The sequence below is a fragment of the Crotalus tigris genome, unplaced genomic scaffold (assembly GCF_016545835.1).
Source record: "Crotalus tigris isolate CLP2741 ecotype Arizona unplaced genomic scaffold, ASM1654583v1 scf7180000017741.1442986301:2390832, whole genome shotgun sequence".
Lineage (NCBI taxonomy): Eukaryota > Metazoa > Chordata > Lepidosauria > Squamata > Viperidae > Crotalus > Crotalus tigris.
Genome location: NW_024096608.1, coordinates 111,498 through 250,560, shown reverse-complemented (window position 1 = coordinate 250,560; position 139,063 = coordinate 111,498). Strand labels below are relative to the sequence as shown.

Sequence of the window (139,063 nt, the reverse complement as noted above, 5' to 3'; positions counted from 1 at the left end):
GAGGTTCGGATGGTCAGGGATGAAATGGGAAGCTTTGTTTTGACTTGGGTATTTGAGGATAAGCTTTGTAATGATCTTCCCTGTGTGGAGCATAAACAGGCTGGTGGGATGGCAATGGGAAGCATTAGGAACACTAAAGCAGGCCAGTTTTCCAGTCACTAGTTTGTGACTGGAACTATATCAGCCTTAGAGATAAAGTTTCATTAGTAGTATCATTCCCAAGCTGTTGTGGTTCCCATGGCCAGATTCTTGTGTAATGGGTACAGTGGACATTTATGCCATATAACTGATGCTGTCTGGTTCAGGTTTTGCAGGGGAAAGCTGTGATATACTTAGATTGGCCTGAACAGCGTGAGTGTGTTCAAGAGCAGAGATGTGCATGAAAAAGGGTTCTGGGAGAGTTCTGTGTGCAACCTTGTGTGTCTTCATCCTTTCCTCCTGCAGCTGACTTTGGCCAGGGTGATGGGGCACCAATGAACACTACAAGCCAGCCCCGCATGGAGCCCAGCAAGCTAGTTCCTGGAGTAAGTCATGATTCAATAAAGGGCTCGTACAATGGTAGCTGTCAGCAGAAAGGTGAAATATCGCAGGTGCCTCTTTGGCAGAGCTTGCGCCAACGGAGGAGACCTAGTTGATCTTTCTGTCCCTGCTGTGTTGCCTGTTCTGATGACAGAAGGTTCTGACCTTGCTAGAGGAGTGTCCCTGTGAATGTGCCCTAAATTAAGGCATGTTGGGTACCGATGTTATTCTCTGCTGGGATTTCCCTGCAAGAGGCTGGTCAACATTTCTGGAGGCTTCCCGCCAGGAGAAAGCTGCAGTCCTGGGGCCATAGGAGATAAAGGTAGTCAGGAAGTTGTCACCTATGGAAATGGTGTGCAGGAAAGCTGTGCTGCCCCTTCTTCAGAATAGGTCTTACCCAGTCCTGATACGGGTGTTGTCTCTTCAGCTTGCTGGGCCTCAGAAGCCCCATGTTCAGAGCTTTCTCTCCCAACCGACGACTGTTGTACATCAGTGAGCAAGCTGTAGAAGCCAGGCCATCTGTGTATAGATTCTGAGTTAGCCTCGCAAAAAGTTATAAATTTAATTTTTCAAGTTAGTAATAAAATGCTGCTCATTTAACATTATATCCAAGGATGAGAAAGAAAAAATGCTGGATGAAACTTCCTGCGTGGGAGCAGTAAGTGATGATTCAGATATTGTGACTCTGGAGGTGCCGAAGGTGGAAGAAGTTGGAAGCCAGGAAGAAGCTGCCTCGGGAGAGGAGGAAGGTCAGACCTCAGAAAATTTCTACATGGGTTCCTCTTCTAGCAGCCAGTATACCTTTTGCCAGCCAGAAACAGGTATGTACAGTTCTTTGTCTCTTGAAAGCGGGCAGCATTCTGTGGAAACGTAGAATGTCCTGAAGGCAATACATTTGCCTCAAACATTTCCCCCAAAGTTGAGTATGTCCTTGAATTGTTTTGACTAAGAATGGGAAACTAGTTTTTGCCATAACTCTTTTGAGCATTCAAAATAGCTCATGTTTTTGGATCCTGTTGTTAGGACTCTTTTTTTTTTAAAAAAAAAAAATCTCCCTCCTGTATCATTATATTGTTGAGTGTAGGCTTCGTCTGGCTCTCTGTTTAATCACTTGAACGCCCTGAAAGATATTATGCCATAAATTAGAAACTCCCCTCTCCAATTAAGTAGGGCTAGGTCTTCTTCAGGATTTCTTAGCTGCGTTAATCTGGTTGTGGGCTATCGAGAGGCTTTGTCTGGAAGAGTCAGTCCCAGTCTCCTTGCCGCTTCTGACAAAGAATGCTGCTCTACAGAGGTAGAGGGGAATCTTTGTTATGGGACACTCACCTTTTTCATTTAAAATAAAGGTAATTGGGGATTTTTATTAACCTCTATTGGGAAGCAAGATGGAGCATACAGGAGTATTTCTAAGCTCTTATTTAGAGCTGTTGTGTTGAGTTAATATTTAGCCTCAGATTAAGCTTGATTCTCTTTCTAAGTTTAGAGTTGCTTTCTGGTCTATAACCTCTCAAATAGATGATCTCTTCTAATCACAGTCTATCTGAGAAGTGGGTGTCTTAAGTCAAGCCATCTCTGGCATTAGAATAACTTTTCTTTCTCTTCAACCTCTTCTGGGAGGAGATGCAGACTAACTGCCAGTCAGTTAGGTTAATTGAAAACAGGGTGATGAGAATCATAGTCTGGAATCTCTGGGGTCTTACAAACAAGCAGCTGCTGTTTCTTTCATAGCCAGGCCTAAGTCAAGGCACATGAGCTGTGCCCCTTTGGTGGTGGTTGGAGTCTGAACAGGCAGGGCTCGAAGGAGGCAGGGTCCTTCCCAATGCTGGTGCTCTGGGTTTGGCCCTTTGCTGCATCCTCTTGGTTGGAGGTTAAAAATCTTTTCCTTCTGTTTTGTATACAAAAGCCGATTGGTTGGAGCAGCTTTGGATGGTGGTCCTGTGGTGGTTGAGTGGATGGGGTAAGGAGCCGACATCCGGCCTGGCATTTTGACCGGAGCTGGGGCGTGCTTTCATGCTTTTGAAGCAGAGGTTGCATTTCCCCACCACTCCCTTATAGGGAAGAATTCGTGGGGGTGGGGGGGGAGGTGGTAGAAAAAAAGGCCCCTCCAGAAGAGAGAAGCCAGGGCTCTTTGAGCAGCCTTACCTTAAAGATGAGCATGAAAACAGTCAAGAGTTTGGGGCAAATTAAAAGACTAACATAAACCTCAATTCAGAAATCCCAGATCAGTATAAGAAAATGCATTCCCCCTTCCTGTTGCAAGACTGACAGAGACACTTGTACCATTTCACAGCCTTAAATTTAGTCAATTTCATGCTTTTGGTTTCTGTTTACCGTGTCATTGTGCGTGTGTCTGCGCACATGTATAAGCATGCAATTTTTCAAGTGTGATGTGCTTAACAAAATCCTGTGCATAGTATGAAGACTTACCTAGATAATGAGGTTTCTTGTGCTGGCCTGCTGTCCCTTGAAGATGAGGCCCAGCTTTCTTGGCTGGAGACAGAGACGCCCTTCCCAGCCCCTAACAATAGGGAGCCCTTGGTGGCCTTTTGCCCACAGGCAGAGAACGGAACCAGGAGGCAGATTCATGGGAGGGTTTCCCCACACCTGACCACTCGTGCAAGAGGGAGAAGCTTCTCTAACCAGCTCTCTGACCAGATTAAGTCTTGGCGTAAGTTTTGGTCCTGTTGCTTTGGCTCCAATCAGAACGTTTGGCCTTGCCATGCCCTCAGCTGGCAGTGGTCTCTGGAATTCATGGGACCCAAAGGCCAGTTGATTTCTGAACTATATTTACCCTGCATCTGGCGCAACAGCAGCTTGTTGAAAAAGAGCTGCATTCAAAGGGATCAAAGGCTTGCCCCTTCTGTTGAAGGCCAAGGTTTTATTTATAAAATAGCTCCAATGTGATATGACTGGCCAGTACAGGATCTGCCAAGGATTCAATCCCAGAAAGTCTGCATGGACACAACCCTCAAAGCAAAGCAGGCATAGAGAGTTTCAGATGTCTGCTTGATGGCTGGCCCCAGCAAGTATAGAGATTCCTCTGCGGAATGCTCTGGAGAACAAGGGAAGGCGCCGGTGGGCAGAAGAGTGGCATGGAGCATGGAGGGGAGGGGGGTGGAAGCGCCTGGCCTAGGCAGGCCCCCTTTCTGGCCTGTTGCTTGGGAATCCCAGAGTTGTTTTGTTCACTGCTTGCATTTGCTGCCCAGTTTTTCCACTGCAGCCAAGTGGAGAGGAATCCAGCAGTGATGAAACCAGTCATGGCTGCAGCCCCACTCTGAGGCGCCGGCGGGCAAAGAAGAGGCTTCTCTCCAGCTCAGAGTCCGAGGAAGGCCTGCCACCTCATGACCTAGAAGTCAAGCAGGCCAAGCACCTGCTGAACAGCAGCCTGAACCGATGCATTATCCTTGCCTTGGTGATTGCGGTCAGCATGGGCTTTGGACATTTCTATGGTGAGTGCGGCGGAGTATTTTAAGGGGCAAAACGGGAGCCCTAAGCTTTGGAAATGCTGAGAACTCTTGTCGGCCTCACACAGCCCATCCTAGGCTGAAAAATGCAAGGCTGCTGCTTCCTGGGGGATTTGGGGCCAGTCACTGAGGCCAGAGCCTCGCAGGGGTGGGTTCTGTGGGGCAAAACAGGAGAGTCTAGGACAGAGGTCCCCAGCCCCCGGGCCGCGGCACACCAGAAATTGGGCCGCGCAAACAAGCAAAGCCCCATCAGCGGAATGCATGAAACCATGCCCTCTCCAGTCCGCGGGAAAACCTCTCCACGGAACCTGTCCCTGATGCCCAAAAGGTCGGGGACCTCTGGTCTAGGGCATACGCTGTCCTGCAGGAAAGGTAGGTTATAAAGGAATAAATACAATTCAAAATCAGAACTGCTGGGAAAAAACTGCATTTTTTCCTAAGTGAGCAAAGGCCTGATGAGGATAGTTTTAGGTAACGCTTAGCACGTGGAGATTCCAAGCTCGAGTCCTCCACAGCCGAGTCATGGGCTTGAGCCAGGGACTGCCTCTTGTGGAATAATCCCTTCTGGGAGGAAAATATGGGAGATCCATTGGGCAAAAGTAGGCAATTTCTGCAGTGACCAATCAGGCAATGACTTTTCAGAGGACTCGTGCAAAATCTAACACTTCTAACCTCCTGCTCCGTGCCCAGAAATAAAATAAGGATTATAGCTAGCTGCAGTGGAGGGAATCTACTTCCAGTCCCACGCGAGCTTGTGGGAAATTCCCTTCTGCAGAGGAAGACTTTACACAACAGGAGCCTGTGTTCCTCAGATATAGCATTTTGTGTGTTGCAGGAAAATCCTTGGGTGATATACTTGGGTACTCCAGGCCAAGTCACATAATTACTATAAACAAACCAGCTGAAAAACACAAATATCCTCCAGAATTTTCCCTTAGATGGGAACCCAAATTACGGGCAAAAATTTGGTTTTGTAATGAACTGGCTCAGAATCAACTCAGAATGAAGCAGCAAAGCGGAATCAATCAATTGTTTATTGGTTTCTGGTTGTCCCAAATTCTCAGGGAGAAAACATTACACTTACCATCAGAATAATGCTGATATCCATCTGCTTTTGTCTTTAGGGAAATTTGAAGGTAAGAGACATGAATGAAATGTGCTGCTGTAAACCATCTTTGCCAGATGTGCTTGTTTTTGTTTTTACTCTGCAAGGTAACCTTTAACTGACCTTTTTCCTGGGACAATGTTGCCTGGCCTAAGGTCAGTTTTGCACCTTCTACCTTTCCTCAGTGCTGCCTTTCCTAAGTGTCTTTGCTGTTGCTCCTTTGACATGGGGCCGTCTTTTCTATTTGTTGAGGCATTGATGCCTTAACTACAAGTACCGGCTGAACGTGGCTATGAGTCACTGACATTTCCCATTCCTCTCCAGGTTGATACAGCTCGGTGCAACCACTGTTCCAAAGAGGGCTGGTGTAGGCTTGCCCCCCTCCTCACTCAGTTCACTCTTTTCAAAATAGGTGTTAAGCAGGTGATGGATATTCCCATTGCACCTGTGCACTCATAGTATACAATCTGTGGTTTTAACAGTATCAACCTTTCATTTTATTAAAGCTGAGCATTTCAATCCCAGATAATAGTTCACTTTATAAAATAAAATTAGATAATAAATAATAAACTGCCTAACTTCCCATTTTTCTTGTCAGATAAAAAAGAAAATTTTATGTTTCAAGGTACAGTTCAGATTCAAAAACAGCAGGAATTGGTGGAGAAGACTCATGAAGACAAACTGAATGATATGAAGGGGGATCTTTTGCAATGCCAACAAGAAGGAAGTAAAACACTGTGTGGGGTAAGGAGAATGTTCCCTGCAGATCAAAAATATCTCAGCCCTGAACATTTACCCCCCCCCCCTTACAACGTTTTGCAGCTTTGTCAGTTCAAGTAGGCAAAAACACAATGCATATTTGATGTCCTTCATTGAGCTGCAAAGCCACCAGTCACTAAGTCTGAGGCAAAAAGTGAAGCCAAAAACTTGCCCACATCAAAACACAAAGTGCAGAGTTGAACTTCCTTGCACCTCGTGCCCTTCCTCTGGAGGAATGCTTTCTATTCTAATTCTGCTGCTGCTAAATTGTCCTGTTAGCTAGGAGCACAATCTCTTTTTCCTTCTATGCAACCTGTGTGCTTTTTTCCCCCCAGTCTCTGAAGGAGGGTCTTGCAAAGTGCTGGCTTGAAACGCAGATGGAGAAGAAGTCCTTTGAATCCCAGAAACATCACCTTGCTTCAGAAAATCAGCATTTGAGGGAGTCTTTACAGAGGGAGGAAAAAACCTTGGCATTGCTACAGGAAGAGCTGAGGAAGCTGAGGGAACAAGTAAGACATTTGGAAAGCAAAGGCCCTGGCCCGGATTCGCTGGTTGTGACTGAAAACCAAAAACTCAAAACACATTTGGAAGAGGAAAAACACAAAATGCAGAGCTTTATGAAACAAAAGGAGACTCTACTGGCTGAAGCTCAGATGCTGAGAAGGGAGCTCGATAAAGAGCGTCAAGTGACAGCAGCACTTCGGGAAACGTTGGAAAAACTGAGTGCTGAGCAAGGGCCACTGATGGCAGAGGCTGGTTCGCGTGAGAGCCGAGAGATAGAAACTCTGCGAAGAATGTTGATTGAACTGGAGAAGAAGCTTAGCTTTGAACAGCAGCGGTCAGATTTGTGGGAGAAGCTGTACATTGAAGTTAAAGATCATGCAGAGAAGCAACAGGGCGCAGAAAAAGCCCAGAAACCAGCTGGGAAAGGAGGAAGCCAAAGTAAAGCCAAGCCAAAAGCAACCTTTTTCGGTTCTGTAAAAGAAACATTTGATGCAATGAAGAATTCTACCAAGGAATTTGTACGCCACCATAAAGAGAAAATCAAGCAGGCCAAAGAAGCTGTGAAAGAGAACCTGAGAAAGTTCTCAGATTCTGTCAAGTCTACCTTTAGACATTTTAAGGACACAACAAAAAATATCTTTGATGGAAGAGAGAAGGAAAGGTCTAGCGACAGAAGATATGAGACTAACAGAAAAGGGAGGAGGATGCATCAGAGGGACGGTTCCCGTGAAGGTCCTGCAAAGCCGGCCCAGCACCAGGCTCCAGGAAGCCAAAGGCATTTCGGCCATAGGAGACAGGCTGAGGACACCCAGCCCCCCTCGCCATTATCCATAGACACGACTTCCGGACAGTGTCCCAAGGGCCCTACTGGTAGCCCAAAACACCAGACCATCCTAAAAGGATGTTCTAGCATTTTTGACTGTGCCCACCAAGAATTTATTAGCCTCTTTAACAAAGTCCTGGATCCTATTCGGGCTGATGAATTTAATCAATTAATGCATAAATATTTGCAGCAAGAAGTAAAGAACTTTCATCATTGGCGAGAACTAGAAATTTTCATCAGCAGCTTTTTCCATAACGGTGTCTTTATTCATGATCAGATGCTGTTCTCAGATTTTGTCAATGATGTAAAAAACTATCTTGAAGACATGGAAGAATACCAGAGAGTCAGTGACAGAGCATTCGAAGACTTGGACAAATATATATACCAGTACTACTTTCATTATAACCAGATACCTCTGTGTGGATCCAGGTAAGTGCAAAATCTGGAGGGAGGAGAGGGCTGCACACTGGGGGTGAGAACGGGGATCCTAGCGATGCTAGGAAGGCTTCTCTCCAGCCAAGAGGTGAAAAGGGAATCCCTGCACAAGTTACAAGCAATATTGGCCTGTTGGCCAATTTCTTTGCCCTATCAAACAGTAGTGTCAGAATATTAAAAGATTAGGGACTTCCACAGTATTCCTTTCAAGCTAGTATGCTCCTTTGACAAGGAGTTGAGGCTTCCACTTGCTTTCCCTCTTTCCGCACACCATCCCAATAAGCCCCCCTCTTTCATGTTCTCCCACAGCCCTCAGCAGGAAAGACAAGTTCCAAAGCACCAGCAGCGCTCTAAGAGGGAAGGCCGATGGCAAAAGCAGGGCCGGAGCAATGGGAGGCACACAGCAAACCTGGAGATTGAAGTGGGGCGGCTCCCTTTTGACTCCAAGTACTGAACAGGTGAAGGAGCCCTGCAGGCTGGCAAAAAGCCTCCACGATTGGCCCGTGAGAGCTTTCACCAGGGCACAAAAATCCACTGGCTTCATCTCCATACTTCATCCTGCCTTGGGAAGCCTTAATTAATTTGGCTGCTTTCTACTATTACAATAAATAAGCAGGATAAGCAGTAGCTTTAGACAAGTTGTAGACTAAGCTTTTTTGCACTTGTTGGTACTTGGTTCTACTAAAAGATATGGTACAGATTTCATCTCATGTTCCAAAAGCACATCTTGATAGCCGTTTAATTACTCTGATCATGATGGGATTTGTTGCATGGTCTTTCTGATCATCTTGCTTTTAAATCTGCACATCTGTACATTGTAAAAAAAATAATAAAAAGGTGGTTCCAAACTGTCTATGCATGTAGTCTGAGCAGATCCGAAACCTTAGCAGAAGGGTCACGCAAGGCCGCCTTTGCTAAACAAAAGCACTGGTACCTTCCGCCTCTCCAGAGCCAGACTTCAGACCCATACTTCAGATCAGGGGTCGCTGCTTTGTTGCTTCTCTCGCATCAGCCCCATCCCCCATCCCTTAAATCAGTTTGGTCAATCTTCAAAATAATTTTTTGAACACATAAATGTGGCTTCCAACACGTCCTTGAGGCAGATGGGTATGAAAGAATATGGCACCTTTTACATATCTGTTTGAAATCAGAAATGATGATATTTCCTGTAATTAAAATACAGTTAAAGATTACATAGATTGCATCTACTTTGAAAAATGTTCATTCAATAAGCAACTTGCTTGGGAAGCTGCAACAAGATTAGTAGATTGCCTCCTTTCCCCTAATCTTAGTTATTACCCATTATATGCACCAATGAAAAATGAAGGGCAAAAACTCATTTTGAAAGAAAATGGTACTCTCCCCTCCCCCCATCAATCGGAGCAAAGTCATATCCTGCAAAGCACCTGGAATGTGGTTGATGAAGTAAAAGAGCCAGTTCACTTTAACAGTATAACAGTATAACTGAGTTGGAAGGGACCTTGTAGGCTTTTTACCTCAACCTTCTGCTCCAGCAGGAGACCCTATACCATTATGGACAAATGGCTGTCCACTCCCTTCTTGAAAGCCTCTAGTGATAGAGCACCCACAACTTCTGGAGGCAACTTCTGTTCCACTGATTGTTCTACCAGGAAATTTCTCCTTAGTTCTAGGCTGGATCTCTCTTTTATAAGTTCCTATCCATTACTTCTTGCCCTGCCTTCGGGTGCTTTGGCGAATGAAGCAGCCTCAACTATTGGAAGTTCGCTATCAAGTTACCCACAGTCCTTCTCATTGTTAGATTAGACATACTCAGTTCCTGCAGCCATTCGTCATGTTTTGTTCTCGAGTTTCTTTGTTGCTCTTCTCTACACTTTCTAGTATCAACATCATTTTTGTATTGTGACTAAAACTGGACACAGTACTCCAAGTGTGGTCTTATCAGTGAAGTATAAATCGGTACTAACACTTCATGTCATCTTGCTACTATCTCTCTGTTGATGCAGCCTAGGATTGCATTGGCTTTTTTGGCAACTGCAGCACACAGCTGGTTCATACTTGGTGGTAGTCAGTTACTGCTGTTGAGCCAGTAACCCTAACCTATTCTATATCTGTGCATTTAATTTTTCTTCCCAAAGTGTAAAATCTTACTTTTCTCACCTTTGAATTGCATTTTGTTGGATAGGTCACAGTGTTTAAATCTGTCATGGTCCTTCTGGATCTTGAGCCTATCTTCTAAAGTGTTTTTATTTCCCCCAGCTTGGTATTGGCTGCAAATTTGGTGAATTCCCCCTTTATCGTCATATCTAAATCATTTATGAAGATATTGAGGAATATGAGGCCTAAGATGGAATCTTGGGGCACCCCAACTGCATGCTTCCTTCACTGTAACTGTAGTTCCAGTGTGGTTGGTCAGCCAATTGCGAATCCATTTGGTGGTGATGCTATCTATCCCGTATTTTTCTATCCTACCAAGAAATAGACTGTGGTCTACTTTATCAAATGGCTTCCTGAAGTCCAAGTATACCGTATCCAGAGCATTTCGTTGGTCCACTGATTTAATCACTTTTTCAAAGGAGGCTATAAGGTTTGTCCGGCATGATCAGTTTTTGACAAACCCATGTTGGTTTCTAGTAATAGCTCTGTAGTAATTACAAATAATAATTAGTAATCATTATTACTAAATCATTAAGTAAATAATTAGTAATAACTAATTTAGTTGCATTTATGATTGGGGGGAAGAGGCTTCTGTGTATTATTTTGGTCTCCGCTATAGAAAAACTAGGATATTGAAGATAATTTTGTTTTACTGCAGACAAGCCATTACAGCAGAGTTTCTCTTCTATGAGTCATTCAATACCCCTGCAGCTATATGACAAAAGACTGAGTGCTAAAATGAGCTGGCAATGCTCATACCAACCTGGCTGAGAGTAGGGATGCCAGTAGTCTAGCTTATTCTAAAGGAGACTAACATTATCATGTGCTATTATTAGGACATCCAACACAACTTGTGAAGGGAGACAGGGAGCGGTGGCGCCTCAACCACAATGCATCTCCTTACACAGACTTTACATCCTTAGACATGTCAGAACATACAGGCCACCTTTGGCAGTGAGGCCCTGCTGATCAGGAGACTCAGGCTTCCTTACCTGCTCAAGTACATTGAAGAAGACCAAATGGGAAGGTAGTTGCGTAGCATTAGGAAACTCGTTGTTGAGCCACTGGAGGGGGTGAGAGTAAAATAAGTCAGCTTCATCCAGATAGTTGCTTCTTCCCATCAAATCTGGAGGGCACTGAAGAAATCTTATTTGCAGTGGACAGTGAATATGGCTAGGAACAAAACAAACAAACAAACAAAAAAAACACCCCACAATGGTTGAGAAGGGGAGCTGGCTCCTCTGCCGTGCCTGCTTTTGTTTGTGTTAAAAAAAAAAACATCAAAAGGGTTGGGGACAGAGATGAGACATGCATGTCTATGTCCAAAGGGACTATGTCTGCAAGGCAACAGATTCACCTGCCTTGAAATAAAAATGCAAGGTGGACTGCCTCCTGAACATGGTCCTATCTCTCAGCCTTGGGAAATGCCATTTCGGTGTAGGGAGAGATAGGTTCTCTGGTAGACAAGAACCTTGGCCCTTACCTGTATAAAGGAGTTGAATGACAGGGCATTAGCAGGAGAATGGATGTCTGTTCTCGGGCCAGAGGGTTGCAGAGCTCCCGGAGGTAGACCATCACATCAAGAGTGCCACGCTGATGGACCAAACCAGTGTAGAGGGCAAGAAGCAGGCTGGAGCTCAGCAAGAAAGAAACGGCAGCCCTTCTCCACCTTCTCTTCAGTTGAGCCAGAGAATGCCCTACGGAAATGAGCTAGTCAGGAGGGCCAGAGTGTAGACATCATCCAAAGCACTGCTCAAGAGAATTTGCTAAATGGTGCTGGACCAGGAGAAAGACAGCATTGGTGTGGTCATTTCTTAGATGGCAAATAATTGCCTGAAAGAATAGGGGCCACACACAATGCAAACCCTTGAAGTTGCTGTCACTTCAAGATGTGAATTACTTGAATGAATAAGGCAACCTGTTCAACTACCAAAATATCAAGAAAATATGGTAGAAAACGTCTCAAGTAGGGGAAAGTGGCTTTGGCTTCTGGGCAGATGGCTACCGCTGCCACAATGCATGGGATGGGCACCTGCCATTTTTACAGAACATCTTACCAGGACTGGCATTGTACAACAGCTGACTACTCTTTGGAAAAGGAGAGTGGGACTTCCCAAAAGAGTATGATATCCGTCAAGTCAAAGTGCTTACCACAGAAGAGCATACAGATGGGTAGGATGGAATAGATAAATCGGAATTCTTTGTGACGAAGAACGCTGTAAGAAATGGACAGGGAAGGCCATCATGGACACGCCTCCCCCCCCCCCAACTTTTACCTGAGTAATTAAGTCCAAGACGTCACTTCCTCAGAAAACCTGGAAGGCTCCATCCTGCCTAGAGGCTCCCCTTTGCTTGGCTGATTAAGGGCAAGCTGATTAAGCTACCTTCGGCAGGGCTGGGTAGGGCAGGGCAGTAAAGCCTTAATCCCAAGCGGCAACAAGAGCAAGGGCATGAAACAAGCCTTAATCTCAGAACAGGAACATGGGGTACCTGTAGGCTGTCACAGTCCAAAGCACAACAACCAAGAACACACGATGCTTCCTCGGGGCACTGAAACAACCATGGAGGAAAAAAGGCAGGTGAGGACCAAGGATCGCCGGCAGGCCCTGGGTGAAATACCAGTGCCAGGAATGGGATCCGTAGAAGGTGGCCAGCTCATGCAGAACGTTGAATTTCAGAAAGTTGAGGGGAACTACAACCCACTGCAGGAACGAGAAAAGGAACAGTCAGGTTGCCCCATAAGAGGAATGCCTGCAAATTTTCCCTGCATCCCTTGAGAGAACATTCAGGAGCCACATCAACCCAGGTCTCCCTTTTCCAGAGCGAAAAAAGTAAGGGTCAGGTCTGATTAGAGCTTGCATGGGAGATGGCCAGCTTGGCAGCGCTCTAAGCTTGGCTGGGAAGTTGGACGAAGGCAAATAAGTGCCAACTATCAAGCTCAACATGTTGCACAGTCTCAAGCCTGGACTAGAAGACAATTTGCTTTGTCTGGCAAGGGCTGGCAACACTGATGCAACCACTTTATCCGACACCTACACCACCACCACCTGCACACAGTTACACCATTGGAAAAGAGCTAGGAATCATATGAAGGGGAGGGCCTGCAACCTCCACCCTGCATTTGTCTAATCCTAAAAACGACCTGGGCTCAAGTCTTTCACCAATATCTCCTGTAAGCCCAGCGCCTTCCCCATTTGAAAATGGGTACAGATAAAAGGGGAGAGACACTGGGACAGACACAGGAAAGTAAGACGAGACTGGTGGCCCAGTGCCCATCTTATAGGCTGTAAGAAGAGCAGAGCTCAGAGAAAGGCTGTGAGGGGGTTCAAGATTCAGCAGCAATCCTTGGAGGCATCTGATGACACCAGCTTACCTTGCCAAAAAATATCCTGTCAACTACTAACGAACCTCCCAAAGCAATTAGTCTGTTAAAAAAAGAAAAGCAAGAGTTCCATGGCAAAACAACAGGTTCTCTCCTGCCCAGGATCTTCCCCCTCATGAGGCCCTAGATGGCCCATATATTATTTCCCGCACCCGGCCACAGACAACTTCTTTGCTCTGCTCTTTCCCATCCACCATTCCAAGCACAGCAGTTCCTGGAGTTCAACAATGCTTCCTTTCATTTCTGTGTTGTTGAACACTGTTTAAAAGGCAAGATGTTCACTGTGGTGATTTTAACGAAATACAGTAAAGACCTACTTACCCCACTGGAAGGCAAGCACCCCAGAAGAGGCGCCTCTTGTTGGACTCCTTTTCAAAGTGCCAAAGCAGCAGCGGAGCCCACAGAATGGAAGCTGTTGGGCGAACGATGCACGCCAGCGCAACCAGGGCTAGGTAGTAGCGGCTGGAAAGGTGGCAGATGGGAAACTTCAGAACAGCTACAGGAAAGACACCAAGATGGGCACCCAGCCATAATAAAGCCCTAGTGTTTACTCAAATGTACGGGTACATGGAGTTACAGCATTCATCCATTTTACAAAAGGGAGGAGGAAAATAGGAAGGTGCAGGGTCCTTGAACTCAAGGCTGAAAAAAACTTAGGAAAATCAGAAATTTTCTGAAGAAAACATGTTGGGAAACCAGCCAAGCACAAGAAAACTTTGCCTGAGAATAACAATGACCTTTAAGTTTAAAGGTTTACTAACAAGTTTCAGCTTATCTATTTGTCTGACACCCCCCTCCCATCCCATGGTACAAAGTTTTTCACCTGCTCTCCATTTTGGTGCCTTCCATGGGATAGTAGCAAAGAGCAAAGATGGTGAGAACCGCTTCCATAGTGTTGGTGAGGGTCCTGGTACAGCAGTACCATGTAAACCAAGAACACAACTGGCAAAAGTACTGGGAACAAAGCCAAAGAAGAGTAGGTGTGTGATGGGGGGGGCTCAGCCATAGCAAATTCTTTTGCCTTGAAGTCTGCCAGCAGAGATCTCCCACCACTGGGTGGCTGGCAGACTGAAGGGAGAAACCGAGACTCACCACCCATTTGGCCGTCTCAAAGTGATCCAGCCGCTTTGCCAAGGAATATAACTTCACATCTGCAAATGCTGCCAGAACTGCCTGGAAAACCCTAGGGAGCCAAATCTGTTAGAAAATGAGACACAAGAGCGTGGAGATAATTTTTGCTTCTTTCCAAAGAGAAATCTGATATTTCACTAAAATGCAAGTGAACATTGAAACAGAAAGCCTCCAAAACTACATTTAAACCAGGAAAACCAAAACCAGCAAAGATTTTATTGACATAGACATTTTCAGTATCACCATTTGGGATTTTTCAGACTGGCCATGCGCTTTTAAGTCAAACACTTTTGTTAGACTGTAGTTTGAACTCAACTGTTTTCTGCTAAAAGCCTTACATCTAAGGATGCTAAAAAGCTGTTGCCCACCCACCAAGCACGGGTGTGACATTCTAATGCTTACCTCAGACAGCTTTTGAAATGGTGGGCAGCTTCCCTTGGCAACACACGCCCAGGGGGGCCTGACCTAATTAGGCTTTTTGGGGTGAGCATCATGATGGGGAACCCCGAGAAGCAAACCCCCAAAGAGCAAGAATTTGGCAGCCAAATGGCTGACTTTGGACCGTGCCTGGGGAATGGGCTTTTAAAGTAGAAATTAGGAGAGAAGACGCCATTTCCTTTTGTCCCTGGAGATTCTCGGTCATCCAGATCAGTTGTTTCATATGTGCTTTTTCAAAAGGCAACTGGACCTCCTCTTCTCAAGCTTTGGCAGCCCACCAGCTGCTCCCGGGGGAGGGAGAGGGAAGAAGGCAGCCCACCCCCCCTCACCCACCCGGCGCGGCCCCTCACCAGTAGCGGTGCCTCGTCCTTGCCCAGCAGCTGCAGCACCTTGAAGAGGCCGGCGAAGAGCAGCGGGTAGAGAGGGCTGCGCAGGCCCTCGGCCCACTCCCAGGTCAGGCTCCCGTATCTGGCGCGCCGTTAAGGACTCCACCGGAGGGATGGGCAGAAGGGCCCTCCCGCCGCCCACTCCCGCCGTCCCAGGATACCCGAAGGCCGCCCGGTGCGCCACCTCCAGCGACTGCCAGTACTCGTCCGGGACGAAGCTGGTCCGCACCGAGAAGCAGCAGGCCAGCCGCACCGCCAGGCTTAGCGCGAGGAGCCCCCGTGCGGGCGCGGCACCGGCCGCCCGCTGCTCCTCCCGCCCCTCCCGCTGCCCCAACTTCCGCCTGCGAGGCCTCCCGGCAGGCGTTCTTGCAACCGGCTCCATAGCGACCACCATGGACGGGAGGGCGCAGGCGCGGAAGACGGTTCCGCGCGCCTGCGCAGCAACAGGAAGGCAACAGTCGCAGCCATGCGTGGGTCGGAGCCGCTGGTGCGCCTAGTGGTGGTGTTCGTGCTGGGCGTGGGCGGCGGCATCTACAGCGCCGAGCCGCTCCGGAAGGAGGCCGCCCGTCTGCGCGCCCTCTCCGACTGCGAACCGTCGCCGCCGCCGCCCGGAAAGGCCCCCACGCCGCCTGCCTAGGGGCGTCCCCCCCGAAGCTGCAAGAGCAGCCCGCTCCCGGGGGAGAAACGAGGCCATGCCCCCTCGCCGGGCCCCTGGGACTTGTAGTCCGGCGCTTCCGGGCGGAACGCAAGCTTTCCCTTGGGCGGGCCTCCTTCCTGCCAAGGTGGCCTTTGGGTGGATGCTGCGATCTCATCCTGTAAGCCGAACGGAGTCGGGCGCGTATCGTTAAGTGCCAGGACGCTCAGGAGGCGCCTTTTCTCTTCTTGGACGTGGACACGTAATAAATTGCTGGGAAATGGAAATGTTGGGCGCGGGTCTTCCTTTTCCCGTGGCTCTGCCACTTTCGCTTTCGGGGAAAACCCCGTTTTCCTTGTCTATGACTAACTACATAACAGGAGCAGAAATTACAGAATTTTATGTTCATAGTCGAGTGTCATTTATTTTATTATCCCGCATTTATTACCTGATAAGGAAATTATTCTTTTAAATCACATGAAATCGCCCATGGGTAACTAATCCTGCTACCTGTCAGTAGTCCTAAACATGCAGCCCGCAGGGAAAATTTAACACCCGCCCAGCCACACCTGGAGGCAGCCACAGCGGAGATGCTCTTGTGCAAACCGTGCGTCTTGCACAGGGGTCCAAGCTGTAATCTTTGCAGGAGGAAAGCTGGATCCAGGGCTTATGGCTCTCTTCTCTTTGCAGTCCTGGATCTGGAATGGGCTGAAGTAGGGAACAACCAACTGGGGCAAACCACACAAAAGGGCCGAGGTTTGGTTGCCAGCCAGCCCGCCCGCCCTCCAAAAGACTACCAAACCCATAGTCAGCAACTGCAGGCCCCTACAAAATATTCCCCTCTGAATGGAGCAAAAGGGGCTTCTGCTTCTAGAAAGACGATTGTTCCACCTGTGATTGGATACAGTGATGTTGCTGCTTCATGCTACCTTCCAGGTTGGAGTCACTACTGGCCTGCAAGACCAACTTCTCTGGGCTGGTTGGGGCAAAAAATAGCTTTTTCCTAGCCCTCGGCTCAGCAATTCCATCTCACCTGATACTTCCACCAGTATAAAGGAGAGCTGGGAATGGCAAGGAGGGCCCCCACTCTCTGCTGAAGAGCCCTTTAACAGATGTTGCTGCAAGGGGCTCCAGCCAGGGGCTGAGCTGTGCCCATTTCCCTGGAAGTAAAAAACATGGTCCTAAGTGGTATCACTTGATCAGCCAGCCACATGACTGTCAGCTGAGGATAGCTGGAGGATAATAGCCAGCCAGCTGGCTTGCCTGTTGCCAGAACCCTTGAGCATCCAGTCTATTTCTAGAGCCTCCAGCCACTTCTACTCCCAAACCCAGACCTGCCAGGACCTCTTTCCAAGCAGGTATGTGCTACTCATGTTCTCAGACACTGAGCCCTTCTTGGATAATCTTGGTTTCCTGCTGTTCCAGAACAAATGCAATGGTTGACAAGCTGCAGGAAATATTTCCATCCGGTCATCCTGCAGGTTGACTTTCAGCTAATCAACTCTGCACACTCTAGGATGCAGACAGCAGGAATCCCCTTGAGGTAAACATGGCAAGGCTGGCACAGCAAAACAAGGCCCTGACAGCTTGAATGGCAGAAGCAGGGGTCACTCAGTCTTCTGAGCTTCGGCAGCATTTAAAGCACCTTTGCTTTAAAAAGTGGTTTGGCTGCAGTTGCCTTGATTCAGCAATACACGTCTCATTAGGAGAAAATGACTTGCATTCCAAGGTGGAGGCTGTGCTGCTGTTTGGCTGTCCTGAGACCATTGGTGAACCTCGAATATCCATCTATGCTGATTCATAGGAATAGGGCCTGGCCCATCTTGCCCAGTCTGTTTCCATGGTGTCCACCAATTACTCAAGAAAGCCCACTGCTCCCACCAGATGTCCCACAAAAGCAGCCTCGCTACGAGTCATTGGTCCTCCGGACTTCCTCAAAATGGTCTCACTGATTTTTGAGGCCAGTGCCGCATTTTGTGGTAGCAGATTCCAAAGTTCATTCTACAGACTGCCCAAACAGGATGGCAAATGTTGGAATATTCATAAGCAGGAAGAGTCATGTGGTAACTCAGTCAGCCAGTGGGAAGAAAGTGCTACTGAGTCTGTGCAAAAAGTATTGAGTTAGGAGCTGGATTTCCAGTCTCAGGTCTGTCTCTGTATCTCTCTGCAAGAAGTCTTCAATTGAGCTATGTTGCTGTAAAGAAGAATGTATGGTATTGTAAATATTTTGATATAAATATAAAGAAGTTATTTTGAATCAGCTAAATGCAGTCAACTGTGAGAGCTTCTGATTTATTTTTTCACCAATAGAGAAATTAAAGTTCTCTAACAGGTTATGGGCCCAGAGCTTTCTAAGGACTGCATTGTAATTTAAAGCTGGAAGAAATTGCCTGTGTTTAGAAAGTATAAGAACAAGGCAGAATTAGCAGAATGGCTGCAATGGAATTTAAGGAAAGCTGTGTGCCTTGTTTGGGCCAGAAGAATTACATTATATGGGTTGCAAAAATGGAATGTTTGCTGAAAGCTAAAGAGCTGTGGTATATTGTAGAAAATCCACCACAAGTATTTGCAGCTGCTGATCAGAAGAGTCATGATCAAGCAATAGTTTATTTCATCTTGAATTTAGACGATGAACAATTTCTAAATGTTGCAAATTTAAAGACTGCAAAGGAGATTTGGTTGAAGTTGAGAGCTGTGCACGTGAATGTTTCTGCATGCAATTGTCAAGAAAACTTTACAGGGCCTGTTTGCAACCAGATGAATCTGTGGAAAAGCATTTAAATAAAATGCAAAGTTTATTTTGGGACTTAGAACAACGTGGGATTAAATTCCCTGAGTCCCAGAAGGTTTTATTGGTGCTGAACAGTTTAGATAAAACCTAGGACACAGTTTCTGCCATATTTGAGTGTAAAGAAGAGCAAGACTTAAATTTTGAGGCTTTAAAGGAATGTTTGCTTAATGAACAAGAAAAGCACCATTTTAAAAGCAGCCATGAGGAGGTGAAATTCCTGAGGAGGGGGTCCAGACTGCAAGTCTCCAAAGAAGAAACATTTTGCAGACAGAGAGCTAAGCAAGAAAAGAATTGCTACATTTGTGAAGCAAACAACCATCTGAAAAGGAACTGTTTGCAAAGGAACAATTTGCAGCAAAGGACCAAAAAGGACTGATTTGCAAAAGTTTGCTATAGCAACAACAGAGACAAGTGGCTAATAGATAGTGGGGCAAGTCAAACAATTGTTAATGACTCTGAATTATTTTGCAGGTTTGTTCCAGTAGCACAAGAAGCTGTGGCTTTGGCAAATGGCCAGAAAGCAAAAGTCATCCGAAGAGGCGATGTAAAAATTCCTTATTTGGAATCAAAGTTTACTAATGTGCTTTGTGTACCTGAGATGGAACATAATTTGTTAAGTGTGTCTAATTTAGACAAACAAGGTTTTGAGGTCATTTTTGTAAATGGGAAATGTCTCATCAAAAGGAATGGGAATATTTGTGCAGAAGGCATAAAGGAAGATAATTGCAGGGACAAAAGGTTCAATGTTCCCATATATTTAAGAATGTTGCAGAGTATGATTCATGTGTTCATCTTCTGCATAGCCATGCAAGCTTTAAAGTTTTGCAGCAAATGCAAGATTTTGCAGAAGGGCTAAATTTGAAGGGATGCAAAACATATTTGGACTGTGCAGTATGCAAAGCATCGAAGTCAAAGGCATTCCCAGTTAGTAAATGTAGCACAAGACAAACAAAAAGAGTTCTAGAGCTGGTTCATGCAGATCTGGTGGGACCTATGCAAGCCAGTTTGGGAGGAGCAAAATATGCACTGGTAATTGATGATTATAGCAGGTATTCATTTTGCTACTTGCTTAGAGTAAAGACAGAGGTGCTACAACAATTAAAACAGTGGGTAAGTTTTGTAGAGAAAGGTACAGACAACAAGTGTCAGTGGCAAACTGACAGAGGTACTGAATTTATGTCAACTAAATTCCAACAATGGTTGGGGCAGTTGGGGATAAGACACAGATGTACAAATCCTTACACAGCAGCAGAGAATGGTGTAGCTGAAAGAAGGAATGGTGTTTTGCAAACAATGAAAGATTCATTATTGGAGGATTCTGGTTTGAGCAGGTCATATTGGGGAGAAGCCATATTGACTGCTAATTATATAGTTAACAGGCTGTGGAGTTCCTCCATTAATAACACTCCGTATGCCATTCTATATGGGAGAAAGCCATCACTGGCACATTTGAGAATTTTTGGAAGTACTGCTTTTGGAAGTACATATTCCAAAAGCAATCAGAAGAAAGGGACAGCAAAAGGCAAGAAAGCTTAGGTTTGTGGGCTATGAGCCAGGGTCAAAAGGATATTGTTTTAGCAATGGAAGTAAAAGAATTATAATTTCAAGGTCTGCTAATTTTGCAGAACAAAATTGAGACAGAATTAATGCAAATTCTGGGTATGTCTCACTTAATGACAGTGATCTGTTTAATGATCTCATCTAATGATAAAAAAATTATTGAAGATGTCAATGTTCAGGGAGGAGAGGCTGAACAAGACATGAAACCAGAAAGACTTGAGACACAGGAGCAGTTAATACCACGTAGATCAGAGCGATGTAATAAAGGAATTCTGCCAGCAAGGTAAAGGTTTGCAATGTGTGGTACGAGCCAAGAAGTTATAAAGAGGTGTTGGCATTAGCAAAAGCTGAACAAGAAAGATGGAAGGAGGCCATGGATAAAGAGATGAAATCCATGGGAGACCATGAAGTATTTAAATCAGTGACTTTGCCACAGGGAACCAAAGCTGTGGGTTGTAAGTGGGTAGATAAGAAAAATAATGATATACAGTATAAGGCCAGGTTAGTGGCACAAGGTTTTTCACAATTAAAGAATGTGCACTATGATGAAGTATTTGCGCCAACTGTGAAAAGTGAGAGTATAAGATTAGCACTGGCGTTGGCAGCGGCATATAAGCATAAAATCTGGCACTTTGATATCACAACTGCATTCCTTAATGCTGAGTTAGAGGAAGAAATTTATATGATCCAAGCACCAGGCTATTTATGGGCTGAAGCAGTCAGCCAGAAACTGGAATATCTGTTTAGATACTGCTTTAAAGGATCTTGGATTTAAAAGTTGCAAAGCTGATAATTGTATATATACTGGACAGTTACAAGGAGGGAATTGTATCTTTGCTTCATCGCAAAGGATGCATTACAAGTCAAAGAATTTGCTGATAAATTAGGAAAGAAATTTGAATTAAAGAATATGGGAGAAATAAAAAATCTCGGTGTAGAGATACAGAAAAATGAAAAAGATGGTTATATTCTCAAAGGAGAAAAATTGAGCAGTTATTGGAGAAATATAATATGAAAGATTGCAATACTGCTCCCACACCCATGTGTGCGGATTTTTATAATAGCTTAAGTGCGGACAAAGGTGAAACCTGTGATCAAGAGATATATCACTCGGCAATAGGGAGTTTGTTATATGCAGTAAGCATTTTGAGTCGTTTTACTGCTGCACCTACGAAGTTACATTGGATGCATGTAAAAAGGGTTCTCAGATATTTAAAGGGAACTATAAGTTTGGGTCTTCAAATACAGATTACTGAGGAATTGAAATTAAAGTGTTATGTCGATAGTGACTATGCAAATGACATAAATACAAGGAAATCACATTCTGGGATTATAATATTGTTTGGAGGGACTTTGATTGGATGGAAGTCCAGAAAACAAACAACTGTTGCTATTTCAACAGCGGAAGCAGAGTTTATTGCTTTATCTGAATTGTGTTCTGAAGTAACACGGTATGTACAGTTGTTGCAAGATTTAAATATTAATGTAAAAGAATCTGTAAAGGTAAATACAGATTATACAGACAATGCTGCCTGTATAAAAATGGCAACTGGTGACAGGGTGAAGAACAGAAGTAAACATGTAGACATTAAGTATTGTAATGTCAGGGAAGCTGTAAAAGGAAAATTGATTAGTTTACATCATTGTTCTTCTGAGGATAATTTGGCAGACATGATGACTAAACAATTGGGTAATGTTCACTATGGAAAATGTATTAATAGGTCTGATGTCTCTTCCTGTCATGAAAGGAGGAGTGTTGGAATATTCATGAGCAGGAAGAGTCATGTGGTAACTCAGTCAGCCAATGGGAAGAAAGTGCTACTGAGTCTGTGCAAAAGGTATTGAGTTAGGAGCTGGATTTCCAGTCTCAGGTCTGTCTCTATATCTCTCTGTAAGAAGTCTTCAATTGAGCTATGTTGCTATAAAGAATGTATGGTATTGTAAATATTTTGATATAAATATAAAGAAGTTATTTTGAATCAGCTAAATGCAGTCAACTGTGAGAGCTTCTGATTTATTTTTTCACCAATAGAGAAATTAAAATTCTCTAACAGCAAAGGAGTTGAACTCCACTGAAATAAGCCATCTGGGCAGACTGCAGGTCCCCCATCCACAAAAGAATTTCTTATTAGTTGTGCTCATATGAACGCAGTCATATTGTAAAGCACTTTGTTTAAACACTGTCAATAGGCCCTGGGGACCTCTCTTTTCCATTATTTCTGCTTATGTCCTTGGTCAAAGGGACCAGGTCCTCATTTTGCAAACTAACACAGGGGAAGGGGGTCTCACTGCTAGGCAGCAATTGCAGGTGGGTTTCTTCCTTCTGATGCCCTCAGCTTGGATCCAGACACAAGCCCTTGAGTCTCTTTTGAAAAAGATGTGAACTCTTTGCACTTTGGGGGGGGGTCACATATGTTCTGCTTTGATGAAAGCACCTAAAGCTTGGAATCAAACTGATTTAACAAGAGAAATGGCTGTTGTTTTAGCAAGAGACTGATAAGCCCTTGACAACACCACTTCCTAACCGAAGCCAGCCACACCACAATGTTTTTCCTTTCATTTTTTGCAGCTCCAGATCCCTTCTGTGCTGTAGAGTGGTGGCACGAGAGACTCTGGGATTGGTGCATTTTACCCTTGTAGTTGTCAGGCTACAGAAGCGCTTCTGAAGGTCTGCCAGTGTTCACTCTCCCCTTGGTCTGCAGCCAAACAGTCTCCTCCCTGGCTCCTCTGTCCAGTTCCCCTCCTCTTCCTGCTCCAGAGGAAATCCTGCAGGGCCGGCTTCTTCTAGTTCTGGGAAGTGGGAGAGGCATTCTGGGCCGGCTTTGTGGCGCAAAGGATGAGAAGCAGAACAGATCTAGTGTTTTAGTATTCGATGAAATTTGAGCTACTGAAGCCTTCAGAGTAAATGCCCACATTTGCACATGCGTGCACATGCCCCTCCAGCATATGGGAGAGGTCTTGCTAAAGGTAAGTGGGGAGCACCCTGCTAAACTGTGAAGCTGCCTCCTCTCACAGCAGCAGGAGTGTCTGGTCACATTCCTCAGGACACCCCTCCTTGGCACCTTTGAGTTTATGCAGCAGAAGACACCCCTCTCTTGCATCTGCCCCCTTCCATGCTACACCTAGGTCTGAATCCTTCGGTCACAGAATCCCAATCCCTTCCTAGACTAGCTCCTCTTCTACCAAGCCTGTTTGTTAGGCCTTGGTGAAAGCATCTCCCTCTGCAGGGCCTGGGCTACTCGGGCACAAGGCTGCTCTGTGCATTGGCCAGTTGGACCCGCTCGCTAGGTTGCCTTCAAAGCCCAGGAGGCGTTGAAGGCAGCCTCAGCTCCTGCAAATGAGGGCTGATGGCACAGCCCTGGTGCCCTTGGCTGGCCTCAGGAAGCACACCTTCCACCCATCACAGTCTCCAGGTGACACGTAAGCTGCTGCAGCTGCTGTTCCTGGCTGGGCGAGCAGGTGGAGCTCAGAAGGCCAGCCCAAGGCACTTCTGGCAGCAGCAACAGCAGCACGAAGGTGAGTGGCTAGCTCCTCTTGGGTGCTTTGCTGCAGGGTGTAGAGCAGTGGTTCTCAACCTTTTTAATGCTGCGACCTCCAACCGATCGTAAGTCGAGGACTACCCAACTGGTCGTAAGTCGAGGACTTTCCCTGCCCGGGAGCGCCGCGCATGCAAGGTGCCGCCCCCTGCGCTGGCCAAGGCGTAGCTGGCAAGTGGCAGAGACGGTGCAGGCTCAGCAGGGAGGGGTGGAAACTTCCAGACAGCTCGCCTTCGCTGCAGACAACTTGCAGCACCGTTTGCAGAATGGGACTTTTGGCAGGCTCAGCAGGGCAGAGACAGCCTGGACAATTCCTATTCAAGAGAGTCTATTCTATTGGCTTTCAAAAGCCAATAGAATAAAAGGGAGTAGCACAACTAAGGAAAAGGGGGGAAAAATGGCAGACTGCGTTGTTTGGTGACCCCTGTGAAATGGGGTCCCGACCCACAGGTTGAGAATCACTGGTGTAGAGGGACAGGAGGGGGAGGCCCACTTAGGGAGAGAAGACTGCTGCCTTCACCAAGAGAGTTTCAGCCTCGCTACCTTTTGCAAAGCAGCAGCTGAGGGGGGGATGTGGCAGCAAAAGCAACATCCTGGGCCTGGGGTCTCTCCTGGATGCCCCCAGCTCAGCCATGAAGCCAGGATGGTGGAATGACCAGGGAAGACTGAGGAAGGTGCCAAGCAGCGGAAGCGAGCAATGCCCTATGCAGTCCCTTTCCCTTTTTAATCCTCTTCCAGCATTCTGCATGGAGGCTGAAGTCAGCCCAGGCAAATATGGCATGCAGGCCCATTGGTCAGCAAAGCAGCTGTACCAGGATGTCATGGACAAAAAGAGAAAGCTTGATGTGTCTAAGAAAACCCGGCTCACAGAAATCTGGGGGAGGTTGTTTGCAAAGACTCCTAAATTGAAAGATTAGCCTTCTGGCACTGCCTTTCAATTGGTATAGTAGAACACTAGCAGGGCACCCTCCCTCCCACCAGTGTCAAGCTGGGGGTCTGGCGCTGCATGGCAGTGCAGGGTAGCTGAGGTTGCCCAGGGATCCCCTGCAAAGGTTAATTTGTGTGTGTGTGGGGGGGAGGTTTCCTACAATCTAGACTCCTGGAGACAAGGCTCCCCCTTTCCATCCCGAGTGCTGCGCTGCTAACACTCCTGCCCCATCCGTATCCTGGATGTGCTGGTCACCTCTTTACCAGGCGCTCTGGGAAGGATCCCCCTGACATCAGTCAAAGGCTTCCAGGCTTCCTCCTGGCAACTCAGTTGCAATCCAAATAGACAAAGGGAGGAGGCTACTGATTCAGTATTTGTGGAGGGAGGAGGCGCCTCTACTTGGTCTCTTTCAGAAGTTCATCCTGATGAGAAGCCCAGCTGGGAGCACCAGCTCCTCTAGTTCGCCATCTCACTTCCACTTCCCAACTGTCAAGATCAATCTGAAACCCAGTTTGCATTCTGAATTATTAGGACACCTGAATGGAAGGGATAAAACATTTTTTTCTCTCAATAATGAAAACATGCAAGCAAATAGGCAGGCAAAATCTAACTGCAAGCAGCTGCTTGGGTCTCTTGACCAAATCCTAAATTTGTCTCTGTCCTTGAGGAGGAGGAAGAAAGAGATGACTAGGGTGCGTTCGTGCTGGGCTTAGGGACAAATGAAGTGTTTATAGACTCTTATAGACAGCCTGAAAGCAACTGACAGGCGTCTGGGGGTAACCTCCGAGGAGGCGGCTGTGGGAGTCTGCTGAAAGTACATGGCTCCCCTTTTCCACTAAGAGAAACTCTGAAGACAAACATCTTCCTAGTATTACCTGTGTGGAAAGCCTGTCTTTTAATCAAAAACTACCAGGGAGGGCTGTATACCCCCATCTGCAGCAGAATCTTTTGGAATGAGTGCTGGGTCCCAGATTAGTCTTGACCCTCCAGTTCCGTTTAGAAGGCTTCACAGCTATATCTATTGCCCTCAACTCAACACAATTCCATACCACAACATCCATAGCTCAAATGGCAGAGATCCAAAGAGGCCTTTGGATGCCTATAGTGCACAAAAGTCAACTGCCAACACAATTGCACTACCTGTGCACAATTGCACTACCTGCTACTTTCCCAGCCACCAACTTGGCTTTTCCAGCCACCGACAGTTCCAGCCCAGGACTCTACAGTGTTTCCCCAAAAATAAGACTCGGTCATATGTATGTATGTATGTATGTATGTATGTATGTATGTATATATGTATGTATTGCTCCAAAAGTTGCATTAGGGCTTATTTTGAGGAAAACACAGTAACTATGCACACTGCATGGGCACTAAACAGTGAGAAAAACCACCACTTAGGACCAGACCCGGCTGCAGAGAAAATGTTGATTGGTTACCTTGTTCTCACACACTGGCTGTAATCACAGAAGCTTCTGAGCATCAAAAGAGCCAGCATCCCACCCCTTCTCAACTGCCTTCCAGTCAGCCACTCTTCCAAGAGTGGAAGCTGTGGGAAACAATGCCCTCCAATCTTGTGGAATCTAGCAGAAGACAGCTAGTGACCCAGGCTCCCTCTTTCTGCCTGTCTAAGCAGGGTGTCATCTGCAAAATCGCCACCTGGTTTTTTGCTCTCCTGCACAAAGTTGTGGGTTGTCCTTTTGAACTGCTCGGGCAGGCTGATCATGCCTTTCTTGTGACAATTTTTCCTAGTGACAATCTGCTTCCAGTTGTTCACATCTGGCCTTCTTCAGGCTGATGAACTGGAGACTTTGTCAGTGGCTGATAGAAACTTTCTTTCCTCCTGTAAGATTTCTCTAAAGCAGCCTTACTTTTGAATCAGCCCAAGGAGAGCAAAGCTTTTCAGAGAGCTGGTTCAATCCACTGGCAGAATGCCATACCTACCACCCCTTTCTACAGTATCGAAGACAATCCTGCCTCTATCACAGTGAAATTAGGGCCCTTCCTTGTCATTTTCCAAAACAGAGGAAAGGCTGTCTTCGTTCCAAGCTCTCAGCTGTGCTCTGGAGGAAATTAATGCCAGGCTTTCCCTGTATGGGGCCATCTATAATCCTCCTCCAGCTTAGAACCTTGCTTCTTGGGCCTCCAGTGTTTCTGTGTCCAACAAAAGACACGATGCTGCCAGGTCTGAACTCCTCAATATGATTTCTGCAGGCAACTTTGAATTTTGCTGCTTCCTCCCTGTGGATATGCAGCTGCTTTGTCCAACGAAGTTCCTGTACATTAAAAGCAAAAAATCTTTCATGATAACTCATTCTGAAGGGAATTTTGCAGATTCAGTTGCTCAAGTTTGGACATATCAGAGGCAGGGTCTATGCATGGGTGCAAGGAACATAGGTGCTACTGCTGGGAGGGCATATGGCAAACACCAGCTGAAGCTCTGTGCAAGTTGTAGCTGCACTATATAGACTTGCGCTACAAACATCAGCATAATAGAAGGGGAAACCAACGTGAAAGCATTCTCATTTAATAGGGGCAACATAACAGGTTGGAGGGCAGAAAGACTGAGATTCTGAGAAACTAGGGGGACGGGAGGGCATGGGTAGCAAACATGGACTGCAGGAAAATATTGCAACAGGCACGTGGGAAGGAGCCCATGGATTTAGCACCATGGATTTACCTATACAAACATCAGTGAAACACCAATCTGTTTACTTTTCTAGAAGCTCCACAAATGAAGAAAGCAAAGGATCTATTGGCTTCCTGAAAGCATTGGGGGAGGGGGAGGAAGAGAGAAAGATCCCTAAAGCTACCCTGGTTTTGTCAGCTGATGACTTGGAGACACTCACAAATCCTTTTGGAATCAGGTGTACCGACCCAACAGTCCAGATGGGGTCAGTGGCCGAGGGCAGAGAATACGTCTTCAGTTGTGGGACACAGCAGGGCAGGAAAGGTGAGCATGTTTGAAAAATGGACTGACCCACCCTCCTTTGCTACCCGACCAATTTGGCTCCTGGCAGATCCTTGATGTATCAGTGCAGCCAGATGTTGGCTGTCCCAGCACTGGGTATTTTCTATGGCTGAAGAACACTGGCAGAATCTAAGCAGTCCCTATGGTTCTTTATAATGATTTTAGAAATGGCCCTTAGTAATTAAGTTATTCTTTCAAGTTTAAACTTCAGACCAATATTTTGCTCTTAATTATTAAGTCTAAGAAAGACTCTGGGCTCTGGGACATACATGGATGTGTCCTTTTGGTATAAAACTCTGCCAGCCTGAGAGGAGACAGGAGCAGGGTAACGCTTGGCCCTTCCTCTTGGTAGGTTTCGTAGCTTGACCACCACCTTCTTCAGAGATGCCATGGGCTTTCTCCTTTTCTTTGATCTAACCAGTGAGCAAAGTTTCCTCAATGTCCGGAACTGGATGAGTAAGTCTCACATCCCACTTCTGTAGGCAGAAGTGGGGCAGGGGCAGGCAGGCCTGGGCTAAGGGGAAACTGTCAGCAGGAGCCAGCCAAGCTACAAGGGAGTCCGATGGGAAGCCAGAGAGTTACTCGCTGCCCCAAAGCCAGTTGGAGCAGAGATCCGCCTGGCAGGGTGTAAGCGCTCTGGCCTCCCCCAGAGAGCTTCTCCTCCAAAGGGGCCGGTGGGTTTTGCAGGGGGGGCTCCAGTGCCTCCACAAGCACTGGGCCGGCCGAGCCAGGGGCTCCAGCCGCAACTTCCTTTCCCGTTGCCGGCAGGCCAGCTGCAGACCCACGCCTACTGCGAGAGCCCCGACGTGGTGGTGTGCGGGAGCAAGAGCGAACTGGAGGAGCAGCGCGTGGTGAAGGAAGGCGACGCCAGGCAGCTGGCAGGCAAATACCGGCAAGTGGCTTCCGGTTGGCCCGGCCACCTGGGCTGGGCGGGGTGGAAGGCGCGGGCGGGCGGAGGGCCTGGGATATCCCCGGCCTCTCCTCCTGGGCTGGCCTGACGCGGCCCGCTGTGCTTGCAGGGCGCCCTACTTCGAGACCAGCGCCGCCAACGTGGGCCCGGCCGTGGAGTCGCTGCTCGGGCTGCTCATGAAGCGCATGGATCGGTGTGTGGACGGGCCCCACGCTTGGGCCCCCAACGGCCCCGCCGAGACGCCGCCGCGGCCCGCCAGCGGCTGCTGAAGACTCCGCCGCGGCCCACCCGCGCCCGGCAGATGCGCAATAAACCAGTCCGTGGGTCAGATTCCGCCTTTTCTTGGGCCACCGCTTCGCCGCCGCTTGATGGGGGGGGGCGGAAAGAGAGGCGGGCCGGGCTCCTCCTTGACAACTAGCGCCTCCGCACCACAGCCGGGAGAGACGCTCTCGGAAGGCGGAGCACAAACCCAGTCGCGTCACGGCACGGAGAGGGCGTGGCAACGTAGCTTCCGGCGTGGATCCTCCCACTAGGGGCAGTCGCTCGGCGGACGGAAGGGAAACCGAAGGGGCGACTCTTCCGCCTGCCGCAGGGGGCGAGTCCGGCGCCTGGCGCACGCGTAGTGGAGCAGTGAGACGAGGCGCCACTCTATCCAGACCACCGAGGCGCTCTTCCGCCTCCTCCTTAGCCGCCGCCATGCGCGTGGAGAAGTGCTACTTTTGCTCCGGGCCGGTGTACCCGGGTCACGGGATGCTCTTTGTCCGCAACGACTGCAAGGTGAGCCGCAGACCCCGCGGCCCCGCTCCCTCCCTCTTCCGTCCCCCCTGAGCTCGGCTGTTTCCCCGCAGGCGTTCCGGTTCTGCCGGTCCAAGTGCCACCGGAGCTTCCAGAAGAAGCGCAACCCGCGGAAAGTGCGCTGGACCAAGGCCTTCCGCCGAGCGGCGGGCAAGGAGCTGGCGGTGGTGAGTCGGCGGCGGTGGCGGCGGCCGGCGGGCTGGGACCGAGCGTGAGCAAGCCGTCCCTCGCTCTGCCTCGCCCTTCTCTCTCCCCACGCAGGACCGGTCCTTCGAGTTCGAGAAGCGGCGCCACGAGCCCGTGAAGTACCAGCGGGAGCTGTGGAGCCAGAGCGGTACGGCGGAGGGGGGGGCGCCCTTCTTCCCGGACGCGGCTCCCCCTCCCGCTGTTGACGCGCGGCTGTTTTTCCCTTCCAGTGGAAGCGATGAAGCGAGTGGAGGAGATCAAGCGGAAGCGCCAGGCCAAGTTCGTCTGGAACAGGTAGGAGCTTTCCCTGCCCGCCGGGGGGGGCGTGGCCTGGCGCTCGGTTGCCTCAGGGGATAAGCCTGTTGGGACCAACTGGCATTGGGTTTTACTCACAGAAATGTAATGAAAAAAATGCATGAACATTATGGCACTGACCTTTAAAAGATTCTTAATCGGTTGATGTACCAAATATTGGAAAGAGCTTTACAGGGTTTTATGGAAACTTCCCATCGATATAGCTGTGGGTTACTTGGGTTCTTAAAGTAAAATGCTTCTGCTGTGATTCTTGTTAGTGTTTCCTTTTGGGCATGGAGATAAATATTTCTCTTTTCTCTCTCCTCCAAGATTAAAGAAGGGGAAAGAGTTGCAGAAAGCACAGGATATCAAAGAAGTCAAACAAAACATTCACCTCATCCAGGCTCCCCACGCAGGTGAGCAATGGAATCCAGGATGGCTGGAAATTCTTGAAGAGGCTTTTTTGGTAGGGTATGGCTAATCCCCTAAAACTCTGCCATGGCCTGATGTTTTCAGGGATTTGGCTGCAACCTCCTGGCTCACTGGTTCAGAAGCTGCATCTGCATCAGCATTCTGTGGGGAATCTGCTGCAATATTTTTAGAGATGCCTAAACCATTTGCTTACCTTTGATTTTTTTTCTTTCAGGCAAAGCCAAGCTGATGGAGGAAAAGATGGTCCAGATGCTACAGGACACAGTGCCCATGGAAGATTCTTGAAGAGTTGTGCTGTTTGGGTCCTGGGCTATTTAATTTGGGAGGAGAGGCTGGGGCCATTGTTTATAGTTTGTGAGCTGCAGCTTCAAGGGGAATATGTGTAAACCAAATATATGGAAATTAGAAATAAAATAGTGGCCAAAAAATGATGATTCAGTTTAAACATTTAAGGCCAATTAGATGATTAGAACTGCTGGCTGCATAGAGTACCCTTGTGCATGGAATTAGTTGGCCTAGTGAACAGTTATTACCTTAAGAAGCAGGAAATGGAGTGCTAGGACGTGGCTGGACCATCTCCGGTGTAAGCATCTAAGATGCTGCCTGGCAAATACCTGCAGAGGGCACTGCCTTGCCTCCAGTAGAGCCAAGTCAAGGTTTCAGCCCCATCCCACCCCTTATGCTATAACACTCTATATTCTTGGTGATTCCAGTCCTCTTGGAAATGCATTTTGTAGCGATCATTAAAATGGAAATGCAGGCATGCACCTGTGTGCCTCACAATTTTTTCTTCCTCAAAGAAGGATGAAAAGAGGTCAGCTGTTCTCCAAGACCCCTTGCCTGCTTCTAGCAGAACATTGGTGTGTGGTTCCCAGAGAGGCAGGGCTAGCACCAGAGCACCTTCAGCATCTCTGCGTGGTTAGGATAGCCCACCAGGAGAGGCCCAGGGAGGAGTTGATGAACAGCACAGAGGCAGCCAGCAGCCTGAGACACAGCTGGCTTAAATAGTAGTAGCACTTAAACTTATATATCTCTTTGTTCTTTACAGCCCTCTCTAAGCAGTTTACAGTGTCGGGATATTGCCCTGAACAATCTGGATCCTCATTTTACCGACCTCAGAAATCACAATTGCACTGCCTGCTCTTCTCAAATGTTGGTGAATGTAATTTCTGGCATCTTATTAAAGATGGGGAGGTGCAGGGATGTCACGCAGGGTGGCTTCTGCGATGGCACTTGCTTGGAGGATCAAGGTAGGATCTGCCTTGGATCTCCCTTGGATCTGCCACCATAGTCTTTCAGTGGCATCATACTTTGGACAGCTAATTTTATTTGTAGGCTGATTAAAACTACCTATACCTGCTATTTTGGGTAGCAAAGGGACTTGCTTGGCAAGGCTTTTGAGGCCTATTTATTGGAGGAACCCTTGAGTTCCATTATTATGGCAGAACAAAAGCCAGAAACATGCATCTTTGTAAGTTCTTCTTTCGAGCAGGAACAGAGTTCCTCCTCTCCCACCCAGATGCCCATTTTCCCAACCGCCTTTCCAGGGCGATCAACAGCCCAAGAGAAAGATGCTTTCAGGAGAGGGTCATCTCAGTCTGCTAAAGGGCAGCAGAAGGGAAGTCACCCCTTTCATTGCCAATGCCGTCAAGCCTGATACAGCACCTAGAGTGGAAGAAGCCCAGCTGACCCTCATCCCTGTCTGTAACTTAATTTTCAGCAAATGCTTAAATGGAAAGCCATGTGTCTGTAGGTTTGCTCTAAAGCCTGGGGAGGCCAAGAAGCTGTTTTATATAGCATTAAATTAATTTTGTATAGATTTGCATTATCTCCATCCTGCAAGCCAAAGATTTGTTTCCCTTTGAAATAGAGCAGGGCCCTGTCTGTCCAACTTTCTGTCTGTCGAATCTGGTGCTCTCTTCTTCCCAGGCCTGGCTGAGCAGATGTGATGTCAAACTGCACTCGGACATTAATGTTTTGGAATCTGTAGATGTACTCCAGAGTAGAATTTACTCCCTGCACTAGCCATCTCTTTCCTGCCAGAAACTGGTGCCAATCTTGATGGCAGTGTACTGGGCATGATAAGGAGGGGAGTTCCCCTGGGCTTTGTTTCTCCTACCAAAGTCGCAAAACTGGCAGGAGAGCATCCAGTGATTGCGGTGGAGCAAGCAAGATTTGACCAATGGTCAACTGAGGCGTTCAGCCAGCTTTCAAAGGTTGCTGAGGTTAAAAGGTGGTTTTGCACGGATGCGTTCCAGGGCAGTGTCTGTTTTGCCGTGACCTTCCACAATTCCTGCTTTAGGCTGATCTTTGTTCTTGATGGGGAGAGCAGCAGAAGATCAGCATGAAGCAGAGCAAACCATTCTGTTTCAACTCTCTGTTATTCCTAAGATCCAAACACAAGATAAGGATAAGGGGATCTTTGCTATAGATTCCTGAATCAGGAGGCATCTGTTAAAGATCCACTTTTGTACAGGTAGTCCTCAATTACAACAGTTCATTTAGTGACCATTCAAAGTTACAGTGGTGCTGAAAAAGTGACTTATGTCCGTTTTTCACACGACCATTGTACCTGATCAAAATTCAGATGCTTGGCAAATGGTTCATATTTATGATGGTCACAGTATCCCAGGGGGATCACGTGCAACTTTCTGGCGAGCAAAGTCAATGGGGAATCCAGATTCACTTAACCATGTTACTAACTTAAGAAATGCAATGATTCACTTAATGTAGCAAGAAAAGTCATAAAATGGGGCAAAACTCGCTTAAATGTTTCATATAAATTTTGGCTCAATTGTCATAACTTGAGGACTACCTGTATATGTGGCCAAAGCAGTAACAAAATATAGCCCCTCCTCCAAATTAGTATTTAATGTCCAAGTTGCCAATAATTCAGGACAACAATGCTCATGTCATGGCATATCTTGATCAATTCTTATTTATTCAGTCATCAAATTTATATTTAAAATATTCTTATTTTAAAAAAATCACAAATTGCTTTTCAGAAAAACAGACTGTGAATCTTGGTGTAATCCTTTCTTCTTGCTGGGAAGGCCTGTTTTCATCCTGGCCTTTTTGTTCTGTCTCGTCTTTCTTCTTGACAGACCTGCTTATTTCACAAAGGTGATGGATACTAAGATATCAAACAGGCCATTAGCATTGCAGATGTCCAGGCAGCATCTGCACAAATGTTAGTGCACTTTGGCTGGGATACCATCTGGATGGCACCCTCAGGGCTGGAGGCTTCCTAGCAACCACCTGCAGAAGAGACATTATTCACAGCAGAATTAAGCCTCCTGAGGGTTGAAAAGATCAGCTGTGCTTTTGGAAAGACAGACTCCGCTTCAGCTACTTTTGGCCATGAAGGTTTGGGGGTTTCTCCTCTTTCTCCCCTCCTAGAGCAATTATGGCTCAATGCCCTCCTCTAATCTGATCAGAAACTTTTGGAGTCAGCTAGAGAGCGTCCATCTGAGATGTATCCACTACAATCAGCTAGCTAATCAGGATTGCATGGGATGTTTTCTCAAAGCCTTTGCAGAGATCTACTAAGAAAATTACTTGATCAAACGAGGTGAAGTTACTTGGGCAAGTTGTTTGATTCCTGATTATTTCCACTTCAGAACCTTCCCAAGACAATTCTGTTTGTCCTTTTTTAAAAATAGCAGCCATTTCCTTCAACCATCAGGGTCTTCAGGTTCCCCAGAAATTCTCCAAAGTAATATATGAAATATGGCCAGTTCATCATCAAGGGCCTGGTTGAAATTTTTGGCATCCTGGAGAGATAAACTCCAGGCTCTCAAACTATAAGTCTAGTCTCAGCCTATGAAGCTTTGGTATTGCTGGGCACGGAAGACTACATGGCAGCAGCCTGTTTGCTTGTTTTTTTGTGGTTCTGCCAAAGTCTTTTCTTTCTTAGCTGGAGGGCTGCATTATTCTTCACCAGGATTCTGGCTGGTTGAATCTCCCTTTTGTTTCGTTTTTTATTCTGGCACATAAGCTTCCTTCCATTACTGTAGAGATCTTTTACACACTTTGAAAAAATAGTCTCCCAACTTCACGTTAATGTAACTACAACAGATAAATAGCTGGTGATTCAACTTCCTTTTTTCACCCTCACTGTCCTTAGATTAAATGGTTGGTGAGATGGTGCAATTTTTCTTTCCATTTTTACTTTCATTTATCAAATGAGAAGAAACTTCATAATTAAGAATCTCTATAAGCAATAGATCTGTGAAAGAATAATACATTATCAAACTGTTTGCAAATTGCTATGTGGCTATCACTGAGTTGTTCGATGTGGCTTGAACAGTCAGGGAGGCACTGAATGAAAGGTCCGATTTAAAACCCAGCTGAGCCCATGTATCTTAATCACAGGAAGGGGAAGCAAGTATGTGAGGCAGGCTCCAGAGCCATGGGGAGCCAAGAGCTACTTGCCAGAGAATGGAAGCCTTGCTTTCCTGCATGGCCACTTGATATGTGAGGAGAAACCTCACAGTGAAAGACCACACCTGATTGCCTTCCTAGGAACTGTGAAAAGATACAAGTCCCAACCAACCCAGCGCAAATAGGGCCTACAGGGTGGCACTTCTGGCCAGTCGATTCCAGGGGCTGCCCAAGAAAGTCTCCCTCTGTATCTTGGTTTTCGAACAACTGAGTGCCTGGCACAGAAGACAGTTTTTGCTTCTTTCATATGTATATTTCAATGGGCATTTTGCTGGTGATGATTCTCATGGAATGTTAAGAAACATTACGCTTACCAAACTAGTTAAGAAATAATTAAGGAGTTGGTACTTTATATCTTTGGCATTGGGCATTTTTTCTGTTCCTGGAACCTCTGGAATGAGAGAGATTCTGCCATAGAAATCCAACTGTCATCCAATTAAGGCTTGTTCCTTCTTGTCCATGGAGGCAAAGCTCAATTGCCCATGTAATTGCGCTGTATTTTCCTCCTGCCACAAACTTAGGGAAAAAAAGACAGCAAAGGCTCACATTCTGCATCCCCACCTCTCCAGCAACCCCCAAACCATCATGGCGAAAAGGATTCAGGAAGGGAATGGTAGGAATATGCCCAGTAGACCACCAGCCACCTTGATGGCTTATGAGCTGTTCCTGAACTCAGCCTAATACAGAGCCTGGTGAAAGGATGCCAACAAGTCCAGATGGCTGCCCCATATTCCAAAGAGGAGCCCCCAGCCTCTGGACCAAATGCTGGAGCTGCCTGCAAGAAACAGTAAGAGACCAGCAAGGACTAGCAAATGCCAACTCAGCAATATTTCAGTGATCCATTGATTTCTGTGTTTCTCACAGTAGCATTTATTGGTAGCAAAGTTGATTCAACCAAGGCTGCAGCCCTCCACTCCAGCCTGCTGGTGGGGTGGGGTGGAGGGTCAGAACAAAAGATTAAACAACTCCATGATGCATCCTATGGAAGAACCCCTCCCTTGATTGATGTCCAGCTCTCTTTCTCTGTCCAGCACGTCATAATGTGCCCCACACCCCAACCAGGAACATTCTCTGGAAGAGAAAATCTTTGCCAAAGGCACAGCTTACGTCGTCCCCACCCCACCCCAAGCCCTCCCACGAGTTGCTGCCCCTCCCAGGAATTCATATGGATAGGGAATCCATGGGGATAGCAGAGTCTGGCTCACCCTCTTCCAGGGACTAAAAGACCGAGAAACCAACAGCCAAAAGGAACCCACCAGGAGGACAGTGTGGCAACTGCGTATAAGGAAAGGTTGGTCTCTCCAGCAAGACCTGATACAATTTTCCCCCACCCAACCTCTCCATTGGGCAAGGCTTGGGAGCTATTTCTGCATGGACCCTGTTGTGGCTAGCACCTGGTTGTGACTCCAGGGCTCTTCTCGTCTTGGGGAAGAAGACCCAAAACAGCTTCACTGGGTTGCTCCAGGGCCTCTAGGGAGAAATTGATGGGCCAATAAGGAACAAGGAGGAACAGCTTCTTCTGCCTTTATTTTACAATTTCTCACGAAATATATTTACATCACATGGATGTTTGCCTCCATGCAGGACATAGGCATATTGCATAAGTGGAAACTTTTATGAAAATAAAAATAAGAAAGCACTTAACTGAGATTTCAGCTAAGAATCTAAAATAAAATCTCTTAACAGCCAGAGTGAGAAATGTTAACAGCAAAATTGGTTCTTGGTGGAAACCATTCATCAATAGGCTCCAGCTAATTAACCCTGTATAATCCAACACCATTCACAGAACACAACCCTGGGAAACTAGTACACTATACTGAAGTTCACTCACCTGGAATCTTCCTCAGACTACCATCATCCTTTTGAGGCATGTTCTCCTCATTTCAGATATCCCACCCCGGGTGCCCTACTCAGAGAACCATCATGTCACTTGGGACCCATCGAGACCCAAAAAGCACTGAACCCAGGGACAGAATTACTCCTTAATAAAGGTATGGAATTACCTTGGTAGCTTTGGAGAACAAATGTATCTCAAGATATTAAAGATCAGTAACAAATGTGACCAGACTTCTTGAGAAGTTGCTCTGCCAGCTCTTCCTCACAGCGGTAAGTATGAAAAACTGGGAAAGGAAGGTCAGCACAAAACATTTCCACTTTTTAAAAGTTGTATGCAAAAATCATTTCTTTAAATCAGCAACTATAAAATTACAAACACTTTCTGAAGTAACTGCACCTGTAGATGGTAGAAAAAGGATTTCAAAAGCAAGACTTATATGGACTTTGCATAAAATGGGAGGGAAATAAGGCCAAGTGTCCAAAGTGATGCTGGAGAAATGGGTCTGCAGGTGCATGGGCTGTAGAACAGTTAAACAGGAAGTGACCACAAGGAAGTGGCTGTCATGAGACAAAATCAGTACATCTCAAAAGATGCCATTCATAATTTTGCTCTTTGCTGCAGTTTTGGCACTTCATTGGAACAGTTCTGTTTTTTCCTCAAGAATCTGAACATCGAGAAAAGATTAACAGCTCTTGGGCGCATCTTGCAAATACAGTAATTTATGTTCTGGCAAACACAGAAACAGAGTCAAACATTCCCACAGACTTGCACATACATGCATGAGTCAGACATCACAAGACAGATCAAGGATCTTGGGGCTGGAAGTTTGCATTTCCTCGCTGGAATTTCAGGCTGTTTCTTCAGTGGACCGTGTTTCTGACTTGAGCCGGACAAACTCCTTGGCAACTTCGTCGCTGGTCCTCTGAGAAAGGATCTGCAGGATTGTCAGCCCAGCCCCATCAACGCAGATGTTTCTCAGCAGAGGGTGCCACACAGGGCCACAGCCACTGCTCTCTAGGAGGGTCCGCAGCTGGACCACAGCCACCCCAATGAGCCGGTCTTCCCTTGCAAAGCAGTAATCCTTCACGGAGAGGTGCAGCTCGTAAGCACTGGGCCGCTCTTCGCTGCTCAGGAGACTAGGAAGAGGGGAGAGAGGGGTATTCAGAAAGAAAACCCCCAGCCCCTCAGGGAGGTTCATCCACACAGGCAGCAAAAGCCACTTACAACTGGAATGTCTCGTTATATTTTGGGGACCAGGTGTTGCTTTTGCTCTTGGTGCCATGCTTCCGCCGCTTGTTGCTCAGGCTGGGCCCCAGAATGCAGACCTCCACGAAGGGGCGGAAGGTGGCACTGGTCCGCCAGACAAGGTCCTCGATGGCTACAACTGCACACAGCAATGGAGACCACAAGCAGAAATGGTTCATCACATGGCAGGCTTATGGACCCACTTGCTCAACCTCTCCGCCTCATCTTACTTCATGTAAGGAGCAGCGGAGAGGATGAGCTGCCAGAGGCTGAAATGATGCTGACCCTTAACTAATTTCTGTATTCAGACAACACTGACCAAGTGACCAAGCAGTTTGTCTTGAGACACTGATTCTTCTGTGCTGGAAGCAAATGACCACAGGTCACTCAGTCATGCAGCAGCCATTTTTAAAGGCCACCCAGCCAGCACCCCCTGGCTTTGAACGATCAGAAAACAAAACTGAGTTCCAGCAAAGGAAAAAAGGAAATCCCACTCTCCCTCCCCATCCCTCTTGGGCCCTTTCCAACTGCCTAGAGGAGCCGGCTTCTCCACAGAGGTGGGGTGGATTTGGGACAAGGAAGCATTGCAAATCATACCTTTGACAGTGACTTTATGCTCGCCAGTTGCAGGGTGCGTTGCCAGATCCACCTGGAGATTAATCTTCCCCATGATGTTGTCCGTTGTTTGGCCTGCATCAGAAAGAAGATTGTGACTTGCAGACAGTGCCCAGAAATATGGCTTATGCTACAACCAAATGCTGGCATTGTAGGAAGTAAGTTCCACAGAGGCTCCTGAAAAAGTAAGAGCTCAGAGCTGAGACAAATGCACTGGGATGGAAAGGCCTTAGGAAGACATGAGTAACGTGAAAAATGTTCTTCATCAATATTCTTGTGTCCCTGTAGCAGAAAAGTGGTGCATGCAGATGAAAAGTGCCCTCAGGAGAAATGCAGCTTGGAAGCAAGATCCGATGAGTGTCCCTCTACAAAGGCAGCTGCTGCTGTTTCCACCGTCTTTCCCTCCATCAACAGAAGCCTAAGCGGCACCCATCCACTCCCTGCAACCACCAGGCTGAGCCCAATGATACTCTGCAGGAAGCCACACCAGCAGTTCAGGAAGGTCAAACTGATGGAACAAGTGGTCTGGCTGGAAGAGGCCTGTGGTGAAGGCAATAGCTCAGTGTATGGCTGAGCCCAGGCTGGGTCTTCCCAGCTTCACAGGGGGGGATTGTCTGGCTCCTTGGCATAAGCATATTTTAAAAGGAAGATAGTGGAGTGGTCCCTACAATCCAACCACATTGGATGGGAAAGAAAACTCCGTTCAGGGAGACCGGTTTTTCAGGCCAATCACAGCAGAGGTGAGGCGGGGTGATGCCCAAAGCAGCCCTCCCCACCTGCTCAACAGCCGCTGCTACTGCTAATTTAGAGGCACAACCTTTTGTTGACAAAATTCATTAAGGCAGCCACTCTCTCCCGGCCAGAGCAGGGTTCAGAACTGGATGTGAATTGCAGGGCAGGCTGGGGAGAGAGGCCTCTGCCACAAGCACCATCTTTCCTGTTCAAGACTGAGGTGCTGATTTAACTCACCCTCCAGGCTGCAGTGGCGGCACCCATTTCAGCAAAGCCGACAGACTTCCCTGGCACAGTTTCACAGCTGTGGAACTGTGCTGGCCCCACTGAAATGCCACAGGGAGCTGGGCCTGAAGGGGCTTGTCCTTCAGGCAGCATCAGGCCTCCCTTCCCCAAGCCTGCTTCAGAAGAAGAACTCAAGGGCAGCAGGGCTCCAGGGGCTGCTGGGGCAGAGGGATCTTTAGAAGTCCCCTGGGCAGCTCCTACCTCTGCATGCAGCCCTTCTGTCTAGGGAGGAAGGCTCCCTGATTAACTGGACATCTCTGCAACTTGGCAGGCAAGAGGGCAGACTGTCTTAAAGGACCTGACTTAATTACAGGTAGTCCTTGATTTGCAACCATTCATTTAATGACTGTTCAAAGTTACAATAGCACTAAAAAAGTGCCTTATGACTGTTTTTCACACTTAACGACCATTGCAGCATTCCCATGGTCACATGATCAAAATCTGATTGATTTATTTACGACAGTTGCACTGTCCCAGGGTCGTGTGATCCCCTTTGGTAACCTTCCCAACTGGCTTCCATCAAGCAAAGTCAACGGGGGAAGCCAGATTCACTTAACGATTGTATGAGTCAATTAACTGCAGTGATTTGCTTAACAACTAATAAAAGAGGTCATAAAATGGGGCATAACTCACTTAGCAACTGGCTTGTTTAGCAACGGAAATTTTGGGTACCATTTTGTAGTTGTAATGAAGGACTACCAGTATTCTCCCACATCGGAATATCAGCTTAATGCAAGTGGAAAACAGAGAGTCCCGTGGCAGCTCTAGTGGGGGCAAATGGGTCCTGGGGAAAATGCATTCACAAATAAAACCACAACCGAGCACCCACAACGATGAGAGCTTTGCATCTAACCTGCTAATGTTGCAATAATCTGTTTGACCAACTAGGGAAAGCATAAGCAATTTGGCCATAGAGCAACAGAAAACTTTACCACAGCATCCCTGATCCCTCCTGTTGGATTGGAAGAGACAGATCAGACTGCTTATGCAGTCACCAACTCACTCACTTTGAGAAATCTGGCTGTTGATGAATTTCTTGACCAGAACATCTGTGGTCTGTGTGTACAAATTCAGGGCATACTTGAGAGACTGCAAGTTTGGACTTTTCTCCAGGAAGCTCTTTTTCAGCCCGTTGCCTCCAGCATGAAAATATTGCTAAAAAAAGGCAAAGAGATGAGAATTCATCCACCTACTCTCTGGTCCTCCAAGATGATTTGAGCAGCTCAGGTGCCAGAGGCATAAGCACTAGGCATAGGAAGCCAGTTGCCCTCATAGGAAGCCGGTCACCTTAACCGAGAGTTAAACCGAAAGGTTACTTTGGAAGATGACAGATGCCCACAGCCAGAAGCACCTGGCTGACATGACTGACTCAGCCAGGTACTGTCTGGGGGAAACACCCTCACAGATGCTCTGGTCAAACTGAGAAATGTGAAAAAGATGGAAAAACCTATTTTTGTAAGATTCTATCTGAGGGAGGCTTAACTCTCCATTAAAGCATCCCTCTTTGTATGAAACAGCTGACCAGGGAACGATGGTTCAGCTACAAGCAATCCCCACCTGTTTAGCATTAAACACAACTTCCTGCAACCCTAGAACTGGCTGGATGTAGCTTTTTACTCCACATACTAGCCCAATTCCCATCCCCTCTCTGCCTCCCCGCCCGATCTAGGGCACAAGGCCTGCAAACTGGGTCCCTCTGTGCTTGACTGAGCCCTGTCAAAAATGGACCCATCAAGGCCACAAAACACATTTGACGGCACCCTCAAGTACGCAATGAAAAGCATAAACGCGGAAGGCCACGACCAAGAAAAGCTGTCATGCAAACCAGAGTGGTTATGCAAGCTGGCTTGTAGCCCTCTGAAATTTGCCGTCAATTTGTTGTGTTTCTCTGCTAAAGAAAAGAACAAGCACTGAATTTTTCCCTACCCGTCTCACTGCTATTTCTACTACATCTTCAAACATACATGGCAATTCTATGTTCTTCAACTTAATGAATTTCATAATGCAAAATGAAGAGTTAGAACAGCTTTTAAAATGAGTCTTGGGAAAAACTGGGTAACATAAAAGAGATTCTCCCCCAATGAAGACCTCATCTCTTTCCCTCTTAACCACAGTATGAGGAAAGAAAACTCTTTTTTATCCTGCCAGGCTTCTCAATTGTCCTGATACTCTTGCCTCCAGCTGGGGCTGATGTATATTTAAATTGACCAAGTTTAGTCTCCTCTTGCTACTAAAAGAGAAATCTAATTAATGTATGGCATTTTTAAATGGTTAATTATTTTTGCCTTTTCAAATCCAAGTCAACCCATTTTCCAGGTCCAAGGGAGGGCAGCCTGCTGCGCTGGTGCTTGAGAGTGTCAGAGGCTGGAGGCTGGACAGATGGAGAGACAGACTCGTTTCCTCCCCTCCTCACTGCTGTTCCTGTCCCTAACCCCAACCCACTGGGCATACCCTGCTGCCACTCTACCTTGATGGTGGCCAGAACTGCTTCCATTATTGCACACTGCCTCAGGGTCAGGCTTTTTGCTTCTTCTCGGATGACGTGATCCTGGGAAAAACAACAGCAATTTGCATGTGAGACATCTTCCTGCAACGACCATACCCTCTACCTCACGTATGCAACAAGCCTTCTTGCCATGGGAATACTCCAACAAGGTGGCCACTTCCCTCTTTCAGCAAAGGCTTCTCTGGAGAGAACATCATCCTCACTGCAGAGTCTGGAGTCTCTAAGAAAAACCTCCCCAGGCTAAGATGGAGGAGAAGTTGCGCCAGGGCCATCAGCCTCCAGGTTCAGGTGCTATCCCCGAATTACAGTTATTGGCCAAAGAAGGCCATTGTCTCCCACCGTGTCTTGGGGTTCTCAGAGACCTCTGGTCAGCCTGGCTCTTGCCCCTCTCTGAAAGGCAATAGCAAGCACAGGCATCTTCTGCCCCTCTCTTCCCTCCCAGGCCGGCTTACCTTCAGCTTCGACAGCTGGCTGAAATCTCTGGCTGCACTGAGAATCATTGGAGGGCCCTGAGGAGAAGCCAAAGGGGGGAAGGTGAGGCACAATTCCCAAGCCATCCTCATCTCCAGGCATGGGGCAGGGGAGGCCCAGTGGAGTCTCGGGACCCTCAGGCTCTGTGCTTGAGGGAAGGATGCAACACAAAGAGGGCACCTGAAGGCCGCCAGCTGAGTGCTCCAGAAGAGTGTCCACCATTCCTTCTTGCAAAAGGAGCTTCATCTTTGGAACATCTGCCCTTCAAATGAGTGAGGGGCTAAATACCTGAACATCTCCCTTGTCAGGGTGGGTAAGCCACATTTTTACAGCTGAATGCAGGAGGAGCTGCCCATGGATTGGGGTGGCTTGGAGACTCACAGTTTGGTCTGCCAGGGGTGGGAGCACAATCTGCCTTTCTATTTTGTTCAAGACCAACTTCCAGAGCTCTTTCAAAAGCCGCTTCAGAACAGTCTTCTCACAGATTTTTGCTGAGGTACTTAAGCTGCAAAAAATAAACCGTTTCTGGTCTTGTGATGCAATGCCTATTTTACCCATGTCAGCCAGCGGCATCTGCCAGCAGGTGAGCAGCACACCTGGATGCAGCACACTCGATGAGGCCTTCTCAGGAAAGCCCAGATGCTTCCCCAGCCCCCTCCCCAAGGACTGTGCAGGAGGGAGACTCGGGTCCAACCCTCTGCCCAGGGAGGGAGGGCCATTGTTTCCAGCAGGAGAGCCTGGGTCTCCTTCTGCCCCAGGAGCAGGCCAGGGGAGCAGGAACAGCCAGGAGGAGCTGTCACTGAAACTAAGCCAGAGGTTGGGGGGAGGGAGCAATGAAGAGAGGGTTGGAAGAGCAGGAAGGTCTCATCTAGAAGGCATGAGCATTAGGAGGATGCTGGGCAGAGGCTTCCTGCTTAGCATGGTGCCCACCCTTCCCCCCATTCACCCCGGCTGTAGCACCATCTGTCAAACGTGTGCCAGTTCATTGGCACCCGCCTCCTGTGCTTACGTTTTGTCGAGGAAATCCATCAAGGGGCGTAGCACAATCTCAGCCTGCACGGCGCTGTGGCTGCTGGCTGCTCCATCTCCTCGCATCCGATTTAACTCCAAGCTCATTTGGGTCACACACTCCTCAATGAGAAGCTGGAAACTAGGAGAGGAGAGGGGAGGGGATCCAGATGCCTCCTGCTGCTGCTGACCACCATCTCTGTCCTGCTGGGGCTCTTGCTGCTGCCCTCCTCCCCTTCCACAGCTTTGGCTTCACCAAGTGAGCCAGATGATCTCATGGGATCGGCCAGGGATGGGGGAGGAGAGAAGCTGCCTTGGGTCTGGGCTTCCTAGGGCCACTTGGACTGAAAGCCCTTTACGGAACAGACACACCTTCTTTTCCACCCCTTCCTACTACTTCTACTGCCGCCTCCAGGTCCCTGTTTCATCCCCCCTTCTCTTCCCATGGTTGCCAAAAAAACAGTTGTGTATATATTATTGTTAAATGGAATATATTGGTAATCTGACTGTTAGGAAAATCCCTTATCAGTCAAGTTACTAAAATTGGAAACAATAGCACATAAACGCATAACAAAGCCAGAATCACAGAATGCAAAAATCATCTAAAATTTATCCAGACTGAAGCTTATTGTACAGCCACCACCAAACAGGAGCTATTGTCAAGCACTCCAAGCTCCATTTGTCTTAGAGAAGCCTTGATCCTAACCACATCGCCCCTTAGAGGCACACGGGTTCTCCAACCGAGGCCCTGGGCTGCCCTTTCTCCTTTCTGCAGGACTTTTCTGGGCTCAAGGAACAGGTGACGTGGCTGTGGATCTAGAGGAGGAGGAGGAGGAGAGGCCCATAGAGAGGAGCATGTCCTTACCTGGCACTGTAAGTCAGACCAAGCTCATCTAGGACGCTGCTGAGCTTGGTCTGCAGCTCTTTCAAGATCTCACTGGCCTCGGGGTCCAGCTGAAAAGAAGACAGGGGCGAGATTAGCCACTCTTCCTCCCCGCCCTTTGGTCTATTCTCCAGCATAATCAGCAGTGAAAGAGAGAAAAATACCCATCCATTAGATGGCATTAATGGAAAACGAACGTGGAATCCAGCACATCCTGGGCCGAAAGGGGAATATCCCAATGCTGCAGGTAGCACCTTCTCAAGACACTAACAGGGGCCGCCTTCCCCTTTTCTGCCTTCTGTGGGGCCACCTGGAAGGTGAAGTGAACCCATCCAAGGTCCGGAGGAGTCACCTCTCAGTTGAGTCAGGGATCCCACACCCAAGGGCTCCACAGAGCAGCCCATATCTCCCCCTCCACCCCGTTTGGAGCTAGTTGGATCTCAAGAGGGAGTTTCCACGCTGTTTTGCATTAACAGTGGAGAGAAGCCAAGCACCCGGCAATGAAACATGTGCAAGGAGCCCTTGGAGGCCATGCCAGTTCTCGAGGAAGGGCTGCGAAGAAGAAGCTGTTGGTGACAGCCCAGGAAGGGTGTGACTGTGCCGGCTTTGTCCCCAACAGAGCTTGGCAGCATCTGGTATGCCTCAGGCACACTTGGTGCCACCTGCCTCCTACCCATCTCTCGGGCACACCGGAGGTAGCAGTTCTCAGCAAGCGCAGAGTGCCCTCAGGAAGGGGAGGGGACACCATGCAAACCTCCTGAAACTGTCATGGAGATTGTGCGGAGTGTTGGGAGATGGGCTCAGGAACCTCACCCTCTGCCTCACCAAATTCACTGATAAACAGCAGTTGGGGGACGGGGATGTCAACAGCTTCTTGGAGAATTCCCAGTTTTGTCCTGGTGTTCCCTTCAGGTGTGTGCCTGTTTGTGTGCCAAGGGACACTGGAGGATACTGCCTAGAGCTACATGTGGTGAGGTGGGGGGAGCACGAGGAACTGAATCCATCAGACTGAAATGGTGGAGGCCCTTTAATCCCTTGACAAGTTTCTCGCAGCCCCCCCTAAACTCCAGAATGGATGTGGCCCAGCCAGCTCTCGGGCAACTCCATCCTCCCATCCATGGCTGCAGGAGACCAGCTTCTTGCCCTGGGCTCTGTGCCCCAGGCTCTCCCAGGGAGCTTCTGCTGGGGGTCTGAGGGCCCCTCCTCTGTCTCTTAAGGCTGAGTGGAGAGAGAAGGGGGTTGCTGTGTTCTGCAGTCCTTTAGTGAGGCTGGTAGAGATTGGGGAACTGATCATCTCTCACCTGGACACAGTAGAGGGGAGAAGGTCAAATGTAGCCCCCTCCTGGAAATGTTGCAAACAACGCTGGGGGCCACTTGGTGTGCGTTTGTGTGGAAGGGAGAGCGAGGGAGCCTGTGCACATATATAGCTGCTGCCGTTTACCCCACCCTCATCGTGGGCCTTAATCTGCACCATCTGAAGCTGGCTTTTTCCTCCTTCCTGATCAGTTCTAGAAGGAGTCAATCAATTGAAGTCTGAGAGCTTCAGATCTACCAGATCATTTTGAAAGCCAGCCGCCTCATTCTCTGCACCCAGAGACCCATTTTCTGCCCACAGAAAAATAAGCGCACAGATTGGGCAGCCAGGAGGATCTTTCTGATGAATGCACATCTCTGCAGGCACCCCTTTCACACACAGACCCACAGACCTCACCCACGCAAGTCTTCTGCACCCAAACAAATGGCTGGAAACAGGACACGTGACAACATCACAAACCTTGTAGGAAAAGTGTTTGCCTTCTTGCTTCTTCTCGATGGCAAATTAAAGGCAGTAGACAAAGACAGGATGACACATTACAGACAAACATAGGCACCTCCACTCTCCCGCCCCGAGCTATGATTGGCAGGACTGGGAACAAATCAATTCCATGCAAGGTGCCCAGAGGAGGATAACCTAGACAGGTGGCTGAACTTGCTTACTGGGTGGCTCTCCCCTGCTTGCCCACGACAGGGCACAGCAGAAGAAGAATCAGGGAATGGGGTGCAAGGCTGGGCTGGCATCGTCTCTTTCTCTCAGCTTTTGGCCAGGAAAGAGGACCAGTTCTTTGGGCCTGGGATGGCAGGGAGCTCTTAGGTCATCATTGCATTGGGAAGGGGCCAATGACTCTAGATCTGTCCTTCTCTGCATTTGGGGGATTTGAAAAGGCAAAAATAGTGCCATTTTGCCCTCCTCCAAATAGAAACACTAGCAATGTGGGGGGAACCACTCAAACTACCTAGTCCCCATTTCAAAAAAGCTAGATCTGACATCTTTACAGAAGGAATAAATGGGGAAGACTTGCCTGTGGCCTCCTATTGTTGAACCAAGATTAAATAAGCTGACGGGCTCCCAGCCTGTTGGAGGAAGAGAAGCCCCTGGCTTCATCACAGCAAATGCGGTTGCTCTACCCCATGTCTACAGATCCATGGCTGTGGAAGCCAAGAAGACTTAGAGACAGGCCTATTCAACATCTGCCAGTCATTGGCCACTTCCAAGGCCCTTTCTATGGCAGATGCTGCCCTCCTTTCTCTTCTTAGTCACCCAATGCTTGGGAAGAGTTCAGTGTTCAGTTGAAGGTGGCAGCCGACACTCACCTCTTTCCCACCCATGGCTTCAAACATCTTCTCAAGCTGTACTCGCAGTTGCTGAATGTTGTTCATCAAGATACAGGGCTGGAGACCACAAGGACGAAAGTTGTCTTAGCTGCTGGGAGAGAACTGACTGGGCAAGAGAGCACAAAGTGTGGTGAAAGGAGCAAAAAGGCTGGTTGAGTAGTCCTCAAAGACCACCTCGAGATTTGTAAACCACCTGACTAAATGAGGCGCTGGAAAGAAGAGGTGCATGGTGGCAGGCACACTGAGCAAAGGGCTCCTCTGTTCTCACATTATTTGGCCAACCCATTCTCAGCAGCAAAGCCCTCCCTTTCCCACCCAAGTGATCAGCTTGACTTCGGTGCCATTTCTCTCTCACTGGCAATTTCCACCACCAGGTACACAATTCTGATTCTCTTCTTCCATGCCACTGAGCCTGCCTCTTGGACTGTGAGCTAAGCAGAGCTCTAAACATATCATTATGGCTATTTTTCTTCATTGGATGGCAGGTATCCTGAAAGCCAGTTCCCCTTGCCCTTGCCTCTTCCTTCCAGGGGTAGGATTGAAGAGAAGAAGGAAATTCAAGAGGAAAGGCAGAGTGGAAGATGACCAAAGGAAGGTTCTCCATCACCATGGCAAAACCAGTATTGCACCTGAGAAGAGGGGATGTTCTTTACTTTTCTAGGGATTATTCTGCTCATGGCAACTACCTTGATGCCTTCTGTCCACTGTAGGAAAACAACTTTGTGTACTGAAAAACACCCCAGCCTTTCTCTGGACCCACCATAGTGTTGAATGTCATGGATTCCTAAGAATCAGAAGACTGACCGATGGAGAAGATCATCTGGCTCTCCACCCACCAGACAGCTGTGTCTGCTGATGTGACAAATTGCTATGTTGGAGAGAGAGTGAGAATGTGCAGCTCTTGGCCAAGTACCCAGTCCTAAAATTAGATGACTGCCATAAACATCAGGCCAAGACAATCCTCCTACCTTTTAGACAGGAAGAATCAAGACTTCATGAAACATGGCTGGAGGATGAACCGTACCAATCATTAATTCTTTGACTGACATGTCAGTCCTTAGCAAATACTGGGTTCTTGGGCCTCCTTCACATCAACTGGACCTTGTTTTTCTGGCAACACCCCCCCCCTCTCCTACAATTGGCCTCAGATTAATATCAGTTGGCTTCTCCGAGCTCAAATTGCTTGGTCATGTTTCCACTAAGGTTTGGGAAGAGGTGTCCTCAACAGATGGGCTAGCTTTTATTTTGGGGAAAAAGGATTCCCATTCCAAGGAGTTGTAAACCCCTCATCAGCTGATCAGCAGCCTCAAGATGCATGGTGCCTGGACAATATCTTTGGTTAGCCAGTTGCCAAAGGCTCTGGAAAGGAAGGAGATGGCATTGCCATGGCATGGCTAGCTCTGATAATCATTGCCATAGCAAGGCTGGGTCTGGCTTAGGCTGGCTGTTGTGAAGGGTCCCTGGTTGCTCCCTTAGCCTGCAAAACTGCCTTTTAGGCTAACTGATCAGTGAAACAAAAGAGATCTCAAAATACCAAGGAAGTGATTGCAGAGCACAAGCTGATAGGATCATTATGCAACAAAGGAGAGTGGAAGAATTTACCTCCTCCTCTTTCCCCTTGTGCTCTTTGATTCCCTATTGATCATGCAATGGTTACAAAACACAGTATTAAAGTTGAAAAAATAGCAATTAAACTTTGCTCACCACATTTTCCTTATCACAGTAAGAACTGAAATCCTTTGTTATAATTGCAGCATATTGAGTAAGCACTTTGTGGATTATCTAGAACAAAAGAAACAAGTTACTGTGGAACAGCTACTATTCGAAAAGATGACACCATCTGGGCTATTCTGGGAGTCAGAGGAAACAAAGCTAAGACCACCCTCAGAAGAGCGCTGAGATCATTGCATCCTTCTTCATGTCAGAAGCTCTGAGACAGGCCTTCCTATAGAGATGGCAGTTATGTTGACATTTTTAGAGCTTAATGTATCCTAAAGAGCAGTTGCTGGAAAATGATTTATAAAGAAGGGTACAAGAAGATCTCTAAAAGTATATCTCTTCTAGCTAAAACTGCTGAAGCCCAAGGAAGTCATTTACTAAAACTGAATAGGGGTGGGGGAAGAGTTGGTGGAAAAAAGGTGCATCACAACAGCCCCACCCTAGAGAGACAAGGGAGTGCTTCAATCCAATAAATGGAAACAGGCCATTCCTGGTAGCTTCTCTGAAAAGCTGGCCTGGCATCTCTCCAGTTGTCAGGTGAAGATGCTTCTGTTCATTTAGACCTTTTTATAACTTCTCATCTTGACCTCTCCTTTTAAAATTCATATGTTTGCATTTGTTTTTTCTTCTGAGTGGTAATGTTACATTTCATGTTGTTTTATCTTTGTTACATTTAAACTCTTATTGCTTTTATCTCATTTGGTTCTCTAAGCTGCCCAGACAAACCTATTATGGGGCTGGTGGCTTCAGAAAGAAAAGAGATATTAAAAATGGCATATGGCTTAATAAGAACCCTAAAATGCCTCCCAGTTCAAAGGCCACCTCCTCATGTGAATTGGGCAGTGGGGCACAGAGCAGGAAAGTTGGTTTCAGGAGGACTCTGGATTCCTAATCCTGTTTGCTCTCGTATTCTGGGTTATCTTATTTTTCTTCCAATGGAACAACCTGGCTTCAATGGAAACCACATTAAAAACCCATGTCTTTCTGGGCCTAGATGGATCCAAAGAGATTACCTTGCTGCTGAATCTCAATGGGAGTTCTGTCAAGCTGGTATCTTTGACTTCTTCTCTTGAAGTCTCCAAGAATTTCTTATGTAACCTATGGATTCCTAGTTTTCTAGACAGATCACAACTAGCTTAGAGAACATCCTTTTTGCCCTCAGATTTATTTTGATATGCCACAGAGAAAGATGAGGTACTCTTTGATGGGACAAAAAGCAAAAAAGTCTCAAGGCAGGACATCCATTTTATTCTGTGGTGATCTGCTCTCACATGCAGCTCAGGCTCCACTACAAAGGCATCAATGCAACACAAGAGCACCCACCTTTGCAAATTTTCTCATAAGATGAGAAAGTGCTGCAGGATTAGGACATTCCAGCTTCTTTATGATCTCAAAGCTCTGATTGAGCTGTGTGAAGATATCCACCACTGAGCAAGAGAAGAGTGCGTGATCTGAGGTGGGCTGGAACTGCAGGGACAACAAGAAACAACACATGCTGTGCAGAAGCCTGGCGTGAGGAGCTACCTCTTCTCCTGCTTGAGCGGGGGACTGGACTAGAAGACCTCAAAAGTCCCTTCCGGATTCTATTCTATTCTATTCTATTCTATTCTATTCTATTCTATTCTATTCTATTCTATTCTATTCTATTCTATTCTATTCTATTCTATTCTCTTCTCTTCTCTTCTATTCTATTCTATGATGTGCTGTCGCTTCAGAATAGTAGTCTTCCAGGACTGGATTTGAAGAAAGAGGGCCCTGGAAGTAACCCAAGTCTATCGCTTAGAGAGGCTACAATGCAGTGCCACCCAATGGATACTCCTGTTCGGGGACATTTAATGATATAACAGCAGCTCCCTTCCCTTTGTTGGGATGTGGCCACAGCTCCTGTTCGTTCTAACTCTCTGCTGTCTTTTTATGGGAAAAGGGCCGGCAACATCTAGCAGGGGTTAGGGTGATGAGGGTTTTGGCCTTCACTTCTTGATGCTGCTCACCCCATCTTTCTTGTCCCTTCCCAATGCGCCGTGGAGGAATTCCATGGAGACATCCTCATTTTCATCTAGCCACTGCATGACAAATGGCTCAAACCACCTAGGAGTGGACACACACGTGTGGGTGAGTTTTCCAGGTAGTCTTTTCTCTTAAAACCAGATTCCATTAAATTCATATTAGGACTGTACACTCAGAGTAAAATGGATTGGTGTAAATCCATTGCTGGTGTAAATGGATGTGTCTTCTCTTAGACATAAAATCTTGCCCCTTTCCACCATGATGGCACATAGATAAAGAGAACTGTCTTTTGCAAATGGGAGCAGAAATCAGGTTAGTTTAGTGGCCCTTTCAATTGTTCTGTAAATGGTCACAGAAAGAAACTGCACCTTACATTTTTGGGGGAAATGGTCTGAAAAAGGAAATGCCATGCACAAGTGAAGGCTGGGAACCTGCTTTCTGCCTCCTGCAACAATGAGGGCTGGCTTGATCACCTGGTCTGCTGCCCTCTTCCCCTGTAGAATCTTTTCAAACTACCTTCTGTTCATTGCAATGATGGAAAAATGAGCTATCATTTCTCCCTGGCATCTTTGTGGGAAATGAGGAATCAAGGAAGGGGTTGGCCTTCTTTGAGTTCTAAACGCATCCCAGCTTTAAGGGGTTCCAGTTTGAAGACTAAGCTGGACAAAGATTGAAAGTAGTCTGCATTCAATTTTCAAATGAAAGCTCAGTCCAGCCCTCCCTTTCCCCATGCAACCTCCATCCCAACCTCACTTACAGAGAGTATTCAGGCACCGTGTCTCTGAATGAAGGGAGCTCTTGCACATATTCATTATAAAACCATTTCACTTTGAAGTGTAAATTCATATAGTCTGTGCTCTTGCATAACCTATGCTTTTCATGCTCTGTAATGGACACAAGACAATACAAAGATCGAATAAAGCTGCAGCCATAAATAAGATTATGGTCTCCTGGCACACATTTTGGCTCCAAAAAAATAAATCATACTGGACTTTCACAACTGACAGCTGCTTAATTTAATAGCCTGAGTAAGCGAGCCACTACCCAAGACAACAGAATATTCTGCGATATTCCTCTTCCCCAACTGTAATCCACAGGCTCGGCAGGAGCTGCACATGATGAAATAGGATTCTACATTTTGCTTTCAGAAGTGCTCAATCCATCCTCCTTTTGAGTAGACTGTGACCAAGCTGCCCTTCACCTCTCTGGTGACCAAAATTCTTGTCAAGTATGGCAAACAACTTGAATCCAAGTTCTATGAGGTTTTTGGAAGCCCCAAGTTACAGTCAACCTCTCTTCTCTTAACCAGACCTATTGCCAGGCATGGAAGATACATTTCCTTAGGCGGGCATTTTGCTTCATCTGAAACCTAATACTGACCACATTGTCTGGTTCCCTATCATCCCCTTCCACCTCCTATTACAAAGATTGTTTTTGGAGGGGAAGCCAAGCATCTTCAAAGACTCTTCCCAAAAAGGGAAGTGATTGGGGCTGAGTGGAATTGTCCCTCCTCCTGCCCCAACAAGCACACCCTGAAATTGCAACCTGCCTGACCACCTCTGCTCCCCTTACCTTCCAGAGCAAATTTCATATCCTGTGCAAAGAGGATCCACATGACTTCTGCGCTGACTTTGCCCATGTTCAGTTCCTGAGGGAACCTGCAAGAAACCAAGCAGGCGCAATCAGCTCTTCCAGCAATAGAGCAACCCTTTCTGGCTCCTTGATGCTTCCCAACTTGAAAGTCTGGGGTCTTAAGTCAACTTGGGCAGAGAGGAGGAACCAGGGATGTTTTGCAGGGCCAAAGGAGAGGTGCCCAAAAAGTGACTCCAAGGCCCCTTTGGCAACCATGAAGAAAGGAACACAACTGTTGCTGAGGGAACTGATGCATTCCTCCCCTTGAGAGGATGCAAGGGTGGGTATTCTAAGGGACTCCCAATACACTGGAGTAAGTTGCAGAAAAGCCTCAGCTTGTAATATGAAGTCAGAGGCAAGTGGGAAGGGAGGTAAGGGATCTTAGCTCAAGAATGTTGGCCTTTCTCGCCTTACTGGTTCAGGACAGGAGTGTAGGTAGCTCCGTCTTCATCAATGATGGTGATCATGAGGGTAATGAGCTGGGTCCAGAAATCCAGATTCTTAATTGTTGGACCTTGTTCCTCCCGAGAAATATCTTGCTTCTTACCCTGTTAGCCAAAATGGGGAAAATGCTGCATCTGAGTTTTTCATTTCCAATGCTAAGCAGCGCTGCAGAAAAGACTTTCCAGGATTGCTATTCTTGGCAACTCCTCCTCCTCCACCATCTCTTGACGCCTCAGAAGAATCTCTGCATAAGTACTTGTCTGCTCAGAAACTTCCTCTTGAGGCAGAGTTCTTGTCTTAGGTGAGGAAGTTGCCCAGCTGGACTTTGTGCTTGTTACATTTCCCTTGCATGTAGATTTTGTTTATTGCTGGCCAATTTGTCAGAGTGCCAGTCTGAGAGCTGCCAAACAATCTAATGGTAAACAGCCCAACCAAAGAATCACCAAGACCATTAGAGTTCAATAGACTAACCAGGACCTTAGGAGAAATTTAATACTGCCCCACTCCTTGGTCTTCCAGTATGGATAATTTAGTTGCCAATTTCCCATTTTTTGTGGTCTTTAAAGCTGCTATAAAGGTAGGACAGGACCCAACCTCCCTCTAAGCACACCTGACGCCTCTTGAGCAGAAAAAGTGAGGAAAAGGCACTCACCTGGTCTATTAACTGAGCATAGAGGTCATGGCAGTTATCAAAAATATATCTGTACGTGGAATCCAAACAGGCCCGGACACAGTCTTTCACAACAGTGCTGGCTCGAGGGGGACTCGGCAGCTCTAGAACCTAGACAGGGAGACACAGAACTGACTTACAGGCTTCTCCACTATTTGCAGCAATTACAGTTTTGGCAATTTATCAGACATGGGAGGTCTCCAGCAGCAAGGAGATAGTTCCCTTCCCTTCCATTGGCTTTATTCAAAATTTAAGACCAATATAAAAAAAATCTGGAAATGTTGTGGACTTAGATTCTGGTATGGAAACATCTAGAAGGGAGTTGAACTTACTTTCAGGCGAAAAAATGCAATGCTTGTCAGGAGATCGACAGTTGATTTTAGGTCCTGAAGCCTCTCAGGACTGCTGGCAGGAAAATTATCCTGTAGGTGGGCAGAACCAACAAACATAAAAGCCTGTATGGCAGGCAGCCCCTTTAGTCAGAGGGAGAAGCCCACCTTGCCCATCAACAGTGGGTAGAATAACTGCCCCACACTTCTGGATAAAAGCCAAGACATCCCAATCTAGTGCCCCATTACAGTTCCCCTCCTTCTCAGCTGGCACAGCTAATCAAGGTTTTAGCCCAAACCTGCAACCTTCCCATGAAAGGGGGGGCATAGCTTCCAGTGCCCCCATATGTCCTACATGAGTCAGCCAGACTTGGCTGAGTCAGACTGTTCCCCCAAATCATCTTCCTCCCCATAACCAACTTTCTGCTTTCTCCCTGAAGAGAAGGAAATGAAGAGCTAAGAGTTGAGCTGGGCTGCGATCAAAAGGGCTGGTTCTCCAGAGAGTGGGGAGAGGCTGCAGCCTTCTATGCAGAAACACCCATGTGCTCTGGAAGAAGGAAAGCATACCTACCCTGTATTTAGAGAGATCAATCCTCAAGGAATTGTGCAACTGATCCAGGAGTTTGATGAACTTTTCTCTCTGCATGGTAAACACATGGAGCTGTCAGCAGCAGCTGAAGAGAGGGCTATAGTGGTGGCCCACTGACTAGGAGCTCCCTGGAGGGTGTATTCTATCCTGTTATCCCCAGGAAGAAACAGCCTGGGAAACAACAGATGTGAACACCTGCCCCAATTCCAATGAGAAGCGCCATCTTCCTTGCTATATCAGCCTCTTTTGTGGAAACTAGGTTGCTGGCTATAGTTGGTTAAGACTGTGGTTGGAGAAACAAAATCCCAAGTCAATAGTCAAGGTCGGGAGCAGCAGTGGGCCTCCAGGAAAGCTCAGATGGACGTATCATATTTTCCCCACCCAATGGCTAGGCTGAAGTAAGTATTTCCTAAAGTCGCAGCTGCCTTCAGGCTTTGGTTAAAAGGTTGTCCTTTAGAGAAAAAGTGCTTCTTCAGCACTCACCATGCCCTTGCTGCAATGCTAGAGAAGGCAAGAAGCCAAGAGAATATATTCCCGATCAGGGGATATCAATAGGGGAATAGTCTATAGCAGGGGTGTCAAACTGCCGGCCCGTGGGCCGGACTCGTCACGTGGAAGCCGCGCCCACCCCATTGCCGGCAATGGCAAAACCAGCCGGATACATTGCGCGACATCACATGACGTTGCGGGTTTGACATGCCTGGTCTATAGGACAGAGATTTGAGAAGCATGTGAGCAGGGCTCAGCCTGGCAGTCCTGAGCAGGGACAGCAACTGAGCCAAAGAAGAAACTGGTCTACTCTCTTATGCCCGTGATATCACTTGCTCATTCTCAACCAGCCTGTTCCCATGTGGTCTGTGGTGATCAGTCAGAAAGAAAGCGAACACCTCAAGCAATGGATGAAGCAATGAAAGCCAGCCTCCCAGGGGACTAACATCTGGAGGGCTGCCAACTGTTTCTGAGATAAAAGGGGCTGCGCCTTGATCAACATGCTGAACAACCAAGAAGGAAGAGCATTCCTTCAAGAAGCTTCTGCATCAGCTACAAGAGTTAATTTCTGTCCTTACTCTACTGAGATCTAGAGGTTGTATTTTCACAGAGGTGCCATGATGTCATGATTTCTAGGAAGTCTGTGCTCTTATGCTAAAACTTTTTTTTTTAGCAAGAGATAAATTTTAATTTATCTGAATCAGGCATCATCTGACATGAAACATGTTTTTTGATTTGCATTGGTAAGCCAACTTAATAATCAAACCAATTCAAGTGAGATGACATTAAAGCCATTTCTGTACATCTCCCAATAGATCCATCTGGTTAGATCTCAAGACACAAATCTCAAGACACTTTTGGATCAAATATCTAAAATCAATATTTGCAAACTCATTATATTCACACATCTTACCCATTGCAGTGAGCAAGGCTAACAGTTTTGGAACTGCATAAATTTCCTTAGAAACTATGAAAATGATCAATGTTTATTTCCCTGAGTTTAACAGTGCCATAATGGCTTCTCCATGATCCAAAGCTGTTAACTAATTTACTGTATTCTATTGATTGATCATGTGATTGATCAGTCTCAGGATAGCAAGCATTCCCTCTTTCATCCTCCCTCAACAACCACCCATTAGGTAGGCTGGAATAAGGAGAAAGACGCTCTTCTTGCGACATGAACAGACCAGGACCTGGTGACTGCTGAGCTCCCCAAAGACGCACATTTCCCTAATGTTGGCTGATTATAAGTGGGGTCTTTCTCACACTGCCCTCATCTTGCTGGAAAGGCAGGCTTCTGCCACATTCAGCAGGAGTGGAAAGCATAGAAAGTCACATTGCAAAAAGAAAAATGCTTGCTAAAATATATAAACAACACTAAAGGAAAAGCATTTGTCCCTCAAAGAGACAACACATAAAATTACAGCTTCATCGTAGCACTTCTACAAGGCCCTGGAAGGGCATTCTTCAGACCAGGACAAACTTTTTCAGGAAGCAGGACTGAATCCTTTAGGGTTAACTGAATTGATCTTAGTAAAAGGATGTGTTTTAATGGATTTGTTTTATTCTCATGGATGAAAACTTATGACTGTTTTCTATAAGTTTTTAATTAATGTTAGAGCTTGGGGAAAAAAACAAACTTTCCTGTATTCATAAACTGGAATACTGACTGTGAGGAGCAGTAGAGGAAAATCACACTTACCCCAAAGTTAGTGGCAGCAAATCGATCAGAAGCAGAGACACTGGTGGTGGCTGTGGTGTGAGCATAGAAAGCATTGATGTTGGCTAGCAAAGTACTCATAACAGCTGGAACACCAGGGCACATGTATTTGGAAGACAGGCAAGAGAAGTGCCTGAAAGACAAATCAGGGAGGGGGATGCTATCCAGAGGGGCCAGGTATCTCTCGGCAATAAGATCAAAGGGCTTAAGTACCTTAGGCCTGCAGAAACACAGCTTTCTGTTGGAGCTGTCCAATTTTGTTCTTACTCCAGGCTTTTGAAAGTTCTCCCCTGCAGGGCTTTGGATCAAGACCTGCTTGTTCTCTGAGTAGAACCTTGCCAGAGGATGGTCCTCAAGCAGGCTGCAGACCTATCTTGGGCTCCAGGTTGGCTCAGCCCGTACCCCCCAGAGCAGCAGGTCTGCCTAAGGTTGCCTTTCAGCCACTGAGCACCCAAAAGAAATCTATTCACAAGCACAGCAGGGGGCAGGATGTGTGTCTCTTTCTCATCTCTGGATCAAAGACTGTAAATGCTGCCCGGCACCAGCATTCAAAGGCTAAACTGTAACAAAGCTTCCCTTTGGGTAAACTGCCTTCTGCAGTCAGCCAATGTCTTTGGTGGAAGTGCTGATTAGGAGGGGCTTGGTTGCATTGAAGAAATTCATTAGTATAACCAGAATAATTATTTAAAATGATAAAGCCTTTACAAGGAGCTTTATCATTCTCCTGGGGACAGCTGAAAGGGTGTCATTCAGAACCTGGGCTTCAAGATTGAAATAAAATAATTTGGTGTGTCAAAATCCATTTTTCAAAATGGAGGCAGGCAGACTTCTTTACCTTGCTGGTCTCCCTGAAATTCCGACAATTTGGGCTGTGTGTGGACATCATGAATACCTACATGTTGAGAACCCACCAAGAAACCTCAACTATTTCCATTTCATCTTCTTGAAGAAGATGAGGATGATGAATTGGAATTTCAGTGCTGCCTTCTTGTCTGCTTCTAAATGTGAGCAGCCACACTCACTCCATTAAAGTACTGAGAGCTCTGTAAATGAGCTCGATAGAGAGGTCTTGCTCAGGCTAGGTAATATGGGCCAATTCATGTGAAGGAGCAGGACGTCTCCCTTGAACTGTATGAGAGGTTTCTTTAGGCTTGATAGGGTGAATAGATGCCTGCTTCCTTCTCTGAACATCTCCCTGTCAAGTGGGTGTTCTCAGCACAAGCTTCCACCTGATCTTTCCAGATGACAGCATCAAGGCCTTGCCAAAGTGAGCAGCTGACAAGGCTTGCCATACTCTTGCAGACTCGATCAGTGAGATATACACACACACACACACACACAACACTTCACACTTTGAATGCTGCCTCATGTCCTAGCTTGGATAGTGTTATCCTCTGCACTGGACTATTGAGAATCTGGGATCCTGAAGGGAGGATACAGTTTGGCCTAAAGAAAACAACTGAGGATCAGAGGAAAGAGAGAAATCTGCGTTTCCACATCTACAGAATCCCACTGTGACTGGGCAGGCTATTCACTCCTGTGCTAGGGACTTCCAAACCAAGATTTGCTCAGCCCTGTTGGAACCTAAGGCAGACTTCAGTAGTCAGTTGCTCTCGCTAAAGAGAAGCCTTTGGAAAGACCTGGAGGCAATCCACTAGCCCACTGATTGAAGATGGGATGCTACTTGCGTCATTGCTTGGTAGATGTTTTCAACTCCGTAGCGCATAGCAAATTCATCCACAATCTCTTGTGCAGAATCATCAAAGTAGACCTTCCAGGCATCCTCTCCTCTGACTGCTGGGATCTGAATAGCTCCACCTGCTTTCACCTCAGTCAAGTAGTGGAAGAGGCTCTGAAAGAAACACATTTTTCATTTCAACCAGAAATCTCAACTGGCTACTATCAGAGACAGAATTACAGTATACTTAAGTTTTCATTTTCTTTTGTTGTTGGGCTAGAAGTGTGCTGGGCGCCCTCGATTCTTATCTTGGGAACTTGGGGGAAAGCACTCCAGTTTCCAACCGTCCTTGCAATGTCTGCTCAATAGCAGCAATAGCACTGCCACCCCAGACAAAGGACAGGCAAGAATGCCTGCAGGAGGCCCTCTGCTCACCCTGGACTTTGCTTGGGTGCTGGCCAAGGGCTTTGGCCCCTTGGCCTTGCAGTGAGGCTCAGCCGTGCCACCTTCGGCCATACTCTACCCCAGCACTTCTCCATACCTAGCTGGGATGCTCCTTCCTCCCCTTACCTATCAGGTGGGGGCTATAACCCACAGAAGGGTGACCCAACTCATTTCCACCAGCTGCCTCTTCTCAGACTCAGGGAAACCCCAATGGAATATAACTGCAAGGGCTCTCCATGAGGATGGGCTGAAGGAAAAGCCATTCCTACCACATACCTCATGTAAGCAGGTGTACTGCATGTGATACGGAGCGACCTTCTCTTCCCCTTTGATTTCAACATTGAGTTTCAGCCGAATGGCTCCAGAAACGGCAGATTTATCAGTGCGCTTATCTGGCAAAGAAGAAGAAAAGGGATACAGTACATTGGCTGTCACAAAGACCAGAAAGAAAAGAAAGAAAAGTGCCCTGAGGCAAGCTCCAGGTTCTGGGGTCAGGGAATAGCATGGCTCTCTAGAATTTCAGGAAAAGGGTCTCCCCAGATGTTGTGGGTGGCTGTGAGAAAAGGGCTGGACTCCTTTCAGGACAGGAATCACCTACCCAGATTGTACCAGACATCCATTTCCCCACTCAGAGTTCTGACATCGATGATAGTTTGTCCCAAAAAGTCATCCGATTCTTTTTTAAAATGCTGCTTCACTCGTGACTTAATATCATCATCTTCATCCCAAACTCTGACTTTTATTCTGTCTGTGGAATTGTGGCATTCACTGCAAAGGAAAGGCAGGGAAAGTTCAGGGGCTGGCCAAGAAGAATCCTCTTCCCCTGCTCCCTGGGACTCTGGACTCCATCACTTCTTTACCTTTGTTAAGGAGTTCCCACGGACAACCAGCACCATGGCTGAGGGTATAACCAACCAGGGCCAGGACAGACAGGTGCTGGGTGTAAGGACCCACCCCACTTTGCATCTTAAGAAGACAGAACTCTTGGAATAATTCTTCCAACAGGAATCCTTTATTAAGAGAAAATGGTTGCAGGCATGCTAGACAGGACTTGGGGTTCAAGCTCTCCATTCAAGGTTTTAAGGGGTTCCCCAGTAGTCCCACCCAATCAACCCCCCTTCCAGTGATAGTTTCAAGTATCACAATTCCACCCCCTTTCTTCTTTCTTCCGTCTGAATGGAGACTTCAGGTAACTACATGAAAGGCAAGTATCCTGCTTTGTTATGATAAGGTTCTCTAGTGCTAACGCTTTGATGTTACAATAAACACACATTCAGCATTCAGCTCTTTGAAGTGTACTGAAGGAAGTGAGGGCCATAAAGCCCCTTTGTTCTCCCCCTTCTCTCCCTCTTATGGCAGAATCCAAAGAAGGCAGAATTGGGAGTTTCTATATTTGATAATTAAAGATGAAATATGATTGGATTCTGACATCCGGCCCCTCTTAAAAATAAGAGAGATCCACCTGAAAGAAAACACAAGTATAAAATTTAGTTAGGCTTGTTAGGATACTCTGTGTGAAACTTCTTCAATAGCTTCGGGGCTCTGACATGACGTTTATGGACCCACTCATTTTGTGAGGGAGGGAGGTGTTTCCAGGCAACTAGGTACTGAGTTGCTCCATGATATCTCCTAGAGTCAAGGACTTCCTTTATTTCGAAGTGTTGTTCACAATTCCACCAGTTCCCTTTTGCGTGGGGTCAGGGAGCGTCCTGTGGAATCTTGGCCAAGAAGTCACATTGCCCCAGGAAGGGCCTGGCCTGACAACTCTTTGAGTCCAAGCTTTCGAGACACTCGACCCATCTCACAACATGGGGGGGGGGTGTCGAAGGCCCACCCTGACTGGGCGTGACAAGCAACTACTGCATGAGGCTTCCTAAACACAGGAAAATTTGGGGGACATGTGGGCAGAGAAAACCAGAGCCAGCCTATCGGGTTTGGAAAGCCTACAACTGGAATCCAAAGAGAGGTAGGCTGGGCTGGGCTGACAAAAAGCAGCAAACACCCTCCCTCCCAGTCAGAAAGTTTCCTTGCATTTTCTGACTCGGCATCTGGATCAATAAATCCAAAGGAGCTAATTGGAGCAAAATGCAAATGTGTTTTGGTTTAACTCTTGATCTGTTAGGGGAAAGAATTTGTGTTTGCTTATTTGTGGAAAGTAATGTATGTCCTGTCTCACCCAAAACATTCAGAGAACAAATCTAGGTCACTGCATAAATAACTCCATTACTGCGGTTCTTTCCAGCCAGTTATCATTAATTAGACCTGTGGTCTTCCAACAACCACATGTCTTTTTTAGCCCCAGGCATGGCTCTCCAGATGAGGAGGTGGAAGTTTCAAGGCCTAGGCCTGAGAAGGAGAAGTGCAAGCGACACACACACACACACAGAGAGAGAGAGAGAGAGAGAGAGAGAGAGAGAGAGAGAGAGAGCCCCCAAAGGTTTCTGTATTGAAATGCTGACCTGGACATCAGCCTTGTGAAGTTCTGGGAGAACAGAGTCCTTGTTGACCAGCTGCTGGCCTGTCCTGGATCCCTTTGCTTCAGGGGCTCTTTGTGCTGCACCTGTCTCATGGATGCTATTCAAGGGCCAAGCTCCTAAATGTATTTATCCCTCAGAGTGCTGGTGCTGCTCCCTTCTCCCAGGATTAGCAGCATTTTTGCACAATCAATTGTTCCTCACAATGAATAATTGAAGAAGAAAAGACTGCATTTCTACCGTATCTGGCTGAATACTGGTCTAGAGGGAGCTACAGCCAAATGGGGAGGAACTCTCGCTCCCTTAAGCAGACCAGGCAGCATCCTTACTGTTGTATACTTCGTTCGCGTGCGAATGATGAAGACAGATGGCAATGCTGAACAAACACTTTATTCTCCTTCTACAACAACCAAGCAAAAGCAAAAGGCACCCAGGCCTTTTTATATGGCCAGAAGCCCGGACAGTGTCAACCAATAGGAACAGAGTGTTTTCGCGCCTTGCGCATGCGCACAAGGCCTGTGCCGCTCTGTCTGGTCCTGGGCAGCTTTTGGAATGCCCAGGACCAATGCAAAGTCCCGAGCCTGCATTTGCAGGCTCAGGACACAACACTCCTCCCACCTAGATGGAACATACTTCACGTACACACATGTACGTCGTGCATTGGGAAGAGTGGCATATAGTTGGATTATTCAAATGCAAAGTGTTGTGTCCTGAGCCGTTGCAATGGTCCCGGGCTGTTTCAAGCTGCCCGGGACCAGACTGAGTGGCGCCAGCCTGTGCGCACGCGCAAGGCGCGAAAGCGTGCCATTCTGTGTTACCTTTTTGCCTGGGGATTCTATTTAGAGGCAGAGAGGCCTGCGAGCCTCTGAAGTGTGTCGGAGAGAGCTGAAGAGAATAAAGGCTGTTACAACTATCAGAATGTGTGCTCTTCTTTTGCCATTGACTCGAGGACTCAACACTGGCGACGAGGATGGGATTGCTTACAAGATAAAGAAAGAAGACTTGTAAAGCTTACCCAAGGAGTCCTGGAGAAAAGGAAGATGGCGTTAAACTCAGCATCTGGCCTGCCAGTACAGCATTACTCACCCAGAAAGATGGGAGTCTTATGTCGCTAGAGTAGAAAATTACTTTAGAGTGAATCAAGTTAGAGAAGATGGCTTGAAGGCCACTACTTTGCTGTGTGTCTGTGGTCAAGATGCATTTGAAATTGCAGAAAATTTGGCAGCCCCTGCTCCTCTTGAGTCTGTCACTTATACAGACTTAAAGAAGTTATTGAAGGAACATTTTCAGCCCAAGTTGTCTGTCATTGCGTGGAGGCACACATTTGAACAGAGGGATCAAAGAGTTGGTGAATCAGCCAAAGAATACATTGCAGCTTTGAGAAGAGCAGCTAAGCCCTGTGATTTTAAAGATTTAGAAGAAAGGCTGAGAGACCGATTTGTATGCGGGTTAAGAAACAGAGATTTGCAACAGAGACTCTTTGCAAAAGAAGATATTTCTTTCCAAGATGCCTTGAGAGAGGTCACTGCAGAGGAGGCAGCAGGTGGGGCGATCAAGAACATGAGGCCCATCAGGAACAACCCAGAAGCAGTCTCTGTGCACCATGAGGGAGTCCAAGAGAGCTCGGAGGAAGATCCTGAAGATGAGGTGGATCATCTCTACCCATCCAAAGAAAGGAAGAAGAGAGAAGGCAAAGAAAAGGCTCCAGCTGTGTCCAAGTGCTTCGGGTGTGGAGGTCGCCACAAGAGGGCCGACTGCAGGTTCCGTTCTGCAATCTGTAGAGCGTGTGGAAGGCAAGGCCACATAGCATCTGTTTGTCTGGGCCATCAGAAGGCACAACCTCTAATCATACAATCTTTAATTAATTCCGTTTCTGAGTCCAATTCGACTAGCACCCCATAAATTCTCTTAATATGGGCTTGTCTTTGATCCTTCACTTGCTTAATAAGATTTTCATCTTCTCTAAGAAAGCCCACCTTACAATCCACCTTCCATCTATCTGCTAATTGCCTATATTGAAATCAAGAATAAATAATATTTTCTTGTGCTAGCTCCTCCCGTAATTTTAATTGCCAATTTTGTCCATCCCATCTGAGTAGCTGTCTATAAGACACCATGTCCATTTTAACACCTCTTTTTATTCCCTCTATCGCATGCCAGGATATAGCCCATAATGGTACTTTAAAATCACTTTTATAATATAATATTTGGTGAACCAGTCCCATTGGATACATGGGAAACCATTTGGGTAAGAAATGTCAAATTTACACAGGCACAGAATTTAAGGGAGAATTTTTATAAAATGTTTTATAGATGGCACCTTGACCCACAAAAAATGTCTTTCATGTACCCGGACTTACAGCCTAAATGTTGGAGATGTGGTTGCTTGGATGCCACCTATTATCATATTTGGTGGTTGTGAAGAGAGATAAAAGCATTTTGGATTAAGATATGGTGGAATATTCAGAGAGTTTTCAGAAGGAGGGTAAAATTTACTCCGCAGTTATTTTTGTTGGGTATAATTACTGATTGTGATACAAAGGAGGTTATATTGATGTTAAATTTGATTACAGCCGCAAGGCTGTTAGTAGGACAATATTGGAAGAAGGAATCCTTGCCTACACTGCAGGAATGGTTTTTCAAAGTGTCTTATCTGGCGGAAATGGCAAAGATTTCGGCTTTTTTAAAGGAACAAACGCAAGAGAAATTTCTTGCTGTTTGGGATAAATGGATAGAATTTATACAATTTAAATTGGATATAAAAAAATATCATATTGCTTTTTCATAATATTTATATATATATATATATATATATATATATATATATATATATATTTCAGTCTTAATTTTTTTTTCTTTTTTATATATAATTTTTTAAAATTCCTTTTTAATTAAGCCTATATTCTGCTCTGGGAAGCTCAGGGGGGGAAGGGGGGGTGTTTTGGGGGGGGGATGGGGAAGGGGATGTTATGTTTAGTTTTTTGTATATGTTGTTTTTTGTTTTTGAATCGTTGTATTTTTTTTTCTGTTTTTTTGTAAAATTTATAAAAATTTTCAATAATAATAAAAAAAAAAGAAGGCACAACCTCGAGAAGAATTGCGTCTGAAAGGTACCAGGGTCCCCAGCCAAAACAGGGTGGGTTTCTGCGCATCACGCAGAAGTATTTGTAGAACAGGCACACACAAACCACTTAAGAAGAAACTGTCACTTAAGGTGAGGTTACAAGGAGTTCCATTGGTTATGGAACTGGACACTGGGTCTGCTCTTTCAATCATTTCTATTCACACTTTCAGAAAGATTTGTAATAGCAGTGGGTTCCAGGCCAAACTTAGGCCATCCAATATAATCTTAACAGATTTTCAAAATTCCAAGGTGTGTGTAAAGGGGAAGGCCACCCTTACAGTACAGCACAAGGATTTTGAAGGTCCATTGGATGTATTGGTAGTTGGGGGTGAACAAACGAGTCTTATTGGACCGATTGGTTTGAGGCCTTGGGAATCCAAGTTACAGGGCTACACAATTTGCAAATGTTAGGCCTAACAGAGGTCTGCAAGGAGTTTGCAGATGTATTCAGTCCACAGCTAGGATCTTACAAATGGCCTCCAGTTTCTTTGAAACTTGATCCTACTGTCACTCCCATTAGGTCTTAAGGGGAAAATTGATGCTGAACCGGATAAGGTATTTTAGAACCTGTTGATTCAAGTCCATGGGAAACCCCCATAGTTACGCCTCTTAAGGCTAATGGGGACATTCACATCTGTGCAGACTGCAAATGCACATTAAACAAGGCATTGCAACAGCATGCGTATCCTGTACCTGTAGTCAGCCATATTTTGGCTTCCCTCAAAGGAGGGTGTGTTTTTGCAAAGTTAGATCTGGCACAGGCATATCAACAGTTACCTGTTGATGAAGCTGCTGCTGAGGCACAGACTATTGTGACCCATAGAGGGGCATTCAAAGTCAAAAGACTACAATTTGGAGTAAATGTAGCTCCTGGAATTTTCCAAAGTGTTATGGAGAACACCCTGAGAGGTATTCCCGGGGTTTGCCCCTATTTTGATGATGTCCTTATTGCTGGAGAATCTACTCAGAATTTAGCTGAGAGATTAAGGGCTGTTTTGCTTCGTTTCAGAAATACAGGCCTAAAACTTAAAAAAGATAAATGCAAGATAGGAGTTACTTCTACAGATTTCCTGGGATTCAGAATAGATGCCAGGGGTATTCACCCTGCTGATTCTAAATTAAAAGCCATACAGCAGGCTCCTAGGCCTAAGTCTAAAGCTGAGTTACAAGCATTCCTAGGCCTCTTGAATTTTTAGAACACTTTCCTACCTAACAAGGCTAATGTAGCTGAACCACTTCATAGGCTTTTAGACAAGCAGGCAGTTTGGCAATGGTCCCAGGTACATGAGAAAAGCTTCAATGAGGTCAAGGCCTTACTTACATCAAATGATGTGCTTGCACATTTCAATGAAAACCTACCAGTCTGCATCGCTTGTGATGCTTCCCCTTATGGGGTGGGGGCTTTAGTTAGCCACTTCAGAGCTGATGGGACTCAGGTGCCTGTTGCATATTACTCCAGAACATTATCCTCTGCTGAGCGAAATTACGCTCAGATAGACAGAGAACCCTTGGCCATTGTAGCTGGAATTAAAAAATTCCATGATTTTTTATATGGCAGACATTTTACGGTCTATACTGACCATAAGCCCCTGTTGGGGTTGTTTACCACTAACAAACAAACTCCCAATATTATCTCTTCTAGAATGCTGAGATGGTCTATTTCTTTGGCAGCTTATGATTTTTCATTGATTCACAAACCTGGCAAGGAAATGGGCCACGCTGATGGCCTAAGTAGATTACCTCTGCAACTGGTAGAGGCTGACCCTGCCCCTGCCATCAATATTCTCTCCATTCAAGCGTTGCCTGAGTCTCCCCTCAATGCCAGGGATGTGGCTGCTGAATCAGCCACACATCTCACACTTACTCGTGTGCTTTCTTGGGTTTTGTCTGGATGGCCTGAGAGTTGTCCAGGTACTGAGTTCCAAAGCTTCTGGCTCAAGAAGCATGAGTTATCCACTTTTCAGGGTTGCCTGTTGTGGGGCAGCAGAGTAGTTATTCCTACCTCATTGAGACCTAGAGTCTTGGCCTCTCTCCATGAGGGTCATCCTGGCATTGTCAGGATGAAAGTCCTTGCATGTAGCCATTTATGGTCGCCAGGATTAGACAGAGAAATAGAGGCCCAAGTGCATGGATGCCACTTGTGCCAGCATTCATGCCCTGAAATGCCTCAGGCTCCTGTACATAGATGGGAGGAGACACAGTCACCTTGGTCTAGGGTGCATGTGGATTACACTGGGCCTTTTCAGGGACAATTCTTTTGGTCCTTGTTGACAGCCATTCAAAGTGGCTTGAGGTTGTTCCCATCTCTTCCACTACTGCTGCCAAGACCATTCAAGTACTAAGAGGGATTTTTGCTGCTCATGGCCTTACAGTTGTTCTGGTTTCAGACAATGGTCCTCAATTCACTTCTTCCGAGTTTCAGGCTTTTCTGCAGGCCAACATGATTCGTCATGCGACTTCGGCGCCCTTCCACCAACGGTATGGCTGAACGGATGGTTCGCATCACCAAGGATGCTCTCAAGAAACTGACTTACGGGGACTGACATCACAGGTTGGCAGATTTTCTTCTTGCTTACCGCACCACACCTTCTACTTCCACTGGGAAGAGCCCAGCAGAACTTCGCTGGGGGTGGACTGATCACCAGACTTGACAGGTTGCATCCGGACAGGGTGGCTCCTCGGGTCTCCCAACCAAGGGCACCAAGGTGTCTGCAAGTGGGTGCCCCGATATGGACCCAGAATTATGGGCCCGGTCACCTGTGAGTTCCTGCGGTAGTATGCAAGGTCACTGGTCCATTGTCCTACGAGGTTTCCCTGGACGACGGTCGTGTCCTTCGGCGGCATATCGATCAGCTGCTTATGAGACTGGACTCTCCCTCTTCAACTCCTGGGTTTTCTCCGGGGGGGAGGGGGACCACTGTGGGCAAAGGGAAGGGTGTTGGCAGCAATCAGGGGCAAACGGAGGGATGGAGGAAGGCCTTTCCCAAGGTTCCGCAAGTATTCCTAACAGGAATTCAGGGGAACAAGGAACAATACAGGCACCAGTACTTACTCCAGCCAGGGAGTCACCCAGGGGGCATACTCATTATTCACAACCCCACTACAGCACTCCAAGCAGAGAGAATAACCGGGAGCATCCAAACAACCCAAATAACACAAGAGAACTGGCATCCAAACAAGCTGGCCCATTGCTGCTACTGCTCCCAAAAGGAAGTCTGCATACAGGGAGGTAGTCAGAGAAGCAAATCCTGATTCTGGTACCTCCGGCATGGAATGGGGGGCAACCGAGTACTGGGGCACCGGAGAAACCCTAGACAACCCAGTTACGGGGCTTGGGAGTGAAGGGATGCGTTCCCTTGATAGGTCCATTGTGGACTTGGAGAGTACCACAGAATCGCCAAATATTGGTGGGAACATAGAGGGGCCCGATAGCCTAGTTAGGCAGATCAACCAGGTACAGTAGGGAGCAAAGTCCTGGTCTGACGAGCCCGGTGGGCAAGCAAGCAGACCAGGCAACAGAACCCAGGTCACGGGGACCACCAGGGCTTAAAAGAGGGGGCATCTCCACTACAATCACTGCACAGGATGGTCAACGAAGTTCCCAAAATCTGAGGAGGTCACAGAGAGTTAAAAGATCTCCCAAATACCTGGAAGATTTTGTGACATTGCTGTCAAAGCAAAGGAGGTGAAGAGGGTGCCTGCTGTTGGGTGAACTTGGAATTGTGAGTCTTTGGGCACTTAATTCCAAAATAATAGCATGGTACCATGTTATAGAGGGGCTAGTAAGTAGCTGCAACAGTTGTGCGGTTCCATAAGGGATAGCACACCACGTCCATTTGAAGGTCGCGTATACCTATCTATATAGGTTCATTAAGTTTCATCCAGGCTCGGGACATTGCAATGGTCCCGGGCTGTTGCAAGCTGCCCGGGACCAGACTGAGTGGCGCCAGTCTGCGCACATGTGCAAGGCGCAAAAGCGCACCATTCTTTGTTACCTTTTTGCCCGGGGATTCTATTTAGAGGCAGAGAGGCCTGCAAGCCTCTGAGTTGCGTCGGAGAGAGTTGAAAAGAATAAAGAGTGTTACAACTATCAGAATGTGTGCTCTTCTTTCGCCATTGACTCGAGGACTCAACACAAAGAGTGTGGAATCTTGAGTCAGCCCTCAGGCAAACCCCCTTCAGTATTTATTAATACAAATAAATGTATCCGAAATCAAAAATAATACAAAATAATCTACCCACGAGTTACTCCCCTTATTCAGGGGCCTCATGAGCAGGTCCCTCATGATTTGATAGCAACCTCACAAAGTCTCTCAGATGTCTGGGTGGGCACTTGGCCCACTGCGACCTTCTAAGGCCTGGAGAGATTGCCTGGCCCACCTGCTCACCTACCAGGCTAGGCAGGCCAGGACGTTGCTGCCCTAAATCCCCATGTGACCCTGGTGAGGGTGCCTGGCCTACCTGCTCGCTTGCCAGGCTAGGCAGGCCAGGACTTTGCTGCCCCAAATACCCAGTTGACCCGCCCAGCTGCTGGCTGGCTGGACCCTCTAAGTCCAAGCCAGCATACCTTGGAGGGGTGGAAGTCCCCGAGTCCACAATGGACCCCTCTTGGGAACACTGTCCCTCGAGCCCAAGGCCAGCAGATGGAGAGGGCTGCGTAGCGGAAGTGCCCCAGTACTCTGTGGCCCCCAAGCACGTGCCCGAGGTGCCAGAGTCAGGAGTAGCCTCCATGGCAACCCCCTTTGCTGGTGACTTCCTTTTGGGAGCAATTGCAGAATTAGGCAAGCGCCCCTGATGGAATTCCTTTTCTCTTGCTGCTTGTGATTTGTGTGGATACCCCCGGTCAGTCTCCCTGTCTGGAGCACTGTCTGACATAAGTGAATACTGTGGATACCCCCGATGTGACTCCCTGTCTGGAGTAATTATGGATGTGTGGGATGACCCCCTATCCAATGAATTCCTGTTTGGAGCACTTGCGGAACCATGGGCTGAATCCCAAACAGCCTCAGTAGCAGCTAGTGAGGGCTTGTTAGGCCTGGGAAACTGTGACCCAGAATGCATATTATGGTCCTCCTCCTCCCCCCCCCCAGAGCAGAGCCAGGAGCGGAAGGGTGAGAGTCCAGTCTCCAACGCAGTTGGTCTATGTGTCTGCCAAGAACGTGGCCGTCCCCCAAGGCAACTTTGTATGACAATGGCCCAGAGACCTTGCAGACCACAGCTGTGACCCAGAGATGTCCAGGCCCATAGTTTCTTGCCCAAACCGGATCGCCCACCTGGAGTCTCCTAGGTGCCCGCGGTTGTGATACCTGTGAAGCCACCCGGTCAGGGTGCAGCCTGTCCAGTTTAGTGATGAGGCGGCGACCCCAGCGGAGTTCAGCAGGGCTCTTCCCTGTGGCTGTGCATGGTGTGGTGCAGTGTGCAAGAAGGAAATCAGCTAACCTGTGATGCCAGTTACCGTAAGTCAGTTTCTTGAGAGCATCTTTGGTGGTGCGCACCATTCTCTCTGCCAGTCCGTTGGAGGATGGATGGAAGAGAGCCGATGTTGCCTGCCAGATCAGGTTGGCCTGAAGAAAAGCCTGGAACTCAGAAGAGGTAAATTGAGGGCCATTATCTGAAACCAGAACATCTGGAAGACCGTGTGATGCAAAAATTCCTCTCAACACCTGGATGGTCCTGGCAGTAGTAGTGAAGGAAACAGGAACAACCTCTAGCCACTTGGAATGGCTATTAAGAACAACCAGGAATAATTGCCCCTGAAAGGGCCCAGCATAATCTATATGCACCCTAGACCATGGGGTTTGAGTTTCCTCCCACCTATGTAATGGGGCCTGAGGCATTTCAGGCTAAGACTGTTGGCACACTAGGCACCTGTGCACCTGGGCCTTGATGGCTTTATCGAGCCCAGGCCACCAAAGATGGCTGTGTGCAAGCGCTTTCATCCTGACTATACCAGGATGTCCCTCATGCATAGAGATCAAGATTCTAGACCTCAATGAGGCTGGGATCACTATCCTGCTACCCCATAACAGGCAACCCTTGAAAGTGGAAAACTCATGCTTCTTGTGCCAGAAACTTTGGAACTCAGTATCTGGGCACTTGTCAGGCCATCCTGACAACCCCCATGTCAGCACATGTGTAAGTGTGTGATCAGTGGCGGTTTCTGCAGCCACGTCCCTAGCATTGAGGGGAGATTCAGGCAACTCCTGAATAGAGAGAGTATTGATGGCAGGAGCAGGGTCTGCTTCAACCTGTGTTAGAGGTAATCTGCTTAGGCCATTTGCATGGCCCATTTCTTTTCCAGGTTTGTGAACTAAAGTGTAGTCATATGCTGACAGGAAGATGGACCATCTCAACATATGAGGAGAAATGATATGTAGGGTCTGTTCGTTAGTGGTAAACAAACAAACAGAGGCTTATGGTCAGCATAGACTGTGAAATGGCGGCCATATAGGAAATCATGAAATTTCTTTATGCCAGCCACTCTGGCCAAGGCTTCTCTGTCAATTTGAGCGTAATTTCGCTCTGCAGAAGACAGAGTCCTTGAGTAATAGGCCACAGAGACCTGTGTCCCATCAGCCTTCAAATGGCTAAGTACAGCTCCCACCTCATGAGGAGATGCATCACATGCGATGCAAACAGGCAGTTGCTCATTGAAATGCGCTAAAACAGCATTAGAAGTGAGCAAGGCCTTAACCTCGTTGAAGCTCTTGTCATGGACTTTAGTCCACTGCCAAGGAGCCTGCTTGTCTAAGAGCCTGTGTAACGGCTCTGCCACTGCAGCTTTATGTGGGAGAAATGCATGGTAAAAATTTAATAGCCCCAAGAAGGCTTGCAGCTCACTCTTGAACTTCGGGCTTGGGGCCTGCTAGATAGCTTGCAATTTAGTTTTAGAAGGGTGAATGCCTTGGGCATCAATCCTGAATCCTAAGAAGTCAGTAGAAGTGACTCCTATTTTGCATTTATCTTTCTTTAGTTCAGTGGTTCTCAACCTTTCTAATGCCGTGACCCCTTAATACAGTTCCTCATGTTGTGGTGACCCCCAACCATAAAATTATTTTCGTTGCTACTTCATAACTGTAATTTTGCTACTGTTATGTCCCGAGCCTTGCAAACGGCTCGGGCGTTTGCAGGCAGTCCCGGGCAGGTGCAAAGCTGCCCGGGACCAGACAGGCTGTCGCCAGCGCCATGCGCATGCACGGGTGCTGGCGCGGGAAAAGTAATACAATTACCCGGGAGTTGCCTATATAAGAGGCTGCGAGCGTTTGGGAAGCCATGAAGCCATCTACTTGTAAGCTGAACGCAGAATAAAGAAAACTGAGAACTCCAACTGCTTCTCGTGTCTGCTTTGCGCCAAGGACTCAACACTGGCGACGAGGATGGGATTGCCTTACACCGCCTGGAAAGGAAGAAGTGTAAGCTTACCCAAGTGAGTCCTGAGCGGCGGAACGGCGTCGACTCGGCAGCTACCCGCCAATCCAGTGCGCATTCAGGGGTAGGCTGGCTGATAGACCCGTCTCCTGAAGATGGCGAAAATTGGAAGGTTTTTGGAGTTCGACGTCTCACATCCAGAGCGGTGGGAGTCCTACGTAGCCAGGGTGGAGAATACTTCAAGGCAAACCAAGTGAGGGAAGAGAGCTTGAAGGCTGCCACCCTGCTTTGCGTTTGCGGTCAAGACGCCTTTGAAATCGCAGAAAACCTTGCAGCACCTGTTCCAGTAGAGTCTGTCAGCTACGCAGATCTGAAGAAGCTACTGAAGGAGCACTTCCACCCCAAGATGTCCGTCATCGCATGGCGCCACACCTTCGAGCAGAGGGATCAACGGTCCGGCGAGTCGGCCAAAGAATTCATCGCCGCATTACGGAAGGCCGCCAAGCACTGCGAGTTCAAAGACCTCGAAGAACGACTGAGGGATCGATTCGTGTGCGGGTTAAGGCATCGAGATCTACAACAGAGACTTTTCGCTAAAGAAGAATTGTCCTTCCAAGATGCCTTAAGGGAAGTCACCGCAGAAGAAGCAGCAGGCGGCGCTGTCAAGAACATGCGGCCGATCAGAAACAGTCCAGAGGTTGCATCCGTGCACCAGGAAGACGTCCAAAGAAACTCCGAGGAGGATCCGGACGAGGAAGTCGACCGTCTCCACCCCACGAAGGAAGAAAAACAGAAGGGAAGCTCTTCAGCTCCGCTAAAGTGCATCGGCTGTGGAGGTCGCCACAGGAGAACTGACTGCAAGTTCCGCTCCGCTACCTGCCGGGCATGCGGCAAACAAGGACACATTGCAGCTGTGTGTCTGGGCCGACGAAAGGTACAACCTCAGGAAGAACTGCACCTGAAAGGTACCGGGGTCCCCAGCCAGAATAGGGTAGGTTTTTGCGCTTCGCGAAGAAGCATCTTCTGGACAGGCACACAAAAGCCCATTAAGAAAAAGCTGTCACTTAAGGTGAAGCTACAAGGGGTTCCATTAACTATGGAACTAGACACAGGGTCTGCCCTTTCAATCATCTCCTTGCATACATTTAGGAAGATTTGTTCCGGAAGTGGAACTCAGGCCAAGTTAAGGCCTTCTGACATTGTGTTAACAGATTTTCAAAATTCAAGAGTGTGTGTTAAGGGGGAGGCCACCCTTAACGTGCAATACAAGAGTTTTGAAGGTCCACTAGACTTATTAGTAGTAGGGGGTGAACGAACGAGTCTCATAGGACTCGATTGGTTTGAGGCCCTGGGGATACACGTCACAGGACTCAACAGTTTACAAACACTCGACCTACAGGAAGTCTGCAAAGAATTTGCAGATGTTTTCAGCCCCCAGCTGGGCACATTCAAAGGACCCCCTGTGTCCTTAAAGCTAGACCCCACTGTCACTCCCATTAGAATTAAAGCAAGAAGGGTCCCTTTTGCTTTAACGAGTAAAATTGACACTGAGTTAGACAAACTGATCCAACAGGGAATTCTAGAACCTGTTGATTCCAGTCCTTGGGAGACCCCCATTGTCACGCCTCTAAAGGCAAATGGGGACGTTCGCATTTGTGCTGATTACAAATGCACTCTTAATAAGGCATTGCAGCAACATGCCTATCCTGTTCCTGTGGTCAGTCACATTCTGGCCTCCCTCAAGGGGGGGCGTGTTTTTGCAAAGCTTGACCTAGCTCAAGCATATCAACAGCTGCCTGTTGATGATGATGCTGCTACTATTGTGACCCACAGAGGGGCCTTTAAAGTAAAAAGGCTACAGTTTGGAGTGAATGTCGCTCCTGGGATCTTCCAAAGCGTAATGGAAAACACACTACGAGGTATACCAGGGGTTTGCCCCTACTTTGATGATGTTTTGATTGCAGGAGACTCCACACACATTCTAGCTGAACGGCTAAGGGCTGTTCTGTTAAGATTCAGGAAATCAGGCCTCAAGCTCAAAAAAAGACAAATGCATGATTGGGGTGCCTTCTACTGAATTTCTGGGGTTCAAAATTGATGCTGCTGGGATTCACCCTGCTGAATCCAAACTGACTGCTATTTTAGAAGCACCTAGGCCAAAGTCCAAGGCCGAACTTCAGGCCTTCCTGGGCCTCCTGAATTTCTACAATTCTTTTCTTCCACAAAAAGCTAGTGTAGCTGAGCCTCTTCACAGGCTACTAGACAAGCAAGCAGTGTGGCAGTGGTCACAAATGCATGAGGGTTGTTTTAACAAAGTCAAGGCTTTGCTCACTTCTAACAGTGTACTTGCACATTTCAACGAGTCTCTTCCTGTGTGCATCGCTTGTGATGCGTCCCCTTACGGGGTTGGAGCTGTCCTGAGCCACCTCAGGTCTGATGGAACTCAGGTTCCTGTTGCATATTACTCCAGAACATTGTCTTCTGCTGAGCGCAACTACGCTCAGATAGACAGGGAGGCTCTGGCTGTTGTTGCTGGAATTAAAAAATTCCATGACTTTCTATATGGCAGGCACTTCACGGTCTTCACTGACCATAAGCCTCTACTGGGTCTGTTTACCACACGTAAGCAGACTCCCCAAATCATTTCCCCTAGAATGCTTAGGTGGTCTATTTCTTTGTCTGCATATGATTTTTCTTTACTCCACAAGCCTGGAAAAGAAATGGGTCATGCTGATGGCCTCAGTAGATTGCCTCTGCCAGTAGTAGAAGCTGACCCTGCGCCAGCTGTCAACATTCTATCAATCCAAGCCTTGCCCGAGCTCCCGCTTAGTGCCAGGGATGTTGCCGCTGAAACAGGTACAGATCACACACTTTCACGTGTCCGTTCCTGGGTTTTGTCTGGTTGGCCTGAGCACTGCCCTAGTCCTGAGTTTCAGATTTTCTGGTCCAAAAGGAACGAGCTGTCCCTTTCTCAGGGTTGTCTGCTTTGGGGAAACAGAGTTGTCATTCCCACCTCAATGAGGACTAGGGTCTTAGAATCCCTCCACGAGGGTCATCCTGGCATGGTTCGTATGAAGGCTCTTGCGCGCAGCCACTTGTGGTGGCCTGGTTTAGATAAAGATATTGAGGCTAAGGTGCATGCATGCCACCTGTGCCAACGATCTCGCCCAGAGATGCCCCAAGCTCCCGTGCATAGATGGGAGGAAACACAGTCCCCATGGTCTAGGGTGCACATTGACTACGCTGGACCCTTTCAGGGCCAGTTCTTCTTGGTCCTTGTTGACAGCCATTCGAAATGGCTTGAGGTTGTACCTGTCTCATCCACCACCACTGCAAAGACTATTCAGGTACTGAGGGGGATTTTTGCTGCACACGGGCTGCCAGATGTCATTGTGTCCGACAACGGCCCTCAATTCACTTCCTCCGAATTCCAAGCTTTCTTACAGGCAAACATGATTCGTCATGCCACGTCTGCACCCTTCCACCCGTCCACCAACGGTATGGCTGAACGTATGGTGCGCATCACAAAGGACGCATTGAAAAGACTCACCTACGGGGACTGGCATCACAGGTTGGCTGACTTTCTCCTTTCTTATCGCACCACACCGTCCACTTCTACAGGGAGAAGCCCAGCTGAACTTCGTTGGGGGCGTCAACTTACTACTAAACTTGACCGGTTGCATCCGGACAGACTGCCTTCATCTACCTCACATCCTAGGGCACCTAGACAACTACTTGTGGGTGCCCCGGTTTGGGCTCGCAATTACGGGCCTGGTCATACATGGGTCCCCGCTTCTATTTCCAGGGTCACAGGTCCTCTCTCCTACGAGGTAGCCCTGGACAACGGTCGTGTCCTGCATCGGCACATCGACCAACTCCGCCCTAGGCGGGACCTTTCAGATAAGACTCCTGGGTCTTTTCCAGGGGGGGAGGGGGACCCTTTGGAGCAAAGGGAAGGGCACGAGCTGCTGCCCATCTCCACTGATGGAGCCACAAACGGCCCATTCCAGGGTTCCGCGAGAGCTCCGAACAAGAATTCTATGAGCCTACCCAACTACCAGGCATCCACGCCTACTCCAGCCAGGGAGTCACCCCGGGGGCATACTCACTTTCCACACATATCACACAGCACTCCAGTCATGGAGGATACCCGGGGGCATCCCAACAAATCATTTCCCGCAAGAGAGCTGGCACACAATCCCCAAGGTTGGCCTGACCTTACCCCAAATCCTACAGGGGGTCAAACATACAGGGAGGTGGTCGAGGAACCAAGTCCCGACTACAACACCTCTAGCCCAAATCAGGGAGTAACTGAGTTTTGGGAAAGTACAGAAACCCACACAAGCCCGGACACAGAACGGGGTTCAGGGAATGGACAGCCTCCTGACAGGTCTTGGATGGACCTAGGAGGTTCAACAGAGACGCCCAGCAGTGGCTATCACTTCAAGGGGCCCGAGGGTCTACAGCTAGGCAGGTCAACCAGGTCACAAAGTGACAGAAGCCCTGGCCTGACGAGCCCGGTGGGCGAGCAAGCAGGCCAGGCATCGGGGCACAGTCCTTGGAAGGCACCAAGGCAAAATAAGGAGAACAGGCTCACATCTCCCTCCAGTCAGGAAACTCATGCTAGTAACCCAGAGCTGAGAAGGTCACAGAGAGCAAAGAAATCTCCTAAGTACCTAGAGGATTATATAACATTGCTGGCAAGGCAAAAGCCAGCAAACAGTGGGAGCACTGGGGAACGGAACATTGTATAGAGTAAATGATTATATGTTGGTAATAGTTTTAGCCCGGGGGAAAGGGGTGTTATGTCCCGAGCCTTGCAAACGGCTCGGGCATTTGCAGGCAGTCCCGGGCAGGTGCAAAGCTGCCCGGGACCAGACAGGCTGTCGCCAGCGCCATGCGCATGCGCGGGTGCTGGCGCGGGAAAAGTAACACAATTACCCGGGAGTTGCCTATATAAGAGGCTGCGAGCGTTTGGGAAGCCATGAAGCCATCTACTTGTAAGCTGAACGCAGAATAAAGAAAACTGAGAACTCCAACTGCTTCTCGTGTCTGCTTTGCGCCAAGGACTCAACAGCTACTGTTATGAATATTAATGTAAATATCTGATATGCAGGGTGTATTTTCATTGTTACGAAGTGAACATAATTAAAGCATAGTGATTAATCACAAAAACAATATAGCAATGCTTGCTGGAGAAGCTTACTCTTCCTTGCTCAAAAATGTTGGGAGGGAGGGAAGGGGAAGGAAGGAAGAAAGATTGAAGGGGAAAGGAAAGAGATGGAGAAGGAAGGAGATTGAAGGGGAAAGGAAGGAAGGAGAAAGAGATTGAAGGGGAAGGGATGGAGATGGAAGGAAGATTGAAGGGGAAATGAAGGAAGGAAGGAAGGAAGGAAGGAAGGAAGGAAGGAAGGAAGGAGAGAGAGAGATTGAAGGAGAAGGGATGGAGATGGAAGGAAGGAAGGAAGATTGAAGGGGAAAGGAAGGAGATGGAGAAGGAAGGAGATTCAGGGGGAAAGGAAGGAAGGAAGGAAGCAAGGAGAGATTGAAGGGGAAGGGAAGGAGATGGATGGAAGGAAGGAAGGAAGGAAGGAAGGAAGGAAGGAAGGAAGGAAGGATTGATCGATCTTTGGAGAGTCATGTTTTTTCAGATGGTGATGAACTGCAACTCCCAGCATTCCCCACTCTTCCACAGTGCTTTTTAGGGCTGCTGGAGACACACACAGTAAGGTCTGGAGACACACACAGATGCCCTCCGATGGCGAGGGAGGCAGGCTGGGCGGCACGGGGGAGGCTCCGGCGCAGTACGGAGGGCGGCCGGGGACGGAGCACAGCCGGACAACCAGGAGGTGTGGGGATCGGCTCAGTGCCGCAGCTCAGCTCAGCTCAGCCAGCAGTAGCAGCAGCAGCAGCACATTGCCTGAGCAGGGTGGGAAGAGAGGGGGTGGTGGTGGCAAATCATGAAAGCAGCATCCACACATTCAGGGTGCAAGTGCCTTGGACCATTTGGCTCCCCCACCCCTTTATTTACTGATCTGCCACAAGCTCGTGCAAACAAGCTCCAAGGAGTTCTGAATGAACGGTCGTTTTTTGAACGGTCTTTTTAAAAAAAAAAGCTTTCAGCAACGAGGCAGAAAGGGGAACTCGCTCACGGCTCTTTTTTTTCCCTTTCTCGGCGACTGGGAAGGCAGTCCCTTTCCTCTCTCTTTCTCTCTTTCCTCTCCTCTGTTTCTCTCTCTTTCCTCTCTCTCTTTCTCTCTCTTACGGCAATATCGTTGGGGGTCCCCACTGCCCCTGGCCTCTGCGCGTCCTCAGTCAAACGGGTGGTGAGGGGGAGCAGGACGGGAGGCAGCGGCTCCGAGGGCAGCGGCAGTGACAGGGCAGCATCGTCGGGGTCCCTGCCACCCCTGCTGGGACTCCACGCTGTCCGGCCTCGCCCTCCGCCCATCTATGGAGCCGCAGTGGAGGCAGTGCCCACCTGAGCCACCTGGGGGGGCAGCAGGAGGAAGGAGAGTGAGGAAGCAGTTGCCCTAGCCGGGACTCCGTGCTGCCCGGCCTCGCCCTTCGCCCATCCAATGGAGCCGCAGTGGGGGCTGGTGCCACACGGCCCCTGCCAGCCCCTCGTCCAGCCCAGTTGCTCCCCCCAGGCACCCCTCTTGTCCTGGCACCTGCCCGAGCCACTTGGGGGGCAGAAAGAGGAAGAAGGGGAGGAGGAAGGGGAGGGCAAGGAAGCCGCCGCCAGCGCTGGGCCCCAGGAGGCGGCTCTCCTCTCCTATCTTTGCTGCATCTCCTTCTTCCTTCCCAGCAGCCTGGATTCCGGTGCGCCTTCCCGGCCAACAGGTCCAATGGTCGGGCTGGCTGGGGATTGCAGGGGCTGGTCTCCCTTGGGCCGTGACTTGCGGGAGGGCTGCCCCGCTCAGCGGAACCTTCAGCGGACCACTCCCAGCAGGGATCCCAGGGCTTCCCTGGGTGGCTCCAAGCCACGAGGCCCTGGCCGCGCTTCTCCCAGGGGGTGGGGCACCCGGGCGCAGGGCCAATCAGGAGCCCTGCAGGAGGTAAGACCACCTGAGAGAGAAGGGAAGCGAAAGTGCCCCCCCCCTCTCTATCTGAAAGTGGAGCAGTGTCTCGGTTCCTAAGATCATCGGAAATATATGTTTTCTGATGGTCTTAGGCGATCCCTGTGAAACGGTCGTTTGACCCCAAAAGGGGTCGTGACCCACAGGTTGAGAACTGCTGCTTTAGTTTAAGGCCTGCTTTTCAAAAACGAAGCAAGACAGCCCTTAATCGTTCTGCTAAATTTTGAGATGACTCCCCAGCAATGAGGACGTCATCGAAGTAGGGACAGACCCCAGGAATACCTCGAAGTGTGCTCTCCATGACACTTTGGAATATGCCAGGGGCTACATTTACCCCAAATTGCAGTCTCTTGACCTTGAAGGCCCCCCTGTGAGTTACAATAGTCTGGGTCTCCGCAGCTGCCTCATCAATAGGTAGCTGTTGATAGGCCTGTGCCAGGTCAAGCTTCGCAAAAATGCGTCCCCCCTTGAGGGAGGCCAGAATGTGACTTACCACAGGCACTGGATAAGCATGCTGTTGCAGCGCCTTATTCAGTGTGCACTTATAGTCTGCACATATACGTATTTCCCCATTAGCCTTTAGAGGCGTTACTATGGGGGTTTCCCATGGACTAGAATCCACAGGTTCCAAAATGCCCTGCTGGAGCAATTTGTCCAGCTCAGCATCAATCTTTCCTTTGAGGGCAAAAGGTACCCTTCTAGGCTTAACCCTGATGGGCGTGATGGTTGGGTCTAACCATAGCGAAATTGGAGGCCCCTTGTAGGATCCTAGCTCTGAACTAAACACATCTGCAAACTCCTTGCAGACTTCTGCAAGGCTCAATGTTTGCAAATGGTGCAGCCCAGTTACCTGGATTCCCAGAGCCTCAAACCAATCAAGTCCAATAAGACTCGTACGTTCACCCCCAACAACCACCACATCTAGGGGACCTTCAAAATCCTTATGCTGTACTCTAAGGGTGGCCTCCCCCTTAACACACATCATAGAATTCTGAAAATCCGTAAGTATGGCCTGAGTTTAACTCGAAGGCCACTGCTGCTGCATATCCTTTTGAATGTGTTAATTGAAATAATTGAGAGAGCGGACCCAGTATCCAACTCCATTGATAGGAACCCCTTGCAACCTTATGTTAATGGAAAGTTTCTTCTTAAGGGGCTTGTGTGTCCCTGTCCTCAGAATACTCCTGCGCGATGCACAGAAACCCACTCTATGTTGACTGGGGACCCTGGTACCTTTCAGACGCAATTCTTCACAAGGTTGGACCTTCTGGCGATCCAAACAGACCGATGCGATGTGGCCTTGCCTACCACACGCTCTGCAAATGGAACCTGCAGTCAGCTCGCTTGTGGCGTCCTCCGCACCCGAAGCATTGAAGAGATGCTGGGGCCTTGTCCGGACATTTCTTCTGCCTCCTTTCAGCTGGCTGGTGAAGTGTCTCCACCTCCTCTTCAGGATCCGCTTCCGATTCTTCTCGAGCATCCTCTTGATGGACAGTAGCTGTGTCTGGAGGGTTCCTGGTGAGCCGTAAGGCCTTCACAGCCCTGCCTGCTGCTTCCTCAGCTGCCACCTCTCGTAGCGCATCTTGGAAAGAGACATCTTCTTTTGCAAAAAATCTTCTGTTGTAAGTTTCTGCTCCTCAAACCGCATACGAAGCGATCTCGCAGCCTCTCTTCCAGATCCTTGAACTCACAAGGTCTGGCTGCTTGCCTTAAGGCCGCAATAAAGTCCACAGCAGATTCACCCGGTCTCTGGTCTCTCTGCTCAAATGCGTGCCTCCAAGCAATGACAGATAACTTTGGCTGGAAGTGTTCCTTCAACATTTTCTTCAAATCAGCATATGTTACTGACTCCAGAGGTTCAGGGGCCACCAGATTCTCTGCAATGTTAAAAGCTTCCTGTCCACAGTTGCAGCTTTCAGGCCGTCTTCTTTAATCTGATTTACTCTGAAGTAGTTCTCCACCCGTGCTACGTAAGAATTCCATCTCTCTGGGTGGGAGACATCGAAATCAGACATCATATAGTTTACGCCCTTCATCACTTGCTTCCTCTGCAAACTGCTGTTTGGGGAAAGGTCCTTTAGCCGAGCTCACCCTCCAGCGACGCTATACTGGCAAGCTGGGACGCTGATTCAGACGCCGCCTTCCCCTTAAATCTTAAGGTAAGTCCTTAAATCTTTTGTTTCAGCTTGCAAAGGATCCCATCCTCGTCGCCAGTGTTGTATAATTCGTTCGCGTGCAAATGATGAAGACACATGGCAATGCTGAACAAACACTTTATTCTCCTTCTACAACAACCAAGTGAAAGCAAAAGGCACGCAGGCCTTTTTATATGGCCAGAAGCCCGGACAGTGACAACCAATAGGAACAGAGTGTTTTCACGCCTTGCACATGCGCACAAGGCCAGCGCCGTTCTGTTTGGTCTCAGGCAGCTTTTGGAATGCCCAGGACCAATGCAACATTCCGAGCCTGCTTTTGCAGGCTCAGGACACAACACTTACTGTTTTAATTCGAGGCTTGAACAGGAACCAAATTCATTTACCAATTTTTGAGAAGGAGGGGAGGGGGAAGGGCACAGCTCCCTTTCCAAAAGAAGCAACTTGCTCATTTGAGACTCCCGCCCCCGCCCCACATGGCACAAGACACCAAACAAACAGCTGCTAAAATGAACCACTCAAATTTTCTGGAAGACCCAGCTTGCCACAAGTCCGGTGAGGTTCCCGCAATTCCAAGGGACAGCTTGCTGAGTGGAATCATTAGGAGCTTCTGCTCCTTTGGTGTTTTACCAGAGAGGGCTTGTTCTGGCTCCCAACCATTCAAAATCCAGGCTCCACCCATAGCCTCAGGTTCAGGCTTTGTTTGGAGACTGCATTGGAGGTAAGAGACTCCCGGGCTTTCTATGAAAAGGAGCATTTCCTTCCATCCACCCTTGAGAATTTCAGCTTTTAAACCCTTTCACCTCCCTGCCTGAGTAACCCATTCACAGAAGCCACTCTGCTTTGTGTTCCTGGCATCACATTTCAACATACCATACATTAGACTGAATTGGATTTAATTTTGCTGCATGCGTTACCCTGAAACCTCAACCTCAATCCCTCTCATTCCTCAAACAAGGAACAGCTCAACAAGACCTTCTCTGAATCCCTTTCCTGCCCACCATCATCTACTCTGCCAACCCAGGATTAGAAACAGATACGGCCTTTGGAAAGGAAGAAATCTCAGTGAACATGATATTTTACCAATTTGTAGGGAAGGAAATAACATCAGTTCACAGACCCTGCAGCTGTTTCCATTTGGTGATCCATTTCATTTAACACACTTTTATGACTCAGCTGCTTACGCATCTCCCATCTATCACTAAGCCGATTATGACTGAGGTGAGCAGCAGTCCAAATGAATGCGCATGAAGGCACAACAAAGCACTTGCAGATCATTCTGTGCATTAATAGTTATTAAATTGTAGTAAGATCTCCCCTTTGAATGGGGTTTGAGCAATCCCCACTAGCCTAACCTGCTAACATTAGCCAGGCCAATGGAACTGGAGACAGGGGCATGAAGCCTGTGGCTGTAAGGGGGTATTCACTCAGGCCCTGAGCTCTGCAGTCCTTGCAAAGGAGCACAGTGACACCAAGATTTTTCAGATCCATTATAGCTGGCTCTACTCCAGTTCCTCACTGGATTCCAGGATTATTTTGGCTGCCCCATTTCTGCCAATGCCTTGTTCCTCTCCATTTTTTTTGCCCTGATCTACAAATGGCTACCATGGAAAGCCTGGACTACTGAAGGCTGTGTCGCATCTATACAAAGATAGTTTCCATCCAGAACTCCAGAAGACTGTGAGACAACAGCAAGATGCCTATGCAGGTTCCACTGATAGAAAGTAGTCACCAGAGATAAAAGCAAATGGTGGGATTGCCACTTGGACAGAGTAGCTCTAGCAGAAGAGGTGAGCCCTGCAATCCACTGACATTCATGCAGATGCTCCAGGGTTGCTACGTGGAAGTAAGTCTTGCTGCAATCCCTCAGTGCAGAACATGAGGGGACACACACACACACATACACGCACACCAGGAGCTTCTTAATGGGGATTCTGGAAATGTCAAAGATCTTTAAAAAAAAAAAAAAACGGGAAACAAAAAAGAACCTGACCAGCTTGCCAGTTTGGGTAGTCCTATTCTGTGGGAATGGAGAATATTTCCTTTCCACTTCAATACCTTGTTCCCCCCTGCCACTGGTTTATTTTTGGAGGCCCATGTGCCCAGTACCAACTTTCCACTATATTTAGAAGAAGTGAAGAAGCGAATTCTGGAGGACCATCAATTGTCCTCAAGCTACAGTGAGAAGTGGGTCCAAATTGCCCATAGAGATCTTCCTCTTTTCTTGCTACTGACACACTGGAGTCCCACCAGCCCCATCATTTGCAACTAGACAACTCAGACTCCTTTCAAAAGACGCTTCCACTTAAATGTTAAGGTCTCCAGGGTATCAACATCCAAGTCATCAACAATATGTTGAAGAGATTTGAAGTAGCAGTTCCCAGGGTTTAAAAAGAGATCTGCCCCACCATGAATGAAAAGGAGACCAATGGTATACAAAAGAATCAACATCTTCACTAAGATGCTTCTCTTGCTGGTAATATTTGCCTTTTCTACCAGACTAGAATTCCTTGACTGCATGAGCTGTCAGTCAGTTGAATGCCTGCCAGGTGAAGTGATAATTTTTCTCTTGAGAGCTTCAAACATAGGGCAGAGGCTCATCTGTTAGAGAGGTTCTTGTGGCTCCCACACTGAGTACGGGGTGAGTTGGATTGCCTCTAAGATCCCTCCCAACTCCATGATTCCATGGGTTGCATATTCAAACATACATGCTATTAGATTAAAAAAAGGATGAAATAGGGATGAAAGAAGGATCAAAGGTTAAAAAGCTGGATTGACAGAGTATTTTTCTCAATACATTAGCCACATTTTCTTTCAAAGCAAACATGGGATTATTTGAAGAGCAAGCAGGATAAAAGATACAATTTGCATAATGTAAAATAAATCCATACTTGTAATCAGAAAGCTGTACATTCTAAATCCTTGGCCATTTACTTTAATCTCTCATAGATCATGAATACACTGAGAGATGTTACAGTTGAATGACATCACCATTCTGAATTTAAAGCCCACAACAGTAGCTGAAATAATTGTTTTAGAACCAGCATCTTTTCTCCCACAGCAATCAAAACTGGTGGAAGAGCCCCTCTCATATTTCAGCTTGTCTCAAAGGGAATCCTAGCTGGTTTACAGAGGATCTGGCATTACATCCTGAAAGTTAGAGCCACTGATTTTCCTGCAGTCAACAGACTGCCACCCAGGGAACACAAGTGCCTGCAGAGGATCTGTTTTGTCATTTCTGTGCTCTCCTGCCAGCCTGGCTAGAATCTTAGCTCAGGAGGGGACGGAATCCCTGCCCCACCATACTGTGGTGACAAAGCACAGTCTAAGCAACAGGTGGTACAAATCATCTGTCACAACTGCCAGGGCTCAGCCAAGGCACAACCACACAACACTCTTCAGATGATTTGGAAGGGAAAAAGCAATTCCTACCCTCTCAGAGATTGGCTGGAAATGATCACTTTTGATTAGTTTGCATGATTCCCTTTTGAACCAAATCAGAGAATCCCCATTCAGAATTCTCCAAAAGCTTGGATTAATATTGGCAATCTTGCTCCTGGCTTCAGGAAAAGAAACAAATGTTCCCCTCACGTGTGTGTGTGTGTGTGTGTGTGTGTGTGTGTGTGTGTGTGTGTGTGTGAGAGAGAGAGAGAGAGAGAGAGAGAGAGAGAGAGAGAGAGAGAGAGAGAGAGAGAGAGGGAGGGAGAGAGAGGGAGAGAGAGAGAGAGAGAGAGAGATGATAATAAGCCAGTAGACTGTTTTTAAAAATCCTTTTCATCAGAAACAGTTGATGCCCAGAACAGCCATTGATGGATGGCAAGCATCACTTGGGAGGGAGGGAGGAAGAAACGAGGGAAAGAAAGCGTGTATACAACTTGGCTTAAAGCAAATTCAGAGAGCTGGGATTTTCTTTCTTGAGCACTACAGGACAGTTCTCTGCCATGCAGAGAGAAAGGAAGGCTTTCTATTGCTCTGGGTTCATATTGCAGGCAAACAGGAACACCCAGGACAGTTTTTTGGATGCAGCATTGATTCCTCTTTGGATTCTTCAGCAACATTTCAGGGGGAAAACTATCCTGTCACCACCTCTTTGACTTCACAATGAATAGGCCCAAATCCCTTCTGCAGAAATCATCACATATATTTTATAATTAAAGAGCAACAATTTGGTCAGGGAGCTCTCAACATCTTCCACTAATGTCAGCATAATTTCCCTGATATTCACTGGAGCTTAATCTCAATTAAGTTCTCAAAGATGATCCTATTCTTCCATTATTCAACAGTGTATCTTCAGGATGAATACTGGGGCTTATTTGCCCTTTTTTCTTCCATGGCTCTATCTCCCTCTCCAACTAGGACAGGAGTAGGCAACCCAAAACACTCAAAGAGCCACTTGGATCCGTTTCCCACCAAAAACAAAACACTGGGAGCCACAAAACCCTTTTGATATCTAAAATGAGGATAACACTGCATATATCCTTTTTTACTTTTATTATATGTATGTGTGTGTGTGTGTGTGTGTGTGTGTGTGTGTGTGTGTGTGTGTATATATTTATATTCGCCGTCTGGAGAGCCGAAACACAGACCACCCTCAAGACAGACACACGCACCAACAAACTCCGAAGACTACAAGAACGCCAGAAACAAACCCCTCCTCCCTCACATGAAACAAATAGTGCATAACATCTCAGATAGGATCCTCACCAAAGCCGAAACCAATGTCCTTTCCAAAGGATTCAACTTTGCAGTCGCTCCCAAACACATCCCCACTGAAACCATTATATGTGGAGTTGAAACCAGCCTGACCAAAATCAACCCCGACGATGCTAACAGAATCAGACTCGAAATCACCAACATCCTCTGCACCAGCAAGCCACCCAAAAGCAACTTACCCAAAGAGGAACAGACAGCGCTATGTAACCTGAAAGAAGACACCAGTATAATAATCCTACCAGCAGACAAGAGCAACGCCACGGTGGTTATGAACACATCTGACTACCAAACCAAATTAACCAACCTACTCCAAGACTCCACATACAAACCCCTAAACACAGATCCCACCACCTACCTGGAAAAAACCACCAGATCCAAAATAAAAGCCTCCCCCATTAGTGAAGAGATCCAGCAAAGAATCATTCCCAGGGAGAAATCATCCAGATGCCCCAAACTCTATGGTCTCCCCAAGATACACAAAGAAGGAACCCCACTCAGACCCATAGTCAGCTCTATAGGCTCACCTCTACAAAACCTAGCCAAATTTCTCGCCAAACAACTACAGCCCTATGCAGAATCCATCACCTCACATGTAAAAAACTCATTCCAGTTTATAGTGATCATAAAGAAACAAAACTTACAGTCCAGTGACCTACTCATGAGCTTCGATGTCATATCCCTCTTCACCCAAGTGCCTATCAAAGAAGCCTTGACAGCTATCCAAAACAAATATAACCCCCCCAAACACATCTTAGATCTGACCAACCATGAAGTATCCAACACATACTTCATCTATAACGGACAAAAATACAAATAAACAGAAGGAGCACCCATGGGATCACCCCTCTCACCTCCCGCCTACCAGCCATTTGGAAACCCGCCCTTATTGACAAACAGTAACACAAAAAATGACACCAGACCCACACTCACAAAAACCACACAGGATGTCACCACCACACATCCACGCAAAAAGCAAACCCAAAGCCACACCAATGATGAGGCACGACCACAAACCAGAAGCCAGACCACAGCTGCATCATTAGCCACTTTAAACCCCTCCAATCCATACAAGAAGCAAACTGACACCCTCCATGAAGATGAGGCACGACCACGAAGCCAAAAAATAGCAAGGCAGCCCAAAATCTTAAACCCCCCTGCAACTCAGACTAACCTGAGCACAACCAAACAGAACACTCCCCCAGCCAATCAGAGCACAGCCAACCCCCCAGCCAATCAGAGCACAGCCAACCCCCCAGCCAATCAGAGCACAGCCACGCCCCTAACCAATCAGAACACACCTCCACCCAATCAGAACACAGCCAAGCTCCCACCCAATCAGTTCATACCCCCACTGGCAGTTAAAAGGAAGAAACAGCTAAGACCACACATTGCTCCTCGAAGCACTAAGCTGAAAACACCAGCCTGAAGATGACAAATGGGACTTCGTCGAAACGTCGCCAAGACGCTTCCAATTTTACGTGGGAGAAAACCCGAATAACCAAAGACATATATATATATATTCGTAGATTTTCACGGGTATAGGTATGCAGGTCTTGGTGTATTCGGGTCTTTTCCCGTGTAAAACATTTCCCGTGTCATCTTCAGGCTGGGGTCTTCGGCTTCGAGCAAAGTGTGATCGGAGCTGCCGTCTCTCTCTTTGTGTGTAGAGTGCTGGCTTAGTTGCTGTAGGTGGATTGGTTGGCTGTGTAGGAGCTATTGTTTGTGGATTGTTTGGCTGTTTTGTAACATCCTGAGTAGTTGAGGTGCTGGCTGTGTGCCCGTTAGTCTTTTTGTGTTGTAACGACCTGGGTAATGGGTTGTGTGATAACATCCTGAGATCTAGTGTAGTGATATCCTGGGAGGGAGGGGGACTGGGTGCAGGGACTGATTGACAGCCGCCCACCAAGTGCTTGCACACGCTCTAAAAGAGCACTTGAGAATCGTAAAACAACCAGTGGAGTCAAAGACAGTTTGCCTGATGCGGAACAACTCTGCGCGATACGGATTAATATAATCAATGGGCCGATGATGCGCTCAAGAAGCCAGGCGCAGAGGCAGGAGGCTATATGAGCCGCCTTCCCGATCTCCTTCTAACTCTGATGACGCCAGCAGTTTTTGGACAGACAAAAGCTTAGTGACTCTTCTTAACCACAGGCTTGTTTATATTAGGCTGGTTTATTATATCTTGGTGTTCGTTTTTTCTTTTGTTTGTTGACATGATGCCCAGGATTTGCATTTTTAGTATTTTAAAAGACAATATATATATACTCTCTTTTTGAGAGAGAGAGAGAGAGAGAGAGAGAGGGAGAGAAGGGAAGTTCAAGTGCCTCTCTCTGTCTCTGTCTCTCTCTGCAAAGGGCAGAGGCTGGGAGCCACAGGGGAAGGCTCAAAGAGCCGCATGCAGCTCTGGAGCCACAGGTTGCTGACCTGTGAACTAGGAGAACTGCATTCTGAATACCCTCTCTGGTCGTTCCCGCCCACCTGCTCAAAGCTTTAGCTGAATTATCTGGCTGCTTTTAATCTTTGTTTATGTGCATGTATGTCAATTAAATCAACCAAATACTGTCACTTTGTTTTTAAAGGCTGAAAACAAGCTGCTACAAGGCTGGCATGATGCACTGCCTATTTCTGGTGTAACACACAGGGTTTTTTTCCAAGAAAAACTATTTATGTGAAGTAGAGATGCAGCATATGTTCCCTCAAAGCTTGGTTTCTCAAATCTCCTGCTTTCACCAATTTCCTGATGGGGTGGTGGGGGAGGGAGAGCTAACACAATTAGCTGAGAATAAATGTATTGGTGGAAAGAGCAATTCATGGACTTCAAAAGCACCATTGTTTCTGTTATTTGAGTTAATTAACAATTATTTGTCTATTTTAGAGTGAACAGCCAGTGGGGTGGAAACTGTTACTGGTGCCATATGGGAGCTTGGGGACAGCCAGCCAGCCCAAACCCACTGAGCATCAGTAAAATACCACCGCCAGCTAAGAGAGGGGCAGCATTTCAGGGGAGCCAACCAGTGCTCTGAAGCACCTGCACTGTACTGGGTTGCTGTCCCGACTGATCTTGAGGGCACCCAGACTGATCTTGAGGGCACCCAGAATAACTGCAGGACAAAACCTCCCTGTTTCCTAAGACTTGTCAGACCATGGGGAAATAAGGCAGCGGAGGGTGTCCTCCAGGAGTCAATTGGTGCCCAGCTGCAGGGAAACCCCCACTAGGCCCTCTCTTGAACTGAGTCCCAGGTGGTCCTTTCTGCAGAAACATTCCATGGTCTGTTCAGAGAAAAAGCAATCTAAAACACAACCATACTGGATAACCACCATGCTATAGTGAGATTGCCCTTCTCCTTAAATTAAACTAAAACTGTAGAGACACTCAATGGCAAGTAGAGCTATCGATGTTGCAGATGAAGCTATGGCTATATGTGTCACAATTGCATTTTATTCCTAATAAAGAAGAAAATATCAGCATCAGCTTCAAATGAACTGTGTTTTCTAGTCTACCAGAACTTGACAATTTTCCTGGCCAGGAAATGAAAAGATGGAAGAGGCGAAAGAATCTATCTTCCCATTCTCCAAAATTAGAATGTGCATAGCTCCATGATTATTCCATAATGCAAATGTGTGAACTTTGAAGAAGAAGAAACAATATTTTGACTGTAACTCAGCTGAATGAGAAAGTCCAAGGCGTTTTGTACAGCCCAAGTGATAACATGTAAATATACACTATGAATAATGGTAGCAAACAAGAACGCAGAAACCCCTTATTTTTAGTACTCACAAATAAAACTTTTCATCCCATGTTGGATTCAAGTTTCCGAAGATAGTCCTTGTTCTCCTTTTTGTTTTGCCAATTTGCACAGTAACGTATGGATCACTGGAGCCAGTTTTGTCCTTTGCTTGCAAGCCTTGGGCACAAAGCACTGTAAGAACGAGAAACAGCTGAATCCAACTGGCACATCAGGATTGGCCCCAACCTATGATGCTCCTGAATGCAATGGGGGGGGGGGGAGAGAACACAAGCTTTGCATCCCAAAGGTCCCAGACCCTCTGCCTGGTCAATCTCATTAGGGAAAAGTCAAGCAATAGACAGAGACATTCCGATGGAGACCCTGGAGCAGCTGCCAGGTCAAAGAGACCAGTTGAAAGTCAGTGAGAGAAGGCAGAGGTCAAAACAAGAGGCCAAAGAAAAGGAATTGTGCCTCTCCACCCACCTCCCACTAGTCCAGCTCTCTCCATTATTATCCACCTTCAGTTGGAAAACCCTCCCTTGTCCCTCAGGAAGGTGGCATAAGTCAAAGCTACAGGATATTTTCTGCCTCTCATATCCCAGTAAACCCTTCAAATAGCTCACTCTCAGGAGGAAATGGCACGATCTGCCCTGGGGCAAGGCACATATTCCAGTCCCATTTCTCCAATTTGCAAACCCCACAAAAACTCTCCCATTACAGATATCAGAATTTATGCTAGCTGGTGTGGTGCTTATGCTGCTATAAATATAAATACTTGTCAGCTGCTTCTTCCATCACAATTCATAACAAAGCAAATTGGTCAGCCAGCAGCAAGCTGAGGCCACTGAAAGCTAGAGCTGTACCACAGCCCCACCTGTCTCTCCCTTCCTCTCAATTTCTAGTATTAATTTTGCCTGTATTATTTACAGCATCCAGGCAGCTGCCGGGTAGCCACATTTTGAACAGTCCCTGCAGGACAGTGAGCTGATCAGATGCCTGCTCAGAGAAGTGTTGGTTCACCATGTCCCACTACCCCAAGCTCCGCTTGAACTGGGAAGATCAGGATTGATTTAAACTGCTCAACAAACAGTCAACCTGGAGCAGAAAGGGAGCCTGGTGAACAGCAGCTGAAAGAGACTCCCCAGCTAAGGAGATGAGACTAGCTGGGCAGGCTTTTAATTTTTTATTTTGCTGGTTCCGGGTCTGCTTTTTTCCCGTCATGTCCTGGAGAAAAAGTGCCACTTTCTATCAAGATCATCATTTCATCCAAGCAGATGAGCCAAGGCCCTGCAGCCTAAATAGTCTGTGATGGAGTGGCATGTTAGAATGACCTTGGCAGAGTGGGCACCAAAGGACCAGGCAACAGGGAGAGCAGCCCACAGTAAAAGGTTCCCAAGGGATTCTCTCTTATGTTCTAAGGCTGTAAAAGTGAGGGCAGGAGAATTGTATTTCCAGACTTGCAAGATTCTGCCAATGTAGATTTACAGCAAAGTAGAATTCACATCTGGCTGTTTCCTGTCTGGTCTGTCTGATAAAGTTGAAAGCTGATTTCGCTTTTCAGGGTCTGTTCCTTCTTAGCAAGTCCTGGAGCTTGGCCAGAATAGGAGACAGTTCATCTCTAGGACTCATTTCCTCCCCTGCCTACAAAGTTCTTGAGCCCCAAGCCCACTCCAATATAAAGGGCTCCGTGGCAATTAGCTGATGCTCTGGTTTGTGCAGAGGATCTCTTCCCTGCTGGATACTTTGATTTTTACTGGTGAAAAGATATCCCTGGTTGGGTAGCCATTGCTTTGGGATGGGCCTTTGAGATAGATCTCTTCCAATGATATGATTCCATGGAAAAAAGAAGTGGAATCTTCTGTAAATCCAAGAAACAGACAGCTTTCCCTTTTCCCAGTTTTGGCTGCGAGACCCTCCTGGGTCTTCTCCATCTTCATGCCAGATTCATCCATCCCACAACCAAAATTCATTACACTCTACTTGAGCCTCTTCCTAAAATTGTCATAATAGAATATGTCCATTTCCATAGTATTCTTTTGTGTAAAACTCTGGATACATGCCTGCTGATCTTTTATATGCTTAATTAAGGACTGGGTTTACGTAGTTTCACAACTGAGCAATAAAACTGGTTTATATAAATAACTCAACCAGCTATTAACTATCTGTCAGTTAATATAGTTATGCATAAAGTTAACATGGTCTCTACAGAAGAGACACATTTCTCATAACTTACATTCAGTTTCAGACAATGGAGTATTTCTTCCCATAAAGCAAAGTTACAGATAATAAGATATTATAAAAGGTGGAATATACAGTAAATGTCACAATAAAAAGAGAAGATAACTTGATTTAGCACAAGTCTCCCTGCCAGAGGTGATAGCAAACTGGAATTATGCCAGAGCACTGACAGCAAGGGGAGATTCACACCAAAGCCCCTGGAGTATTTCCATCCTCCCCTGTGAGCTTGGGGCTGTATAAACAAACCACTAAGTGGCCAATGGATTTATCTGCTACAAAGGGATGAAAGTTGTTATTTCACCATGAATGCAGCATGCATGAGCTGGAAAGGATCAAAGAGGCCATCTGATACCTGTCCCCGTCCAGGTCAGTGGAGGAATCCATTAAACTATGCTCAATGGGGGGGGGAGGTATTTCCAGTCCAAGTGAGCACCTCCAGAGAAGGGAATCTCCCTTACTCTGGGCAGACTGATCCGCCACTCAACCCCATCAAAGGACTCTGTTTTGTTTTCATTCACAGGCCACAAGGTAGTTTACTGGGCCAGAGACAAAAAGACAACTGGAGAAAAAAGCTGGTGAACTATCACACCTGTGATTGTTATTTTTGCTGACCACTTGGAGGTGCCATCCAGGACACTCTGTTTGGCCGCTTTTGTGTGCTTTGAGAACTCTTCCTTTGAAACCTGGAACACCTCCCGGATCAGATGAAAGATTTCTGGTCTGTTTTTCTCCCGAATTGTCATCTGCTCCTTCATGACTGTAATGATGCTCTGGGTCTTATCTTCAGCCCCGTGCTTTGAGCTCTTCTCTGCTGCCCCTGAGGGAATACAATAATAATCATATTACATGCCATAATTTATGGATCCAGTCATCAGGAAGGGTTCCTAAAACCTCAGAAATAGGTCCTCTGGTCCATCCTCTCCTTGGATTTTAGAGGGCTGATTTTTTGGACACCAAACACAACAAAGATTCCCAGGAAATGCCATTATTGCATGCTGCTGCCAAGGCTCACCAACAGGAACCCAAGCAGAAAAGCTTTAAAGTCCCTGTTTTGGTTTGACCATACGTGGGGGGGGGGCACTGAGGTCTGCCTTTTGTCTTTACTGAAAAGGCAGGAGTCCATGGCATCCACAGGGCTTTGACTTGATCTCAGCTGATCCTGCAGGAAGCAATAACCGCAAACATGGGGGGGGGGAGGAGCAATTCAAGGTAGAGAGTGCCTAAGCCACTGAACCACAAAGGAGGCGACCACCCTTAGCTGACTCTCTTGGGCTAACCCAGCTGGTGGGTCAATTGTTTCATGTACCAGACAATTAGCAAAGTGAGTAAATCCTGGAGCTGGTAGAGGCAGTGGTGAAGGGCCAGTGTCCCGTAGTGTCAGTCAGCACTAACAAAGACTGCCTGTAGCCTTTTTTCCCACCCCAGGATGCCCACAAATGTAGCCCCCCAGGATAGAAAGAAAGAGGGGGCACCCCAAGACTCACTCTGAAGGCAGTCAGCATTAAGGAGGTCTTGGCACTTCTCATGGCATTTCACTCCACACTCACTGCATCTCATTCCCTGTCGGGCAATGCCCCAGAGCAGCCCTTCACACTCATAGCAATAGGTGGGGGCTGTGGCTGTCCAGACCTCAAAGTAGTGTGGAGTGGTCAAGGACATGGGGTAGATGAGTGCCTGCAGAGTCTTTTTGAAAACGTGCAGTTTCTGTAGGAAGAACATAACCATCAGGGGATGTGAGAGAGGAAGGATGGGAGAGAAAACGGTCACTGGGTGCAGAGGCAGCCATTCTCAATTGGTTGTTACTGATTAATTTGCCTTGCCCCTGCTCATTCTTCTGAGTGTGGCTTCAGCCAGCTGTACATACATGTATGTGCAATCCCCCCCCCCACAGGTTACAATTCTTTATTTATTGGCCACGTGTGATTAAACACACAAGGAATTTATCTCCAGTGCATAAGCACACTTTTATAGCAGAAAGGGGAATTTAGGAATCATTTCAGCCGAAAGTGGCTTCTGCATGGTGGCAGGGTAAGAAAACTGGGCACAGCATTGGTGTTGGGTTGGTTTTCTACCTGCCCTTCCTTTGGGGAGGGGGAATTATCTTCAGTTCAAGGTCAGCTTCTTTTTACCACTATGCAGTAAGACAGGCCTCCCACCCAAAGTCCAGCACTGATGGAGGCCTCAGAAAAGAGGCTCCTTTCTTCTTCTTACCATCTCATTATTCAGGGATGTCTGGACAAGGATGGCCAGCGAGACCCCCGGCTTTCGGGCAGCCAGTGTCTGTCAAAGACAAAAGACATAGGCAGTAAAAAATGGCAGGACAAGAAGGAAAAAGCAGCCTAGAACAAAAGCTGCTCTCAAAATCCTGCCCAAACCTTGTTATGGTTCCTGAGCGCTGGATCAAGTAGAAGGTTCCATTGGGGACATTGGGCAAGAGTCCTCATAAAGGCTGCCTCATGCCCCTCTCTTTATCACCTGACAATCCCAGGACAAGTATAAAGAATTGGCAGCCAAAGTGTGGTAGAAACTCGCTCATTCCTATGAACCCAGGCAAAAGTGATTGTTTTAGCCAACTTGGGCCTGGCAGGTTCCACAGGGCTAGACATGACACTTAGCCCAAGTCCAGTTAGCAATCAGGACCAAAGTCCTGCTATCCTGTCCTCTCCAACCTTTGCCTGGGATGGCATCTCCCTGGAGAACTGGTGCTCTGTTCAGCTGCTCCTCCTCTAAAGCAGCTTTCCAGCAACCGGAGTAATGGCTTTACCTCCATGAAACATAATCACTAGTACAGAAACAAAACTGTAAAACAGCAGGAAAACCACCCCACCATTTTTGAGAAACATTGACATTGAATCTTTTAAACATTATTTTTAGCACCTTTCACAGATGTTAAATCACTTCACATCTTTATAAAATCTGTGATGTATAATTTGAAAACTGGAGCTCATAAGTATGATGAATACTGGAGTATATATAGTACAAAAGACTGAAAAAATATTTTTTGGACAATAGTTATAAACATATTAATTCAATTTCATTTAAAATGTTCGTGTTTTATGTAGTACAAATGGACTACAAGCTGCTGACAAAACATAGTAGGTAGCATCTGTTTTACTTTTATTATTGACAGGAGAAATCAGAAAAATTAATACCAAAAACAAATAATGTTAAAACAATAAAAAATTACACATTGTGGGCCTTTTTCTCCACGTTACTGATTCAGAATGGACTGATTTGCAGGAAAAACCCAGGGAAGCAGGTGGGGGAGGGAGAAGCAAGACCAGGAATGGACTCTGCCTGGTGGCCGCCCTCTCAGAGGCTGCTCCTGAGCACCTGTTTCTGTTTCACATCTTCAGGAGCAGCAATATTACCCAGGACACTGATAGCAGTGACAGCAGAGCTGTTTACACCTTTCCTTTTCAAACTGCAATGCAAGGTCAGACCAGGAGAGTAACAATCACTTTGAGTGCATGCATGAATCTCAGCACCCTGAGAGCTCTCCATTGTAAAGCAATCCCTTGTCAATGGCCAAATGGACAGCAGGTTCACCTTCCATCCCTGTAACCTTATCTTAAATCTGGGGTGACCAGACTCTGAATTCTTTAGCGTTAACTACAGAAGATCAATAATTCACTGTCAACTTGCCAGCTTTAATAAATTGTTGTTGTGTTCTTAACTGAGTTTTCTATCATACATGATTAACTCCACATATAATTATGAGGTAAAGTAAGAATAAATCACTGGCATGTTGTTATTTTATTATTGTAACAATATAAATGAATTAATCTCACACACTTTTCTTTATAAATTCTTGATGATTTAGTTGGTTTGTGATGTTAACTCATAACGAATTCCCCTTGCTAATAATTAATTATGAATATTTTTATTTGCTTGTCACCTTCCATTATTTCAGCCAAAGACCAGGGCCAAGACAGCAGAACACAAAGATGGGAAAAAGACTCCAGAATATGACTGAAAGCTACAACAGAGGCTAGGAGGGGATATGTACATCAGTGCACACTGGAAAGAAAATGAAGGAAAAACTCTCCCTCAGGAAGACAAATATGACATGGCAGGCAGTGCTGAAACTCAGTGGGATGATGTCTGTGACTGGCACAGAGGACTGAAAGTCTCCAGTTTGTTCCAAAAGAACAAAAGAAAAACAGAAATATTGCACTCCATATAAAGAAAATATATACTTGCACAGAATTCCAGAATTCAGGTTGAAAGTATTTGGGCAAGAATAGAAGGAGAGAAAAAAAGTGACATTGCTGCGAGAGTTTATTGCTGACCATCTGGACATCCTTCTGCCTCAAGTGATCAGGTTTTCTATAGGGGCACTTCAAATTATCTTGACATCTGCTGGGAATTTTACTCTATCAAGAATCAAAGGTCCAACAAATCCTTATCTTCTTTCACTGGCAACTTAATTTATCAAGAGATGTATCAGTCTCTTTAGACTTAAATGGTTCCAATAGCTATGTTCGAGTCTCTTTGCAAAGAGGCATGTAAGTTTATGCAGGAGGTACCCCACCCTTATCAAGCAGGCATATAAATTAAATAGTTTCCAAAGCCAACCATTTAAGGGCTTGGATTATGATTAATAATAATCACCTCCCTGACAAGGGAAATTGCCTTTTCTTTCTCTACCTTGAATTTTGTGCCAAGCTGACACCACCTTGCTGCTGCTCATCTGGCCACTGCAAGGAGTTAACAGGAAAGTCATGGAACTTCGTGATTAATAGTCTGCCAAGGTTAGTGGTGAAGGGGATCCCGCTTTTGCCCAAGGACTGACAGGCTAAGAACTGAGGCTGGTCACTTTTGCCATGGGGACTGAAATACAAAGATCATCACCTAAAGCCTCTCGGGGATGTCTCAGCACATTTCCCCCTGCTTTTCTGCAAATGGCTGTGCCCAGGAGGGATGGCAGAAGGCTGGCAGTCTGGGCCTTTTGACAAGCCCTCCCCTCCAGACAGGAGGACTTCCTGCCCCAGGGCAGCTCTGAATCCCTCTAGCTGTAAGAGGCTGTGGAGGGGAGGAAAGGCAAGCTGGCCAGCAAGCCCTGCCGCCCCAGATGTCTCAGAGGCAGATTTGTTGTCCTTTGTGGCCTGGCCAGGTTTCACATCCTCCCCAAATACCATTAGTGGGAAATGGGCAACCGGAGCTCTGGCTTTCTACAGAGTCTTCAGTCTCCCAGGGGAAAGTCAGCTGATCTTTCAAGAACTTCTTACATAGGCACAAGTTGCTCAGAATTGAAAGCAGCATCTCCGCAGTCTGAAGATGTGGGGGGAAGCCATTTATCTTTAAGTTTAATAATGAATAATAAATATTCCTCCTCGTAACACATCCATCCCCTAACATCAAAAAACTTAAGCTGTAAAATGGTTCCCTATTATGGCAGGGAGTAAATATAACAAGATGGCCTGGAAAACAGGGAAAGACGCAATTTTCTCCAGCATCAACTTCATGGAAAACTTGTTAGCCGTCAGCAAAATGTTTAGAGTCCACTGGCAGCACTCTCTGTTGAGGGGAATTCTGTTGTCTCCCCTCCCCCGCAAAATTAAATTTGCATAACTCTGTCTACTGTCCCCCCTCTCCCCCATGTTTGGAAAACCTTGAAAGGGTCAAGCAGAAAATCCCCTACAATTTCTGGGAAAACCCAATGCGATATTTATTTGTTCATCCAACATGACTCCAGCAAGCAAGGCTGATACTAACAAGAAGCAGAATGTGTGTCAGTGTGACTGGCTATTTCTCTTTTTGAAGTCCTGGGTCACAGATCTTATTCTCCCACCCTGAGCATTGGTCAGCCTCACACACACCCAATTTAATATCATCCACAGCTCTGATGAGCAGCTCCCCAGTCATTGCTTCAAATGATCCTGGCCCCAAAACAGATCCCTGCAGATTCCCACGATCACTGCTACGTCCGCTTTAGCTGCAGCTAACTCAGCGGGAGAGAAGCCCACCCTGATCCAGCAAGCCAGGAGCTCCACGTGGACCCCTGAAAGAACGAAGGCTAATCTCTGAGATGCACCTGCAATCAGCAGGTTTCAGAGGGGGGACTTAAGCAGTTTTTAGGGCTGAGTCAAACCATTTTTAAGGCAGATTTTAACATCTTAAAATCAATTTGAAGCCAAAGCATTATTGCAGAAAATGTCTAATTTGCAATGAGCAGTTGCCCTGGGATAGAACTTTTTGAAAATGCCATACATGAATTGTAAAATTTCACAACATCAAGCAATAAAACCACTTACCATTGCCTGGAAAATCCAGCATTGATAGAAAGAATTAGGAAAAGCATTAATAGCCAGATGTTGTAAAGACAATGACATGCAATGATTAATATTTCTACAGCCATCAAGGCTGCAGAAATACCACAGTTAAATCCTGCCTTATTTTCACCCCTTGAAAATCTTCAAATAGGTAACTGAACTGAATCTCTTAGCTATTTCATGTTTTCCCTGTGAGCACCACTTAAATTCATTGACCATAATGTTTTAGGCTAAAATAGTCTTTAAAAAGATGGATAATATTTTTTAAAAAAATTGGGAGATATTTATCGAGAAGGTAAAGTCCAAATTTTCCAAAAGATGAAATTACAGGTTGGCCTTGACTGACAATCATTTGTTTAAAGACAGGTCAAAATGAACAACAAAAGTCACTTACAACCTACATTCGCACTTAGTTGCAAACTGTCGCAGCAGCCCCCACATGATTACAATTTGGGTGCTTCACAATGGGCTTGAATTTACACTCAGTTGCCTCATCTGCAGTCACCCAATCACAATTTGCAACAGTTTTTGTTGGTTTCTTGGAAAAAATAGCCATCAGGAAAGCTGCATCTGCTTCATGAATGCAGTGACCCAACTTACGACCGCTGTAAAAAGGGTCAATTAGCTGTTGATTGTCAATTGTCATGTAATGATTTATGATCATAACAATTTATGACAGAAATTCCTGCCTCCGTGTGGTCCTCAGTGGAGGGCTACTTGTACTTCTGTGGCCACCTATCCTGACCAACCACAAGGCGAGAATAACAGATTTTGTTCTTCTACGGAGGCCTCATTTGTAATCTGCCAGTCCCAGCTCAGGGTCCCTCTTCCCAGTGCCAGGCTCCTCTCCCTGGCTGGGCCCCACGGCCAGCAGAGAGTAGCCATGATTAGCTGAAGTGGGGGGGCGAGGTGTTACCCATCTCGTTACTGCATTAGTGGGACAGCATGCTGCCAGCAACTCACCACATCTCGGATGACAGGGAATGTGTTCTTCCGTCGCAGGTCTGGCATGCTATCGATCCCATACAGAGTACTCCCAGGGCTGAAAAGGTGAGAAAGTGGGATAGATGCATGGAACATACCAAGATGTATGGCTCATATGGAAGAAGAACCACACCAGTGTTAAAAGTCACAGACTCCTGTAGTCCCTTGAGACTTTTTTGGGAAGCCTTTAAAAATCCCCAGAACTTTTGGAATTAGAATATCTTGGCCTTTTGAATTCAAAAGGACCACAATGAAAGTTCATGCACTGCTGTTGGTTTTATGCTCCTTCCAAAATGGTGTTGTCAATGAGCTATTCAGCCTTTCTCTTTCCCAGAAAAGGCTATTCATCCTTTCTCTTTCCCAGAAAAACTGTGTGGTGTTTTTTCCTTGCACCCAAAATCATAATTAGAGGCTGGAGGAGAGACACTGCTGTAGAATTGACATTGCTCTGAACAGTGTTATGGAAAAATAACAACAACAACAACAACAACAACATCTTTGGAAAGGACTAGATAGGTATACAAAAATACCAAATCCAGTCTGAATATCTATTTGGGTTTGAATACAGCAAAAACACCAAGTTGACAAAGTTCTTGAAAATGAACAGGTCAAGATCCTATGGAACTTTTGAATCCAAACAGACAGACATCTGGCCCACAACACTGGGCCAATGACTATTGTAGAAAAGAAAAAAGTCTGGTTCATTGATATTGCAATATCAGGTGATGCACAAATTGAAGAGAATCAGCTAGAAAAAATAATGAAATACCACGATCTGCAAATTGAAGTTGAGTGACTGTGGAGGAAGAAATCAATGGTTGTACTAATAGGAGCCCTTGGAGCAATACCCAAAGGACTGTCTAGATACATGTAAATTTCAAATTTATTAGACCTGAGTATTCTACACTCTACTCGGAACTGTCTATATACTCAGATGCTACCTTAATAGCTCTTAGGTCCTTGGCTAGGACTTGAACCGTTACGTTTTTACCAGTCCCAGACTGTTAAATTTTAAATAATAATAATAATATCAACAACATCTGCCTATCTTTGAAAAGGACTCGATACTGCCAAATCCCATCTGAACAATTGGCTGACTGCACGATAAGCAATAATAATATAAACCCCTATAAACAGAAAAAAAATGACTGGCACACAGAAAACAAAGAGGAGTAATGAAATGACCACACACACACATACCCTCTGAAAGAATGTGCATATCACAAAACTCTTCCAAAATGTTGAAACCAATGGAGGACCACAAAGCTGATAAAAGCAGAATTCAATTGATTGGAAACATATTGAACAGTAAGAGAAGGTTGTGCTGTCACCAGCAGGGCCAGCAGGCAAAGGATCTCTTCTGGCACTTAGGTTGGAGATGTCATGGCAAAGAATAATTGGAAATGGAATCTAGTTAACTGGTGGCAACTCTGACAATATTTCAGACAACTGACAGCGTAGCTGGAGCAAGGAGTTTCTGGGGGACGGTCAGATTCCAGCAAGGAGGATGAACTTTTAGGGAGGCAAAGTAGTCCTTGCAGAACAAGGCAATTCTCTGGCTTTGTCTCTCCATGCCTCCAGTTTGGGTTTGTGCTGAGCTTCTTCTCAAATATCCTCAACTTTAATCAAGTCTTTCCTAAGTCATCTGAGCCTCCTCTTTGATACTTCGCTTCTCCTCCCACCTTGTTGAGATGCCTGGACGCTACAGCTGTTATTGATGTTTCTTCCAAAGAACAGTAACATCCTTCAAAGGCAGTTTTATCAGACAGAGAGGTGCCGGTACTTACCCAGAAAAGGCTTGGACGGCACGTTTGGAAGCGTCCAAAGAACGTCCGCTGACAGTAAGAGCCTTGAAGGGAAAGAAGGGACAGTTCAGCTTCTCAGCAAGTGCTGGCAGGTGGCAAGCAGAGAGGGGCCATATACAGAACAACACCGAGGACGGAAACACGAATGCGAAGCAGGGCCAGCTCCACCACACCAAAGCTAAGATCATCTTGTTTGAAAAGACAACAGAGCAACATTCAGCTTTGAAGGGGAAATCTGGCTTGTGTACCCCACCCCTGCAGGCGGTTTCCCTTTAAACCCTAGAGTACAAGCGGCAGTTGGCCAGTGGGTGTGCTGGTCCCAGGGTGCAAAACGGGAAACCTGGGTTTGGCAACAGCAGATCCCTAAGCTGGCACAACTTATGATTCAACAAACCACAACAGTGAGGACTCAGTCTGCATGTCAATGGGAGGCATCTGGACACATCAATGGAGAAAGAGGAAGACAGAAGCATGGAAAGCTGGGTTGGAGGGCATGCGCATCTCACAACTGAAATTAAAAGACCAAACAGGTCGACTGAGCCACAACCACACGCCCACAAAAGACACCACCCTTTAAGGAAAGATGCAAATTTGGAACCTTTTCATCCATAGAACTGCTATCTGAAAAAGAATTGGGAAGAGGGGAATAAAAATTAGACACGTCTCCAAGAAATGTGCATAGTGAATATTGCAATCCTACCCAAAGCCTGGCTGGGAGCTCTTGAACTTTATACTCAGATGTTAAACCAGGTTGGGACCTCCTCTCCCCCTTTCTTCCTTCTGCCTGGCAGGGAAAGTTATGGCTGGCCTCTGAAGAGGTAGTGTGTTTAATTAGACCTCTTTCTCAGGCTGGTTCCATTCTTTAGGAAGCCTGATGAGAAAATGTTGGATGTGCATTAGGATTTTCAGGTGTGACAAGAACCCTCAGAACCTGAAGCAACTCATTCAAGGGTGTTTTCATCTTTATGAATGGATACCATGAAGCCCTGCTCAGAAGTAAGAGGTGTTCTGCTTACTCGGATGCCAGCCTGGCAAAGTGGCTCATGGTCCAGAAAGCTCCTTCTGGGTGCAGCATCATGGGCCACCAAATCGTAGCAAGAATCTGTGGATTAAGGCATTGAAAACCCCACCTGGACTGCAAAGCCTGAGCGAAAGCAACTTTCCTGACCCACAGGCTGAAGGAGGCATGCTGGGAAACCCTTGCCCACTTCACACATTCCACGAAAACCGCTATCAAGTCATGATTTCCTTCTCAGATGCCCTGACATCCTCCCTGCAGTCCTGACTCTGGATGGAAAGCCTTCCAAACACCTTGCCTCAGTGCGCTCAATGGTGTTCAGAGGGTGAACTGAGAGCCATCACTTTGGAAGGGGGCATGGAGGGGAGAATGGCCCTTTATTTCAAGCCTAAAGAAAAAGGAGTCCCTCTCCCCCCACCCGTGCCAAGAAGGAATTACAGACCTGGAAGGGAAACATAAAAATAAGAAATGGTTGATCTTTGTGACTAACAGTAAAAGCAGGAAGGCTTTGGCATGATTGCCTTGACACCATACAGTGTAATGAAGGACAGTAATTAAAACAGGGGCCTTTCTTTTCTTGTAAATCAGAAACATATATTGTATTTTTTCTGGGCCACAAAAACAAATCTACTCAATTAGGATTGCTCAATTAAACAGAGGAAACCAGAGTAAAAAGCGGTAGAATGTAATACTTTTCCCTTTGAACTCAGTGGATCCTTCAGCAAATGTCTTGTTATGAATGATGCTGCATTGATCAAATCCTTTGCGGCCATTAGGAATTAAAGCTTCCTGTATACAGACATCTAGTCAGCTATAAATTATACACTTTAACTGAGGGTGTATCCCAAAGACACAGAGCACCAAACAGGAAGACTTCTGTGAACAGAACTACGGGTAGTAAGCTTGGAACTGGTGACAGGGTGAAGATATCCAGGGGAAGGTGCTGAAATCAGCTGCTCTCTTCTTAGCCTGTTTGTCCTCTCCAGCAAGCTCTCCATGCAGCCCTTGTCTCACAGATTCGGGGCAAGGAAACATTTCCAGTCCACCTTGTAAATAAAGGATTTTCTTAATCAGAAGGTGCAGCAAGCATTGCAGTGGGCCAGAGAGATATTGAATCTCATTCAGACAATCCCTGTGACCTAAGGAACCCAAGCGGGGAGAAGGAGGGACACACTCACCGACTCCCTGGATTTGTCTGCCCAGACAGCTGTTGCCACAGCCCCAGGATGGTGGCACTAAATTATTCTAAAGTCATTACTCCAATGCAGAGTTTGCCTGGAGGATATTATCTTACTAGGAGCAGGCAAAAGCATTTAATGTTCTGTGACCAATTGAGAGGATTATGGCGCATAGCAAATGAATACTGTTGAGTCCTCGAGTCAACGGCGAAAGAAGAGCATACATCCTGATGGTTATAACAGCTTTTATTCTCTTCAGCTCTCCCTGACACAACTCAGAGGCTCGCAGGCCTCTCTGCCTCTAAATAGAATCCCCAGGCAAAAAGGTAACAAAGAATGGCGCGCTTTCGTGCCTTGTGCATGCGCGCAGGCTGGCACCACTCAGTCTGGTCCCGGGCAGCTTGCAACAGCCCGGGACCATTACAACGTCCTGAGCCTGCCTTTACAGACTCAGGACACAACACCCCTTCCCCCCCAGATGAAACTTAATGAAACTATATAGAAAGGTATACGTGACCTTCAAATGGATGTGGTGTGCTATCCCTTACGGAACCGCACAACTGTTGCAGCTACTTACTAGCTACTCTATAACATGGTACCGTGCTATTATTTTGGAATTAAGTGCCCAAAGACTCACAATTCCAAGTTCACCCAACAGCAGGCACCCTCTTCACCTCCTTTGCTTTGACAGCAATGTCACAAAATCTTCCAGGTATTTGGGAGATCTTTTAACCCTCTGTGACCTCCTCAGATTTTGGGAACTTCGTTGACCATCCTGTGCAGTGATTGTAGTGGAGATGCCCCCTCTTTTAAGCCCTGGTGGTCCCCGTGACCTGGGTTCTGTTGTCTGGTCTGCTTGCTTGCCCACCAGGCTCGTCAGACCAGGACTTTGCTCCCTACTGTACCTGGTTGATCTGCCTAACTGTAGGCTATCGGGCCCCTCTATGTTCCCACCAGTATTTGGCAATTCTGTGGTACTCTCCAAGTCCACAATGGACCTATCAAGGGAACGCATCCCTTCACTCCCAAGCCCCGTAACTGGGTTGTCTAGGGTTTCTCCAGTGCCCCGGTACTCGGTTGCCCCCCATTCCATGCCGGAGGTATCAGAATCAGGATTTGCCTCTCTGACTACCTCCCTGTATGCAGACTTCCTTTTGGGAGCAGTAGCAGCAATGGGCCAGCTTGTTTGGATGCCAGTTCTCTTGTGTTATTTGGGTTGTTTGGATGCTCCCGGTTATTCTCTCTGCTTGGAGTGCTGTAGTGGGGTTGTGAATAATGAGTATGCCCCCTGGGTGACTCCCTGGCTGGAGTAAGTACTGGTGCCTGTATTGTTCCTTGTTCCCCTGAATTCCTGTTAGGGACACTTGCGGAACCTTCGGAAAGGCCTTCCTCTGTCCCTTCGTTTGCCCAATTGCTGCCAACACCCTTCCCTTTCCCCACAGTGGTCCCCCTCCTCCCCCCGGAGGAAACCCAGGAGTTGAAGAGGGAGAATCCAGTCTCGTACGCAGCTGATCGATATGCCGCCGAAGGACACGACCGTCGTCCAGGGAAACCTCGTAGGACAATGGACTAGTGACCTTGCATACTACCGCAGGAACTCACAGGTGACCGGGCCCATAGTTCCGGGTCCATACCGAGGCACCCACTTGCAGATACCTTGATGCCCTTGGTTGGGAGACCCGAGGAGCCACCCTATCCGGATGCAGCCTGTCAAGTTTGGTGATCAGTCTGCGCCCCCAGCGAAGTTCTGCCGGGCTCTTCCCAGTGGAAGTAGAAGGTGTGGTGCGGTAAGCAAGAAGAAAATCTGCCAACCTGTGATGCCAGTCCCCGTAAGTCAGTTTCTTGAGAGCATCCTTGGTAATGCGAACCATCCGTTCAGCCATACCGTTGGTGGAAGGGTGGAAGGGCGCCGAAGTTGCATGACGAATCATGTTGGCCTGCAGGAAAGCCTGAAACTTGGAAGAAGTGAATTGAGGACCATTGTCTGAAACCAGAACATCTAGAAGGCCATGAGCAGCAAAAATCCCTCTTAGTACTTGAATGGTCTTGGCAGCAGTAGTGGAAGAGACAGGAACAACCTCAAGCCATTTTGAATGGCTGTCAACAAGGACCAAGAAGAATTGTCCCTGAAAGGGCCCAGCGTAATCTACATGCACCCTAGACCAAGGTGACTGTGTCTCCTCCCATCTATGTACAGGAGCCTGAAGCATTTCAGGGCATGAACGCTGGCACAAGTGGCATCCATGCACCTGGGCCTCTATTTCCCTGTCTAATCCTGGCCACCATAAATGGCTGCACGCAAGCACTTTCATCCTGACAATGCCAGGATGACCCTCATGGAGAGAGGCCAAGACTCTAGGTCTCAATGAGGTAGGAATAACTGCTCTGCTGCCCCACAATAGGCAACCCTGAAAAGTGGATAACTCATGCTTCTTGAGCCAGAAGCTTTGGAACTCAGTACCTGGACAACTCTCAGGCCATCCAGACAAAACCCATGAAAGCACACGAGTAAGCGTGAGATCTGTGGCTGATTCAGCAGCCACATCCCTGGCATTGAGGGGAGACTCAGGCAACACCTGAATGGAAAGAATATTGATGGCAGGGGCAGGGTCAGCCTCTACCAGTTGCAGAGGTAATCTACTTAGGCCATCAGCGTGGCCCATTTCCTTGCCAGGTTTGTGAATCAATGAAAAATCATAAGCTGCCAAAGAAATAGACCATCTCAGCATTCTAGAAGAGATAATATCGGGAGTTTGTTTGTTAGTGGTAAACAACCCCAACAGGGGCTTATGGTCAGTATAGACCGTGAAATGTCTGCCATATAAAAAAACATGGAATTTTTTAATTCCAGCTACAATGGAATTCTCGGTCTATCTGAGCATAATTTCGTTCAGCAGAAGATAAAGTTCTGGAGTAATATGCAACAGGCACCTGAGTCCCATCAGCTCTTAAGTGGCTAACTAAAGCCCCCACCCCATAAGGGGAAACATCACAAGCAATGCAGACAGGTAGGTTTTCATTGAAATGTGCAAGCACATCATTTGATGTAAGTAAGGCCTTGACCTCATTGAAGCTTTTTTCATGTACTTTGGACCAATGCCAAACTGCCTGCTTGTCTAAAAGCCTATGAAGTGATTTTGCTACATTAGCCTTGTTAGGTAGGAAAGCGTTGTAAAAATTCAAGAGGCCTAGGAATTTTATTTATTTATTTATTTTATTTTTAAAATTTATAAGCCGCCCCACTCCCGAAGGACTCTGGGCAGCTAACAATAAAAAACACATAAAACATAACAAAACAACAATACAAAAACAATCATCCAGGGGTAAGGTTTTATAAACCCCAGGCCTGCCGGAAAAGCCAGGTCTTAAGTAGCTTACGGAAGACCAACAGGGTGGGAGCGGTCCTAATCTCCGGGGGGAGCTGATTCCAAAGCGTGGGCGCCATCACAGAGAAGGCCCTCCTCCGCGGCCCCGCCAAATGGCACTGCTTGGCCGACGGGGCCTGAAGGAGGCCCAGCCTGTGGGATCTAACCAGACGTAGGGAACTATGAGGTAGTAGGCGGTCTCGCAAATAGCCTGGCCCTGAGCCATATAGGGCTTTAAAGGTAATGACCAACACCTTGAATTGGACCCGGAGACCAATAGGCAACCAGTGCAGCTCACGGAGGATAGGTGTAACGTGGGTGTATCGAGGAGCACCCACTATCACTCGCGCGGCTGCATTCTGGACCAACTGTAGTCTCCGAATACTTTTCAAGGGTAGCCCCATGTAGAGCGCGTTGCAGTAGTCCAAACGTGAGGTGACAAGGGCGTGAGTGACTGTAAGGAGAGCCTCCCGGTCCAGGTAGGGTCGCAACTGGTGCAACAGGCGAACTTGTGCAAAGGTCCTCCCAGCCACAGCCGTCAATTGATGTTCCAAATTCAGCTGTGGATCAAGGAGGACACCCAAGTTGCGAACCCGCTCCGAAGGGGGTATATTTTCCCCCGCAAGAGTCAACACTGGACAGTCGACATGATCCTTGGGAGGCAACATCCAAAGCCACTAGGTCTCGTCAGGATTGATCCTGAGTCTGTTAACCCCCATCCAGACCCTCACGGCTTCGAGGCAACGGCCCATCACATCGGCCACTTCACTGAGAGAGCTCGGGGAGGAGATATATAACTGGGTATCATCAGCATATGGATGAAACCTCACCCCGTGCTGTCTGATGATCTCACCCAGCGGCTTCATATAAATGTTAAATAGGAGGGGAGAGAGGACCGAACCCTGTGGCACGTCGCATTCAAGGGGCCTCGGGGTTGACCTCTGCCCTCCCACCAATACCGATTGCAACCGGCCAGAGAGGTAGGAGAACTACCGTAAAACGGTGCCTCCCACTCCCACCCCTTCGAGTCGTCGCAAAAGGATACCATGATCGATAGTATTGAAAGCCACTGAGAGGTCAAGTAGCACCAAGACAGAGGAATAACCTCTGTCTCAGGCCCGCCAGAGATCATCCATCAGCGCGACCAAAGCTGAAAATGAATGCTTGTAACTAAGCTTTAGACTTAGGCCTAGGAGCCTGCTGTATGGCTTTTAATTTAGAATCAGCAGGGTGAATACCCCTGGCATCTATTCTGAATCCCAGGAAATCTGTAGAAGTAACTCCTATCTTGCATTTATCTTTTTTAAGTTTTAGGCCTGTTTTTCTGAAACGAAGCAAAACAGCCCTTAACCTCTCAGCTAAATTTTGAGTGGATTCTCCAGCAATAAGGACATCATCAAAATAGGGGCAAACCCCTGGGATATACCTCTCAGGGTGTTCTCCATAACACTTTGGAAAATTCCAGGAGCTACATTTACTCCACATTGTAGTCTTTTGACTTTGAATGCCCCTCTATGGGTCACAATAGTCTGTGCTTCAGCAGCAGCTTCATCAACAGGTAACTGTTGATAAGCCTGTGCCAGATCTAACTTTGCAAAAACACGCCCCCCTTTGAGGGAAGCCAAAATATGGATACACATGCTGTTGCAATGCCTTGTTTAATGTCCATTTGTAGTCTGCACAGATGCGAATGTCCCCATTAGCCTTGAGAGGCGTTAACTATGGGGGTTTCCCATGGACTTGAATCAACAGGTTCTAAAATACCTTGCTGGATCAATTTATCCAGTTCAGCATCAATTTTCCCCTTAAGGGCAAAGGGTACTCTCCTTGCTTTCACCCTAATGGGAGTGACAGTGGGGTCAGGTTTCAAAGAAACTGGAGGCCCTTTGTAAGATCCCAGCTGTGGACTGAATACATCTGCAAACTCTTTGCAGACCCCTGCTAGGCCTAACGTTTGCAAATTGTGTAGTCCTGTAACTTGGATTCCCAAGGCCTCAAACCAATCGAGTCCAATAAGACTCGTTTGTTCACCCCCAACTACCAATACATCCAATGGACCTTCAAAATCCTTGTGCTGTACTGTAAGGGTGGCCTTCCCCTTTACACACACCTTGGAATTTTGAAAATCTGTTAAGATTATATTGGATGGCCTAAGTTTGGCCTGGAACCCACTGCTATTACAAATCTTTCTGAAAGTGTGAATAGAAATGATTGAAAGAGCAGACCCAGTGTCCAGTTCCATAACCAATGGAACTCCTTGTAACCTCACCTTAAGTGACAGTTTCTTCTTAAGTGGTTTGTGTGTGCCTGTTCTACAAATACTTCTGCGTGATGCACAGAAACCCACCCTGTTTTGGCTGGGGACCCTGGTACCTTTCAGACGCAATTCTTCTCGAGGTTGTGCCTTCTGATGGCCCAGACAAACAGATGCTATGTGGCCTTGCCTTCCACACGCTCTACAGATTGCAGAACGGAACCTGCAGTCGGCCCTCTTGTGGCGACCTGCACACCCGAAGCACTTGGACACAGCTGGAGCCTTTTCTTTGCCTTCTCTCTGCTTCCTTTCTTTGGATGGGTAGAGATGATCCACCTCATCTTCAGGATCTTCCTCCGAGCTCTCTTGGACTCCCTCATGGTGCACGGAGACTGCTTCTGGGTTATTCCTGATGGGCCTCATGTTCTTGACCGCCCCACCTGCTGCAGTGACCTCTCTCAAGGCATCTTGGAAGGATATATCTTCTTTTGCAAAGAGTCTCTGTTCCTTAGCCCGCATACAAAACAGTCTCTCAGCCTTTCTTCTAAATCTTTAAAATCACAGGGCTTAGCAGCTCTTCTCAAGACTGCAATGTATTCTTTGGCTGATTCACCAGCTCTTTGATCCCTCTGTTCAAACGTGTGCCTCCACGCAGACAACTTGGGCTGAAAATGTTCCTTCAATAACTTCTTTAAGTCTGTATAAGTGACAGACTCAAGAGGAGCAGGGGCTGCCAAATTTTCTGCAATTTCAAATGCATCTTGACCACAGACACACAGCAAAGTAGCGGCCTTCAAGCCATCTTCTCTAACTTGATTCACTCTAAAGTAATTTTCTACTCTAGCGACATAAGACTCCCATCTTTCTGGGTGAGTAACGTCGAATTCAGACAATCTCCCTATCTTCGCCATCCTTGCTTCTTATTCTAGGAAGGGGTCTATCAGCCAGCTTACCTCCAGCGACACTGTACTGGCAGGCCAGGTGCTGAGTTTAACAACGTCTTCTCTCTCCAGGACTCCTTGGGTAAAGCTTACAAGTCTTCTTTCTTTATCTTGTAAGCAATCCCATCCTCGTCGCCAGTGTTGAGTCCTCGAGTCAACGGCGAAAGAAGAGCACACATCCTGATGGTTATAACAGCTTTTATTCTCTTCAGCTCTCTCTGACACAACTCAGAGGCTCGCAGGCCTCTCTGCCTCTAAATAGAATCCCTGGGCAAAAAGGTAACAAAGAATGGCGTGCTTTCGCGCCTTGCACATGTGCGCAGGCTGGCGCCACTCAGTCTGGTCCTGGGCAGCTTGCAACAGCCCGGGACCATTGCAACATCCCGAGCCTGCCTTTGCAGGCTCAGGACACAACAAATACCAATGGTCTGATCCAGAGAAGGCCAAAGCAAAATCATAGCTGGTTAACAGAAGAGAGGAGAAATTGCAATCAGTGGGTCACAACTTGGGGGGGGGGAATGGGCAGGAAAAGAAGATTTAGCAGATTAAGCTGTACTCTCAGGCAAAGGGCTACAGGTTCCCTCTATTTGTTCCCCTAAGACTGGTGATTTCCTTGCCTGTCCACAAAACTCCCTGTTCGAGGGCAACATCTGTCAGGTTTGATCCTGCTTTCAATCACAACAGAAAGAACTAAGCCAGCTAAGAAACTTTTCAATTAATAGGCATCCCTGCACCATTTTAAACTGCCATGGGCACAAAAATAAAAATAACCTGTTTAAATAATGAGGTTTAGAGATCTGAACTCATCAGATCTTACTCACTGAACTATGTGAGGTTTCATGTGAGAATGTAGAGTTTTAAACACTGAGAATTAGTCAGCACTATCTGTCATGGGGGGGGGGGGAGTGAGGTCACTTTGTTGGGTCCTCATCTCAGTTTCTAGGCACCCTATTAGAAACCATCCTAGATCATTCTCCAATGTTTCTTTGACAGAAAAGTCTTTGCTGAGTTCTCCTCCACTGGCTCCCTAGAGCAAAAGCCCTGTGCCAAGGAGACCCCTCTGCTGCCCAGGGCAGAGATGGCCCAAACCCTTGCAAAGAGCTGCTGGGACAGAGATTGGAAATGGGCCATCATGGAAAGCAACAAATCAAATAAATCCAGACAATCCTTCAGAATTTCCAAACTCACTAGATTTTGTGTACTTTTTGCCTAAGAAGAACCAACCATGGTCAGTGGAGGAAGTTCTTAATGGCACACAGGCAGAACCAGATGGCAACTGCACTGCTGCTTGCTGCTTGCCTGTCAGCTCTTCACTGGAATGTCCCACCTAAACATCGCGTTGTATTATTCTATGAATTTGAACCACCATTTCTCTGTAGACCCATTCTCTGTCCTACTCCATCCCTTGCTGCAACTAGGCCTAAGAATAAATAGTAAGCACATACGTACTATTACTACACCCCTTTCTCCCTGCCCACTTTGCAAGTTTCTACCACTTGTAGCGTTTCAATTCTTTGGCTCCTGGGCACATGGCAGGACTGTGCTCTGGCTTTGCCAAGCCTCTAAACACTCCTGATGACAAATGAACGCTGCTGTCATTGTGTGATCATAATTTCAAACAGACTTTCCAGTCTTGGGGTAGTTCCCTTTGTTATCTATCCATCTCCTGTCACCTCCTCAGGCCATCCTGGGGGGGGGGGGCAGAAATGACCTCATAAAAACATCTTTCAGTTTGATGACACATGGCGATGGAGAAAATCCAAAAACCTTCCTAACCAGAATTTAAAGACAACAACTTCATTCAAAGCAAACATTCTAAAGTGCACACCAGGCAGGGTTGCTTGGAGAGAGCTGCAAGAAAGAGAAAACCACTCCTTGACGGCCTTTTGCCTTTGCACAGAAGCCTTGGCATTTAGCCTTTCTGCAAGGGGCTGATTCCAAGTGGAGAGGACCCCCTTTCCAGAAGGTCTCTTGTACCTTGCAATTAACAGAGGAAGAGTTTTTCAACCAAACATTGCAAATTCATTTGTACATCTTCCCAAAATGTACTACCCTTCAGTTTATTCCATCCCAGGTTTGTTCAGATCAGAGAAACTTCCTCCAACTAGGGCAGAAGCCTGGAAATGTGACAGACAGTGCTTGTTCAATGGCACACTATTCCAGGTTTGGAATCTAGGCATGCAATCTGACTCTTAACACACACAAACCCATATCTCTTGCCTTGCGGGACTTTAAAAATTCCATCCTGAAGGATGCATCCTACAGTATGATGCCCTTTTGTCATTGAGCTCCCCATGGACTCAGAGGGATTACTGTCAGCCCCACCAGCCAGGTATGAACCTAACCTTATCCCAAGTTACAAATGGAGTCTCTTCCTGCTTTAGGACAGCCACATGAAACTTCTCTACTGGAACTGGAGCCAGTTTAGTCTATGGTGAAGATGCTGGCCTACAGACCAGGAGAGGGTCCCACCTTAGGTATGCTAGTCAATGTGGGGAAAAACGCACATGCAGCAAACTGCTGTGCTTCCCCCCCCAAAAAAAAACCTCATAACTTTTTGATACCCTTTGTTCCAGTAAAGCAGCCAGAAGGTCATACCCTTTTGACTTAATGCCTCACCTACCGAAACAAATAATATGCTTAGTTCCTTCCTATCTTTTCCTGTCTTTGTTAGTTCCTTCTCCTTTCATCTCCCTGTATTTGTTCTTTACCTGGTCTTTGACCATGTAATATGTTACTAGGAAATAGTTGCTTATATGAAGGAATTTTCCAATGAAGAAACTTTATGTCAGCATCTAACGGTTAAGCTTGTGTACGTAACAAGAATATAAAAAACAATAAACTCACAATTTGTCAAGCTGTGTCCTTCAGCTTCAAATCTCTGCTCAAGACATGCCTGTGTCTTTTTCTTAGCGTCTTACATCTGGCCCCTGAACAGGGACAGCCCCCCCCCCATGGAGCAACAGCCAACATACTTACCAGCATCTGGAACAGACCCCTAAGTGCACTTTCGTCCTATGGGACCCGTCAGTGGTAAGTATGGGTTGCAAATCTATCTCAGCACTAGCAGAAACATGTACAGGAACTCAGATTCCTGTTACATAAATCAGGCGTGACAGCAGCTTCAAACCTCTGCTCAAGACATGCCTGTGTCTTTTTCTTAGCGTCTTACAAGCCAGCAAGGTGACTTTGGGTCAGTCCCTCTCTCTCAGCCCAGCCCACCTCACAGGGTTGTTGTTGAGGGGAAAATAGGAGGAACAAGGAGCATTATGTATGCTTGCTGCCTTGAGTTACTTATAAAGTAACTTATAAAGCCAGGATAAAAATCAAATCAATCAGTCCATAAAAAACTATGCTCCAGGGCACAGTCAGTTTCTAGAGGAAGTACTGTAGATGGGGCTAGATAGAGTGAGGAACTGGGGCCAAGATGGGAAGAGGCCTGCAGCATTTATCTAAAAGCTTCAGCCCCACTGTGAAACTTGCTGGGCCAGAGCTTCCAGACAGAAATCATGATGAGACATGGGAGTGCTGTGCAGAAACATGTGGGCCTGGGGAAGGTGCTTTTGTGGATGTGGTGTAAGCGCAGACTTCTCATTTTGTGAGGAGTTGGGACTGAGAGTGGGCAAGCTCCTCTATAGCTCCAGCCAGCCCCCTCCAGAGCACATGGCTAGAGAGGCAGCCATTCTCTTGCAGTTTTTCTTGAAATGTGTTATCAGCAAAGCTTTGCAAGATGCAGAGGGTGAGACCCTTGGCATGGAGGAAGCAGCCATTACACAGAGGCAGCATCTTTAAAGCCAGCAAGGGGGGTGGGGATGGGGGGAAGCAGAGGATTGACTGGAGTGATACTTTATTGATATAGGCTAGAGGAGCAGACCTTGAGAGCTGGGCTGTCCCTCCTTCTTATAACCCCCCTCCAGTGAATTAATCTGAGCTGATTTCTCTGTTTCCCAAACTTAATGGATGCTTTTGTTTCTGTCTGTTTATGCATGGTTTGTCCAAGGTCATTTCTGTGGTTCTCTATTGGTTGTTCAGTTTACAGTGCAGTTATCAGCAGTGAATTCCCCAAATCGAAATGGTCAGAAAGTAGGCGGATTCCTGGGGCAATCTGCTCTCTGATGTCACAAGGAGGAACTACTAACATGGCACTTCCTAACCAGCCAAATGGATCACTTCGCACCCATGGCAGCCTTGGAGGTTATCAATCCTTGGCTGCTCATACTTTGGACATGAGTATCCAAAGTCCCCACTCAGCTCACCTTTGGGCACCCACCCTTCAGCACCTTCACCTGCCCTTCATACAGATTCCGCCAGAGAAATGGAGGTGGCTGTCAGTCACAGGGGCAAGGTGGGCCTGTGGCAAAGTATAAACCTCCAACTGAAAGCGGCCTCTACCCATCTGGCTGCCATCAAGTGATTTCTCTGGAGGGGAACAGATGAGCCCATGTAAGTATTTTAAATTATCTAATTTTAATCATGGTTTCTTTTCTATTCCCTGTCCACAACCCTGACCACAACCCCAGCCCAAAATACTCTAAGCAGCACCAATAGACCATGCAAACATTTCATGGCCGATTGCAATAAACTCTTTTAAGACCCTCAGGCAGGCTGTCAATCCTATATTCACTTTAAAGGTAGAGGTCAGCATCAAAGCAGGGCTTGGGAAAATAAGAGGCCTCACCCCCCCCCCCATACTCCAGGTAATCAACCACTTCCCACAGAAGTTTCCAGGTGGTCTCTCACAGGTGGTACTGGAGGACTTAACAGATATTTGCACCCATTAAACATATTTTTAAATAAGAAGCTAGCTGCATTGATACATAATAATACATATCAAGATTTCTAAATCATGATTTATTGCCTACTGTATCATATTAAGTCATAATCGCACATCACTTCACCCTCAAAACAAAGAACATACTCTGTAGCCTCAAGGAAATGTGTGAATTTATCGCCCATCATGGAGCTGGTCACAAACTAAGAGTTTAATCTTCCCTGCCCTAAAGCATAATTGTATTGTATTTAAATTGATTCACTCTAATTAGGTGAGTGGGACAAAACATGCCAAATCTCTGACAGTAACTCAGATCACGAGGCACAGCTTATAACAACATTAGTCGTGGATTCTACAGCAGAATTCAGCATAGTTTCTATTCCAACTGAAAAAAAGGACTCTTACAATTCAACATTTCTTTCTTTCTTTCTTTCGATTTATTGCTGATTGTAAGCAAAATGTAAATCGACCCTACCTCCAGCAAGGATCTTTTCCTGCAGCTCACTCATCTGCTTCTTGTATGCCCTCAGAACAGCTTCTTTAAAAGATGGGGTGCCTTTTTTTTTTATGGGCACTTTAGCAGGGATTGCTGGAATATTCTTATTTCCCTCTTCACATACATCTAGTTCATCTCCAGCCAATGTATCTTCCCTGGCAACTTCCCACATGTGCTGATTGGCCACCTGGTTCTCCAAATTGCCACTAGGAAAATCTTCTGGTGCAACAGCTGCCGCCTCCACTTCCCCTCCCTGTGTCTCTTTTTCCAACTCAGTTGCGCTCGTCCTGCTCTCCAGTTTAGCAAGGACTTGCTCCATAACTTCCACATAATCTGTTTCAAGCTCGCCCATGGATTCACTGGGATCTTCCCCATCTTCAGCTCGATAATAGGAGGCCTCTGTGTAAATGTCAGAATCCAAGGTGATGCTTGATTCATTAGCAGTGGATTGAGACAGTGTGTGAAACCTTCCCATAAAATATGACCCGCTGTCCTCACAGCCACTTAAACTTTGGGTGCTCTTATTCCATACCACTTCCAAAGCTGATCTTGCCCGTTGCAGGGTACTTCCGAATTTGGGAAAGAGGAGGGTTTTGTCTGAAAGGTCAATGCTCAGCCGGCTGTGCCAAGACTTGGGAGGTCCTTCCTCAGCATCCGTGCTGGGCAACTCGCTTTGGCTTCGATACATCACAGGCTTCCTGGTTTGGGTGGGAAAGAGGGTGTTGGCTTTAGCCTCCTGCTGCCCAGTGAACTGGCTGGACCACTGCATTTCAGTAGTGGGTCCTCCCCCAGAGAGGCAGTAACTGTCTAGGGCATAATCATAATTTTCTGCCTCATACCGGGCATCCGAGAACTGGCCGAGATTTACTTGTCGGTCGGAAAAATCGTTTAAGTTATAACCCAAATGTTGGTAGCTTGAGGAATTTATTTCCATGTCTCTATTCTGGTCTAGCCGATTCCAGTCCTTCCATGGCGAAAGTTCATCTTCTAAGGATATCTGAGAGTTACTATAATGGCTCCGGTCGCCTGAGGCACATGCCATCCCATTGCTGACCCCACTGTCAATGGTTTCTGTATTCTCCATTTCACTCTCAAGTCTATGAGAGGGGCCTTCTGGATTAAACCCCTGTTCCTGATCACCACTCCACTCAGCGGGGTCACCCTGTGTTCTCTGCCAGAGTTCCCGGTCAGAAAAGGATAAAAGCGAGCTCCCATTTGTTTTGATGAAGTGCTGGTTCTCTGAAAAATCTTCAGAAAAAGACTGGCAAAGTTTAGAAAAATCAGACTCTGAACGACTGAGTTTTAGTGCTGCCAAATCATCCTGTGACGGCCACAGAGAGGTCATGGCAGCTCTGATCTCCTTCGGTGGGCTGCCTTGACCAGGGAAAGTCTTGTCATCTGGAGCCCTTTTAGGAGCATCTCCCTTGCCTTTAGCAGAATTTCTTTTCATTTGTGGAGCAGATTTGGATATCTTCACATATCTGTTCCGACTGATGTCAGATTCCAGTTCTTTGCCATGGTTATCACGGAACTCCCAGTCCTGCTCTCTGGCTCTGAGATCCATGGTGAGGCACTTCAGGTCCATGCTCTCATACGTCTGAGACGAAGGGAGGCTCCTCTGCTTCCGCTCTCTTGAATCTCGAGGGAGAATTTCAGCTGAAACCCCAATCCCTGTCCCCTTAAGCTTGTAAGACTTTTTCAGAACCAGGTCTCTGTGCTGGGATGTTTCAAAATAAACAAGGATGGCCCGTGGCTTGGCATTAGGACAGTCTCTCTGTTGTCCCAGTCGCTGTGCAAATTCTATTTTGACAGAATTTTGAGCCTCTGAAAATCCCATTTTCTCTATTAATATTCTGTGCACTACATGTTCAACATTCTCAAACTTCTCCTCTGGAACGTTTAAAAATCTAAGACTAGTTTTGCTCCCTGCATGTCCAAGTTGTTTGATATAATCATATATATCACGTGTCTCCCTTCGTGATTGTACAAATCCGGTCCTCAGCTGTTCAATTTCATTCTGCACGACTTCCACATTGCTGGAGATCTCATCAATGGACTCTCTGAGGGCATTGACGTGTCCCCGCAATTCAGAGAGCTCCGTTTCTATCTGACTGATCCCCTGAAGCTCCTTGAATATCATTTCCATCACATCATGGGTCTGACTGATGCAACCGGTGGAACTGAAGCTTGCTTCCAAGGTGCTGGATTTTGGCGGGCGAGCAGTTCTGTCCAAAGACTTGCTCCTCAGGCCCCAGGTTTTCTTCCACGTGCTGAGCTCAGAGTCTGAGGAGACGTACTCTTGACTCTTCTTCCATTTCCTCAACTTCCGTAAAGCACCAAGCTTGAGGTTGTGCAGTGTGCGGTCCCCTTCGGAACTGCCATCTGAAGGGGCGAGGCTACTCACACTCTTCCTGTTGCGTCTCATAGGCATTGTGTGCAATGAATATTCTTTTCTCCCGTTTTGGTCTTTGGTTTCACTTAAAAATTTTGAGAATGAGCTTTCGTTAGAAGATGCATCCTGAAAGGAATCTTCATTCTTATGTGAGAAAACTCTCTGTTGCAATCCATTCACAATGGCTGCCCGATAGCTGAAAGTTGGAGACAGAGAAAATTCGTGGTTGCTTCTCTCCTCTTCTGCTGACCAATTGCGAGCAGAGGTACGTTTAGCTATTTTTTTTACTGTGCTTTTTAAACTAATTGAGAATAGTTTTACTTGTCCAGCTTGGGAAATATTTAGTTCCTTTTTGCTTTGATAGCTCTCTTGTTTGCTCTTTGTATTGTTTTCCAACTTCTTTGTAAACATTCCTTTATAAATCCTGGGTATGTAAAAAAGGTTTTGGTTCTGGAGGAGAGCAGAAACCATGGAAGGCAAGCTTAGTTATCCTTCCCCACAAATACTGCAGTTCCTTCTTGACAAAAGCATTTGTGTGCTTCCAACGATCCAGGACAATAGACACTGGTAAGTGTTAACTGTGGTTGGCAAGTCAAAAGGCAGGAACAACTTCAGGAAGGAGCCCACAGATCTGAACAACCCTGCTTCTATTTTCCGTTGCTCTCTGAGGCATCTAAAAAGCAAAGAAGACTATTAATAGGACTTCCAAATCAAATTCATCATGTTACACATCTCAAAAATACTGAGCACTTCCTCTCTATAGAGAGACTGCCTGGCTAGTAATTCTTCTGAACACACATAGGCAGGTTTGCATTTTATACTTTTTTTTTTAAATGGCATCATTCAGAAATCAGGAGAACATTACACATATTCAGAGAGTACCCAGATCTGATTATGGCTTTGTCTTTACATCCACCTATTCTGTCTTAGCATTGCTAAAACAAGTGCAACACAAGAAAATTTCCTATAGCAACCCTCTAACTGGTACAATGCAAAAGATTGTTATGCAATATGTATTTGCAGAGATAATTTGAAAGAAAAGCTCTAGATGTCAAGGAAAAAGAAAAAGAAAAATTCAGGAAAGAGCAGAAGGAATTTGTTCTCAACGCTTCTACTTAAGAAGAAGAAAAGTTTGGGAGGGGGGAGGCGGGAAAAGAGTAAAAAAAAAACCCTGCAATTTTCTTGAAATAATGGTGAATATAAAACAATCAAGCAGGATATAAATAATTAAAAGTTTTTTACAGTATCGAACACCACAATTTTCTCCATACATAGGGTTAATATATAAAATAACAGAAGTGTGTCTTAATTCAAACACTTAATTCAGACTTCTTAGAATCAGAAATCTATCAAGATACTAAAATGAACTGCTAATTATAGCTATAACTCAGAGAACAAAATTAAATAAACAAGGCAATTTTTGTGAAATAAGTGTTTACTTTCCATTCTATAAATATGAGGAGCATAAGAGCACAATATTTTATTATTACATCAATTACATCTAATTTCCATTTTATTTTTGCCAATATGGCAAATCAACTGTATAAAGAGATGTTGGTTTCTTAGAGTTCCTCAGATTATAGTTCCATTTGTAAAATCTTAAAACACATTTAAACTAAGTTAGTTCAAAATTAATTATGTTCAAATTCTCCCAGTATATTCCATAGTCTGGAACTTCTCTCCATCCTGCAGAAAGAGAGCTCTCTGACAGTGGGGGCTCAGAAGTACAGAATCCTAGGTCCCTAGAGGTCATCTAGTCCAACCTGTGGCCAAGTGCAAGGCTGCACTATTACAGCATCTTCAAAATATCTTCTGCAGATCTTAACACCAGGACAGTAAACAGGGTTGTTCTTTGAGCACAGCTGTTGTATAAAGTTTGTACCCTGTGCTGCTTATCCAGATTCGATTTTAAAGGGCTTTTCAACCCACAAAGCATGTTGTGATCAGACAGGATGGCCAAGTTCACTTCAATCCTTGCAGGGCGCTTGTGAATTTTAAACATGCTGAAATGCAAAATAAAAAAAAGAACCAAACTGGGCTTTTGAGGTCAGCAAACACATGAAAAGGCTGCTGAAAGACAGTTTGTGGTCACATGTCCATTTTCATTAATGCTGCTCAGAAGCAAGAGACTACTAAGCCTCCCTTGGGAGATCCCAAGTCCAAGGGAGTCCAAGGCAGCACCAGAGGACAGCAAGACATCCTGAAGCCACATCCTTTCCGGATTTGAAGAACGTTCATGGAACCTCAAGCATTCACACCTGGCAACCCAAAGCACCTTGCCTGCTGCTCTGCCAAGGTAGAGAAAGAAAGAGGAACTCCAACGAAGGGAGATTGGCTGGACACCAGCAGCTGCATCATAGGAGTTGCTACATCTGCCTCCAGCAGCTGCATCATAGGAGTTGCTACATCTGCCTGCTTTGCAGTATGCCTGGCCTCAACAATATTTCCTAGACAAAGTGCTGTGCTCCATTGTGTGTGGCCTTGTGTCCTTCTCTGGATGCTAAGGGCCAGGACAAGAGAAAATATCTTTGGGGAGGGCAAGGGAGAGACTCCCTCTGAGGGCTGCAGCTCTGGGCAGCAGGGAAAGGAGCCCAGCATGGTGTACAAAGTAAATATTGCAGCAAATCCGTGAGGAAACGCTTCACGCTGGAATGCCTTCCTATTGCATTAATTCTGCCTGGGTTTTGCAGGCTGGACTCTAACCACCAAAAGGAACAGAGCGAAACATTTCTTCCCTCTTCTCGGCGATCGGCTGCACTTCGTTCCAGCTCTCAAACGAATCTGAACCTGGGACTCCCAGGCCGCTTCAGCCCCACCGCTCCCCGCATTTGGCGCAGGGGAGACGGCCTCTGGGAAGAGCTGCTCGCTCGCGGAAAAGCAGCCCCGCCGACCTCCCGGCTCTGGCTTCCTTCCTGCGGCGGGGCCAGAGCCGCGGCTCCGAAATCCCTGCCTCGGCCGCAAAGGGGCTCTGTCCACTTCAGGAGCAGCGCCAGCAACACTCCGAGGAGCCGGGCGGCTCCGTGGACCGCCTGGGGGCGACCATCCCCGCCGCTCTGGTCCCGCTCTCAGAGCTCCCGTGGGGCGGGGCGAGGCGCCAGCGATGCCCCGAGGGAGGCAGGGAGCTCCGAAGGTGGAGCCGGCCCCACAGGGCCGGTCGCCCGCCCCCCCCTCTCTCTCTCGCCCGCTCGCCGCCCTCCCTCAGCCTCCCGGGATCTCCAGAGAGATGCCGAGCGCGCCCAAGCCTCGAGTACGGGGCGGGGTCGCTGGCACCGAGGGGCCTCCTTGCTCGGCCCGCAGGCACTGGTCTCCCGCCCACCGCCCCCGAAGAGGTTCCGCGTCTCGCCAGCTACCCGGAGCGCCCGCGGAGCCAAGCCCGGGCGAGGCCAGCGGCCAGCATAAACCGCGGCGCCTCTCAGCTGTGAGGAGGCAGCTGCCAGGTCTGCTTCGCCACCGGCAGGCAGCACCTGTGCCAAGGCAGATCGGGCGCGCGGGAAAGTGGATCTCGCCCGGCCTCCCGCGCGCGCCCCGCGGTAGCCCCACGCGAACTTACCGGGCAAACTTGGGCGGCTGCGAGCCTGCAAACGACGCTCCTCGGCCGGGCTGACACAAGCGGCTGGGCTCGGTTGCGGGCCAAAGCCGCGGCCAGGACAGGCGCCGGCGGTGCCGCCCGTGGGCCCGCAGACCGAGCGACCGAGCGCCGACTCAAGTGCGGCGCCAAAGCTGCCTCTGCCGGCGGGCGGTTCCTCGGCGCGCGCTGAGAGCGCAGCCAGCTGACTCTCGCCGGTGCTGAAGCTGATGCTGATGCTGCTCAGAAGGCTGAGCCCAGCGCGGGCGGAGCGCTTTCCTCCGGCACCGCCTCCGCTCTCCGGGGGCCTCGTCTCCGCCCGCGCCAGGGGAAGCGCGCCCGCAGCTCCTGAGGATAGCGCGGCGGGCTGGGCAGCGTCCGGCCTCGCGGTTCACCTGTGACGATTTTCCTCCGGCGCTCGCGGGAAGGCTTGTCTGAGGCCCTCTGCTTCCAGCGCCGACGGCACTGCACCTCTGCAAAGCGCGGAACACTGTCAGGGCAGCGCCGCTGGCCAGAGAGCTGGAGAGGCGCGGCCACCTGACCGGCCAAGGCTCGCTGAGAAAGAGCTCCTTCCCGCGCGCCAAAGGCTAGACGCGGCGCGGTCCTTGAGGCCTCCTGGCGGCTCGGTCGGGAAGGGGGGCAGAGGCCAAACACGCCCCCATCCCCGCCAGGTTTGCCGCATGTGCACTGGAGCCTCTCCGGCTCTTCCGAGGTGTTGCAGTTAGGTGATGGGGGGGGGGCAGGGATTCAACCGCTTTCCCTCCTTAAGTTACTGCAGGGGCTGCGCGGTGCGGGGGAGCCTGGCGGAGCTGGCGCCTTGGAAAGGAGCCCAACGCTTGGCTGAGAAGCTTTAGGCTAGACTCCAGGAGAGAACCAGACCTCGACAGCCAGTTGTTGCTGGGTTCGCTTTGGGTGCCCAAGGCTCGCTCTGCTGTAGCCAGTTTTGATAGTAGGTGAAACCTTCCCGGGCCCCTCCCCCTCCTAAGAAAAGTGATCTGTTGTGGTGTTTTTGTCACCTGGTGGCCTGGGGAGTGGGAGTGGGTAGCGAGGAAACCAATGCCTGGGCAGTCCACTCAACACATCCCAAACACTGTAAATAAGGACACCCCCATCTCCTTCCAGCCTTGGAGGGCTGCACTCTGAGATGAAGGACACCCTATCTGGTTGCAGAGCTCTCTGGGCACCAAAGGCCTCTCTGGCTTGGCAGGCACTGGCCTTCATGTCTGTTTCCCTGCCCCTGCAAGCAATAGGACTTGAGGGTTCTGCTTCAGAAGAGGACAAAGAAGGACTGGCTCTGTGGGGTGAGAGTAGGTCTTGTGAAGGGGTTTCCTAACATTTCATGTCAAAAGTGTAACCCGCATTTTTGAACAAGGTCACCAATAGGGGAAAGAAATGTGCAGCTCCATTCAAGCAGGATTTGCACTTGTTCTTCTCCCAATGGGGCCTTTTGAGGAGAAGCTCCCCCAATTTGTTTAGGATTCAATCTTTTGAGTTTGGGACCCCTCTAGCTTCCTTGTCTGAAGGCTCTCAGAGGCCCCAGGAAATCTGATATGCTGTCGCTTGCGGATGGCATCGCAGCAACCTGAGTTTTAGGACGTGGCTCCAGAGAACATCTGTTAAAGCCAATTACAAGAATTAAAAAGACCATTGAGGACTAATCCTGCCAACAAACTGTCTGGGGATTTTTATGGATTAGCATATAATAAAATAAGGCGTATTTTCCCTGCTTTCTAACAAAGCGAGTGGGGAAGAAAAATATTTTTTTGCCAGCAACTAACAAGTGCAGAGGACCAAGTAGTTCATCAAGCCCTAGAAAACTTCTCCCCACTCCCAGGTCCTGCATGGGAACTTCCCTAGCTGGGCACCTGTCCTTCGGGATCCACATGCATCTGACTTGGGTGACTCTGCATCTGCACCAGCTGATCACTTGTAAGGGCTTTGGAGAGAAAACAATGGCTTTGAAGCAGAGCAAAACAGCTTCCTACACTACTAGTAAGAGGTGCATTTGCAATGGGAAGGGGTGGAGGAGGACATAACCCAGTCCTGCATTTAAGAAGAGGCTGGGGATGCTGGTGCTGGGGATGGTGAGTGTCCTGAAGATGGAGCAAGCAGAGGTAGAGTTTTGTCTCAGGTCTGGGACCAGAGTAGTCACAGCTCGGTCTTGAGGAGTTTGTGAATGCCACCTGAGCCCCTTTCTGCAATCTTTGGAACATCTTCATGGAACACTGGATTTGTATCAGTGGACTGGAAAAGGGAAATGCTTTCCCTCTCTACAAAGAGTGGGGAAAGAACTAAGACACTCACAAAATTCTGGAACAAATGATGAAACAGTTCTGTGAGCATTTAGAAAATAATATACTGCTTGTCAGGAGCCAGCATAGATTTATCGAGAATAAATTGTGCCCAAACAACCTGATCTTATTTTTTGATAGGGACCAATTTAGTTGTCAGCAGGAATGTGATGGATATTGTGACTTCAGCAAAGCAGTGGACAAGGTATATGACAAAATGGGGCTTGAATTTTGCTGCTGTTAGATGGATATGGCTGGTGGAAGAATTGTAGCCAGCAAGTGTATGTCCAGGCTGGAGGGAAATGTTCATTAGCAGACTGCAGTGCTCTGCTCTAGGCCCTGTGCTGTTCAATATATTTGCAGATTACTTGGATGAGGGTTAGGAAATATAATTATAAAATGTGTAAGCAATACAAAGGTGGGCCAATAGAAAATAGCTTGAAGGGCAGTATCAAGATTCAGGAGGATCTTGGCAAGCAGGAACTTTGGGCAAAATTCAGCTAGACAAATTTCAAAAGAAACATATACCAAACTTTTGAGTAAAGAAATATGGTAAGAATATGGGATGGAGAAGGATCTTAGATCAAGTCTTCCTTGATCTTTCAGTAGCCTTTGGTGCCATCAGTCACCATAGCCTTTTGCAACAGCTTAAAGAAGTAGGCCTTTTGTTGGCCTTTTTTCTTTGGTTTTAGTCAGTGTTGATAATGAGGAGAAGTCTGGCCCTAAAGCCTCCACTATGCAGGGTCTGGAGGATTCAATTCTTTCCCTGGTCCTATTTAACTTCTATATGAAACCACTGGGCAAGGGAACTTGTTGGTACAGAGTTAAGTGCCATCACCTTTTGATGATACTCAGCTATGTAGTATCAGTACTCAGCTGTTCAAGGTTATTTCCCAGTATCAATAAAGAGAATCTCTGTAGTTCAAGGTCGATCTGTGGAATACTTGGTGCTCTCTGAGCTTGATTGTTTGCTTGCAGATGTTTCATTACTCAACATCATCAGTGTTAGTGAGTCTGGTGTTTGTTCCCTGCTTACATACCAGTGGCTTGCCCTGCCAGTGTTGGTAGCAATGTGGTTTTCTCCTTGGTAGTTCCTTGATTCAAGTATCTTTCACTGCTTAATGTTTGTCGGGTGTTAATCCCTGCTTATCTGAATGTTAGCAACTGGAGAGGATGTCTTGTGGTCTTTTTGTTCTCTTCTTATTGTCTTTTTTGAATGGTGTGTAAATTGTGATTTATTTCTATGTGCCTGTTGATGGCTGATTTGTCTGAATGCCAAACAGAATTCCTGAGTATTTGAGGATTTAGCCTGGTCTAGGATACTCACACTTTCCCAATTGACACTATGGTTGAGTCTGTCTATGTGTTCTGAAATTAAGGAGTTTTTATCATGTCTTCTGGGTGTTCATGGGCACCCTCTGCTAGACTTGTCGGATTTGTCCTATAGAGTGGCTGTTACAGGACTTTACTGCCAGCAGAGGCTCAAGTAATGTCCAAACCAGCAGCTATAAATGACATTTCATTCCCCACTATCTGAAATTAAGCCCAATTGTAAAATAACCCTTACTTGTGAAGAAGGGGAAAGAAAACCCCTCTTGGCAGTGGGGGTGGAAGGGACTACAATATTTGCAGTTCCCAGCAAGGACCTGGTTCAAACTTCACTTCAAAAAGCTAATGTCTGAGCGCCCTCTTGTGGATTTGTGGAAATTGTGATTTCAGTAGGATACCTTGAAAAATCAGGCTAAACCTGGATCCCTGGAAGGAAGTTAACCATTGAAGATGCCAATTGAATGCTGTAGTTAAAACTGAAGAAACTTCCAATTTATGAAGAATTTTGTCTATATTGTGATTGGAGTGTTGCAAATTATTCCTGCAAGATGATTATGCCTCAGATTCTAAAAAGTTTAATTAACAATGAAGGCAAATATAATACGTATCCCAGGATAATGTTGCAAGATCTAATCTGGGTCGCTCACCGGAACCAGAGGTTTGGCCTTCTGAGCTTTCAGACGCATGCTGGAGCCCCCATCCTCAGGGAACCTCTCCCTCACCAGAACTTCTCTCTCTGCTAGAGACAGAAGCTCCCCTGAGGATGGGCTCAGCACAAGTCTGAAAATTCAGAAGAATAAGGCTCTGGTCCTGGTGACCGACCCAGATTGGATCCAACTCTCAGTCTTTGAAGTGCCTTTGTTTTGGACAAAATTGGACAATATGATTCCATATGGTCAACTGAATGGTAATATATAATTAACAGCCTGACAATGTAAATTTTGAAATTTGAATAGTTTAAAATTTTCATTATTTTATTTTTCAACTTTCATTTTTGGTTTTTCTTCCCTCTTCTTTCACTGTTTTCTCTTGGTTGTTTTCAACATATTTTTCTTTTTTAAAAAATGAGTTCATTTACGTATATTAGTTTTATAGTTCATGGTTCCGAAAGATGAAGCTCTTCAAAGAACTTTGAGGCATTGTTTACCTTAAAGAATCTTTTAATTTGCAACATAGTGAAGCCAAAATCTGAATTCTCCTCCCCCAACACATCGTAACAAAGCATAACTCACTTCTTCATTTAACAGTCATTAACCACATTCTCCAATTAGTTTGAAGTGTGAACTTTCCCTCCAGTTACCTCCTCTTATTATAACTAACCTTGAAAAATACCCTACTGAAATATTGTTATGGCTAACTAGTCCCCAAGCACATTCTTCCCCCCTCCCTTCCAGCACTATCTAATTTTAACTCTAAAAGTAATACAGGTTAAATAGAAAATGTCTGCATCTTCATATATTATCAAGCAAGAACATCTGATGTTAGCAGCATTGACATCATATTTGCTACCATAAATATGTTTTAAGAAAATTTAATTGAACTTTCATTTTAGGAAATTATTTTAAGAAAATTTAACTGAAAGTTTCTAAAATTTAATTTTAAAAAAGACCAAGTCCCCTCCCCCACAATCCCTGAGCATTGCAAAGGTTGCAAGGCTGGCAGATTTCTAACACTAAGCGAACTCTAAATACTTAAGTCAATTTGTGTTGTGTCCTGAGCCTGCAAAAGCAGGCTCGGGACGTTGCTATGGTCCCGGGCTGTTGCAAGCTGCCCAAGACCAGACTAAGCGTGCCAGCCTGCGCGCATGCGCAAGGCGCGAAAGCGCGCCATTTTCTCATTGTAACCTTTTTGCCCGGGAATCTATATAATTAGAGAGAGGCCTGCGAGCCTCTGAGTTGTGTTGGAGTGAGCAGCAGAAGAATAAACAGTTGTTGGCTACAGAATGCGTGCTCTTCTTCCGCCATTAACTCGAGGACTTAACACTGGCGACGAAGGTGGGATGGCTTGCAACTGAAAGAAGAAAAGTTGTAAGACTTACCCAAGGAGTCCTTGAGGAAAGGAAGATGACGTTAAATTCAGCGTCTGGCCTGCCAGTACAATGTCGCTGGAGGTAAGCTTGGCTGATGTCTAGACATAGAAGCAAGGATGGCGAAGATAGGGCGTTTAACGTTGCTCACCCAGAGAGATGGGAGTCCTATGTTGCTGGAGTAGAAAATTACTTTAGAGTGAATCAAGTTAGAGAAGATGGCTTGAAGGCTGCAAACTTGTTGTGTGTCTGTGGTCAGGACGCGTTTGAAATTGTAGAAAATTTGGCGGCCCCTGCTCCTCTAGAGTCTGTAATGTACACAGACTTAAAGAAGCTATTAAAAGAACATTTCCAGCCCAAGATGTCTGTCATTGCATGGAGACACACGTTTGAACAGAGGGATCAGAGAGCAGGTGAATCAGCCAAGGAATTCATTGCAGCCTTGAGAAGAGCAGCCAAACCCTGCGAATTTAAAGATTTAAAAGAGAGGCTGAGAGATCATTTTGTATGCGGTTTGAGGAACAGAGACTTGCAACAGAGACTCTTTGCAAAGGAAAGAGCATCTTCGTTCCAAGATGCTTTGAGAGAGATAACGGCTGAGGAGGCAGCAGGTGGGGCAGTCAAGAACATGCGGCCCATCAGGAACAATCCAGAAGCAGTTTCCGTGCACCATGAGGGAGTCCAAGAAGGCTCAGAGGAAGATCCTGAAGAAGAGGTGGATCGTCTTTACCCATCCACGGAAAGAAAACAGAAGGAAAGCAAAGAAAAAGCTCCAGCTGCGTCCAAATGCTTCGGGTATGGAGGTCGCCATAAGAGAGCCGACTGCAGGTTCCATTCCGCCATCTGCAGAGCATGTGGCAGGCAAGGCCACATAGCATCCATCTGTCTGGGTCGCCAGAAGGTACAACCTCAAGAAGAATTGCGTCTGAAAGGTAACAGGGTTCCTAGTCAAAACAGGGTGGTTTTCTGCACATTGCGCAGAAGTATTTGCAGAACAGGCACACACAAAGCACTTAAAAAGAAGCTGTCACTTAAGGTGAGGTTGAAAGGAGTCCGTTTGGTTATGGAGCTGGACACTGGGTCCGCTCTTTCAATCATTTCCATTCATACATTTAGGAAGATTTGCAACAGCAGTGGGTTCCAGGCCAAACTTAGGCCATCCAACATTTTAACATACTTTCAAAATTCCAAAGTGTGTGTAAAGGGGGAGGCCATCCTTACAGTGCAGCACAAGGATTTTGAAGGTCCATTGGATGTGTTGGGGGTGAACGAACGAGCCTTATAGGACTCGATTGGTTTGAGGCCTTGGGAATCCAGGTTACTGGGCTACAATATTTGCAAATGCCGGGCCTAGCAGAAGTCTGCAAGGAGTTTGCAGATGTGTTTAGTCCACAGCTTGGGTCCTACAAGGGGCCTCCAGTTTTATTAAGGCTTGACCCTATCATCACACCCATTAGGGTTAAAGCTAGGAGAGTACCTTTTGCATTAAAAGGTAAAATTGATGCTGAGCTAGATAAATTGATCCAGCAAGGTATTTTAGAGCCTGTAGATTCACATCCATGGGAAACCCCCATAGTCACGCCTCTCAAGGCTAATGGGGACATACGCATATGTGCAGACTACAAGTGCACTATAAACAAGGCACTGCAACAGCACACGTACCCCGTACCAGTAGTCAGCCATATTTTGGCTTCCCTCAAAGGGGGGCGAGTTTTTGCAAAACTCGATCTGGCACAGGCATATCAACAGTTATCTGTTGATGAAGCATCTGCTGAAGCATAGACCATCGTAACGCATAGGGGTGCATTCAAGGTCAAGAGACTGCAATTTGGGGTAAATGTAGCCCCTGGCATATTCCAAAGTGTCATGGAGAGTACACTTAGGGGTATCCCTGGAGTTTGCCCCATTTTGATGATGTCCTTATTGCTGGAGAATCTATTCAGAACTTAGCAGAGAGATTAAGGGCTGTTTTGCTTCGTTTCCGGAGAGCAGGCCTAAAATTAAAAAATGACAAGTGTAAGATAGGAGTCACTGCTACAGATTTCTTGGGATTCAGAATAGATGCCTGCTGAATCTAAATTGAAGGCTATACAGCAGGCTCCTAGCTCTAAGTCTAAAAGTGAACTGCAGGCTTTCTCAGGTCTTTTGAATTTTTACAACGTTTTCCTATCTCACAAAGCTGCTGTAGCAGAACCTCTACATAGGCTTTTAGACAAGCAGGCAGTTTGGCAGTGGACCAAAGTCCATGAAAAGAGCTTCAATGAGGTCAAGGCCTTGCTAATGTGCTTGCACATTTCAATGAAAAATTACCTGTCTGCATCGCCTGTGATGCATCTCCTTATGGGGTGAGAGCTGTACTTAGCCATTTGAGGGCTGATGGAACTCAGGTTCCTGTAGCATATTACTCCAGGACTCTATCTTCTGCTGAGTGTAATTACGCTCAAATAGAGCGTATAGTAGTGGGAGTTAAGACATTCCATGACTTTTTTATATGGCCGGCATTTCACGGTCTACACAGACCATAAGCCTCTGCTGGGGTTGTTTACAACCAACAAACAAACACCTCACATTATTTCCCCTAGAATGCTGAGGTGGTCTATTTTTTTGTCTGCATATGATTATTCTTTAATTCACAAACCTGGTAAGGAAATGGGCCATGCTGATGGCCTAAGCAGACTACCTCTGAAGCTGGTAGAAGCAGACCCTGCTCCTGCCATCAATATTCTCTCCATTCAGGAGTTGCCTGAATCTCCCCTCAATGCCAGGGATGTGGCTGCAGAAACAGCCACAGATGTCACACTTACACGTGTGCTTTCATGGGTTTTGTCTGGATGGCCTGACAGAAGACCAGGTACTGAGTTCCAAAGCTTCTGACTCAAGAAGCATGAGTTATCCACCTTTAAGTGTTGCCTGTTGTGGGGCAGCAGGGTAGTTATTCCTACCTCATTGAGACCGAGAATCTTGGTCTCTTCATCCTGGCATTGTCAGGATGAAAGCGCTTGCGCGCAGCTACCTATGGTGGCCTGGGCTAGACAAGGATATAGAGGCCCAGGTGCATGGGTGTCACTTGTGCCAGCACTCAATGCCAGAAATGCCTCAGGTCCCTGTGCTTAGGTAGGAGGAAACACAATCACCTTGGTCCAGAGTGCATATAGATTACGCTGGGCCTTTTCAGGGGCTATTCTTCTTGGTCCTTGTTGATAGCCATTCAAAGTGGCTAGAGGTTGTTCCTGTGTCCTCCACTACTACTGCCAGGACCATCCAGGTGTTGAGAGGCATTTTTGCTGCACACGGCCTTCCAGATGTTCTGGTTTCAGATAACGGTCCTCAATTCACTTCTTCCGAGTTCCAGGTTTTCCTGCAGGCCAACATGATCCGTCATGCAACTTCGGCCCCTTTCCACCCTTCCACCAATGGTATGGCTGAATGAATGGTGCGCATCACCAAGGACACCCTCAAGAAACTGACTTACGGTGACTGGCATCACAGGTTGGCAGATTTTCTTCTTGCACACCGCACCACACCTTGTACTTCCACTGGGAAAAACCCAGCAGAACTCCGCTGGGGTCGCAGACTAATCACTAAACTTGACAGATTGCACCCTGATAGGGTGGCGCTTCTGGTTTCACAGCCAAGGGCACCAAGGTGTTTGCAAGTGGGTGCTCCGGTTTGGACCCAGAACTACGGGCCTGGTCATCTTTGGATTCCAGCTGTGGTCTGCAAGGTCACTGGTCCGTTATCCTACGAGGTGTCCTTGGACGACGGCTGCGTTCTCCGGTGGCACATCAACCAGCTGCGTCCAAGACTGGACTCTTCCTCTTCCGCTCCTGGGTTTTCTCTGGGGGGGAGGAGGGTTATAGTGTGCAGAGGGAAGGGCGCTGTCAGCAGTCAAGGGCAAATGAAGAGGCAGGGGAAGGCCCCTCCCAAGATTCCGCAAGTGCGCCCAACAGGAATTCATGGGAACAAGGAACAATGCACACACCATTATGTACTCCAGCCAGGGAGTCACCCAGGGGGTACCCGCACTATTCACAAACACACTACAGCACTCCAGACAGGGAGAATAACCGGGAGTATAGTAACAACTCAAAGTCTACAAGAGAATTGGCATCCACCCAAAGAAACTGGTCCAATTCTGCAATTGCTCCCAGAAGGAAATCACTGAAAAAGGGGGTAGTCAGAGAAGCAAATCCTGATTCTGGTACCTCCGGCACTGAATGGGGGGCAATAGGGTATTGGGGCACCGTAGATACCCCGGACAACCCTTCTACTGGGCTTGGGAGTGAGGGACTGTGTTCCCAAGATGGGTCCACAAAATACTGGGTGGGACTCAGAGGGTCCAGACAGCCTACACTCAGGCAGATCAACCAGGTTCAGGGAGGAGCAAAGTCCTGGTCTGCCAAGCCCGGTGGGCAAGCAAGCAGACCAGGCAACAGAACCCAGGTCACGGGGACCACTAGGGCAGCAAAGAGGGGGCAACTTAACTCCTGTAATGGCACAGGAAAACCAAGGAGGTTCCCAAGGTCCGAGGAGGTCGCAAAGGGCTAAACACCCACCCAAATATCTTAAGGAGTTTGTGACGTTGCTCTCAAGGAAAAGACAAAGCAGCTATACTATAACTGAATGGGTAGTTGGAATTGTGAGTGTAAGGCAACATAATTCCAAAACAATAGCACGGTACCATACAAAAGTGTGATCCTGGAATAACATCCACAGTCCATGCATTTCAATGCTGAATGAGAATACCACGTCCCTTCAGAGAGGTCGCATATATGGATAGAGTAAGCTTTATCTGGGGGGAAGGGGTGTTGTGTCCTGAGCCTGCAAAAGCAGGCTCGGGACGTTGCTATGGTCCCGGGCTGTTGCAAACTGCCGGGGACCAGACTAAGCGGCGCCAGCCTGCGCGCATGTGCAAGATGCGAAAGCACGCCATTTTCTCATTGTAACCTTTTTGCCCGGGAATCTACATAATTAGAGAGAGGCTTGCAAGCCTCTGAGTTGTGTTGGAGTGAGCAGAAGAAGAATAAACAGTTGTTGGCTACAGAATGCGTGCTCTTCTTCCGCCATTAACTCGAGGACTTAACAGTCTGCACCAGAATTGATCTGCAGTTCACAATTTAAACAGAAAGGGAATGGAATGACTGTAGAAAAAGAAAATACCTGGGCCTCCATTCCGTTGTGCTTCCCGAATGTCAAGCAGCACTTGGACTTCCCTTCTGCAGGCTACAACCTCCCTAGGGCTGAGCTGCAGAGGGAGAGAAACAGAAGCCAGCAGAGGCAAGTTTTTACTTGCTGAGCCAGAACTGATTCTAACCTTTGCAGCTCCCAGCCCACCTCGGAAACGTGACTGGAGGCGGAGGCGGAAGGAGCAGCAGCAGTGGGCCCTTCCCAAGGACACCAGCTGAGCACAAGAGAGCTCTCCTCAGCTTAAGGAAGCCCCTGGACTGGATCAGAAGAGCCCCATTTTCAGGGGGAAAAACTTCATGCTGGTGAGTTGGGGGTAAAAGGAAAGTGGAGAATCTCTCCTTCCTCGTCTAGCCCCACATAAGTTCTTTAATCTCCAGATTTCCCATTAGCTCAGAAAGAGTCGTTGGTTGCCCCTGAGCACAACCGCAGATCAGGACAGGATAAAAGGAGGACAGGGGCTGTCACAGAAGCTGCTGTGGGGGGGAGGGGGGAGATGCATACATCTCTCTCTCTCTCTCTCTCTCTCTCTCTCTCTGTGTGTGTGTGTGTGTGTGTGTGAGAGAGAGAGAGAGAGAGAGAGAGAGAGCAAACCTAAATGTCAATCTTAACAAGGTCCCCAGTCCCTGGACTTGCCTAGGCTGCTCTGGGAGGGCAAAGGGGATTCCCTCAGCTTGTGGGGGGAATATGCAAAAATGTCAAAGAATGGAGTTGTAAAGTGTCAGAAGCAGAGCAATAAACTGTGGTGTCCTCTTCCCCTCCAGACCAGAGGTACATTTTGGAAGAAGGATGATTTTGTTTTCCTGTCCTGATGACCAATACTCTTGGGTCCTCTTGACACAGGGGTGTGTGGCAGGAACCAAAGCAGGGCTGCAATATCAAGAAAGTGGGCCAAGCACAAAGTGAGTCCAAGGTCAGAGTCCCTTTCCAGCCTTGGCTTCTGATCTCAGAGCATTTCACCACTGGCCACCATCTTGACTTGTGCTCAATTGTGTAGCTTGTTCCGTCCGTTCTTTTTCAGAGCTGCCAGATCATGCTTTAGCTCCTGCCATTCAAGCAGAGGTGGACATTCCTTTTTAGGCAAGTTTTGGGTATTCCGCAGTGAGGTATCATTGCAGGGTCTGGATTGGATTGATAGAGGTGGTTCTTTTACACTCTTGAGGCTGCTGAGCCTCTCCAGAATCTTGCGGTTGGGTGGTACAAAAACACAATGAAGAGACATGTTGCCACTTCCTTCCTGAGCAGAGGGCAAGTGATTGGCATACCTTCATTCAAGTCGCAGTTGGCCATCAGCTTCAAGTGAATTTTGCTTCAATTATTTGGGTTTCACGGCAAACACCATCGTGGCTATGCACCTTCAGACCTGGCCAGTTCCCCTCCTGTGTGATTTTGTGCAAACTCTCCCTGGGAGCTATTTTGATATTCTTTTAAAATATCCAAGTATAATTATAAAAGAAGTGTGAGTATGAAACCTATTTTTTCAACCACTTACTCTTTTTAAATGGTTTAAAACAAATCACCCCAGGATAGCACATATCAATAATCTGAGAATTATAACTAAAAAAACAGAAGAGGATGTTTTACAATAGTTGGCAAAAGCCTCCCCATGCTTGACGTTTCAGCAAAGCACTTTGTGTGCAAAGGCCTTGTGTTAGTTCTGTGGGACCTGAGGCAGAAGGAGGCCTGTGGAAACCTCTGTTAACCTCCTTCTTGTTCTAAGGGAGGAGGTGTTCTCCTCCCCACAATTGCAAGGTCAAGTGCAACATAAACTATTTTAATGAATGATGTATCACTAGAAGACATGAGAAGACCAATTCAAAATTCCACCAACACAGAATATTTCGATTGAATCATTGCCCTGTTGACTAATTAAGAAAATAGTTCTTGCTAAGGAATCCAGAGAAAAAACATTTCCCTCTGAGAAAGCTTCTGAGCAATCAGTCAAGAGTGGCAGCATGGAGTTGCATTTGTGATCAACAGCTGGAGAGGCTCTGGCTGTGCTCCTCACATTGGTGCAGAGTGAAATTAGTCTTTCTTTTTTGAAGCAAAAGCTGTAGCAGATTCTAGCTCACTGCCTGGCCTGGTCTCACAATCAGAGCAGGTACATGAGTGAGGGGCAGAACAGGACACACAATCTCAGCCCCAGCTGCTTACCGCAGGAAAAGTCCCTCCCATTTCTTTACCCCACACCTCCCCTAATTGATTTCATAGTGTCCAGTTTATTTTTCTGTTTCTAAAGTTTTTTTCTGAATGGCCCTAAGCTTAGAAAGGGTATTCCAAAGAAATTTATTGAATTGAATGCTTTATTAATTTATTCATCCATTCATCACATTTATATAGACTGATTAAATAGTCTGATGGTCACAGTTCTCTAAGCAGTTCATACAATACACGTACAATACAGTACAGATATGGTCTAGACTCTAGAAGAAGAAGGCGTTCAACAGACATTTGGTTAAAACCAGCCTAGGCTGGAAAAAGAGAAGGAAGTGAGAAAGAAATTTAGCATTGCCCCACCTTGATTCTCTTGGATATAAAAGCGGGGAGAGAGGAACTCTGCCAGGCTTCCAAGAATATGTTAATTATACCTTCAACAATAAAATCAGTTCCGGGAGTTATGTGGTTATTATTCATCAACAACCTAGCAGCCTACTTTGAACTAATTAAAGTTTTCAGACTTTTTCAGATGGAGTCCCAGATAAAACAGATTCCACTGACAATCTAGAAAGTTAAGAGAGCATGGATTACTACAATTGCAAATGGGCAGAGCAGATAAGTGACAATCTCTATTTCACTGAAGCCCAATTAAAAATATCTGTGACTGGCTGACTCTGGTGAATTCCAGAAGATCCAAAGCTATGCACTTGGTCTCTTTTGCAATCCAGCAAAATGGAATTGAATGGAGAATTGGCCTCTCTCTCTAAATCTGGGCAAGAAAAGACTGTGGAACAGAAGAGGCCAACTCTTTGATTTCTTTGTCCATTTTTAGACAAGTCAAGGGAGAAAATTAACTTATTTGAAACATTGACATTATGTTTGATTTATTGATAATTGCCTAAGCTAAGACTAAAAAGTCCAGGTAAGGAAAATCACAAATGAAAGATTAAAAAGCATTAACACAATGCAAAGGAAAACAGCCTAGAAAACACCTCTCTACCTCCTGTTAAAAAAGCTGTCCCTGTTTTTTCAGGCAAAGCCACTATGAGGAAGTCCGTTCAGATGGTAACCCTATGGGGAAAACAAGCCCCTCCCCACAGCATCACAGCTATCCTCATCACAGATGACCAGAGAACAATCGTCACAGGGAGTCACGAAGGCCAAGTCTGTCTTTGGGACTTGCTACCAGACCTCCAGGTGTGAAAAGTTCTCCTGGCTCCTTCCAGGGCTGCTCCCAGCACCAGTCTGGTCAGAGGAAAAGCTCCTCAATGAGGACTGCATCTTCCCAGGTGGAATTAGCCATTCCTTTTGGGATACCGTAACCCTATCACAGTCCAGAGAGAAGCAATTTCATTCTTTCCAGTAGAATGTTATTTTCCATTTATCTGCTCTGTAATCAAAAACATACTATCTGTTATTGAAAAACAATCTCTTTGACTTCGTTAACTTTTTGCCCTTATAGATGTCATCAAGGCAGATGCTTTTGGGGCACACGGCATCAGTGACGTGTTTGGCAAAGGCAAGAGATTTTGAGAAGCAACCATACGTGGTCAGTGCTACTGAGAATGGGTCAGTCGCTTTGCATTTCCCATGACACCTCATCCATGGCAAGTTCTGAGTTGAAGGAGATAGACGTGCTGTTTTGGAGCAGTAGAAATTGGTGCCTTGTGGCTTTCTTAAGAGTAATTCTTGCTAAGGTAGCTTAGGACTGGTATGAGTATCTCCAAGATTTCAGGTGAAAAAGGGGGCTAGTTGTCGAAGAGCCCTGGAAGGTGTTTTAATAAAAGATCTTTTCAGTGGGAGGCCCAAGATGAAAGGGAAGACTGATCTTCTGAAATACAGAGAAGGGATATGAGCCTTGATCCATTCTCAAGAACACAAGAACCTTTGTGTAACCTGCCTCTGATGTGCCAGCTAATAGAAGCAAGGTAGCTTGTTCAATGTCTGAGACAAAACCATTTTCTATGCTTTTTTAAAGACAGCTCATGGGGATATTGACAAAACTGTTCCTGTGTAGGTGAGGAAAGTTAAACCCTAACAATTATTTTAAAATGGATTTTATCATATTTCAATAATAACTGGTTTCGGTGTAACTTACACTTTATCTACTTCCTTCTGTCCTTAAATTTCGAAGTAAATCCCATGCTGTGTGTGTGTGTGTGTGTGTGTGTGTGTGTGTGTGTCATAGCATATCATCAATAGTTCTTTTGGCAGAGAGATGAGCATTTGGGACATCACCAGTGGACGGTGTATAGAGAATACAAGGCTTCCATTTCGGCACACAGCCATCTGTGTAAGTAGAACACATCCTTACTCTGTTCTTTTGAGGATCATCTCTTAGCAGCTTCTTCTTACACAGGGCTTGATGGTGTCTCCAGTAATTTGATGAAAAAATGTTCCAGATGTGAGAAAGTACTAAACAGAATACAGTCTGGGTTTTATACCTACATTTATAAAAATTTGAGTAAAGGCTGTCCTTCCAGGGCACAACTAAATGAAGATCTCAGCAAATGCTTAGAAGTCCATGACTTCTGGTAAGCACTGGGGGTTCAGGAATGCTCCGACTGAATCTGGCATGCTGTTTCTTTTTGGGATGCCATTACATCCATTAGCTTCTGTCTAGCACCATGCTGAGTTGAAGCGGCTGCACTTTCTGCTTTCTTTAGCTTTGGGAGGAAGGAACCGATTGGACAAGACTGGGCCATTAACAAAGCATGCAGCTCCTGCTGCCATAGAAATTCAGCTGCGCACATCTGCAGCTCCTGCTGTGGTCTTTTTAGCAGTGGGGCCATGAGCTGAACTGAGCTTACCTGCAAAGTGGCTGCAGGTTTGGAATTGGTTGAGAAGCCATCGGCCTCAGACAGAATCTGCAGATAGCGCTGAGCAAAGTGCAACAGCCTTGTTTCACTGCACTAGCCTGCTTCTGTACTGCAGTGCCTGTTTAAGTGCATCAAATTTAGAATTAGAATTAGTATGCTCAGGAAACATTTATAATGGAATTCAGTCATGTGATTTGCTTGCATTGTGGGTGAGATGCAAAGAAGAGTCTCTTTCCACTTGTGCGTCATCTCTCACTTTTGTGTACTAGTGATGGTGCATTTCCTTGGTACACTAGCATTTTTCTGTAGCAGGACAAGGAGATGCAGGAAGAAGTATCTCCTACATGCATCTTTGGAACGGCACACAAATGAGATTGAAATAGGAATGGAAAAGGGTCCACAGGACTTCCTTCATAGCTTGGAACAATCCAGAATCAGCTCTAGGTCTAGGATGCTACTGTAAGCTGTCCAGATGCATCATCTTGGTCAGCCACTAGAGGGCAGAATGCACTTGGCCTGATCCACCCACCTCTGGGATCTGCAGGCTGTTTGATGAAGGCTGTTCCCAGCTAATGTCTGGTAGTCTCCGGATAACAGAGGTGCTTCTCAGTGGGCTTGGGTCCTGCCAGCTAATCTCTCGTGCCTTTTTCTCTTTGTACAGTATTACCACAGCTCATTTCGCATGGCAGGAGAGGGCTGGCTGGTCTGTTGTGGGCAGTATAACGACATCCTCATTATTGATGCGATAACCCTGGTTGTGCTTCACACATTAACCTCTTCTTCCTCTTCAGACTGGATCAGCTGCATGTGTTTAGTGCATTCTCTGAGGATTCAAGGTATATTTGCTATCAAAAGCATGCAAGTTGGATGCTTCTATGGGAAATTATCCATGCTTATCCATAGATAACATATAGGAGGATTGATGTAGAATTGTATTGGTATATCTATAATTTCTTTGGTGAGTGGGTGGCTACATGTCTGTTTGGAAATTACAGGAATTGGTCAGAGCTGCAGGATACAGTACAGTACTTGACAACATCATTGTCAAGAAGGCTGATGGTTTACTCCCAGAGGAACCTCCCTCCTGCTGGGAGCAAGGCTGGATTCTGTGGGACTCCTTTTCTTCTGGTCAGCACTTCTTAGGCTCTGGGACACATCAGGACTGTTGGTGCAAGGACAATTTTGCCCGTTCTTGGGACCCTGGGGTAGTGAGCGAGGGCAGAGCAAGCCTCAATTCTGAAGGCTCGGAACAGGAGCTGCAAGAACCCCAAATGGGTGCAGCCACCCACAGACATGAAGCAGGACAATATGAGGGCTCTCCTTGGAGGCTGGGCTTAGCTGCATGAGCAGGGTCTTAGCCCTTCCGTGTCATGTCGGGCGGGTAAGATCAACAGCACCATTTTCCTTGTGCCCCCTGCCTGTGACTCTCCCACAGCCATCATGTTTCACTTTTCCAGAGGATTCTTTACTAGCAGTATCTGCAGCAGGAGACCTTAAAGTCTGGGATTTGTCATCTTCAGTCAGCAGAATACAGGTGAGAAGCAAACGTCCATGTCCTGGGCCAGGTGTCTCTTTCTCTTCAGTCTGGCAATGTTGATTCAGGAGGGTTAGAAACATTCCTGTGAATGGACATAAAGGGGCCCCAAGTGTGTGGAAACTTCTGGAAAATTCTGCATCCAGGCCCAAGCCGAATGCAAAGCAAGTTTTCACCTAGAAAGGAATGATTATATTTGACATTAAAGATGATAGCAAATTAATTAATTAATTTACAGAAAAAAACCCAGGTCAGTTTTTTTTAAAGGTCTAATTCCAGTTACAGATAGATCAGGATAACTAGAAAATAATTTATCTTATAAAGAACTCCTAAGATTTGGTTGCAATTATATTTCTGGAATAAATTTCCTAAAAGAATCCAAATCTTAAAACACATATTCTCCGAACTAGAAAATATGCACAACTTTCCAACTGTCCTAAATCAGATACTGTATGGCTTTTGGAGTAAGATCTCACAACTGAAGGAGTGCAAAGGGGCATGGGGTTATTCTAGGACACATCATGATGCATCAACATGAATTTAAGGGAAATATCAGTTAAAAGTATTGGTAGTTTCTGTGCTCCCTAGACATGCCAGTATAAAATCTCTCATCAGTCAATCATATGGGGAAAAGTCAGTGAGCCTCCCTGGCCTTTGCTTTTTGTTTTGTGTGCTTGGTCTGTTGCTTTGGGTTTTATTTCCCATAACCTCCCAGGGTGGAGAGTGCCCTGGAGGTCTCCTGAAGTCCCAAACTGCTCCAGACAAGGCAGCATGGTTTAGATGTTGAAATCTTATAAGGGAACTGGCCAAGGGTTCTTATGGTCCCTTTGCCCTCATAGCTTGAGAGCATGCTAGAATACAAGAGAACTGAAAGGGAATAGATTGGAAAAGGAGTTCAAAATACAGCCATTCCCCCAGTCTTTCCATTAAATCTTAGGAAACCAAATACCATATTTGGGAGAGGCAAATTCTTCCCTCTTAATCAAATCCATTGATCTATTGTGTCAACTTTTACTTTATAGCCCAACTGCAGTGATGACTGATCATGGTATTTTTGTTTTCTTTTTTTAATTCCTCCCCCAAATGACCTTTTCTTTTTCTTTAAATTTGCAGGAGAAGCAAAACATTTTTGAAAGAGAATGCCAGCCTCTGGACTGCACACTCTGCAGCGCAATCCGATTTTGCACTTATACGGAGAGGCTTCTCTTAGCTGTATTCTCTACCTGCTGGAAGGTACTTGTTATACAGCAGTGCATGCAATATTAGGCATTTCTTTTACAAATAACTT

The 139,063-nt window shown here is 46.9% G+C and overlaps 6 protein-coding genes and 1 long non-coding RNA gene across 38 annotated transcripts in view; 5 read left to right on the top strand and 2 right to left on the bottom strand.

Annotated features, from left to right (window-relative positions):
- CCPG1 (cell cycle progression 1) overlaps nucleotides 1-8,457 on the top strand; it is an 11,378-nt gene extending 2,921 nt beyond the window's left edge. For 2 of the 5 annotated variants that reach the window (XM_039339941.1, XM_039339940.1), the window contains exons 4-10: nucleotides 445-524; nucleotides 1,133-1,340; nucleotides 3,726-3,968; nucleotides 5,048-5,119; nucleotides 5,687-5,832; nucleotides 6,183-7,603; nucleotides 7,919-8,457. In XM_039339941.1, coding sequence (XP_039195875.1) covers nucleotides 445-524; nucleotides 1,133-1,340; nucleotides 3,726-3,968; nucleotides 5,048-5,119; nucleotides 5,687-5,832; nucleotides 6,183-7,603; nucleotides 7,919-8,063 — 2,315 coding nt within the window. In that variant the 3' untranslated portion in view covers nucleotides 8,064-8,457. The remainder of the gene's footprint in view (nucleotides 1-444; nucleotides 525-1,132; nucleotides 1,341-3,725; nucleotides 3,969-5,047; nucleotides 5,120-5,686; nucleotides 5,833-6,182; nucleotides 7,604-7,918) is intronic. The other 3 variants (XM_039339943.1, XM_039339945.1, XM_039339944.1) reach the window with 3 other exon arrangements.
- On the bottom strand, nucleotides 8,331-17,843 carry PIGB (phosphatidylinositol glycan anchor biosynthesis class B). Of its 4 annotated transcripts, none has more exons than XM_039339948.1 (11): nucleotides 15,244-17,843; nucleotides 15,047-15,164; nucleotides 14,220-14,324; nucleotides 13,951-14,081; nucleotides 13,449-13,589; nucleotides 13,119-13,170; nucleotides 12,236-12,447; nucleotides 11,897-11,961; nucleotides 11,229-11,442; nucleotides 10,738-10,809; nucleotides 8,331-8,775 (listed from the first exon to the last, which is right to left on the bottom strand). In XM_039339948.1, exons 1-11 carry the CDS (start codon nucleotides 15,474-15,476, stop codon nucleotides 8,757-8,759), a joined length of 1,362 nt encoding a protein of 453 aa, XP_039195882.1. In that variant the 5' UTR covers nucleotides 15,477-17,843; the 3' UTR covers nucleotides 8,331-8,756. The 4 variants fall into 4 exon arrangements, with proteins under 4 accessions (XP_039195882.1, XP_039195880.1, XP_039195881.1 ...); XM_039339946.1 differs by having other exon boundaries at nucleotides 10,738-10,918; nucleotides 15,244-17,831; XM_039339947.1 differs by lacking the exon at nucleotides 13,119-13,170 and having other exon boundaries at nucleotides 10,738-10,918; nucleotides 12,236-12,295; nucleotides 15,244-17,832.
- A 4,163-nt stretch (nucleotides 17,844-22,006) lies between these two features.
- RAB27A (RAB27A, member RAS oncogene family) lies at nucleotides 22,007-28,858 on the top strand. Of its 2 annotated transcripts, XM_039339933.1 has the most exons (6): nucleotides 22,007-23,034; nucleotides 27,396-27,481; nucleotides 27,852-27,955; nucleotides 28,268-28,391; nucleotides 28,519-28,661; nucleotides 28,709-28,858. In XM_039339933.1, exons 1-6 carry the CDS (start codon nucleotides 22,999-23,001, stop codon nucleotides 28,825-28,827), a joined length of 612 nt encoding a protein of 203 aa, XP_039195867.1. In that variant the 5' UTR covers nucleotides 22,007-22,998; the 3' UTR covers nucleotides 28,828-28,858. The 2 variants fall into 2 exon arrangements, with proteins under 2 accessions (XP_039195867.1, XP_039195866.1); XM_039339932.1 differs by lacking the exons at nucleotides 22,007-23,034; nucleotides 27,852-27,955 and having other exon boundaries at nucleotides 26,842-27,481; nucleotides 28,519-28,737.
- Nucleotides 28,859-28,994: 136 nt separating this feature from the next.
- On the top strand, nucleotides 28,995-30,879 carry RSL24D1 (ribosomal L24 domain containing 1). The gene is made up of 6 exons (XM_039339934.1): nucleotides 28,995-29,186; nucleotides 29,258-29,371; nucleotides 29,466-29,538; nucleotides 29,621-29,684; nucleotides 30,015-30,100; nucleotides 30,331-30,879. The coding sequence occupies exons 1-6, from the start codon at nucleotides 29,106-29,108 to the stop codon at nucleotides 30,399-30,401; spliced, it is 489 nt and encodes a 162-aa protein (XP_039195868.1). The 5' UTR covers nucleotides 28,995-29,105; the 3' UTR covers nucleotides 30,402-30,879.
- Nucleotides 30,880-36,067: 5,188 nt separating this feature from the next.
- UNC13C (unc-13 homolog C) lies at nucleotides 36,068-125,054 on the bottom strand. Of its 10 annotated transcripts, XM_039339909.1 has the most exons (34): nucleotides 120,421-125,054; nucleotides 114,458-117,543; nucleotides 101,054-101,076; nucleotides 100,438-100,499; nucleotides 98,630-98,708; nucleotides 97,649-97,654; nucleotides 93,603-93,671; nucleotides 92,876-93,095; nucleotides 91,981-92,208; nucleotides 89,204-89,345; nucleotides 59,113-59,282; nucleotides 58,791-58,906; nucleotides 58,081-58,244; nucleotides 56,375-56,525; nucleotides 54,166-54,234; nucleotides 53,598-53,687; nucleotides 53,248-53,376; nucleotides 52,566-52,699; nucleotides 52,092-52,177; nucleotides 51,277-51,403; nucleotides 50,504-50,600; nucleotides 49,836-49,979; nucleotides 48,498-48,575; nucleotides 46,773-46,850; nucleotides 45,916-45,945; nucleotides 44,124-44,212; nucleotides 43,260-43,400; nucleotides 42,632-42,755; nucleotides 42,232-42,288; nucleotides 41,741-41,821; nucleotides 40,281-40,428; nucleotides 38,239-38,331; nucleotides 37,621-37,780; nucleotides 36,068-37,532 (listed from the first exon to the last, which is right to left on the bottom strand). In XM_039339909.1, the coding sequence occupies exons 2-34, from the start codon at nucleotides 117,339-117,341 to the stop codon at nucleotides 37,244-37,246; spliced, it is 6,558 nt and encodes a 2,185-aa protein (XP_039195843.1). In that variant the 5' UTR covers nucleotides 117,342-117,543; nucleotides 120,421-125,054; the 3' UTR covers nucleotides 36,068-37,243. The 10 variants fall into 10 exon arrangements, 8 of the variants coding, with proteins under 8 accessions (XP_039195843.1, XP_039195844.1, XP_039195850.1 ...); XM_039339910.1 differs by lacking the exon at nucleotides 97,649-97,654; XM_039339916.1 differs by lacking the exon at nucleotides 120,421-125,054 and having other exon boundaries at nucleotides 101,054-101,072; nucleotides 114,458-114,472.
- LOC120306535 lies at nucleotides 36,420-39,690 on the top strand. The gene is made up of 3 exons (XR_005556339.1): nucleotides 36,420-36,550; nucleotides 38,266-38,414; nucleotides 38,545-39,690. It is a non-coding gene; the product is annotated as an uncharacterized LOC120306535 (long non-coding RNA).
- A 4,568-nt stretch (nucleotides 125,055-129,622) lies between the features above and the next one.
- WDR72 (WD repeat domain 72) overlaps nucleotides 129,623-139,063 on the top strand; it is a 23,989-nt gene continuing 14,548 nt past the window's right edge. For 2 of the 15 annotated variants that reach the window (XR_005556338.1, XM_039339922.1), the window contains exons 1-7: nucleotides 129,626-131,570; nucleotides 134,456-134,619; nucleotides 134,885-134,991; nucleotides 135,625-135,715; nucleotides 136,903-137,077; nucleotides 137,699-137,775; nucleotides 138,889-139,008. Coding sequence is in view for 13 of the 15 variants with exons in the window: in XM_039339922.1 (XP_039195856.1) it covers nucleotides 134,467-134,619; nucleotides 134,885-134,991; nucleotides 135,625-135,715; nucleotides 136,903-137,077; nucleotides 137,699-137,775; nucleotides 138,889-139,008 (723 nt within the window). In the remaining 2 variants the exon portion in view is untranslated. Of the gene's footprint in view, nucleotides 131,571-132,029; nucleotides 132,179-134,455; nucleotides 135,351-135,624; nucleotides 135,716-136,902; nucleotides 137,078-137,236; nucleotides 137,776-138,888; nucleotides 139,009-139,063 lie in introns of those variants that run through there. The other 13 variants (XM_039339920.1, XM_039339919.1, XM_039339921.1 and 10 more) reach the window with 13 other exon arrangements.

Excerpts from the sequence above, each read along its gene's own strand:
- PIGB (XM_039339946.1), bottom strand. The coding sequence starts at position 15,476 with ATGGTGGTCGCTATGGAGCCGGTTGCAAGAACGCCTGCCGGGAGGCCT. Across the intron at positions 13,590-13,950 it reads GGCACCAAAATGGAGAGCAG|CCGCTACTACCTAGCCCTGG; the intron begins GTGAAAAACTTT and ends CCACCTTTCCAG. Across the intron at positions 13,171-13,448 it reads GGTGCTTGCCTTCCAGTGGG|ACTAATTGCTTTGGGAGGTT; the intron begins GTAAGTAGGTCT and ends TTTTTTTAACAG.
- RAB27A (XM_039339932.1), top strand. The coding sequence starts at position 27,127 with ATGGGTAGCAAACATGGACTGCAGGAAAATATTGCAACAGGCACGTGG. Across the intron at positions 27,482-28,267 it reads GACACAGCAGGGCAGGAAAG|GCCAGCTGCAGACCCACGCC; the intron begins GTGAGCATGTTT and ends CGTTGCCGGCAG. Across the intron at positions 28,392-28,518 it reads CAGCTGGCAGGCAAATACCG|GGCGCCCTACTTCGAGACCA; the intron begins GCAAGTGGCTTC and ends CTGTGCTTGCAG.
- RSL24D1 (XM_039339934.1), top strand. The coding sequence starts at position 29,106 with ATGCGCGTGGAGAAGTGCTACTTTTGCTCCGGGCCGGTGTACCCGGGT. Across the intron at positions 29,539-29,620 it reads GGAGCTGTGGAGCCAGAGCG|TGGAAGCGATGAAGCGAGTG; the intron begins GTACGGCGGAGG and ends TTTCCCTTCCAG. Across the intron at positions 30,101-30,330 it reads CATCCAGGCTCCCCACGCAG|GCAAAGCCAAGCTGATGGAG; the intron begins GTGAGCAATGGA and ends TTTTTCTTTCAG.
- UNC13C (XM_039339909.1), bottom strand. The coding sequence starts at position 117,341 with ATGGTTTCTGCTCTCCTCCAGAACCAAAACCTTTTTTACATACCCAGG. Across the intron at positions 58,245-58,790 it reads AGTACACCTGCTTACATGAG|AGCCTCTTCCACTACTTGAC; the intron begins GTATGTGGTAGG and ends TGTTTCTTTCAG. Across the intron at positions 51,404-52,091 it reads TATGAAATTTGCTCTGGAAG|AGCATGAAAAGCATAGGTTA; the intron begins GTAAGGGGAGCA and ends TGTCCATTACAG.